Source organism: Lycorma delicatula, chromosome 1 (assembly GCF_047948215.1).
Source record: "Lycorma delicatula isolate Av1 chromosome 1, ASM4794821v1, whole genome shotgun sequence".
Classification (NCBI taxonomy): domain Eukaryota; kingdom Metazoa; phylum Arthropoda; class Insecta; order Hemiptera; family Fulgoridae; genus Lycorma; species Lycorma delicatula.
This window is the reverse complement of record NC_134455.1, coordinates 22,583,228-22,727,406: the sequence shown is the minus strand read 5'-3', so window position 1 is coordinate 22,727,406 and position 144,179 is coordinate 22,583,228. Positions and strand designations below refer to the sequence as shown.

Genomic DNA, 144,179 nt, shown 5'->3' with positions numbered 1-144,179 from the left:
GTTTCAGTATGTGAATGAATTTTCAGATTGTACCAATTCAACTTGAAGGAAACTTCAACAGGAAAGCTTGTATTACATGTAATTCAAGCTCAAATTCGAGTTATGTGCACTCGAATTAGCGAGAAGTATGAGAAAGCTCTAATCAATGCATATCTCCGAATACTCATAAGCCTGAGCAACGTTACAAAGTACTGAAATTTTATGAAGCAGGCTATGCAACTGGATTTTGTGCTAACATCTTCGAGCATTACAAGAAACATCCACTTTAGTATCCTAACTATGACTTAACATGACCTTAATGGAATTTGGAATGAGATTCTACCTGCAAACCACAAGAAGAAGATAATGAAAAGCGTATAGATTAAGATGCTTACATTAATGTGCCTCTTCAGAGATGGAGACATTTGATAACTGTAATCGACAATACCAAAGTGGCTGTGAGAATTGCGCTGGTAGTTGAAAGAGTTTCGTACTTTTTGGTTACATCTGATCCAGAAAACTTCCACTTCAGTCTTTTCCTTCAGTACATGTCATATATATGCGAACAAGAACTGCTTGAAGGATTCAATTCTGCCAGAGAATCATTCTTAGCTTGTGAAGAAAATTTTAAAAAGACTGATGGAAACCTACCACAAACAAAATAGACTGCTTGAAGCTTGAAAACACTTTTAATCGAATACAAGGTGACGCAGAGAAACAGGAATATTTTAAATAATTAGAAAAAATGAAGTAAAGTTAGTAACCTTTATTTGATGTTGAAAATATGTTCTAAAAGAGTGGAAATTTCAATATACATTACTTTTTAAAAATTAATTCATCTAAATGGTGTCCATTTTTGCATATTCATTCGGCAAGTCAGTTCTGAAAATTTTGCATAGCACAGTGCAGTGTGTTCTCCAGGATGTTGGTAATTTTCTCTTCAATCTCTGCCAGCTTCCGTGGCATGAGTGCCACGGAATAATTTTCAAATATCTGTAATCTGTTAGATCAAGAGTGTACTTGGTGTGTGCAAAAGTTAGCTTTCAACCTACTAACGAATACCCCATTTGAATTTTGAAAATCAGACAGTTGTAGAGATATTATAAGAGCACCCCGTGGCACCTCCCAAAACAGCGCCCCAGGGGCACCTGTTTGTTACTAGTTGATGGTGATGATCAGTCTAGCCTCCCACAAGGTGCTCACATACCTCATCACTAAAGCCTCACACGCAGTCCCCACAGGAAGCCTATTAATGATAAACAGAATTTTTTTTTAATTTATTTAATATTGTTTTATTTAATGTAAATTTAATTCTATTTATTTTTGTAATATTATTCCCAGCTCATGGAGTGGCAGAAACTCACAGTTTATTAATTCAATTCATTAAAGTTTGTGCTTCAACCAGCAAGTTTCCACAACTACACATATATATATATATATATATATATATATATATATTTAATTTTTATATATATATATATATATATATATATTTAATTTTTATATATATATATATATACATTTTCTTGAGATGAAATATATCTAAAAACCTTCTCAGTTGTGCCAAGAAACATGGGTAAAAATTTAGTTGATTGATCAAGTTGTTTTTTTATTTATTTCAAATAAATGAAAACATTCTTTCTCTTTATTTAAGTATAGATTAAAAGATTCTTTTTCTATTGCCATCCATTATTTTTATATTATTTCTTTTTTTCTAATCTTCTGTTTTCATGCTTTTAAATATTTGAACCTTTTCATTCACTCAATTCTGTCTATGTTTAGTAATTTATTGATAGTTTGCAAACAATGATAAGTAATTTGGGTGGTATGTGGTTTTTTAACTTTTTTAAAAAAAAAAAACATTTTTAACAAAATTTTATAGAACTCAGATACAAATTCAAAAATTAGGCTACCTTATACTGTTAAAAATGATATAAATTGTTATAAATACATAATGTATTATGTTATATTTTACCATAGTAAAATATCTGTGAATAGTAGAACTTTAAATGTTTGATTTGCTGATCAAAACTTAAGGGTAACAAACTGTAGGGGAGAAGTCTACAGAAGAAACTGTGGGAGGTACTTATGTGACAGGTTTGGTTATAACATTTTACTATTCTACATTCTAATGATTTTAAATGAGTATGAATTTGGGAGACAGCCATTAGTTTAAAGGGACCTTGTCACATTCCAAATAGGTATGTGGTTATCTATTATTATTTCAGGGACTGATGACTCGGCTAAGGAAAATGAAATCTATTTCATAAAACCTATGGTTATCTCTACTTGGTGAGATTACTGCCGATTAAACATACATTACATTTACCATTTATTTGGAATTAAAAATAGTTTCATAATATTTGTTTGAGTTATTGTTTAATTTAAATTTAAGAATTTTCCTTGTAAATTATTTTAACTGTAGCATTATTTAAATTAAAATTGTGAATTCTTTCGCAGTTACATGCTATTGCATGTTGTCTGAAGGAAGTTTGTACAGCTGATGCTGCTGCAGCAATTGAAGAATGTAGACGTGCCTGTGGTGGGCATCGATATATGAGTTCCAGTAACTTTCCAGCTTCATATGGTATGGTAACAGCAGCTGAGACTTATGAAGGAGAAAACACTGTCCTTTATTTGCAAACGGCAAGGTACTGAATTTATTGTTATTTTGATCTTAAATGTTTTTTTTATTATATTTCTTGCTGTGAAGGTAGTATAATTAATTTTTGGGTTAGAACTGGAGCATGACCTGCCATTTATTGACAGGCCAGTTAATTTGGATTATCATCTCTTATATTTTATTAGATTAAAAAAGTTGAAATTGAATTATTCATTGTTATCAAGTGCTATTTACAAAATTATATTAAAAATTCAATTCATTTATTAACCATAAAATTTGTTTAACGATTTGTCAGTGTTACAATTTTTTTTTTAAGATTAGTACATATAAAAATGTTTTCACTATCATTACAATGTATCATATAGTTATAGGTCAACATACAATCAGCATTTTTCACAGTTATAATTCCTCATCTAAATATAATTAATTGGCATATTCAGAAAGTTTTTCAGGAAATAAATTACTAATTCTTATGATATTTAAGAAGAGTTGTTAAATTTTTCTTCATTTTCAATTTGTTTCTTTAACTATATTATTATTATAACAATTCCTGTAAAATGAAACAGAAAAAATTGTCTTTAAAAAAAACATCTTATTTACAATAGTAAACAATTTTGATTCTATTAACTTTTCCAGTATTTTCATTTAAAAAAAAGGAATACATAAATATTCTTTATTATGAATACAATGGCTACTGGTCATCAGTATATGAGATAATTTTTTCTTTATTTAATCATCAGCTAATCTTTTGTTTTATTGGCTTGCTTTGGAATTGAAAATTTATTTACAATTTCAGTTTGTAAATAACCCAGAAATTTGTAAATATTATTCACAAAAAGTAACATTATTCTAATTCAAGTTATGGGAATTTTCTGATGATTTCTCATAACAATTATCACATGTGCATCCAACATTCAAATGTATATTTAAAAAAAAACCATGATTTTATTCATCGTATTTAAATATATCTTAAATTGAACAGCAATTTAAGATATATAGTGAGAACAGTTCCTTTGTGCTGATGAGATTTAAAACTAGCTCTGTTTATTAACATACCTTAGATTCAAAATCTATTATAGGTATTGCAGCTGTAACATCATAAGTTCTAGTAATAGACTTTTTGGTTTTATGATTCAAGTATTAACTTAGATATTTTCCTTCTGACAGTAATCTACTTAAGTCCTACATTTCAAAATATTAAAAGTATTTCATTTTACATTAAAATCCTTAAGAATAAGGATCACCTAAATGGCAAACATATATCTCAACTAACATTGTTCCTTTGGATTTTTTATTATCTTATCAATTCTCATTATCAATCAAAATCATTTTTGTTAAAACTATATCTCTTAATAATCTGTAAAGCTGTAACTTTAGTATTTACAGTTGCTCAATAAATAGAAGCAAGCATTCATACTATTTTTTGAGTTAATATTTCTAATTCCTTTTAAAGTGTTATACACCAAAACTGTTTGCAAAGAATTTTTTGTTTCAATGAACATTTTAAGGTAGTACAACATTTGTATATATTTTTTAAATTTAAATAATTCATCAATAAATTGACCACTGTGCTAATTAAATTCAATAATAACAAGTTAACCACCAACACACTAATAGAAAAACCTAAAAAACTAATACCAATAGTCACTAAGACTATTGCCTTATCTTTCATAAGATCCCGCATCATTGTTTGATGTATCATGATGATACATCAAACAATGACTGTGTGATACATATTTGATACATCAAACTTATTATTGAATGTGTGTGTGTGTGCGCATGCACGCACGCGTGCAATTACTCACCTTATAAGCTTGTAGCTTGTGCAGTGGCATAAGAAATGAAAATTTTACAGTATGTAAGACTGCCAAAGTTGACTGGAATTCAAACTAGGAACCTTCGGAACAAAGGGCTGAGATGCTACTTCTCTGTGTAAATTAGTGTTTAAAATAATTATACAAAATCAGAACTAAACATTTGCTGATATTACAGAATGTAAATCTTTTTCAATAATTTTTGATGTAAACAAAATAATTTAGAGTATTTATAAAATTAAATTTTTTATTAATAATCATAAATTTTACTTACAATCAAATATTTCCATAGCATATCACTAGAAGTTATTTAATTATTAACAAAATCATTATAGTACTATAAAGATAACAAAACTTATAAAGTACAAAAAAAAGTGTTCATAAAAAAGTATTCATATCAGTCACTGGATTCTGATTGTATTTATCAGCATATATATATATATTTATTTTTGAATTCTGCTTATTATTCGTGATTTCTGTTCATTAAAAATTACATTTTTTTCAGATATTTGGTGAAATGTTGGCAGCAGTCGAAAGGTCCAGATGATTTACCACTAACTGTTAAGTATCTAAAATCTGCTGCATCATCATATTCTTTGTACTCTTGGGAAAATACCCTTCCATGTCTTTTACAGGCATACCAGCAAGTATCTGCAGGGTAAGTTGTATTACAAATTATTTTGAACAAATTTCCCTTACCCATATGGTGCAATAATAAAAAAAAGGTATGTTGGAATAAATTAAATTGATAATCTGAATTAAGTGATTAAATAAAGAATTCAAACTTTATTTTATAAAATTTATCTAGTCAACTTTAAAGGATGTGTAAAATACTGTACTTACTATTTAAAATGAAAAGGTTTAAAAAATCGGTAATAATCTAGTAAAATTTTATTTTAGTTTTACTGATAACATTTTTAACTCTTTCATATTGGTTGTATGACACATAAGCTAACTACTGCATTACGATGTATACAATAAGGATTTTTTAAATAAATGTCACGAAGTGATCAAATCTCTCCAGGGATTTTTTGCCCAGAAATTTTGAAAAAATAAATATTTAGAAAAAATTCACTATTTTTTTTGCTTGCAAAAATTGCTCCAACATTTTCTGTTTGCAAAGAATATTTTACACTTTTAGATAGAATGTTTTGGACACTTTTGGTTTAAGGTGTACAGTATTTTTTTTGATAGAAATATGTTTTTTCCTAATGTGTATGTTGCAGTCTGTTCAACTAAGGAACAATAAGAACCCCTCCCCCCTCCTATGGGCCCAATGAAATGAGGATGTTGTATATATGACATTTAAATGAAGTGTTGTACAGACTCACGCCTGAGATGTGTGGTTAATTGAACCCCAACCACTGAAGTACATCGATATTCACTGTATGGTATTCAAATTCATATAAAAGCTACTAGCGTTAACTAGGATTCAAACCTCAGAACCTTCAATTTTGAAAATCAGTTGTTAAACAACTGATTTACGATGATGACTTAACCATTAGATCAACCCAGCTATACAAATATGAAACAATTTTTTTTTATTATATTGTTAAATAAATTTTGATTAAAAAATTGAATGTACATTTTGAACATATTCTATTTTGTTGAAGAATTGTGAGAATTCCAAAAATCATTCCAGGCAGTACTTAGTAAAAACTGATGACTGAACAAACAAATAATTTATTGATCTGAGAAAAGGATTGTAAGTTGGATGTGGCAACACCTTCCAACCCAGCTGAAATAGCTACCTGTGTTTTTTTCAAGTGGTATTTTTAGTGGATTGAACTGTTCATTCAACTTGTAAAAATTTACATGGTTAATGCACTTTGTATCATATTGTTTCATCATCTGTGGGTAAATTTTGGTTGGATTTACACCTTCAAAACCTAAAATTCTTCTTAATGATAATGCCCTTTTAAGAGAAAAGTGTGTTAACGTGCTTAAGAATTATGCCTTTTGAGAGAGAACAAGAGTATTTTCTCCTTTTTTGGGGTTTCATATTATTTTTTAGCATGTAACAATAGTAGTCGCTGTTGATTGTATGTTCTTTCAAATCACAATAAATTGGGCCTTTGTTGTCCAAACACTCAATTAGCTTTACTTTATTGGCTTACACGTAGGTTTGAATTTTTTTCCTGGCAGGTGAACTAGGTTGTTTCCTTCATACTGTGATGCATTTGGATTCCAGTTCAAAATGATTAATCAGAGTTTTTATGCAATCTGTAAAAGCATTATTTTCCTTTAAAAAATTGTTGTTTAAGATCTGTACATTGTGACTTCAGGTGTCTTTATTTTTTGGCGTTAATTTAGTTTATTATGTATAATGGAGTCCACACTGCCAATACTTGCAGTACAAATTTCAACAATTCTCCAAGTTTTTTTGTGTCATCTTTGCAAATAAACTTATGCAATTTTGCAAAGCATCAGTCAAAACTTCTACTGGTCTCCATTATGATGAAAATAAGTGACACTAGTTCTTCTCTAATTGTTTCTTTAAACTGTTTAATCTATTCAAAAAAATTACATTAATACATATATCGTACTGTTTAAACATCTGTGAGTGAATTTTGGTTGGTATTACACCTTCAAAAAATAAAAACTTCCATCACACCACATTGTTCTAGGCACAAGCAATGCTGACATTTTTAAGTATACAAAAGAAGCTAAATTCTTTTCGATTAGCTGATGTGTTTTACATCACAAGTACCAACTTTAATATTGACAGTTTCTGTTTATTGACATGATGTTGAGGAATCATCAAACTGTTAGGAGGTGTGGTAGGGTATCATCTTACTCAAGCCTCCCTGCCACCACTTAGTTAGTTATAATTTAATAATGGAAAGAATGGTCTACTGATGATATATAATTTTAAGAATTAATTAACATTGAGATCTTTTGATCTCAATGACAAATAAAAATAAATTTTGAATTGTTTTGTAAAAGACTTCGTTTTAAAACGATTAAAACAAAATTTGTTTCCTTGGGGAAAAACTGATTCATTAACCTCTTCCATCTTTTCTTCTTTAAAAATCTTAATTCAGGTTTTCTCTAAATACAATTTTTTTATATTTAATTTTAATTAATGAGTATATATTATGTTTTGACCACCAGTTAAGAATAATGAAACTCTTTTTTTCAAAATGCCTTATTACTGTCTCATTCTCTCCTATAGGAAGGAACCAGTAATTAGCTACAAATGACCTGGAGGAAAAATTAAATTTATCTGAAACTCAATTATTAATAACTTTAGTTTTATGTTATTCTTGTCATGCTGTTCAATGAATAAATGCACTATGCATTTCACAAAAGCATTGTTACAAATTTGAGTTTATAACAAAGTTTTTGAGGGTTACATTTACATCACTTGTGTGTGGAAGTAAAAATGTTCAAGCATTTCTTTAAGTACAAATATTAAACCCTTTAAGCAAACCATTAAAATTGATAGCTGGGATGGGTTCTCAAGTGATACTGTTGCAGACAAACTTTCACATCTATATATATATATATATATATATATATATAAATTAGTACGTTGTCTACCCATTCCTGGATATGTATTTATAAGTACATAACATTAAGTTTATTTGTTTTAGCCCTAGTCAACTTGCAATAAAGTATCTGAACTTAATTTACCATTCCATCTTTCCTAAATTGTTCTTAAGCTCCCTGAGATAGCGCTTAAGGGCTATTATTTCCTTTACAAAAGGTTGGGTGTCTGCTTGTAAATTTGAACCTAATCCTAGAATCTAGATCCTTTCTAATTAAACTGCTCAAGTACAAAATTCTATAGCTTCTGATGTAAAAGCTTATTTTATTTTAATATTTAGTAATGTTACTGTTGGACATTGAGAAGTGGTGGGAGTACTAGTAATAAGGTTTGGTTGTGGCAGGTCATTTATCCAGTCGTTTTTAGCACTTGTCAGGATAACATCCTCGGCTCTGCAGGTTGTCATGATTAGTAACATGGCTCCACTGCGCCAGTGTATCATAAAAATAAATTTGTATGTATTATGTGTTATAGTTTAGTGAACAGTGTCATTAAATATCATTTACATTATATATCAAGTATTCATTCACATACCGGTTCATGGGATTGTTCCAGCCCTAGCATTATCCTATATAGTACACTACCTGCAAATCAACATAAATTGTCTACCTAAGCAGTATAATCCTATCATTCATTAAACCCAACATTTATTTTAATTTTCTTAAGTAAAGCCCAAATTTCTATGGTGCTCCAATTTCAATATTTCTTTAGTTTCCTATTCCTCCCAGTTACTCCCTTTTCTACTTTACAAATAACAAAGTTTCTTATATTGTAGCAATGAAAACACAGTAGCCTGCGTGTGATTTCATGAAATATCACAATTCTTCATTATTATAAAAAACATGTTTATTTTTAAACCATCATATATAATTTTGTCCACTTGGGTTGTTTGGTTAAGAAATTTTAGAAACATCATCAACTTTCACTACAATTCATCCATTTTTTGCCATGCAAGAACCATTTTTTCTAACCATTATTCCTACTTAATTGCAATGAAAGTGTTTTTTAAATTTATTCTAGTCTCATACATCTTTGCATAAGCTTGCAGTTACAATTTCTTTTACTGATGTTAGTTTTGTTTTTCCTTTCTTCGCAATATTTTTAAGTGCATCCTCTTACTTTCTTCACTCCATTTTAAATCTGGATTTGATGTTTACTCTTCAATTTGAGGATCCTTTATTCCTTTTATCAATCTTTATAATAAAGAGATTGGATGTATTCAATGAAAACCTTTTATTCTAATATTTCTACCACTCTTTTAACATATAAGTAAAATTTTCTACTTACTTTTTAGCTTCTCTTTAGAACCAAAGAATATTCTGTAATACTTTTACTTCAAGATAAAAGAAAATATAAGACATAAAATTTCCTGAGTAATGTTAGAAATGGGTTTAAACAGGAATATTGACTTGCTACTTACAGAAATATAAATACCTTATCTTATTTATTTTGTTTTTACTTCCATGTATGAAGTACAAGGAAGTATGTACTGGCAAAAAAAATTTCAGTTTTCAGATTTCAACAAAAGTATCTATTTTACCATCCCTGAATCCATTTTGACTAGTTTCGGCATGACATCTGTATGTACGTATCTCGTGTAACTCAAAAATGATTAGCCATAGAATATTGAAATTTTGGATTTAGGACTGTTGTACACCTCCCCTCCCTTTTGATTGCAATCAACTGGACCAAAAGTGTCCAAAATAAGCCCAAATCCAAAACATTTGGATTTTGAACTTTTTCTTAATTGCAGTAATCAGTCCTCATTGAAGGGTTTTCAACAATGTATCGTAAGTGGTACTTATTTTCATTAGTTTCAGAGTTATATCCCAATAAAATTTTAATTAATGAAATATTTGGGGAAAGGAAAAGGGGAAGAAACCCTCCTTTACAAGGGGAAGGAACATCAGTTCGAATCCAATGACTTCATTTCCTTTTTTTTTAAATTTAAATATTATTTATAATATTTAAATAAATATTATGTTTTAATTTAAATAACCTCTGATTGTAAAAAAAATTTACAATAAATAATAATTCAATAACAAAAAAAAATTATGAAAAAAAAGAATATCTAATAAAAAAATACCGTTATATAAAAAATATATATAATTTAACAGGTGTACAAGAAAGTCACATAGTGTCCACATCAGTCTTTTTGAAATCACCTTAAAATCTCTTAATTTGAATTTTATCAATTCACTGATTATAAATACATTTCAAGAGTTTTGATTTGATAATTACTTCACCATATAAACTCAAAGCTTGTGCCTGGGAATATGAAATGAACATTTGTATAAAAAATTTCATCTCTAAACGGAATTTGAACCTGGGACCTCCAAATGAAAGGCCGAGACACTACTACTCTGCGATAAAGATTATTTGATTAAATGTTTTCCTAATTAATTAATTATAAAGTTGTTATGATTATAGTAAACAACTCCACATATTTACTAAACTGTAATTAAATAATGTAACTAATGGAGTACTATGCCTTTTCTTCTTCATGTTAATCCTTTATTTAAGTTCTTGGATTAAATATTGAATTATGTATCTCCCTATTCTAACTTATACTTTCATTCCTCTCTGTTACTATTAACTTCACATATCTTGCTTGTATCCTCTCACAACTTGGTTCTTTTTCATTTCTCGCACCCCAAAAGTTTACAACTTTTTCACATGGAAATAACTCAAAATGTTTATATCTTAATAATGCTTATATTTTTAATATGTATAATATGTTAATATTGAGAATGTTTAAAATTACTAGTATCAATATTTCCTTCTATTTAGAGTTTAGTAATGTAAACAATTGATTATATTGGGTTATTTCTCCAACCAGGTTATTGTTATTATCAATATTTCCTGCTATTTTGAGTTATTTCCAGGTGAAAAACTTGCCAATATTTTGGAGGGGAGAAACAAAATAAGACCCTCAACTTAGCTATCCATCATTTCCTGGGTCTTTCTTTTGGTCTTATTCCTGCCTACTTTATTCCTATAATCTTCTTACCATTCTCTTCAGATTATCTACATCTAGAAATTATCTTTGACAGTTTACCATACAAGTAACTTTTCAGCTTTTTTTCCCCATCATGTATCAATTAAACTAGTAAAATCTTATCAAATGTGTGATTTGAGTAATTCTTTCATTTGCTTGTACAGCAGATTTCTCTAATGGACCTGTAGCAAATTTTTTCACATAAATAGGTGGAAAACTTTGAAATCAGAAATTATGTTTACACAGATTTAATTTTTTCCCCTTTTTTGTCATTACCATTCTTAGTATTAGGTTGTTATAGTGTAATGATTCATATCCTAATGCATTTCTGTTTAAAAATTTAAGAAACTTCACTGGGTAAACCTGAGATATAAATAATACACAAAAAGTTGAAAAGGAGCAGTAACAGACTGCACTCTTGTTTCTTATTTTGGCGTTTGTCTTTCTCCATCTTCTTCAAATATCATAGCTATCCGATCCTTTAATAAATTATAAATAATAGTGTTCCTAAAAAAAAAAAAAAAAACAATTTTTTTTTAAAGTAAATATTTTACTTCATTCCTTGTTATGGGATTACTGTATTTCATTCCAAAGAGGATTAAATGAAGGAAAAACTTTATATCTTAAAACACTGTCTAAAAATTTATAGCTTTAAAGATACTAAAATTAACTTGACAATTAATTTTCAAAGTTCAAGGAAATTATTCTTCCAAAGACCTCCTGTAATAATTATCAGTTCCTACTTCAGCTCAGTTAGTGGTGGTACTACATTGTCATCTTATTTATATATGCTCTGTTTGTACGAATTGAATTTCAAAAATTTAATATGTTATTCTGTGCTATAGAACAAAACTGAGATATAGTTTTTACTCTTGTTATTTATAAACATTTTGTAGCTATGTTTATCAATGTGTGCTCTTCCCTTATATTCTTTCATTGTTTTAGTATTTTTATTTTTAGTAATAAGTATTGTGTAGTAATGGAATTATTTCAGTCATGACTTAGGGTAGGGATCCTGCGAAAATACTTTCATGAAAAATTTAGAAAAAATATGTCTATCTTAACATAACTTGCATTGCTGGTTATATATACATATATATAAATACATAGTTTAGATTTGATGGAGTAAATAATGAAAATATGAAATGTTTTATTGAAATAATAAATTATATTGTAGTCCTTGAAGCATTGAATTGTTTTGTAAATGGTTTTTGACATTTTTGTATATGCTCCACATACCCTGTATACAAATAGATACTTGAACTAGAGATTGATCAAGTTTAGCATCACCATTTTATTTTATTCGTATATTACTTCTTGTTAAAAAAAATATTTATTTACTACTTATTACTTGCTTAAAATTTTTGAATCTAGAAAGAAGAGAAATTTGAAAAAAAAAGTTTTCCTACTGTACTCTTTAGTTGTAAATTTATCAATTTATTTTAAAAGTAAACTACTTAAATATGATGTTAACCATTCAATAATGCACCTTCAGCTTACTAAAATAAATTTAATTTTTTGAAACTTTTAAGTATGCATTGAACCGATAACATTGTTTCCTTTGAAAAATTGTTCACTTATAGGGAATTACAGAATGGCTATATACAGGTTAAAATTGAAGTAAAATGATGAGTGTATTTTTTTAACTTTTGTAAATAATATATTATTTAATCAGTTTTGTTTTGATTTTTTTGTCAGGATGATGAATGGGGACAACCTGAAGTATTAAATGATGATACTGGAGACTATTCTGTTGTTAGATTGAAGAATGGGCAGAATGAATTGCCTGAATTAATATCGATACAGTGTGATAGAATAAGAGATGCTGTACAGGGTTTGATTGAAACGTATTGTAATGCATTCCGTGTTGATTTCCAATTAAAAGATCCACCACCACAACCTTCAGGTAATAAATTATTATTGTAATATGGTTATATCTCCTGTGAGGCAGTTCCCTTAACCATTCTGTATACATTCTTCCCTATTCGCAGGGGGATCTTTGATATTCCTGATAGCTTCAATTTCCTTTTGATTGTTTTAATTATTTTTGATTTTTCTAGCCTCTTATTTTTGTACCTTCTTTTCAATCGATCCTTTCAACATTGTTTTAATTATAAAACAATTCTCCTTTCTGATACTTCCAAGCCAGCTATGTTTCCTATTTTGAATTGTTTTAATTAAGTTTCTGTTCTTATTAATTCTCTTCTGTTTCCTTATTTTTCACTTTTTCTGTCCATTTAATATTCTCTTTCCTCTTTTTCTTACCATCCATATTTTCACATCAGATATAATTCAAATTGAAGTACACTCTGGATGTAAAACTTCTTCCAGTCTAACTCAGTCTTATTCTTTCTTTGTAATACATCTTTATAATGTATGTGTTTTTCTATTAAATGCTTTCCTAGCCATCGCTATTCTTTTTTTTTTGTTATCACTTCTAGTCTTCTGTTAGCATGGTACCTTCCTTCTTCCTTCTTTTGTATAGATATTCATTGTTTTAATTGTATATCATCTTCATTACTTTTGATTTTCTAACGTTCATTTTCATTTTTTATATGATTTTTTTTTATTTTGAAATAATAGTTGAATATCCTAGCTGACTTTGTCTACCAAAAATCCATGTTATCTCTAAACCTTTTACAATTTATTAATATCTTCCTATGCTGATCCCTGTATCTTTTTTTAGAGAATTTTTGCTTATATCTTCACCATATGAGGCATATTTTTTAAGCAAGGGCTGTTTTGATATAAAAATTGAAATAAATGAAATAATAATAAAAATAAAAATATAAAAATATTGAAATGGTAATAATTTTATTATAATAAAATAAAGGTATACACACACACGCGCATGCATGTGCATGATTAAAATTACATTATTTGTTGATGATAAGATCAATCCAAATATGAATCTTGCAGCGTATATGGTTCTGCAGTTATAATTTAAACTTTCTCTTATGAAAAATAATAACTACAAGGAAAATATAATAAATACACCATTAAAATTTAGATAGTGATAATTGGCTCAGGTAAATTTAATTTAGCATCTTTTCATGTATATGATTTAATTTAAATGATATTATTCAAAATTATCGTATAAAACAATAACAGCTGTTACTGTTAAGATAAGATCAGTCCATTCATATCAATTTATTACAATGTGATTAATTAATAAAGCTTTAAAATAATATATGACAGTAAAAATCAAAATTAAAAAGAAAATATTATTAAATTAGTATTTTCAAGTAAATTAAAACAATATGTAACCATTGATTTTATTGGGTTGGCAAGAAACTAATTTCAGTTTTATAGTGTGAAATAAAATTCAGTTTTTTTATTTTTTGTCTTCAGTCATTTGACTGGTTTGATGCAGCTCTCCAAGATTCCCTATACAAGTTTTTTTATACAAAGCATGAACTTGAATCAATTATATATTTCCCATTTTATCCAATATTTGCCATCTTTCTGGTGACTTCATGATTCCACACTCATAGAACTTTTAGTCCTTATCAGCAAAAAACTGAACTAAGTGCAATTTGGTCGTCATCATTACTGAAAGTTTTACTATTGAAGGAGTTTTGACAATTTTGAAATAAATAGTAATCTGATGGTGGAAGATCAGAGCTACGTGGGGAATGAGACATCACTTCCTGACTAAGCTCCAATAATTTTCCACAAGTTACCAAAGCTCTGCTAGGCATTGCATTGTCTTGGTGGAACATGGTTCTGTTGCGATTTGTCAGTTCTGGCTATTTTTCTTTGATTGCTTCCATTAGTTTCAGTAATTGTGGTAGTAAACATCTGAATTGTTTGTTTGGTTCCTTGGAAGCGGTTCAACATAACAATATCTTTATAATCCCACCAAATTTACAGCATGATCTTTTTTTAATGTGGCTTATGCTTGTTCATCATGCTTGGACCATGATCAATTGATGTTATTGTAGATGATTCATTTTTCATTACCGGTGATGATTTGTTTAAAAGAAGGGCCAATTTCATTGCATTTGAGATGCATATTACAAATATTGATTCATTGTGTTAAGTGAATCCCTTTCAATTCATGCGGAAGCTAATATCAAGCTTCTTAATAAGTCAAAGACATTTGTTGTGATTTTCAATTGTTGTGTGTAATACATTTTATATTTAACCTTTCTGAAATCTCTTACACAGTTATAGATGGAATTATGGCTTTAATTTGAGTGTCCTTATATTTGAGTGTCCTATATTATTAGAAGAATGGCAAGCAGAGTGGGAGGCATCCCGCGTAGGCAGCTGGACGAGGACAATCATCCCATATGTAGATGGATGAGGTTAAGGAAATTTGGTGAGGTGGGCTTCTACCTGGTCCAGTTACTCACTGGGCATGGTGAGTTTGAGGCCTACTTCTACCGATTCGGAAAAAGAGCTTCGCCAATATGTTGATATTGTGGTAAGAACGATACTGTCAAACACACTATGTACTACTGTCATAGGTGGGATGAGACCCAGAGAAAACTCGGGCTACAAAGACTCATGCCAGAAGAGACGGTGCCATTAATGTTGATGGGCAGACCTGAATGGCATCTGGTTGTGACTATGGCGACCAGCATAATTGGTACAAAAGAGAAAAGGATGCCAGGGACTGGGACGGGATGTAAGGATTCGTGTAGGGAATACTGAGGGCAGTAAAAGTCAACAAGTATTAATTTACATTTATTAATTTATTTTTCTCTATTATACAAGAGTCAGTGAAATATTAACCTGTCTTTTGTCTTTAACATTTATTAGTACAGAGTAAAAAAATGAAACATATTTACTACATAAGTCTTTCTAAGTTTTACACATTTTCCCTGAGTGTGAGAAGCTTGTGGATCTCTTCTTCATAAAATGCGTGCACAAACATCTCCATTTTGTTGTCATTCTGGAATCAATGTTCTCCCATGACTTGTTCAGTGGCCCAAACAAAAAGAAATAGCAGAGGGCTAAATTACCAGGCACTTGAGATAAATTATCCAGTTTATCCCAGGTACTTTATTTGATGTATTCCACTGACTTCTGACTTGTAAAAGTTTAAGTTGAAAGAAGAATTTAAAAGGTGTTATATATTGATAAGATTATAAAAAATGCAATGCCTGTGTTAAACAGAGTTATTAATCAGGAATGTTAAGGTAGAAAAACTTACGACCTTAATAATAAGAATTTGGCGTAAGAAAAAGAATTTGGAGAAATAGACTGACACTGGGTATTAATCTGAGTACAAGAACTTTTTTTAATGTCAGTTTATAAATTAAATTAGGCAATAAATAAAAGTAAATATAATTTTAATTGTATCTATAACTAAGCTGGTATCTACAAAGTAGAATGTGGAGAGAACATAATTAGAAAAAACCCTTTTATTTAATAATTATGGAAAATGACATAGACATTAAGAAAAAAAAAACATAAATTTTCAGAGAAAATCTGATATATGCATATTAGATGAATTCTAACAGAATAGATCATATTTAAAAATTTACATTTAAAAAAACCTGTTGTAGACAACTCATGACTTCCTTGTATGTACATGCTCCTTGTTGTATTAAATTACACTTATACATTTTTCTAAAATGAAAAGTACAAGGCTTGGGTGATAAATCTTGCACATATATGCGTAGCATGGGAATGAAAAGAGATATTGGAATAAAATAAAATAAAGAATAAAAGTACAATACCTTAGCTACACAATGCATTACTTACTTTTCAATATAATCCATATTTACACTGATACACTTTTCCCAATGTGTGACAAGTTTTTGCATTCAGTCACTGAAAACTTCTGGTGGTCTTTCTCGAATACAACTGGCCACAGCTTCCTTCACCTCATCATTGGTGGTGTAATAATTACCTTTGAGATCCCTCTTGAGATGAGGGAAGAAGTGGAAGTCGTACAGAGCCAAATCCGGCAAGTATGGTGGATGTGGAATAGGCTCAAACTTCAGCTTGTAGAGAGCCATCAGAGAGTTGAGCGGTACCCATGATGCACAGATTTTATGGTAACCCAATTGCTCGATAATATGGCCTACTCGTTCTTTAGATGTGCCTAACTGAATAGCGATGCGTTGCTGGTTGATTCAACGGTCACTTTGAAGCAAATCGTTCACCTCCTTTCAATGTTTCTCATCAGTCACAGAAATTGGTCATTTGCTGCAAAGTGAGTCCTCAATTGTTGCTTTACCAGCTTTCACATACGTGAAATTTTAATGCCTACCTATTCATAGTACTCCTGTCAACAGTTTCAATACCGTAAACTGCTTTTAAATGATGAAAAATATTCTTAGGATTCACATTTTCTGCTGTTAAAAATTCCGTCACTGTGTGCTGTTTTAACTGTGTTGACATGTTGGCCATACTTGACTCCATTTTAACTGCTACTGAAAACAAACTGGTAAATGAATTTAACACATTATTGCAGGTTTGTAGCGGGAGATTTTAGTTATCAGGTGATGTGCCCAACTCAATAGTACCTTTTGTCTCCTTTTAGCACACTAGTGTGCAAAATTTATCAGCTGGGCCTCATAGATAAAATTTTATTTCATTAAAAACTTCAGATATTTTTTCATTTTTTATTTTGTTATTGAATTATCATTCATCGTAATTTTTTTTTTACAATAAGAGGTTAATAATTATTAATAAATCAATATATTTAAATTAAAAAAAACTTATTTGACTATAACTGGAACCAATGAAAATAAGTACCAGTTATGATATACTGTTGAAAAGTTCTCAATGAGGAGGGCTTATTACTACAGTTAAGAAAAAGTCCAGAATCTGATTTTTTTTTTGTATTGTGGACACTTTTGGTTCAATTGATTGCAATAAAAAGGGGAAGTGCACAACTAGATGTTACAACAGTCCTAAATCTAAAATTTCATGATCCTACGGCTAATCATTTTTGAGTTATGTGAGATACATTTGTATGTACAGACGTTATGCCTAAACTAGTCAAAATGGATTCAGGGATGGTCAAACTGGATATTTCCGTTGAAATCTGGAAACCAAAATTTTTCACGATCACAATATTTCCTTTACTTTGTTCAAGTAAGTAAAGATACGATAAATAATGATAAAGATTTAACGGTGTTAATTGACTCAGGGAAGTAACATTTATAATTTAAATTATTTAAAAAATATAAATGTAAAAAGTAAATTCTAAGAAAATTAGTTATTCTTAATTTTCACCAATAAACTTAAAGTAAGTTTATGATAAATAAGTAAAATGTGATTGAGAATGCACAAGCCTGTGTTACCAGAACAGACTTTAGTTAACATATATATATAATAATTTGACTAACTTCCTCGATGAGATTGCAGGTTGGCTTAGCTCTTCAGACACTCCTTAACTGTCTGATGATCTTTACTGATCATTACTCAAGTTTTACCATTGGATCTATTACAAATGGATATCTTTAGCTATACTCATTATGAATAAAATTAAATCTAAAGAAATTTAAAATAAATCAAAATCTAAAAGAATAGAACCTATTTAAAAAAAGGTCACTAAAAATAAAGTTTTCCAGTTCTTTAATTTCTGAAATTTTGATGATATCAACAAAGCATTATAAAGTTGTGTTGGGGGTTATTTGTTTTTAATTCAACATTTGAAAAATTTCAAAAAGTATTTTCCTTCGTACGTTTCAGTTAGTTTTTAAAGTTTTTAATTCTTTTTATTAGACCGTGACAGATTACAACTCTTTCTTGTTTTGGCCTTGGATTTTGTGCCAATATTGTTTCATTCTTTTGGAATGCTCTTTTTTCCTCTCTTCTGCTCGTTCCTGTTAAGTTTTAGTTTTTCCAGTGTATTTTTAATCATACATTTGGTGTTGATCTTTTTCTAAAGTGGTTAATTATTTTTTTTATTTAGTCTGTTGTACATTCTATATATACAGTCAAAAAACATAACCTTCTCTTTCTGATTGTGTCTGTAATTTTTCTGTTTTGATAAATTTTCCTTTTTTGAATTTAATATATATTTCCTATCTTTTTGTTTTGGTTCAGGTTCGAGTTTTTCTTAAAATTCTTCTTTCTGTCATTTCAGTTTTTTAAATTCTAATTTTTCCAAGACATTCTGGTTAAATAACTGTTTTATATAGTGTCTTATTATTTGGTTTTCAGATCTTGATTTTTTTTTTTAATTGAAGTTTTGTCAAAGTTATGCACTATTTCCATTTTTATTTTTCTTTCTTCGATTGCTAACTTTTCTAAATAATTTGATAGGATAATTTCACTTAAGTATTTTTAAATTTTTCAACCTTATTGATTTTTTCAGTTTATAGATTTTTTGTTGTATTTTTAATATTTGTTGTAAATTTCGCTTTTCAAAGGAAATTTGAAGACTGTTTTCTTAGAGATGTTATTCACATATTCTAATTTTATTTTGCACTTTCTTAATGCGCATGTTTTAAATCTATTTTAAGTTTTTTTAATTTTTGTTAACCTTTTGTGTTCCTACGATTCTGCATTTATTTAGATTGTAAATGATGAATACTGTTCTTAGGTAAGATTTCAAAAATGTAACTTTTTTCAAAAATATTCTGTTCAGTTTTCGTTATTAATTTTTTTAGTTTATTCATGTAAAATGTCATTTAGTTTATTTTCATTAATTACATCTGGGGAATTCAAATCTAAACTTAAAGTGTTTGTTCATAATTATATATGCTGTAGTATGAATTGTCAGTTGGGAATAAACTTTTTGTAGCTTCTTAAAAACGAAGAATTTAAATTTTAAGATTTTACTTTATTTCAGGTTCCAAATTATCATCTGAAGTATTAGATAGTGTTTTAGTCCATGTAGAATGTTTACATCGTTTAAAGTCAAATTGGACCCATCAAGAGTATTTAATAGCCGGTCAGTTATACCATGGTACTCGACCGATCGGCCACCCAGTTCTATCAAAATCTACTCCACCATCTAAGAGTCGACTTTATGATTATGAGTTTTATTTGATTTTTGGTGAGTTTCATTTTATGTTTTTTTTTCTTTATTTTTATTTGTATTAGATATTTTGTTGTAAAACCTTAAACTCTTGTAATGACAAACTAAATTTTACATTACAACTTTTTTAGTAATTTACTTCAAGATATTTTCAATTAATCTTGTGACTGTCTTGATCTTGATTTCAGTCACTGAAGATGTCATAAAAATGACTGAAAATGTTTTGAAGCAAGTTATAAGAATGTAATTATATGATATGGATCTTTTTGCTGTATCAAAAGTTAATATTTTTAAATATTTTTCATTGCTGATTGTCGTGAAAATCTCAGTATATTTTTATATCGATTTATTTTTTTCACACCCATTTGGTACTTTATTACAATGTACCAAACCTAGATTTTTTTTTGATAAATATATCAGTGATACTACTCTGCTTCCTGGTGTTTATGATGTAGCATTTAATCATGTGCAAACTGATGTATCAAAGACTGATTCTGTACCAAGTTAAACTAGTAGTATTTTATTACTGGCAGATTTGATTTGACTTTTTTTTTATTTGGTCATCAGTTGTATTACTGATGCAATTCTACATTGCTTTTAGTTCTACGCTAATTTCCTTGATTCCCTAAATATTTACTTTCTTTTAAATTTTCAGTTATTTAGATTAAATTTCTAAATATATTTAATTTGCTTATATTTTTTAACTGTTACCTCCGATTCTATTAGATTAGGGTGATTTACAATATGCTTTAGATGCTCCGGTTACTGGTGTCAACACATTTCCTGAAATGTTTCACCGTGTTTCCTTAAATGACTGTCATACCGCTATCTCTATGTTGTACAACTTTATGTCAAAATTTTCATCGATTAGTAATTTTCTAATCTGAGCTCCATTGAATTTTCCTTCTTTAAATTTGGCTTCTCTTAACTTAGGAAATGCTTGTCTTAAATATTTAAAACCTTCTCTTTCTATATCCACTGCTTTAAAAAAATTCTTCATCGACCCCAATTAAATTTGTAAATGTGGTAAAATAAAATGCTGAGTGTTAACTAAAGGAACATACTTAATATTATTTTCCAGGAGTGAAAGTGTGTTTTTCATCCACTCTTTAACATCATAATGTTCACTTGTTGTGTGATTCCCACAAGCATAAGAAACAGCTGTATTTTGTAAAGTCACCTTGTAGACCGAGTAAAAGACCAATAACTTTGAGCTCGCTATGATACACCATAACTGAGGATCGTAATTGACTGCTAGAAGGATTCTTGTTTGAGTTGTGCAGTAACGTTGCTTTTAAGCGTGTTTCTGAAGAATCAATGAATAGTCATCAGCATTATAAGCAGTGCTAAAATCAGACATCAAACCTTCTATATCACAACAGGAACACAGCAGATTATTCATAGTGAAATATTTCATCAAATGTTTATTTCTAAAAAATTCTGGTATCCTTTATCAGTAAAGTCCACTCCTTTAAGTGTGAACCTTGAAGTTCTGTTTTCTGTTCTGATAAATTGAACTTACAAACTGAATTGCTAATTTCCACTTATGAAATGAAATATGGTTCCCTATTTGATTTTTTTGGTATGAAATCACCAACTTTTGAAGCTTATGCTGCTGCAGTATTTTCAGAACAATACGCTTGAGAATCTTAAATCTCTTGCCAGGAAGCTGGAACTGTCTTAAAATAAAAACATCTCCATGAGCAATCGGTCTCATAACCGATGGAACATTTGGGTACTCAATATAACTTTTAAATTTTGTAGAAAAATCAGTGACATTTGCTGAACAGAAGTAGCAGTCATTGATGATTTGTTGGTTCAGCCAAATCATAGGTATAGCAAAAGGCAAATGATTCTTTTCCCTTGAAACCATTGTATGAACTTAATATAACACCTGTACATTGTATTTAGTGCCGATTCTTTATCTTGATCTCCCAGTGGACAGCTAAAATAAAACCTTCAAGCGGTTTTCATCAATTTTGAAATTGGCCTATGCTGACTCTTTGTAGTGAACTTGCCACAAACATAACAAAAAAAATTTGGATAATTTTTTACACAAATGTATTTGCCTGTTCATTATGTAAATATAAGCTGATGTAAAATAAGATAAAATTTAAAATTTAAAAAAAAATACTATTTCAACACTTGATTAATTTATGGAAATAAATCAAAATTGACTAACTGAGATACTTGTCAATTGAAAATTACATTTACAATTTTATTTAACATATTTATCCTTGACGCAGCCAGCAAAAGAAACCTTGAATGCTAGCTGCGAGTTCATATCATCATTATAACAAGATGATTAATTAAATTGACTAACTGGAAATTCTAGTGGACAGTGTAACTAACTCGAAAATCGAATGGACAATAACTAATTCAACTCATACAATTTAACACATACTACTGCGTATAAGTTTAACCACCAGGCATTAGCTGTACTGAGAGATTGATTATTTTCAAAGAAAGAGATATTATTCTAGAATGACTCATTAGTTAAATTTATGCTTGAGATGATATTATTTGATGCAGCTTTTATTTATTCTGCAATTAGTCACACTGTAGTCATATCAGGCATGTTTATACCACAATGCATGTGATAATCGATTGTTTCTATTATGTGCCAAAAATGACATATATTTTTAGACTAATAAAATTAAAACATGTGATGTCATAGAGCATTTTTGTGTTACATTTTCTGTTTCAGCTTAAAAAATACTTTATAAATCACTCATTAATGTACCCTCTCTAAAAATTATATAGACCAGTGTAATCTTTCTGTTTTAAATTTACTGGTAAATAATTTTAAAATAACTTTTAGTATTATTTAACATGACTTTATTTGTCCACATTGTAGGTTAAATTTTGAAATTGTCATTATGTATAGTAAAAGATTGTGCTTCTTTCAGGACTGCTTTGTGTGCAATAGCAAGGTTTTATTCTTTGGAATAATTTGTATATAGATTTGGAGTCTTGGTCTCCTGTGATATAAATAAGTAAATAATTAATTTTTGATCAATACATAATCAGTTCACTTTTATTAGGTGACCACTGCCATCATGATTATCCATTGATGCCAGCGTTCCTTTGTAATGATAGCAGAATTTAAACTACAGATTTTCACTAGCGGTTGTACCGTCATTGTCGCCATTATGGTTATCTTTGTAACACAATGTTGTTAACTTAACCTGAACAGAGTATTTACCATACTTGATTGATACCGGTTAACCAAGAGTGTTCTTGATGGATGGAATTGCTAGGTCTCAAGATGTCAAGTGTGTAGAAATTGGAATATTTTTTTAAATCCAAACAATCCCTGCTGAGCTACTTGTATTTGAGAAAAAGTATGGGAGTTTTTTTTTTGAAAAACTGTTGGAGTTAGGCTCAGGGTGACACATATCTCTCATGACAAGATCAGGAGGGGTGATACATACAATTATCAAACACTTTTGATGAAAGACTTGGTCACTGGTTGGTCAAATACATTTATATTTTATTATGAAAAATTGGGTAGTCAACAGGAAATAATTACTTTCCTGGTTCATGTGGCTGACAATATTTGATTATATTACATCGATTGACTCTAAAAACTAAACATGAAAACAAACACTAAAACACAAATTACAGATGCTAGAAAACTGAGCAGCAAGCAAGATTGCAGTGATAAGTTGATGTGACCAGAACACAAGATATCATACTACTACTATTCATACATGTTTAACAAAGATGTCAAACATTCAGGATCTTAAAAATGGCTCCAGAAGCAAAATTAGTTTATTTAGGTATGCTGAAGCATATGCTTAGCATAGTATGCTAAGTTACATGAAAACATTTCTTTTTTCTCGTTTGATAAAAGTGGATATTATTTTTTCTGGGTTAAGTGACTGCATTTTTTAACAAAGGTAGCACATTCATAAATCTGCAGCTGACATAGTATCTTGGTCCATTTCATCTAGTAGCAGTAAGTTTTTCCAATAAGTAATGACATTCTGTCATTATGCATGTATAATGAAAAAATCTAGTCTATAAAATTTTTCTGTCAATCTATGTACTCTTTTCATTGTGAAAGTGGTAATGAATTTACCTGCTTGTGAATTTTCATTACACTTATAAAAAAAAGAAATTTAACAATAAATATCCATTCTTAGAATAACACAATAATTAGCACAGTAGTTGTCTTCCTGTTACAAGGAAAAATGTAAATATGGAATCTTATCTATAATCCTTTTTTTTAATTTATGATTTGTTCTTTTTTATACTTCTAATTATAATTTTTAAATTTATTTAATATTTTTATTTTAGGGTTATGACTCAAGGTAGATTTCTTCTGTCAGTTTGGCCACTAAGTGCTGATAAAAGACTTGGGCCTGCACCTGCTCCGGGAACACATCCTCATGGTGATACACATCCTGTTCTAGGTATTAATGATTCTTCATTTTAATATGTTATTTATGGATAACTTTTTCTATATGTTCTATGTTCAACCTTTAATCATATTAAAAACTGTTTAAAGAAATGTTTTGTTTCATCAGTTGTGATGGAATTTCATTATCTTTATTTGTTATATCCTTTGTTCGTATGATAATTGCATGTTGTCTCATTCTTTGGCCGCATTTTTTAATATTGTTAGATATGAAAACACTACTAGTCACTATTTATTATTTTTGGATAAATGATGTAATACTGTTGTGATATTTATTTATTTTTAGGCGTTGAACTTCCAGATTATGGTGGAGAAGTAATATTTCCACCTACTACTAAAGATATTGAACCAGTGCCTGTATCTAACCATGATTTTAATAGCTTGGATTGTAACACACAGCAACAGCTTATTGACATTTGTGAACAGGATACCTTTTCTTGGTAATTCTTTTTAGTAGTTACGTATAGTAGGCTATATTGTGTGCATTAAAATTACTGAGGGACCTAACCCAACCAGCAACAATGTTTTACCAGTGTTTCTCAATGTTTTACCAGCAGTTTCTAAGTTATGTTTAAAGTGAGATTGCTTAACTCTTTAACTATCAGGTTTCATATCACTTTAATACTCTCCAGGATTGGGTTGTTTTTTTGTTTTTTTTACAGTATAATTAGATTTATATAATAGAACTTTAGTGATATTATAATTTTTATTTTATTTATTTGTAATTTTTATTACCTTATATAAGATTAGATTATTCTTCAAAAGTATTAGTGGTTCATCTTTTTAATGTTTTTATTTATTTTCTTAATCCTACTCATTGTTTTGCAGATGGCATTCAAATACTGCTAGATGTTTTGAATTGAATCAGTATCACTAATATCGTTTTGCTATCTTCTAATTATGAATTACAATTTAATAAAAACAGTTCTAAACTACAATTAAACCAAATAACTCTTTAAAATTTTATTCGATGTTATAATTGTAAAATGTGTTCAACTTAGTATTCAAAATGCCACAAAACAAATATGAGTATAATCGAGTTTAGAAAGGTTTGATGAAAAATATAATCAAGTTAACAACCTATATTTGGCATGTGGCCTGTCTTTATTGTCTCTAGTCTTACTTAAGTAACATATGATCTTACTTTTCAGTTTATGAAATTATTGGTTGTAGTGGATTCATCATATATGTTCATGGTTTAATTGGACATATGGTAGTCATAAATTATTTTAAATTTACTGTTGTAAATGTTAGTGTATTGTTCATTATGATACAAGATTAGGAGGAACATTTTGTTCTGAAAATGGTTGTCTTCTTAAAATTTAACGGCGAGATATAATAGTGCTGTTTTTCACCTCCACTTAGGTTAATTTTGTCGTATATAAGCTGTATTAGTGTATATTTCCTCAATTACCAGTTACCATTAATTGGAAAGGGATCCACATTAAAATTATCAAAGACTTACTTTTATTAAAAAATGTTACTAAATTTTTTTCTTGTCTTTGTCCCCAAATTTTTTTCCGTAAAATACTGTCAGCATGCCACCGATGCAAATGCTGTGAATGACATTTTCATCATTGTCAAAAACCTATTGCAAGTACTACAAAATCAAAACAAAACTACTCATATGAACTGGACTGAGTAGAAAAAATCAATAAATTTTGAGCTGTTACCCTGTTTAAAAGAACCAAACAAACTCATTCTGCACACATCATGAAATCCCAAAACAAAATCTGTGAAATGCCTATCTTGGCGACAAAAATGTCCAAGCAGAACCCTAGCCACCTGGGTCATTTGAACTTCTTTCCTTCGCAACTCACTCAAGAGCCAAATAATTCATAAACTTCTCAACAATTTCCCATTCAGACCGGTTTCTCCAATTAACAGTCAAATGTAAAGAGGAATCAATTTCTTGTGAGGTAGTGACGTTATGTGTTTCTGTTGTCTTCGTACCACAGACAGACATACAAAACATGAAAGGCATCACCAATAATGCCGCACTTGGACTCAGACCTGAATCAGCCAAGCAGGAATGACCCAATCTGTCTCTAAAAGCACCATGGCTCAATTGAAACTGTGATACTTGTTTGGTGACAACCAAGAGGTGCCCTTCGGAATCCTCATCTTGGGAATAGACCGTGCATATAATGCCCTTCAGCTGTCTTATCCCACCTAGTTTGCTGCAAATGGAACCCACTATCCTCAATCTCCTTAACCCTCATAGAAGTCAGTTTACTGAACTTCTTCGTGAAATAATGTTGTTTACGCTCATATGCAAGAACATCTAAATGCTTCAGTCCCTGCAATTACCTGAATACCCTCATGAGAGATAGTATGGTAGCCTCTTGTCACCGTTAATAACAAGAGATGCTGGGCCCTCAACAAAATATCCTTGTAGGTTTTAGATTTCTTCCTGTTTGCCCATACATGTGCAGCATACAACATAATTGCCTCACACATCCTTATAAAGGACACTCATGCTCCTAAAATTTTGACCCCAATCCAGATTAACCGTATGACCAAATACCAAAGAAGGCATTACTGGCCTTCTTTGTGATGTACTGTAAATGTTGAAATGAAACTTTTGGTCAAGGAGCACCCCAAGGCATTTTGGAACCTGAATGTATATATGATGGCCTGACATCGATACACAGACTTACCACATCACAGCCAAACAGCCCTTCAGCAACATTATCATAGTTTTATCCTGGCTGGATTGCCATCTTATGTTGATGGCCCCACAGTTCAAGTACCCTACATGCCTGAGGAGAAGCCCTGATTTCAACCTCATACCATGAACATCCTTTGACCAGCATCAACCCATCAGCATAGGCGACAATGTGATTACTACTGGGCATCCTCACTCACATTAAAACTAATAATCAAACTAATAATCAAACTCCGCAGCCCATAACATAGGGCCTTGAGGGCAACCCTTAGACAATGTCTTCCCTACTTTATGGCTACCATCACGAAGTAGAACGTCTCAATGATTGAAATAACTGGATTACTTGTATTTCATTTCTACTACATCAATGTCTCTGTAATTGAAATAGGGCCACCACAATTTGTTAAACATCCCAGATATGTGTAAGGAAAATCTCCAGAACATACCCAGCGCTACTATTCTTAACAATGTCCAAAACTCGTAGAATAGCATCCTCAGTCCCCTTGCCTGGACGAAAACCATACTGATTCTCTATTAGTAATTTTTGCGATGTCAACCTCTCATTAATTCACAGATGTAGTATCTTCTCAAAGACCTTACCAATTACCAGTAACAATGTCAGAGGCTGATATGAGGAATTAATGAGGCTCCTTGTTGCCATCCTTAAACAATAACTTGACTACTCCATTTTTCTAACAAATTGGAAAATAGCTTAAAAGTAACATTTTATTAAACACTCTGGTGATAGTCCCCACACAAACATTCATGAATGAACATGGAACTCCACCATTATCCCATCAAAACCAGGAGCTTTGCCTCTATCTGAATTATAAACAACTTGGCGCACCTCTGCCTCAGTATCTTCTGAAGACAAAAACCAGTCTTGGCCACCAAATCATCATCTATCAACAAATCATCTAACAAAATATGCAAAATCTCAGTCTTATCAGAGATTACTCTTTGCCTGACTGAGAAGAGCGGAGAGAAGATTGTCCTTTTTTTGCTGATGACCAAACACTGTAAACAACTCCTCATGGGTTTTTGTTATTAATTGTTGTTGTTAATGCTTGCATGACAAGTGCAATCTTTTCAGAATGCTTAACAATTGGGATATTGAATTGCATAAAAAAATTTTAAAAATTGTACTATTGATTGACAATTGTTCTGCTCATTGTTTAAAATACATTTCTGTTGAATTTTTACCGCCCAGTACAACAATAAAATGAGTCGCATCCAATCATTGGACAGAGGAGTTATAAAAAATATGAGTCTATTATGGATTTAATTTGTAAATCACATTATTCTAGAAATAGAAAAAAATTTACTGAATTCAGGCTCCAGTGAAGTAGTGCAAGAGTCAATTTGTTGCAAGCAATTCAATTTGTAGCAGACAGCTGGGTAGAAGTAAAATAAAACAGTAAAAGATTGTTTTGTTCATTGTGGTCCTTTGGTTTTAATTTTGTTACTAAATGCAACCTACTTAAACTGTAAAGTACCTATTTTAACAGTACATTACATGAACAGGTATTTTGAAATACACTAATTGGTTTAGAGTTCGGTTTTCACATTAAATTTTTGTGACTGCAGTGTGATTTCAATATTCCATCTACAGGCATAAGTGCTCCTTGCCCTTCATGTGTAAAACATCCCCAAAACATCTTTTTGGCTGGGTATTTGGGAGCTCGTTGCAGATGTGCTGGTGTGGAGTAGTCTTCTCATACGAATGTAGGCAACTCTCTCCCCTTGGACAAAGAAAGGAGTCTCGTCAAAAAAATAACTTTTTTCTAATCTCAGTAGTCCATTCTTTATGTTGCTTTCCCCAATAAAGTATTTTTGTTTTCATAACCTAGTCAGTAACTGCTTCTTTTTAGGTTTGTGGGCAATCCTTCCCGCTACCAACAATCTTCTATGAACTGTTATATCAGAAACATTAGTCCCACTGGCTCTTAAGTCCCTATTAAGGTCAACAGCTGACAGTTGTGGATTTATTTTGCTTTTTCTTATTAGTAGTTGATCATGTGTAGTTGTGGTTTTCTTTTTCTGTCCACATTTTCCTTTTCTCTTTGGTGAGATGGAACCTGTTTACCTATACCTATTCATGATTTCATTATGAAAGGGTTTCCACACTACACTCACTGGTAGTCTGTCTTTGAGTCATTTATGTGTTGGGACAGAGCAACAATTTTTTGACTGCTTTCGTGGGTTTATATCCATTGTATTCTAGAAACGAATAACAAACTTATAACAGAGACTCACAAAGCCACAACATAACCTGAAACACCAAAGAGCAAGCAGCCTGCCACGAAGTGAAGATTCCTAAAACAGAATAAAAATTCCCTTTGTTCGGATTAATTTGTTCGCTACTGTATATACTTTGTTTTAGTGACTATGAAAAAAAAAGCCTTTGATAAGTATATGAAAGCCCTTTTTACCTGTATAATTGGTCTAAGATCAGTTAGTTTATGTTTTACAGGAAAGTGTATGAACACATTGAATATCATACAGAGCCTTTACGGTGATAATTGAGGATCATTTAACACACAAGTCGCTGAAATAATTAGAGGAATCCATCAAGATAGTGAATTGTATACATTTTTTTTTTAATGTATTTTGAAGTAATTTTCCAAGAAGCTCTGAATGATATCGATATGGAAATATCTACGGACAGTAACCAACTTCATGACATCCAATATGCAGATGATAATCTTACTGTCACAATATTGTAGATTTAGATTTTTTCATTCAAAGTTTAAATGATACATATAGGAAGTACATTTTGAGAATTAATTTCAAGAAACTCAACAATCAGTCAGAATTACTTGTGTGCTCATTTAAAATTACCACAGAAATTGTTTTTATTAAAAAATGTCTGGATATGTGATAAACTGTGTCGAGGATCAGTCTGTTGGAAATATGTACCATATAGAAATTTCTGCTAGAATTTCTTTTATAAAACTACAGAAGATAATACTGTCGAATAAAAATATTAATTTACAGTTGTGAATGTTCAGATGGTGTGTAGTTTCCTTTTTCTTTTACGATGTGGATGCTTGGACGCTAAAAAAAAAACATGCTTTTGAAATTTGGACTAACAACAAATGCTAAAATAGTTTGCAAAGAAAAAATGTGCAATATTACCTGTTTTAGGGAGTTTATGTAAGAATCTACAAGCAAAAGAGTGTAGTAAAAAAGAGAAAATTGGAATATTTAAGAAATATTTTGATATATTTTGAAAAATATTCTTACTCATTTTAATAACTCAGAAGTTGAATGGTAGAATAAGTGTTAGGAAGAAAAGTATGTTATGGCTGAGGAATTTGTGGGGGGGGGGATAGTTCCATTGTTTGACTGTAGGATTATTTAGAGGCACAGTTTTAATTTTCAAGATTACAATCGTCTTTCAATAAAAGATGGCATATGAAAAAAAAGAATGAACATAGCAGTTGCTCTCACTTATTTGTAAAAAAAGTAACTGTATTTTTAACATAATATTTTTATTAATTCTTTTTATTTTCAATAAACATAAAAAGATAACCGGACAAGATATTGTAATTTTTACAGGTTGGTGATGATTTACAACAAGATATGCTAACATTGCAAATGATCCAAATTATGGATATAATGTGGTTGAACGAAGGTCGTGATTTAAAGATGGTTACATTTACTTGTGTTCCTACCGGCTATAAGAGAGGTATTGTACTATAAATTTTGAAGTAATATTTCATGAAATCTATACAATTTCTTATTGCATCGATTAATGAAAAGCTGTAAGAGCTGAAGCTGTAAAATTGTTCTATAAAATGTAAGGAAACTTTAAAATTGCAAAAATTGACAAAATTATTGGTTCTTATGTAGTATTAACAGATAACTGATTTTTCTTTTTTTTTAGCATCAACAGATATTTACAGGTAACTGCACACCTTGTGTAGATTTTTTAACTTAAGCGTACAGTTACTAAACTCTTTAAAATCTGGAGCAGGGGATAGAAAAAATTCTGAGGTGTAAGATTATTTTTTGATAAAACAATTTATTCTTTTTTTGAAAAAAAAAATTGTGATGTAGACATCATATTGTACAATAATATTTTATCTGATTTCCATAGTGCAGTGAAATCCTGGTCAGGCTTTTTATATACTACTAAATTCATGTCTCATAAAAAAAGTACTATTTGCAATTGTTTGTCAGTTTGTAATTGTATTAGTTGAAAAATAAATAAACTTGAGTCTTTAATAAAGAAACTTTTTCAAATAATGTTACAGGATTTTTGGAAAATTGTTTTTTTTCTTGTGATTTAAATGCAATTATTTCATAGTTTTTGAAAAAATATCTGCCTTACAATAATTTCTTCATAAATAAACAATAAAGAAATTGTTGTCATCAGGGTTTAAATCTTGAAATTTTTGTAATAAGACAAAAGAACTATTTTGCTTTTCAGATGTATAGAAGTAGTTATTCTTCTCGTTTAAAAACAACTTGAAGTAATTTTAAATTGCCAGTGTTTTTGGGAAAGATATTTTAAAGATTTCTTATCAAACGATTAAACATTTATACTTTCTGTAAACAATTATGTGATCCAAGAACAGATAGTTGTCAACATGATTTTAAGTACATTCATATTTTTTAAATCCAAAGTGTTATGGATTTGAAGCAGTTACATTTATTTGCAATTTTAAGTTTTCTATATTTGTTATGAAACAGGTACGATTGAAATGGTTACCGAAGCAGAAACTTTACGTAAAATACAAGTTGAACTGGGTCTGACAGGATCTTTTAAAGATCGACCGATAGCTGAATGGCTAGCAAAACATAATCCATCTGCTTTAGAATATGAGAGAGCTGTTGCTAATTTTACAGGTAATTAGTGTTTTATGAATGATATTATATTTTGTGTGTGTATGTTGTCGGTAGAATGGAAAAACTACTTCATATATTTTCACTGTAGAATGATTTAAGTATAAGTACAGATGTATACAAGGTCTGTTCAGAAAATAAACAAACATTTTTAATTATGCGCCAATGGAGATATTTCACTAAAACAACAATGCAATAATAACAATGCTGCCAAACCGCACATCACTATGTGCGGTTTGGTAACATTGTTTTCCACGTAACCTCTGTAACCACATGTTCTTGGACTGTTCACATCTCATTTAGTTCTTTGTTGTTATTTGAGTGCAACGTGTTTTAGTGTTAGTAGCGATTTTTGTAATGTGCAATTTTCAGGAGCAACGATACAGTGTAAAATTTTGCATGAAACGGGAAAAATTTCACAGAAACATTTCAATTTTTGAAACAAGCTTACCTAGATGATGCTTGTGGTCGTACGCAATATTGCGAATGGTTCTCACAATTTAAAAGTGATCATCAGTTGATTGAAGATAACCCTTCATGGTGCGAGTGGTAGCATCTCGGCATTTAATCTGGAGTCCTGGGTTCGAATCCCGGTTAGGTATGGCATTTTCACATACGCTACAAATCATTCATCTCATCCTCTGAAGCAATACCTAATGATGGTCTCTGAGGTTAAACAAAAAAAGAGATGATTCTCGACCGATTTCAACTGATGACATCCACATTCAGAAAATCAACGATTGGTATGTGCAAATCGCCAATTGACTTTCAGAAAAGGTTCAGAAGATGTTTTCTGGATCAGAAGACGCTCCTCAACTGGATCATGCCATGACATTTTGACTGAAAAATTGAACATGCATGAGTTGCAGCAAATTCAGTTGACTTCATTTGATGACTGAACAGCAGAAAGAACATCAAGTTGGTGTTTGTCAACAACTTCTTGAATAAGTCGATGACGATGAAACATTCATGCAAAGGATCATAACAGGAGACGCAAGCTGGGTTTACGGCTACGATATTGTGACAAAAGTTCAATCATTACAATGGATTGGCAAAGCATCTCCATGCCCCAAGAAAGTATGTCAGTCTTGATCTAATGTCAAAGTGGTGCTTTCTGTTTTTCCGATTTTAATGGAATTGTGCATTTTGATTCTTACCTCAAGGAGAAACAGTGAACCGTGCATAATATCAAGGCATTTTACAATGGTTAGTGAAAAACTCCACATAAAGGAACCATAATTGTGGGCGAGACAACACATGGTTCCTTAGCCATGACGATGCGCCAACACACTCAGCTTTGTCGTGTCACTTTTGTGTAAAAAATCAAATGACACTCTTCCCTCAGCTCCCCTACTCACCAGACCTGGCTCCTTGTGATCTTTTCTTATTTCTAAAATTAAAGTCAGAGATGAAACCCTGTTTTGGGTTTATTGATGATATTAAAGCAAATTCATCATGAATCTTAAAGGCTATTTCAAATGAAGTTTTCCAGGACTGCTTCACGATGCGGAAACGCTGCTGGGAAAAGTTTATGAATAGTGGAGGGGAGTGTGCTTTGAAGGGGACAAAGACCAATGATCTGTAAAATTAATAATAAAGATTTAAAAAAATAAATTTTGGTTATTTTCTGAACAGACCTCATATGTTTAAGATGTGAAAACTATTCAAATATTTAGATACAGTTGACTGATAAAAAATATATTTGTACTTCCAACAGATAAAAAAATTTTGAATTATTAATTGAGGTAAACTTCTTTTTTTCTTAATTTCACAAACATTTGGTTTTAACACACCCTTTGTTAGTTTACAATTAAACGTTTTTCTAAGGTTTCATCACTTAACTTCATCTATTTATAACCTCTGTATCAAAAGAAAAATACAAGGGCAAGAAAGAAAAAGCCTTCAAGAACAAGCAGTTAACAATCTTTTGCATCACTCAGAGTGCAGAAAGGAAGAGATAGAAGGTTGTCCTTGAGAAAACTAGAGAGAAAGATTGCAGATAGTACCATCAACCAGAGATTCTATTCTTTTTTTTTAAAACATTACAAATGAATTTTACTAACTAAATAAACCCTTCTTTCATCTACAAATTAAACTTTTTTTAACCATTGAATAACATTTTAATGCAAAAGAGTTTATATTTTTGAAATAATAATGACCATGTATCAGTAATGAAAAAAATTACAATTTCTTGTAATTTTAAAAATTGGAAGAAGTTACTTCCAAATTGAAAAGTTGGAATGACATAAAAAAATCAGGAGTATTATTCTTAAATTGGGAGTATTAGCAGCTAGTCCTTTACACTGAATTTTAAAATTTTGGAAGTCTGTATACTGAAGATACATTAAAGTTCAAGGAATGTCATAAATTGGTCTCTGTTAAGATAAAAACAATTAAAGTTTGTTAAAATTAATTATTTTTTTAAAAAACAAACTAATGGATAGAAAAGGATTGTATGATATTAAGTATAATAACCACAAAGGTTGTAGATAACTTGACATGAGATTTTCTCCTGAAATTGGCATAGCTATACTCAAAATAATAGCATCCCATGCCAAGCTAAGGAAAGTGAAGAGTGAAGTGGACCTTCTTCATTATGCTAAATGTGCTATTGTACTTAGCACACTGAAATGCAGACTTTTAAATAATATTTTCACTTTGTGAACTAAAAAGATTGGCGATAAAGCGAACATCATTACTCTCAGAGAAAGAAATTCTTGACTAATGCTTCTTGTATTTTAGGTGCTTTTCTAGCATCTCACACATGCATAGGAAGATTGGGACAAAAAGTGTAAACCAGTAATTAGTGTACCTCCTCTGTTGAGAAATAATACATAGGTTGACTGTTATTTACTATGGAAAAAATATATAGAATTTTTAAATCAAGATCCATGCGACCCTAAATTTCAAAATAATTATTATTCTATTGATAAATACTGCATTTTTTAAGTAAAATGTACAAAAAATGTTTTAAGAAAGGATAATTTTGGTATAAAAACAAAAGTTAGTGACAGAAAAAACTTTTATTACTTTAAAATAAATATACATTTGTGTATTATTTTTGCACACCATTCAGTGCAACACATTTTCCATATTGTTACTAGGTTTATTATACCATCTGAAAATGTTTAACCATTAATTTAAACCGATGAATTACTTCATCTTTTAGTTCCTGATTTTCAAACCCTTGCAATACAAACCAATGTTATAAATGAAAAAAATATTTCAGACTGTACAGTGGATGTTCAAATATTTCCCAGCAAAGCGGTTTTCCTTGCGTCTATCTTTCAACGTTTTTGGCACCCAACCAGCACACAGTTTCTTTAACCTAGTTTATTATTAAAATTTTGTTTATCACTAAACATTTAGAAAATCATTTGATAAATATAAAATTATATATCGTTTTTTTTGAGAATTTTTTCTTTCACTTTTTGTAACAAATTATTTGAAATTGCAGACAGGTTATTGATAAATTCTTCATGATTAACATTCATTCTGCCTTCTTGAAACAAATGATGCCTTTTTAAAACTTTATTTTAATATTTAACATTTGATTCATAAACATCATAAATTTCTTTGTGAATTTCAGCTACAGATTTGTTTTTGCCATTAAGAAATGAGTTGTTGCTTAAATATCACTCGCTCTTCACAGGATTATATTTATTTGCACTCATTTCTGTTAGATTATGCACGGCAGCTAACGTGAATGTAACTTGATTATTGTTATCAATCTTATTATTGTTCACAATCTGGCTGTCTGAAAACTGCTATAACGGTTTTGCGCCCTTTTTGTGTAGACGATTCATACCCTTTTCACGGGGATTCAGAGGATTTGGCACACGATTTATTGGAGCACCTGCCTCATCGCGGTGAAAAGAGTAGCAGCGACTCCTGGTCGCAAGTCCCTGTTATGAGCAAAGTGGCCTTTACCCTTAGTCCTACTCACGCTCTTTTAGAGCAGAGGCCATAATCTGTAGCTATGTGTTGATCTTTGATTTGACACATTAGATCCAGTAGTGGCAAAGAGTGACAAGAGAATACAGAAGGTCTCCAGCTGCCTGTGGCTCACTGCAGGTCATCGTCACGCTTGTGGGATTTTGCTCAACATCTACGTAGAAGGAATACAGCGCATTTTGTGTTCATATACTGTTAGGTCAGGGCATCTCTGACCATGACAGGTGTTAGTGAGGTAGGTAAGAAGCCTAGCCAGAGCCCTGCGTGATGGCTCGGAAATTCGTAAGACCTTAACTAAAGGATGCCCCCAGGGCAGTGTTCTGAGTCCCCTTCTTTGGATCATAGAATTTGATTCGATGTTGTGTTTAAGGTTGCCATGTGGTTGTCATGTCATCACTTATGCTGATGACACGCTGCTACTGATTGAAGGGGATTCATATAACGAGGTAGAATTCCAAGCTGCTCGTGCTTGTGAGACACTCTGATTGTGGAGTCTCCAACCTAAGATGATTTTCAGCTCAGAGAAAACCACAATTATGTTGCTTAAGGCTGCTTCCCGACCCTAAATCCGGGTTTAGATGGCTGGTCTCCCCATTCGATATGTTACAATTAAAAAATACCTGGGCGTTATCCTTGATGAGAATTTTCGGTTCAAGGAACATCTACAGGCCGATGATGCCTTTTATGGAATCCATAGTCATTTATCCCGATTGGGGGTTGAATTACCATGCCATCTGTATCCTTTATAAAGGTGTCAGCGAAGCTATTATGCTGTATGCTGCCCCTGTCTGGGCTCAATGCATGGCTTTTAGGTATTGCGCGGACATTTTGCTGCAGGCCCAGTGACTCCTCTTGCTGGCTGTTATAGGCGGTTACATTATTATTATTTTGATTGTTAGAAATTTAAAATTAGTTTTCTGAGGCATTCACGATCATGAACGGTTATCAAATCTGTACTAGGCACAAGGTCTGCGGTTTCAGTTAGTTTGCGGCAATCAGGTTAGGTTGGATGTGAAGATATCTGTTTGAGGAGTATGTGAAGGCGAAATTTGATATGTATTTACTGATGCAAATGTGTGCCAAGACATTTACATCGGTGGCATCCCAATCGAGGTCTGGCTGATGACTGTGAGATGTAGTCAGTTAGAGGATCTAAAGACGATCTCCGGTAAAGCCCCTCAGGCTTGGAATGAAGGGATGGTGTGGCAACCAGTAACATCAGAAGATGGGTGTCTTCCCCTACAGGGTTGGGATGGATTATTGTTACCAACAGATATTACTTACACAAATAAATGTGGTATGCAGGCACTGTTTGTTTTCATAGTATAAATTGGTGGCATAGTTGAAATGGCTCTAACTTAAAAAATATTCCTTATATTAGTACAAGATTAGCTAGATACAAGATTGGTTTACATAACTGGTGTTACCATATAGCTTCAGCACCAGTAGAGATGCCCTTGATGAAAGAATTTATTTGCTAAGAGGCTAGTTACTTCCTCATAGCATATAACAGTGATTTCATTCATTTTGTTATGATTTTATGTTACCTTATAATTTATTTTTTATATTTTGCATAAGTTTATTTGATAATTATTGGTAACTTATGGGTTTTTCTTTCTATTTTTAGCATCTTGTGCTGGATATAGTGTTGCAACTTACGTATTGGGAATATGTGATCGACATAATGATAACATTATGTTAAAAACGTCTGGACATCTTTTTCATATTGATTTTGGAAAATTTCTTGGTGATGCTCAAATGTTTGGAAACTTTAAAAGGTATGTGAATTTACTGTTCGTAATGTTATATCTTTTATTTTTTGAAATTAGTCAGCGATTGCACATCATTTTCATTAAGTTAGTGTAAATCAGTTATATTTCAATTTTATTTTTTAATGTATTATATAATTTTAAACATTACTGTGTCACTATCTTATTTGGTTCCCATTCCAGATCTGTAATTACAGCTTACCATCTTCTAATACTCCAGCATTGCTCTTCTTCCCATAAAACAAGAGATAACTTTTCACATCCTTTTTAATATATTCTCTTCATCTCGTACATGGTCACCTCTCTTCACTTTCCTCCTTTCCTGAAATCCTCTTTATTTTGTGTATTTTGTATTTTCCTCAATTAGTGTATTTCAAACATCACTTGTTACTCATACCATTTATTTCTTTCTGTTTTGCCTGCTATCTATCTCAAAATCTTAATTTTTTTTTGCTTGAGCCCTACTTCTTGACTCTTCAATAGCCACCCATGTAATTATTGTTACTATTACTGGGATAATTCAATTAGTTGTTTAATGATGAATGGTCTTAATTTAAAATATTACCTCAGATTTTTGGTTCATGAATTTTTTTAAAATCCTTTTTAAAACTTTCACTAGAATTTTCCTGTTAAATTCTGTAAGCGTTCCACACTATATAATGTTTTCAGTAAAAGTACAGTTTTATATAGTCCTAATTTTCAATTTTTGGAAAAGAAGTTTTATTGTAAACATTTCTTGTAAAATGATTAACCCCTTCCATTTTTGTGTTCAGGCTGTTATTCCTTCTAAAATGTTCATGATAATTATTTCACCTAAATATTTAAATTCTTGGACTCTTGATTGATTCTTCTCAAATTTTCATTGTTTGGATTCTACATTTATTATTGGAAGAACATTTTGTTCTTTCATATGAAATTTATAGACCGAATTTGTGCATATTATTTTTCTAATTCTTGAATTTTGATTTTTGCCAAAATTACCAGATCACTAGCAAATGCTAGAAAATTTAATTTAAAGATTTAGATTTAGTTCCCATTTTTATATTTTTGTTTGACTTAAAGTATTTGGATTTTTTTATTCCATTCTTGTAATACTCTATAGAGAGCAATTGTACAATATCGGTTGGTGAGATAACATCGATTTGTGTCAATTCAATTACTATTTATAACTGTACAGTTTTATTTGTTTAATCTTTTATTATTATTTATTGTAACGGTTAGTCCTCATTGCATGTTGTGTAACATACAAGTTCTGTAAATAAAGTAGATACTAGTTTAGTTTTTTATGGCAGTCAAAGTGGCAACACTCTTAAGTTAGTAGTAAACATATGGTTATATGAACTGGTGATCTGTATTAGGTATTAATATTTTTAGTCTACTGTTGCCACGTGAGATGTAAACAAACTTTTCATGAAACTAGTTTTTGTTGTGTGTTACAAAAATGAGTGATATTAATTATCAGTAACATTGTGCAATCACGTTTTGTGTTAAACTCTTTGAGAATGCTACTGAAACTTTTTAAAAATTGAAAAGGGTGTATGGTGATGATGCTCTGTCACGAGCCCAAGTTTTAGGTGGTTTAAAGCATTTTCAGATGACCGGGAATCAGTTGCAGACGATCCACGCTCTGGAAGACCATTAACATCAAAAAGTGACAACAGTGTTGAGCGAATGAGATACTTGATACAGTATGACCGGCGATTAACTGTCAGAGTGATTGTAAAACAATTGTATTTCAACTGTACCACTGTGCATCAAATTTTGACAAATGAATTGGATATGAAAAAAGTTTGTGCAAAATTGGTCCCAAAAAACTCACTGGGGAACAGAAAAACAACAGGGTAAAAGTGTGCCGCAATCTTCTAGGATGAATTGAAACCGATCCTGATTTCCTAAAAAATGTTAGTACTGGTGATAAATCTTGAATATTTGAGCACGACCTAGAAACAAAACACCAAAGGAAAGAGTTGCACACTTCAAACTCACCATGGACCAAAAAAACAAAAATAAGCAAATCAAAACCATGCTAATTTGTTTCTTCAATATTAATGGCATTGTCCATAAGGAGTTTTTGCATGTAGGATAGAATGTAAATCAATATGTTTACCGAGAGATTCTTGAATGACTCCGGAAAAAAGAGTTGCTTACGTGAGACCAGCCATCAAAGACAACTGGATGCTGCATCATGACAATGCACCTTGTCACACTGCACTCTCAGTTAATGTGTTTTTGGCAAAGAAAGACATTGCTGTAGTTCCTCAACCACCATATTCATCTGACTTGAGTCCCTGTGACTGTTTCCTGTTCCCGACTTTTTTAAAACATCTCAAAGGATATCATTTTGAAACAGTAGAAAACATAAAAAAAAATAACTGACCATCTGAAGGATATTCCAGTTTTTGAGTTCCAAAACTTCTATGAAGAGTGGGAAAACTGTTTGAAGCGCTGTGTGGCTTCCCAATGGAACTATTTTGAAAGTGAATAATTGGATTGTAAATAAAAGTTTTTCTGAACCAGTCTCATTACTTTATTTACAGACCTCGTATGTAAAGAATTTTTTTTTTAAATTCGTCATAGCCTGTTTTAAAATTTTAAAATTGGATAATGTTTACAAAGATATTATAAGAGCGCTCTATTGCACCCCCAAAAACAGTGCTTCTGTTACCAGTTGATTGTGATGATTGGTCAAACCTTCCACAAGGTGTTTGCGTACCTCACCACTCTAGTCTCACATGCAGTCCCCATGGCAACTTCTTTATTGTTAAACAGAGGTTTTTTTAAATTTATTTAATATTATCTTATTTAACGTAAATTTAATTGTATTATTTTTATAATATTATTAATTCGATTGATTTGAATCATTCAGTTCAACCCCAGTTCACAGTTCATTAATTTAATTCATTAAAGTTTGTGCCTCAGCTGGCATATCTCCACTACTATGTATCATATATGTATAAAGTACATATATATTTTAGAGACTTTATGAGATGAAATATATTAAAAACCCTCTCAGTTATCCCAAGAAATATGAATAAAAATTTGGTTGCAATTGATAGTGTAATTTTTTTGTTTATTCTGAACTCTTCCACTTTATATAATATTATAGAATAAATTTAATTTCTTATGCGTACTTGTCTTGATTAAAGTTATCAGAACTACTTTTTAATAGCGTAAAATTATTCTAGGAATTTTCTCTTGATTACTGTACATAATAACAGATATTATATACATAATTTTTTTAAATTTTTTTCATAATAAAGAATGAGAAATTTTTATTTTATAAAACATGCAGCTGGTAAATAATATTTCCCGTTTAAGAACGTGTATTCAGATATATTTAAATATTTTGGATGTAACTGAAGCACAGACAAATATTCAAATAAACTTATCTAAATTTATTCTTAATTGTTTTTACTAATATTTAATTTGCTATATGGCACTTTCTCGTATACCCATTGTAGAAGAGTTAATTTTTTATAGTTCAATTAAATAAGATAACATTTACTAATTTTAAAGATAATTTCTAGATTTCACCTAAATTTGTTTATATTAAGTTTTCTTATTTCGAAGAATTGCCTCTTATACACCATTGTAATGGTACTTCATCAAAAAGTACCATTTTATTGTAAAAGTACAATATGCCATCAATAATATTGCTGTAAAATATCTATTTATGTTATTAATAATACATGTAATTGTAAATTTAATGAACTGTGATTACCTTATGTAAGTTAAGATGTACATTTCGTTTTATTTATAAATGTAATTTCAACATTTTAGTGAGCATTTCTGATTGAAGGTATAATGTTAAAAAAAATTGAATAGTAATTAAATACTTACAATCTAATTTTTTTTTTAAGTTTACCTTGAATTCTATACAGATCTTATGTAAATTTTCTGAAATATTACATTTTTAAAAATGAAAATTTGATTATTTGTATGTATATATTTTTTTAGGGACAGGACTCCTTTTGTTTTAACATCTGATATGGCCTATGTAATTAATGGTGGTGATAAGCCATCTGTTAAATTTCATCATTTTGTAGATCTGTGTTGTCAAGCATTTAATGTTGTTCGTAAGCATGGAAATCTTATTTTGAACCTTTTTGGACTTGTAAGTATATTTACTTTTTATTATTTTTTTTTGTTGTAATTATTAAATTAATTATTTTAAATTATTTTCTAAAGTTAATAGTTAAGTTGAATTACGTTAACATTTTACAACAGTACGTATTGGTTCCACTGTTTCTTAATGAATTTATGTTTCTATAAATATGGTGTTTAAAAATGTATAATAGATTTTTCCATTTATGAGTGGAATATTAAAAAAAATAAACTTTTGTTCATTCTTGAAATGTAACGATAGTTACCTTGAACGTAATACTCAAGTCGCTCTCATCATTGTTCAGTTACAGTTCTGCACTATAAATAATGTAACATTCTGTTTTACAGCATAAGAAATCTTCAAAATAAATTCCTAAAATTGTAAAAATATTTAACTTCTGATTCAGTTTGAAGAATTGAAAAAACATTTGAATTTCCTATGTCCATGCCATGAAAACTGGTTTATTGAATGTGACTTCAGCCATCAGCATTTAATTCCTACTTCATGTGTTCACACCCTTAAATTTGTAGGATCCTACTCCCTGAGATTTCCAGTCGTTGGAACCAACAAGTTGTAAAGTGATATTGTTTGCTAAGAACCTTTGGTAAATAGTTCTTGAATGATTTATTTTGTTGTTTTAAAGTTATCGAACAAGTTTAATTAAGATTAATAATATGCAATTAAAAAATATTATTATAAATTACTGTTTTTAATTTACACTATTTGAAGTATGCGATTGATGGAGTTTTAAAAACGTATTTTTTTGTTTTAACTGTCCTGTGACATTCATAATCATTAATGTGATGCTTGATGCATACTCAATCATTTTTATCCATAACGTTATTTATAGAATATTTATCGATAGGTTTTCCTTTTATTCCCTATTTTTACCAAAAGGGAAATTAGCTGAAGAAATATAGTGGAAATTGTATAGCTGGATGCTTGATTTTTTCAAGAGTTTTGTATATATAGAAAAAAATTTGGATAAAAATTAAATGAAACTACTTCACAGTAGGTATGTGTATTGATACTTAACCTAAAAGATTAACATTCTTGTTGATCTGTTTTTTTTATAAATAATTTAAAGTTTACAGTAAAAGAAAAAAGAGCAACTTTTTCTTCTAATGCTAGGTAATAACTTAACTACTAAAGACAATAAGAAAATTTCCTGTTTAATGCTCTTTTAATTGCAGATTACTTTCGTTGATTTCTAATTTTTATCATATATTTTTTTTTTAGAATAATCTTATAGTTCAAATACATGTGTCCTTATTAATGGTGCACACCATATCAAATTTTTTAAGCCAAATAGACATTTATGGTGGTTAACTTTCAGTTTTGTGTTTACATACATTTATTTTACTTATTTGTAATTTAATTATATAATTATACATATCTTATTTACAGATGGCATCATCCGGTATACCTGGCGTTACAGTTGATGCAGTCAGATATGTACAACGGGCATTACTACCTGAATTGTCAAATCCTGAAGCAGCTGCTACTTTTGCCCGGATGATTCAGAGTTCTCTTAAATCTTGGTTTACACAATTTAATTTTTTCTTACATAATCTTGCTCAGTTAAGATTTACCGGTGAAAATAATGGCGACGGTGAATTACTTAGTTTTGTCACACGCACTTACTCGTAAGTCAACTTATTATCAGATCATTTAATGTATATTTATGTAATTATTATTTTACCTTAACGGCCTGATAACTGTGCCCATTAGCACGGTTTTACTAATTAGTGTGTAATTACTCTGGCAAAGGAGAAGCTACCCTCATTCTCCTTACCTCTGCTGAAAAGTGATAGTGCCTCTTACCTTATGCCTGGAAGGTTCTGGGTTCAAATCCTGATCAAGTTTTGTATTTTTCATACATATGAAAATTGACCCAAAAAAGGACACAAATTTTAATTGGCTGTTAACATGTAATTGCAAATATATTATATTTATTGTTTGTCTGTGTGTATGTTTTTAAATGAATTGCCGAACGAATTTGGTTGAAAAATTAATAGAAATATTTTTTCCATCAGAATTTGTTTAACAAATCTCAATATTTAGTATGAGCACAATGGATTGTTCTCATACTAAATATTGAGATTTTATAAGATGAGGAAAACTTTTCTCACTTTCATCTGTAAATATAAACTTATACCTTTTAGTACCTTTGATTTTAAGTCTACCTATTGGTAATTAATTCTGAATTGGAAAATTTGTTTTAAAAGTCTAGAAAATTATTTTCAATACCCTTTAGAGATTAAAATTGATTTTAATGGATAAATATAATCTAAAAAAGCCAATACATGTAAATGCACGTTGTTACTACAAATATGCCTAACTTAATATTGGCTAATTTAGTATACAGATGTGCTGATACAAGCATCACTACCACTGTGCAGATGAGACCGCGCAGTTCTCCCACCATAGCAGTGCTGCAGCCCCACCACTCTCAGGCTCCAGTAAAAGAGTGTGACCGAGAGTGAATTTGCAATTCATCATCGTCCACCCTGGCTGCCTCAACGTGGGACCTCCCAGCAGATTCCAACATCCTTGCTGGAACAGCAGGCCTGGCCGGCCCGGCTGAGGGAGCCACTGGACACAGATGTTGTTTTATTTGATAATATTCTCTCTTAAATTAATCAACTTCTTATTACATACAATTTAAATATTCAGGCAACAGGGTGTAATTATTTTTGTTAATGATTTACTAATTATATTTATTCCTACTCAGATATTTGTGTAGCAAGTTTTATTAGAATTGCTGAATATTGTTGTTTTTTCTGGATAAGTATTAATTTAATTTTTATAATTTCATTTATTTTTATCGACAGTCTTCAGAGTTACGGATTACATGTTGGGCGATCAAATATAAAGATAGTAGCAGAGAAACGTAGACATGAAATTAAACGATTATTAAGTTCACTGTTTAAAATGTCTGATGAAATATGTCATTCTGATCTTGTTTATACATTTTTTCATCCTTTATTACGTGATCAACAGAAAGCTAGCATACATGAAGCTAAACTTAGAGGTAAGTAGTATTTGATATTATGTTTTCTTAAAATATAAGCAAAAAAGATTGTGTATGAGATTTGTCCATAAAATACCTAAACTTTTTAAATGAAAAATGTTCCATTTACCTTAGAAGCTTCCTACTTACTTACTTCCTGCAACCTTACATTCCTCCCTTCAAAGTGATCACCTCTATTTCAAACACATTTCTACCAATATTACTTGCTTCCTTCAAAACACTTCTGGAACTGAAAGTTCAGCTAGCAACTTTTCCTTATGAGTTGATCAATTGAAGAAATCTACCTTTCAACTTCATTTTTAATAAAAAAAATAAAAAAACTTAGAGTGGAATAACTGTTGTCTCATGTTTTGGTACATGGGTGCATTGTCACTCTGGAGTGTTTGACTTCCATATTTCAGATCATAATTTTTTTTTTTTTTTTTTTGTTAACCTCGTAAAGCCATTTATTTCATTGCTTTACTGTCTTGCTATGAGGAGATATTCATGGGACCCTTTTACACTCATTCTGATAATAGAGTTTTTATTTCAATATTTTATCTATGCACCCATACATCATCTTTAATAATGATATTTTTTAAAAAGTTTTCATCTTCATTAGCTTGATTGAGAAGTTGTTTATTTACATCAAGTCAATACTATTTTTACTCTTCATTCAGTATGTAAGGCACAAATTAGGCTGCATTACAAGTCATACCTAAATTTTGTGTAATAAATTCATAGTCCACAGTTTTTGAAATGCTTACTTCTTCAGCTACCTCATGAATAGTTAGAATGAATTAGTTTTTTAACTTTTGCTATAATTTTTGAAGGTTGATGATCAGCTGAAGTTCAACCATTTTTGAAACATTTCCACCACTCATAAATTTGAGTCTGGATTAAAGCCTCATTGCTGTTCTGTTTGTAACATTTCAAACGTTTCCTAAAAGGATTTCTCCAGAAACACATTAATTGTTTTCATAATTATTTTCCATGAAAATCATTATTTTAAATGCCATAATAATCACTCTACACCCAACCAGTGGCGGCTCGCATGTAAGCACTGTGGAACTGCAGCACCCCTTATTTCCACTTGGTATTATCGATAACGTATAATGAGTCCTTTTTTCTTTAATTCTTTCTTTATACTAGTACAATGTATAACAACATCTAAACAACAACTTAAGCTCAACATCAGTAGCCATCCCCCACTTTATGAAAGAGATACAAAAATCTTTGTATGGAACTGTGCACTTTACAGTTCCAGCAGTGTGGTGTTTGGCTGTTGTACATAGGAAGCTGCATGCAAGGCTGAGAGGGAGAGATAGAGAGAGAGAGAGAGCACTGTTGCTCCCACAATGCCGACCCTAGCATGCTGGTGGAAGGTAGTTCTTTTTTTTTACTCCACATGTGTATGGAACATTCCTTGTTCATTCCCTTTTCTAGTTTAGTCAGTGGAAGGAGTATGAAAGCAGTTTAGTTGTTTTTTTCAGTAGTGATCAGAAGATGGTGAAAAGCAAGAGCTCTTTGATTGCCAAATTTGTCCAAAAACATGCTGGAAGAATGAAAGAGAAGATATTTAGTAAACACTAATTATGTATTTCTTTCTGTGTGCATAGAAATTTAAATTAAGCTCCATTGGACTGAAGTGTTATGTGGACATTTTTATTTAGTGATTATCTAATAATACTAAAAAATTGTATCTGTATTGAAATTTTATTATTTTTTAGTTAATAGTTTAATTGCTTTGTTATTTATTTTAATATTTACGTATTTTTCTTTAGAGAGAAAAAAGGAAACTCAAATTGCTAATGAAATGTGGAGAGTTAAGGGGCAGCTAAAGCTCTCTGTTCATTATCAACGGGGTACACTTATGGTAAGTAATGTTTTTTTATACTATATGTATTCTACAATCTTAATGTAAATTTACTCAGATAACAACATCTTAGATGAAAAGTAAAGCTTAAACTGAGAGAGTGTGTATCACAGTGCCAATTTTTTAATTGAGGATAAATCATTTTCTCTAAGAGCTACATTTTCCTGTGAGTGAAAATTGGAGACTTATTTTTTTTTTAATAGAATAAATCTTTCTTGAGGTGTTAGTTACTTAACAGGAAATTTTACCATGCTACAACTTTACTAGGTAGGCAAGTGATAATCTTTATTATCAAGCTCTATCTGGGTATGAGAAAAAATATATATATATAATTTCAATCATGACTGAGATACGGGATCTCATGAAAGTAATTTAATGAAAAATTAAGGTAAGATATGTCCTATCTCAATATTCTGTACTAGGTGTTTTATTTAATAGAATTTAAATTATAATGAGCAATCCAGAAAGTAATGTATGTTTGTGCCTAGTGTGGAGCTGGATGGGGATAGAGCCGTTATCTTGGCATCAAAACGTTTCTACAGTCAGTATGCATCAAGCTTTTATAGCATGTGGACTGTGATTTTTCTACTTGTTCGAAGTGAATTTGTGAGATGTGCGCTTTTGAGATGTGCACTGCACTTCAATAGAAAATCGAAAATCCTGCTGCTGTTAGGTGCGTTCAGTGATGAATTGAAATTCATCAGCAACTTCGTGAGGTGTACAGAGATGGAATAATGAGTGAAGGTGGAGTGAGGCAGTGTTTCGTTCAGTTTAAAAGTGGCCACACCGATGTTCATGATGAGGATTGCAGTGATTGGCCTAGCCTTGTGACTGATGAACCGATAAAAATCAACGATAAAATTTGTGAAAATCACCACATTGCGATTACAGAACTCTCGCTTCATTTCCTTCAAATTCCCTTAAATTTCACAAAGTTTATTGCATAAAATTGTATCAGGGAAGTATGGTTATCATAAGCTGGGTGCCAAAAATCTAAGGCAGCAGAGAAGGAATTGAAAAGCTTGTGCATCGTTATGATAATATCTCAATTTAAATGTAAAAAAATAGTTTAAGATTGTCCCTTTCAAGTATGTAATAAAATTTCTTTTTTTTTGGTTGGTTTTATATTTCAAAACGTAACTAACTTTCTGGACAGCCCTTGTATATATTTACACTAAAATGCATTTTATTTTCACTTTGCCTTTGCTTCACTTTCATCTTTGCCTTCTGTTCAAAACTAAAGTGAAAGATTTTTACATGAGGGGCTTTGTTTATTTCAATTTATCCCTATTATGTTGATTGTCTGTTGTGTCAATTATGCATAATCCATTTAACCTGTTTTAGCAAAACTTAAAGAATAAACTTATTTTTAACTAGGCATAGCAATCTATATACCATTGAAATCTTAGGTTTGTTTGCTATTTTTTTCAATTGAAGCAAAAGTAGGCCATCATCCTCTTCATGAAAATTAGATTTTTGTTGTTTACTTGTACTGGATACACTTTACCATAAAAAAAATGCAAAATGTATCCCACTCCTCATTCAGTATGTTTTTCTAATTTACAACCTCAGGGTGGATATTATTAGTTTTTACTGGCCATTTTTTGACATATGAGATGGCAGTTCCTTACTTAAACTTAAAAAAAAAACTGTTCAGAGGCTCTCTTCTATTGTCTAGAGGCTCTAACTGTCTAGCCAGGGGGCTCTGCCTCCTGGACCTTGACATGTTCATAATATCCTCTCATGTTTGTTAGAATGTTAAGTATTTTATATATATTCATTAAAGAAAAAAAGAATTTTAGTTCATTATATTTAAGTAAAAGAATTTTACTTATAATTACAGAATACAATTACATTACAAATATAATTAAGTAAAAGAATTAATACATTTACATGATACATATATATGTATACACACACACATATACACATCATTTGTATCAAGAAGCATGGTGCTTTTGCACTTATTTATTTTTATAAAATTTCCAAAATACTGTCTATCATAGTTTTTTTAACAAATGTAAAAAAAAAAATAAATATAATAAATGATAATGTAAACTATGTACTGTTTATAGTACACAATGTAATCTATTAAAATAAAAATATGAGCACATACTGCAAACAAACAAACCAATGCACCACACTCTCTACGTGTAGTCTTAGCTGGGACAGTTTTTACAATTCTCAAACTCTTTTACAATAGTTTTTACCAAGATGTTTACTTGTCCAAAAACTTAATTACAGATCATTAAATCCTCCGCACGCATTTAATGGATGTACAGATAAAACCTGTAGATCAAAACAAACACTGGAGAAAAGATCAAGGTAAGGGAAAAAGTGTATAGTGAAAAAGGATGACTATCTGCAGAGTGACCATTGCAGAACGAGACAAGCAGCCCCACCTAAAGGTTCCCCTCTAAGCAGTAGAGGGATCTCTGACCATTACTTTAAAGAGTGCATGTACAAATTGATTTTCCTCAGGGTACTAAAGAACCACTTAAGAATAGGCACAGAAATTCTAGGCATTATTCCTTTTTTTTTAGCAAACTAGAGGATGAGATGAGTTAGGTGGAAGATTGTTTCCCTCATACTCTTTCCCAGAATAGTGTGATGTGTAGAGAAGAAGTATCTTAACTGAATTTTGTATCAGTATTTTTTTATCATTTTCTTATGCTGAGCTGCACTTTTTAATGTTATATCATTTTTAGTTTTGATGTACTATTACAATTTTTTGAATAGATTTTTTTGTTGAGTTTTTTTATAGTTAAATCATGTCTTTTTTCACATCATGGATCCCATGTTTTTTATCTTCCCATTCATTTTCTCTAAAACATTTTTTTTCCTTTGCCACCAGAATATCATTCATTCAATGGTTAATAGGTTGCCCTTGTCTTCTTTTCACTGGAACGTAATCAAACACTTCATTAGATTATTTAACACCATTCATCCTTTGTGAATATACCCCTTCCTTCACTGTCCTCCACTATATTCCTCCTTGTTGAATTATTTTTTTTTATTTTCCCTTAAGTATACTAGTTATCAACATTTATACAATCTTGTAATAAAAAATCCCAAAAAAACACAACCATGTGCTAGTGTGTGGTACGCATGGGAGATGAAAAAGCAGTGGATCGCTCACTCGCACCAGGTTGAGCGTATTCATTAACTTCGTATTTGTTTATGCTAACTAATTTTCTAGTCTTTTAATTAGATAAAAATCACTTATTTCTTTGATTTATGGAAAAATAGGACTTAAGTTTGGGGAATTTACTTATAAAAAGTCTGTTTAAATTTATGTGCAATAAATTCCCAATTCTTATTCCACTACTGATTAAGAATTTTTTATTTTACTTTTTTATCGGTTAGATCAAGTTTATTTTCATCTGACTTCATCTGTCACCTGACTTGTTTACGACCTTAAAATTAGTTTTTACTTAAATTCCTTTTCACATAACTTCCTAAATCATATTTTATTATAAGGGATATAGATAATCGCCATAAAATATTAATTTTAGTAAAAATAATAGTATCAATATATAATTATAAAATAAAACATAATTGTCTGATCAACACTAACTGAAATACAGATAATTTTTAAAATATATATATTTATTATAAATCTATCATCTTTCAAATATGATAAAAGTTCATGCAGATTTAAAATTCTTTCAAAAAAACCAGTTCAATATAAGTATGAATAAACTGCACAGTGACAAAATATAAACGTTTCTGATGCGCTAACATATGATACCAATCAACAGTAATACGCTGACCCCCTTCAGTAGTGATAGAAAAGCTGCTGTACACTATCATGGGTATGCCATGGTCAGCGAGTTGCATGTGTGCACCTGCAAGTGCTCAGCACTGAATGTGTTAACCTATTCTATTCTGAAGATTTCTACACAAGAAAGCCGTATGGGTAGCTAAGATCCTCTTTCTGTTTTTTCCTATAGGCAGCGTACACTCAAATATTGTCTCAGCACAGTATTTGAGTGTACAGTTTTGCATAGAATTTCCATTTATTTTTTAGTGTCATTCTGAATCTCCTTATATACAACAAAATTGAATTTAATGACTGGATTTTTTTTATTTTGTAATCTGACTTGAATTTGAAATTTTGAATAAATAAGATTGATATGAACCTTTAAACTAAAACAAAGTTATTGATTTTTATTTCTTAATTTTTATCTTATCTATTTAAATCCTAGGTAATGATTCATCATGTAAGAGATCTTTCATGTATTGCTGGTGGACAAGAACCATCAACTTATGTTAAAGTTTATTTAATGCCTGATCCTGGAAAAGTTACCAAAAGGAAAACTAAAGTTGTACGTAGAAGTTGTCATCCATCATTTATGGAAATGGTTTGTACACTTTCTTTTTATTTGAAAAAAAAAACAACTATTATATCTAGTTTCATTTTTTCAAGCCGACATTGACAAATTTATTTATTACCCAAATAGTTCATAAATATTCTGTTATAAAGAATCATGTTTAATTTAATTGATGTTGTATTAATTTTTATAACTTATAAGTAGAAAAATAATAATTAAGTGCAGAAAAATTAAAGAAATTGATGTGCAGAGATAAAGAGCAGTTTGAACACTAAACCCTAATTTAAAAAAAAAATAGGTGACAATATATTTAGATAGATGAGTTACTGAGTAAGTGAACAATTTTATCATACAATACAATCAGGGAGGAAAGTTGCATAATGACCTTTCTTATAAAAAAAAGAGAAAAAAATACGTATTCTTTTACTGATGAAAGTTACACAATGATTGATCTCAGTAAATTAAATGAGGGTTAACTTTTCTTGGTCAACAGATGTGTTACATCTGTTGACCAAGGAAAAATGATAAAAATCAGTTTCTGTGAATCCTAACTAGGATAATAGTCCAAGATAACAAACAAATCAATTACACTACCAAGAAGACTTTATTTCAGCCAATCCTCATGGAGAAACGATCCATTGCAGTTATATGTTTTTCATGAAATACTGGTTGAAGTCGATGAAGCAAACTAGTGGATGACTGTTGTTGAATAGATGGTTGGTAGCTGTCATTGTCATTGCATTGGCAATTCATACTGGCAAACACTAATGCGTGATGATTGAATAAAAATTTACAAACTATTTGAATTTCCTAAATCTGTTTTGATTTTGTCTGAATTTTAATAAATTTTTCATTAATTTTTCTTATTCTTTAGAAGCCATATATATTAAAGTTTTATTTTAAAAATTATATTATTTTTTTACAATTTTTTTTATTGTTATAGTTTATAATTGGTTAGTTTTTTGTTTCTAACTGATAGGTTTTTTACTCACTCATTGTTAATTTTTTTTTTGTGAGGTCCTTTCATAATCTCACATTTGTTGTGTGCTATACTTGAAATATTTACCTATTTTATGTTTTTTATCAAAATTTTATTAATGTTTAATATATTTAGTCTGTAGTAAATAATTTTGTTGCTAATTTTTTTGCAAAATAACCTGTCTGGCTTTATTTAAAAAACCAACTTAACTTTGAATGTTATTTTTGGAGAAAACATTTAGTTTTAAATAAATAAAATGTACACTTAATGTATGTTTGGTTATCTGTTGTAACATAGGCAGTGTGCCATAACTTATGTCATTTGATGAAATAAGACATAATTTGAAATGTTTTTGAAGACTTCCTAAAGAACTGGTAGTGTCTTATATCACCCATTTCTAGAATGGATTTTTTTTTTATGAAACCAGAAAATATTATTTAGGATCTTTTCAGTTATCTGTCTACATGAGATTTTAATAATTTTTAACATCGTATTAAAAAATTCAAGAACTAACCTTTATTCTGGAGTTCAGTATGAAACAATATGTTGAAGTATTCTTTCAAATAAATCATTACCCTCGTGTCAGCGACGCCACATAATCTTGCAGAGGTACAGGTTAATCATTGTCCAATGCATGCTGCACTACTGTTTTACCAGTCTCCACATGCTTTCTTTTGCATATGCAATCCCCTTCCAGGGTTAACAAAAGTGTTATTATGTGACACTATCTTATATTTGTAGCCTACACTTTCCAATCAATTGTAAACCTTCAACCCATCCAGTATTATCATTATACCAGGTAGAATGAATTGTTAAACAGTAGATAATATTTGTTCAGCCTTAGATATTATCAGCAGTCATCAAAAAAAATATTTCTACTTTTTCTAAAAATATGTCAATTAACCCACCCCTGGTTCAGGAAAACTATGGCTGACATGATATTTTCTATGAGAAAATAAAAGCTCTTGTTTGTAATGCTGGGTCACCATTTGAATTAGATTTTTTAATAAGTAATTAGCTGTCACTTCACACGTATAATTTTTTTCTGATCTAATATTTTTTATGCATTAATTTCAAGTTCCTTTTCGCAGCGTTTTATGAAGATAGATAATCATTTATATTCATGGCACTGTGTTTTCAATCAGCTCTATGGCCAAAAATTATGCCGTTGCAATTCCATTTCATGACCTACAAGCTTCAAGAGTGCTTCATGGGTTCATGGGTTCTAAGAAACATCATGATCTTGAAAAAATTTTATTGCATCTTCTTGAGTTTTAATACTTTCAACCAAGCAAATGAAACTCAGGTCAATAACTTGCCTGCACAGATAACACAATGCAAATGTCTACAGCTCATACACCAAATCATGATATACTTATCTTCTCTGTTTTTCCAAGTTATATAAATAGGTTGATAACTATTTCCTTCTATTTTTAATCGATTGCTATAGAATCACTTAAATAATAAATTATTTAATTTTTTTAATGATTTATTAATAAATTATTTATTTAAATTAAATTATAATACATTTAATTTAATTATTATTTGTTCCTCTGAAGGATAGGAGCATTTGATTGATATGTTTTCATACATTTCATTTGATGTTATCACTTCAATCTGTAGAATAATCTGTGTAGATAGATAAACGAATGGGATTCATTAACACAACATTTCTAAAATGCAATTATTTACATTTGTTTATCACGATTAGTTTAATGTAGAATTTAGCATCACCAAGGCTATCTTGTCTGACTTTACTACATTTTTAATAATTTTAGTGATCTCTTGAAGCTTACCTCTCTACTTCCTATCCCTGATATAACTTGAAGGATGTTCTATTTTATTTTGGAATGATGCAAGCATTCTCTTTAACACAAGCCCCTATGTAAAAAAACAACATTTAAAAAGATTAGCTGTGTCATAAATATTTTGAGGTAACTCTTTACCAAAAATTATTATGTATATGTTTAATTGTTGTTCTTACTGCGAGTGTCTGTATCTACTGTGAATATTGAATTCACAGTATTATGATGCTCAAAAACAAATTTGATGATAAACTTTAGCCATCTGGAAGTTCTCACCAAACATTCTGCCTATAAACCGATCGTTCCTTCACAAAATGTTTTATCTTTCTGTACTTCACTTCCAACTTTATATCATTGTTCAGTTGAAACCTTCCTCTCACTCCTTCCACCGTACTGCCTAGTCTCCCTGTTTCCACTTTATCTGTTCAATTTATTCTTTAAAAACATTTCCATACTCATATTACCTTCACTTCTAGTCTTTTTCCACCTTTCCTGAGAATTGATATTTTTCTCCATAGAGTGCCACATCTCACATCTCTTTATCTGCATGTTAAAAGTCTGTTTTGCCATTGGAATTTTTGTTTATTGTTCTTGACCGCTACACAAGTTTTAATCTTGCTGTTCAGTTATTTAAAATTATTTACTCTATTTATTCTGTCTTATTATATACTTGTTCTTTCATTCTTATTAACCAAGCTCATGCTGTTAATTTTTTTGTATGTTTGTGCACACTTGTCCAAGCCTCAGGATTGCATTTGATTCTTCTTTCGCAACAGACATCTTTTTTTTTTCATATAGATATTCACTGACAACTTTTCTCTAGATAAATCAATAGGATAAGAGAAAAAATTCTATTTACTCCTGTACCGCATACCTCAGACATCCCAATTCATACTCACTCTCACTTAAAAAATTTATTGCAATAAATAAATAAATCTATGCAAATAATTTTTATTTTTTTACTTTTCTTTTGTTTAACTAGTTAGAATATAGAATGCTGATTGAAGTTATACAACATCGTATTTTAGAAGCTACCGTATGGAATCACGATCCGTTACAAGAAAATGAATTTTTGGGTGGTATATCATTATCGTTGTCATCATTGAATTTATCTGAGGAAACAATCAACTGGTATACGTTAGGTAATATACATAGATAACATATCACATTATTAACAATTTATTTTGTATGCTTTAGTATGTTTATAATCAAAGAACGCAGTGGAATGAGGATGAATAAGATCATAGTCACCTTGTGTCGGTATAATTTTGAAATAATTATATAAGGAAATTTTTGTGCATTTAATGGTAAAAAGTGCTACTGTTAACATTTTATACATATACTGTTAATTTATATATTTTTATTATTAGTAAAAAAAAAATCATGCATGAAATTTTTAAAAATACACGCATGAATTTTTGTGTTTCGGCACACACTTGTATGCCGATATAAGCTGTAGCTTTAGGATTCAGTACAATTTTTAACAAATTATTTCCAGTGACATCAATATAAATGTACTATGAGTATTAGTGAAATATAATCAAAATAATATTTGTTACGGGTCATTGTAAAATGTTAATAATTTGTAATTACATACATATTTCTCCTACAATTTCAACATTTTGAGAGTTTTCTTTTAGAAATTTATTGTAAGTGGTTTTTTATTACACTTATTGTCATTGATGTAAAATCAATGATATGAAAATTTATAATTTTTTTATGTTTTGAAAGTTAAGTCTTATTGTTATTCACCTTGTATAAAGTATTATTTTGTTGAAGGGTCTTTAATATTTTTTTAAGGGATACTGTATTAAAGAACCACAGTAAAATCACTTGTATTACATTCTAGTTGTTAAAAATATTGATAGATGTAAGTAATTTTTTTTTAATCTGGCTTTTTATAGTCTTTATGGAGAGATTGCTTTTTGGTTTTATGCAACATAATAATCAAGTAGGAAATCATATCTTAGACACATTTAGATGGACATGATTTCAGAGTTACATAATTTTTTTGTTCCAGGTACATGCTCTAGAAATATCAGTCATCTAGCATGTTTTAAATGACAGTTCTTAAAATAAAAACAAAAATCAGTAAAAATTTTAATTTTAAAAAATTAATTTTTTTTTAACTTACTAAACTTAATTTGAGAAGTAAACAGAAACTGTAACGTAGTTTGCCATTTTTACTCTATAAAAATCAGATTAATATAGAAAATTACACCTCCGTAGCACATAAATGTATGGCAGCATTGTTACATGCAGTCTCACATTAGCTTCATCATTGTCATCTATAGAAATTTTATCCAGTTTGTAATTTCACATCTAAAATCAAAAAAATAACTATTTTCAAAATCAGAATTTTTGTATAGTATGTATTATTTAGTTGTTTATTTTTACTCGATCAACTAGAGTATATTTTTAACAGGATCCAAGAAGCTTGAATAGATTGAAAAGTTTTATTAGTATCTTGACTTAAATCCACCTGGTGACTACTTAGTTTATCTAACTATTTAGTAGTGATCATTTAATTTTTATCATTACAATCTAAATAACAAATAAAAAAATTCATTTATTTATATATGAGCTCGTTTATAACGAGAACTTGGGTGTAACAAGTAAAATTCCAGGATTTGTTTGGTTTTCTATCTTACTAATGATAAATAAACTTGCTTTTAGCAAGGTATCAATGCATCATAAACTTGGTTATTATGAGAATTTTCATTTTTTAAAATACTGTAATTCAAAAAAGTTAAATAACCAAATAATCTCAACGCAGGGGAAATTCCATTTCATCATTTACAAAATATACATTTACGATTTATATGTAAAAATTGTGACATTTTATCTTAGGCTTTTTCAGGTTTGGTCTGAAGGGTGAAATAAAGGTTTGTAACAGGATGTTTTACAGTATGTACAATTCAAGTATGTACAGTACAAGTTCCATTGTGATATTACAAAGGCTGGTACAAGTATTTTAATTACCCGGGTTTTACTGTTTGCAAAATTCAAAACAAATTGTATTGCACATTTTAAAATATTTAAGTTAAAGTCTGAAGAGGGATGTGGTTAAAGATAAATTTTACCTGTCCTACCCCGCTGGTAAATTCAGTAGTCATAATTTTCAGTTTAAAAATACAATACCATACCGTATAATCAGTTAAACACTGTATCGTGAGTGATAAAATCCAAATTGTCCAAGAACTGGAACGAGGCCTATCAAATTCAGTTGTTTGCAAAAAACATGGACTTTCTTCATCCACAGTTTCAACAGTATGGAAGAGTTACAAGAAACTTACGAGTGCTTTTGAAAAAATCACTCGCAAGGAAAAAGACTCAAGCTACGGGACAAAGACAACTTATCTAGTGCCCTCTTATGGTTTAATATGAAAAGAAGTAAAAATCTACTTATCAGTGGTCCAGTTTTAAAAATGCAGGCTTAAAAATTCACTATAAATCTCAGCTACACAGTTTTCGTTTGTAGCAACAGATGGTTAGACTGTTTTAAAAATAATTTTTTTTTATAAGTGATTTTTTAGATTTAATAAATAGAGTTTGTACGTAAAAATGTGTGAAATAGAAACTTTGTGTGGTTTTCATTTGTTACTTTCCTTGATGATTTTGGTAAGGTTTACTGCACACTGATTACCATTTTGTTGTTAATTCAATGAACACTAAGAGTTTTGGTTTAAAAGCAACAAAAATTGTATTACTTGTAAATTTTATTTATTAGTCTATAATAAAAAACATTGATATTTTATTTTAAAACAGCTTCATCTTAGGTATACAGTATATTTTTTGTGTTATAATAGAAGGTAATGACAACGTAACAATTTATGGTTACGAGGTGGCAACTTGGAAGTACTAAGCCCTCGGCTGTAACGAGCATATTTGATTGGCCCGTTGAATGTAAAAAATAAAATTTAAAACATGCTCTGTTCAGTGGACACACCTAAAATTTTTCATTATATTTATTTATTTCATTTCAACTTAATCTCCACAGTCATCAGTAATTATACTGTGGTGTAATCGCACCTGATAACGGGAACTTGTTCCTGAAACTTTTTGTTAGACCTAAATAAAGAAAAGAAAGTTAATTCTAGTTTTTTTTTTTTTTTTTTTTTTTTTTTTTTTTTTTTTTTTTTTTTTTTAATAATAATTTTCATCTACTGTAAGAGTAGCTTCATCACTACTAGTAACATTATAAAATATAGATTTTAAACCATTCGTAAACTGTATCGTACATGTCGAATATCATCTTGCAGCTTGTTATATTTTATTAATGACTATTATTATAAAAAAGAAGTGATTAAAAATCAATAAATTGTTACAATAATATTATACAGGGTATCCCATAAATCTTTAAATAGAAAAATACACTTTTTTTTATGAAAACCATTTTTATTTGTATAATATGTTCTCCATAACTACCATTGTTTTGAAAACATGTTTCAATGCATGTCCTCCACTGCTGAAGAACATGTAACCCCATAAGTTTTTCATACATAAGAAAAATAAATTTTTTCCTTCATATGGAAACTTATGAGCAAGAACCTAGTGCTATCTTTTAAGAAATCGTTGTAAAACTATTATAAATCGATTACAAAGCATATCCAGTCAGCTCTTGGAACATTTTTTTATATTCAACTTTGCTTTTTTACAGTAAAAACCAGTTGAACCATTGCTATATATATATATATATATATATACTTTTTTTGTAAAAAATGTAAAACTTAATTGAGTTAGTAATATTGTATTTTGTAATACAAAATATTGTTAATTGTAGTGGCTTTTCTATAATCAGTTAATATTATTTCAAGATATGTAATGCAAAGTATTATTGTTGTCATGGTATTTTTATTTAAAATTAATATTTTGTTTCTTTAAACACTTATTGTAGTAAAAAAAAATTATATTGCATAAATTTAGTAATTATTTTACAGCAATCAAAGTCACCAAACAATTCGCTTAATAATTCATTCTTTTCATAAATAACTTTAGTTTTATTTTTAGTAGAGATATGAAATAAAAACTTTGAAATTTCAATTCAATGTATGTACATTACATTGTAATTTTTTGTTCTGATTTTAGTCTGGGAATATATCCTGTACCATTTTTACTATTGTTGTGCAAGTCCTATTTCGAGGAAAATAATAATTTATCATATAATTTTATTTTATTTTATTTATTTATAATTTTTTTTTCAGAATCTGTTATTCATCTGCTGCTGAGATATGCCTGAATAACAGTGTCATCCTTTTTCCATAATTCAAGTATTGCAGTATATACTTAAGAATTTACCTGAAATGTTTTTTCTTCCACATTTGTATCTGGAAAATCTCCATTTCTTATACTGTAAAGTTTTTGATTTTGATCACATTTTCAATAATAATGAAAAACTATGTTTATTAAATGCACAGTAACTTTTTCAAGTCCATAGTCCTAACATTATTACTAGTATTTATTTTAATTACCACCAGAATACATCATTTTTAACAGATATTTTATCATCACTTCTACTTTAGAGTAACACATCTAAGTTATTTTTCTACCTAATTGAATCGATTGATTTAGATTTAAGAGGGAATCAGTCCAAACTATTTATATCGAGTTATTTATTCAGCAGGTATTACTTGTTAGCTTGGCATTTTGTACTATCCACATTTAGGAAATAGAGCTCTCGGGTCAATCCTATAAATGATTATCGCTCTGCTGAGCTCTGTTAACAAAGTGCCTTCTCTAGGCTTCTATGTGATATTAGTTTGTACCCAAAAATGGAGCCAGGGTGGCGGGTAACAATGTCTATGATATCTGTCCCCAAGGAGAAGGAATGACGGATGAGAAAATTAAGAGGGGTACAGGAACTAAATGATCAACCCTTGCAGAAACTACCTGATTCTGGACAAGTTTACCTAAGTTTTTTTTTACTTGCATTCCACATTTCTTAGATTATTCCTTTTTATCAGTAAATTCAATTTTTTTTTAATTTTATACTTTCTCTGGTATTTTTCTTAACTTTTAACGTAATTTTTTTTACAAACATTTTGATTTTTACTTTAAATATATTTGTATATTATTTTATCCTATAAATTATTTCATTGTTATCTACATTTGTATTTAGTTTATGACATTTCTGTTTTACACTGCAAATTCACCTACTTTTTTATCTTAAAGGAGTTTTAGCGCAATTATTTTTTAATGTCTGTTTTTAATTGAAACAATCAATTTTTTTAAAATTTTTAATATAAATATTATTCATTCTAAACATCAGCTTTTGTAGATGTTAATGAGCTGAAAAGAGTGAGACAAGTTTATCTTTTTGTCTTTTGAAGAAGCTGAAAAGATTGTACCTAATGACCAGTATTGATGATTATTATTAATTCTATTGTTGACCTGCACTATATGAAATGCCTCAGTATCATCTTCATCTTCCAGTTTTTTCTTTTTAAAAAGCTTTGGCAATTGCCATCCCTACTACAGCCAATTGAGATTACCGATATGATTTAACATCCACATTATTCACTGATACATTTATCCACAAAATTTATTGGGAAATTATATTTCACTAATATATAAGTAAACTGAGCATTTTAACAGTTATTTCAAGCATGATATTGTAATATGTAAGTAAAAAATATTTCAAAAATTATTATTAAGCTTTATTAAATGTGGTATGATGTGTATAATCGGAAAAACATAGCAGATTTCACATAAGACAGCATAGTCCACTTACATTAGAAAAAATTGATTATGTCATCAGAATATTTTTTTTTTATTTTAAAGAAAATAACAAGTTTGTAAATTATAAAGACAGAAATTTCTTTATTTAAATTTTGTTACATTAAATCCTCCTCTATGAATCATGAGACCTTGCCGTTGGTGAGGGGGCTTGAGTGCTCAGGGATACAGAGTAGCTGGACCGAAGGTGCAACCATATCGGAGAGGTATCTGTTGAGAGCCAGACTAAGGAATGATTCCTGAAAGAGGGCAGCAGCTCTTTCAGTAGTTGTTAGGGGCGTAAATCACAATGACTTAAACGGCCATATCAACATCACTCAGTCCTCTGAGTACTGCGCAGCTGAAAGCAATGGAAAACTACAGCTGTTTTTTTTTCCAAGAAAATGTGGCTCTGCATTTTCAAAAGCAATAATGGAGGCGCCTTCCTTGGTAAAATAGTCCCCCGTTCGGATCTCCGGGTGGGGACTACTAAGGAAGGGGTCACCAGAAAAGTAAAAAATAACATTCTACGAGTCGGAGCGTGGAATGTTAGAAGCTTAAAAAAGGTTGGTAGGCTAGAGAATTTAAAAAGGGAAATGGATAGGGTAAACGTGGATATAGTAGGAATTAGTGAGGTTCGGTGGGAAGAGGAAGGCGACTTTTGGTCGGGTAACTTTAGAGTAATTAACTCAGCGTCAAATAACGGGCAGGCAGGAGTAGGTTTTGTGATGAACAAGAAGATAGGGAGGAGAGTGGAGTATTTCAAGACGCATAGCGATAGAGTCATTGTAATAAGGATAAATTCAAAACCTAAACCGACAACGATTGTTAACGTCTATATGCCTACAAGCGCCCATGATGATGATGAGGTAGAATGTGTATACGAAGAGATTGATGAAGCAATTAAACACGTAAAAGGAGATGAAAATTTAATAATAGTTGGAGATTGGAATGCAAGCATTGGAAAAGGCAAGGAAGGAAATATAGTGGGTGAATACGGGCTGGGCAAAAGGAATGAAAGAGGGGACCGACTTATAGAGTTTTGCACGAAGTATAATTTAGTAATTGCCAACACCCAATTTAAAAATCATAATAGAAGAATATACACTTGGAAAAAGCCAGGCGATACTGCAAGGTATCAGATAGATTATATCATGGTTAAGCAAAGATTTAGAAATCAACTCGTGGACTGCAAAACTTACCCTGGAGCAGACATTGATAGCGACCATAATTTGGTGATAATGAAATGTAGATTGGGGTTTAAAAACCTGAAGAAAAGGTGTCAGATGAATCGGTGGAATTTAGAGAAGCTTGAGGAAGAGGAGGTAAAGAAGATTTTTGAGGAGGACATCGCAAGAGGTCTGAGTAAAAAAGATAAGATAGAAAATGTAGAAGAAGAATGGGAGAATGTTAAAAAGGAAATTCTTAAATCAGCAGAAGCAAACTTAGGCGGAATAAAGAGAACTGGTAGAAAACCTTGGGTTTCAGACGATATATTGCAGCTGATGGATGAACGTAGAAAATATAAGAATGCTAGTGATGAAGAAAGTAAAAGGAACTATCGGCAATTAAGAAATGCTATAAACAGGAAGTGCAAACTGGCGAAAGAAGAGTGGATTAAAGAAAAGTGTTCAGAAGTGGAAAGAGAAATGAACATTGGTAAAATAGACGGAGACAGGAAAGTTAAGGAAAATTTTGGGGTACATAAATTAAAATCGAATAATGTGTTAAACAAAGATGGTACATCGATATATAAATACGAAAGGTAAAGTCGATAGATGGGTGGAATATATTGAAGAGTTATACGGAGTAAATGAATTAGAAAATGGTGTTATAGAGGAAGAAGGGGAAGTTGAGGAGGATGAAATGGGAGAAACAATACTGAGATCTGAATTTAAGAGAGCATTAAAAGATTTAAATGGCAGAAAGGCTCCTGGAATAGACGGAATACCTGTAGAATTACTGCGCAGTGCAGGGGAGGAGGCGATTGATAGATTATACAAACTGGTGTGTAATATTTATGAAAAAGGGGAATTTCCATCAGACTTCAAAAAAAGTGTTATAGTAATGATACCAAAGAAAGCAGGGGCAGATAAATGTGAAGAATACAGAACAATTAGTTTAACTAGTCATGCATCAAAAATCTTAACTAGAATTCTATACAGAAGAATTGAGAGGAGAGTGGAGGAAGTGTTAGGAGAAGACCAATTTGGTTTCAGGAAAAGTATAGGGACAAGGGAAGCAATTTTAGGCCTCAGATTAATAGTAGAAGGAAGATTAAAGAAAAACAAACCAACATACATGGCTTTTATAGACCTAGAAAAGGCATTCGATAACGTAGACTGGAATAAAATGTTCAGCATTTTAAAAAAATTAGGGTTCAAATACAGAAATAGAAGAACAATTGCTAACATGTACAGGAACCAAACAGCAACAGTAGCAATTGAAGAACATAAGAAAGAAGCCGTAATAAGAAAGGGAGTCCGACAAGGATGTTCTCTATCTCCGTTACTTTTTAATCTTTACATGGAACTAGCAGTTAATGATGTTAAAGAACAATTTAGATTCGGAGTAACAGTACAAGGTGAAAAGATAAAGATGCTACGATTTGCTGATGATATAGTAATTCTAGCCGAGAATAAAAAGGATTTAGAAGAAACAATGAACGGCATAGATGAAGTCCTACGCAAGAACTATCGCATGAAAATAAACAAGAACAAAACAAAAGTAATGAAATGTAGTAGAAATAACAAAGATGGACCACTGAATGTGAAAATAGGAGGAGAAAAGATTATGGAGGTAGAAGAATTTTGTTATTTGGGAAGTAGAATTACTAAAGATGGACGAAGCAGGAGCGATATAAAATGCCGAATAGCACAAGCTAAACGAGCCTTCAGTAAGAAATATAAGTTGTTTACATCAAAAATTAATTTAAATGTCAGGAAAAGATTTTTGAAAGTGTATGTTTGGAGTGTCGCTTTATATGGAAGTGAAACTTGGACAATCGGAGTATCTGAGAAGAAAAGGTTAGAAGCTTTTGAAATGTGGTGCTATAGGAGAATGTTAAAAATCAGATGGGTGGATAAAGTGACAGATGAGGAGGTATTGCGGCAAATAGATGAAGAAAGAAGCATTTTGAAAAATATAGTTAAAAGAAGAGACAGACTTATAGGCCACATACTAAGGCATCCTGGAATAGTCTCTTTAATTTTGGAAGGACAGGTAGAAGGGAAAAATTGTGTAGGCAGGCCACGTTTGGAGTATGTAAAACAAATTGTTAGGGATGTAGGGTGTAGAGGGTATACTGAAATGAAACGACTAGCACTAGATAGGGAATCTTGGAGAGCTGCATCAAACCAGTCAAATGACTGAAAACAAAAAAAAAAAAAAAAAAAAAAAAAAAACATTAAATATGTAATATATAAATATTTAATTTATATAATTTTATTTAACTAAATTTTTTTTTTTTTTTTTAATTTTACTTAACTATTTTTAAGATATTGTACATCTACAAGATTCATTTTACTGGCATTTGACAATGAATGATTTTTGTAACTTACATTTTAAGAAGGCCTAAAGTATAGACTGTGTTTGAGCTGAAGTCTATAAAAGTGCATATTATGTTTTACAGTACTTATTAAACACTAATTGCAGTTTAATGATTTGATATTTATCTAGTCATCAGTCACGATTAAATTTTTTTCTTTTTGTAAATGTTAGAAACACTTCTGTCTGTATTATATGCATTATATTTATTGCACTTCATAAGACTCCAGATCAGATACAGCTTTTAAATGTAATTTTGCTTGTTTGGTGTATAATATACTTTCCTTTAAGATTGTTATGTGCGAATATAATTTTTCTACATATAAGTATATTCTTACTAAGAAAGTAGTTTTCTTCTGTATTTGTACAGTTAATGTTATGCTTTGATAAATAATATTTCAGTTACGGGTATACAAGTAGGAATAAATTTTTGTTTCTATTCAGTCTTAAATTGTTATATTATCAATGGTTTTAAAACTCTTCTATTATTGTTATTATTATACTACTACTACTATTACTACTACAGTTATACTTTACAGTATACATCACTCAATGATGAACAGATCTCCTACGTGCCTAGTCAGTTAATATAATGGATGTAGAATATTATGGTGAAATGTACGCAGCTCATAGCAAGACAACACTGTGTAGCAGGAAATATATTATAATCAGTATTAATTTACAACATCAAATTATATATAACCAAGCTTCATCTGTAAAAATGTGATGTCAAGGATATCTATGGAATTTTGGTCAATTAAATCTTTAAACCATTGACAATAATTTAGTCTTTTAGCATGATCTGTAGGTTTCATTTCTTGAACATGGATTACTTGGTAGAGGAAAAGATTTAGTTCTTTTCTTACAGCTTATGTACGGTAGCAAATCCAATATTTTGCTGTTGTGCCAACTTACGCATTGACTGATGAATTTTCGGCTGTAGCATCTGAAACATCAAACAGCTTCTGTTTGTTTACTTTAAGTAAACAATCATATATATATATATATATATATATATATATATATATATATGTATATATATATATATATATATATATATATATATATATATATATATATGTATATATATATATATATATATATATATATGTATACATATTACATTTATAATAAGGTAAATCAATTGTATATTGAATATACAAATTATATAAATTACATCACACTAATTTCCTTAATTTTTCTACCCTTTATCACAAATAAGTTTTATGAAAAATTCATTCCCTTCCTTTAAATACATCACATTATTGACATAATTTTGAAATTAAAATCACATCCATTAAGCAAAAATTAATATATAATTTATGTATTGCTTACAAATAATTTTTATTGATAATAAATAATTGATTTACTAATAAAAAAATAAGAATTAAAAAGAATTAAAAATTAGAATTGAAAATAAGATTAAAAAAGAAAAAAATGAATTCATATTTTTCCAAATACAATTTACTTATTTCCTACAATTCTTTGTATTTCACACTCTTTGTATATATTTAATAATGGACTGAGTGATGCTGTTTTAATAATTAACAACCTTTTGTTACACACAATACGTGCCAAAAGAGTCAGTTGGTATACACATGATTCAATCTTAAAAAATGGTTTAATAAAAGCAAGTAAAAATGGTTTGGGAAATCTTTCTTTCTGCAGGAATTCCATATTCCATATTGCAAGTAACTGTTAAGTAACAGTTAAGTAACTGATAAGCAAACCAACAGGTTCATATTTGCCCCTAAAAAATAAAAAAGTTTCTGAGCCTTAGTAAAACTTAATTTATGCTAAAACTGGTCAACAAAGTTTTTCTTAGCGCTTCATTTTTTAATTTGCATAGTAATATTTTTTAAAAATCACCCATCAATGGTAAGAGTTCTAGCTTAAAGTAATATTTTTAATAATATTTCATTGTGAATGTCAATCCTAAAAAATAATATCATGCATCTTGCCTGTTGCTAGTTGATGAAGTCTTTTTGTTTTTGAATCTAAATTTTTCATGTTAGAATAAGGATATTCATTTCCAGGAATGTATTTGGTTTTCCCTCTTCTATTTTTTATGTCGATTTATATAAAAAACTGAATTATTATTTACTTTTAAAGTTTATTAAAAAACTGTTGTCATATTTTCTATGTTCTATTAGAATTGTTATGCCTACCTTTATAATACTTGTGTTCACATAATAATTTTTTTGAAATATATATATATATTTATTTATTTATAAATTCTGTATGTTACTTTAAAATAGTTGCATAATGTAATATTTAAAATTAATTTCCAGCCAGAGTTTAATTAACTTTTGTATCAGCTAAAAACAGTTTTGTAAAAAAATATATATTAGAAGTTATTGAGAGCTTATTATTTCTCCATGGAGAATTATGAGTTAGACAGGTAGAACTGCCACATTTGTTACAAAATTATTACAATCAGGCTAGCTTGAGGAATCTTCTAAGTTTTATTGGTCTGAGGTTAGTAAAAAGCAAAAATCATTCAGCCTTTGAGCTATAAAACTATTTTTAGTTTATATGATATGTATGTGAAAAAAGTTTTATGCCCTCATGATAATGATCTTCATGATCTACTCAGCAGTGGTGACTATAGAATGGACAATATTTTTTGGCTTATGAATTTTATTGGATATTATTTGAGTCGCCTGAATGAATTATTATTACTAGAAATTAATAAAAACTAAATATCGGTTGAAAATTATTTTTTCTTTCATAAAAGTTTTCAATGTTATTGAAATTTTAATGACTCAATATCATACTAATGTATAGTAAGTTTTATAGAATATTTAGCATGCATAAGGTATGAATTATTGTAAATAATTAGGATTTTATTTATATTTAAAACTATCATTTTTATAATTATATATTTATCAACTTATTGTCGCCTAACTTTTTTTTGCATGATCAAAAAATTTTCCTGTGATATTATAAACACATTGTATTCTAATTTCTATCAGTAATTGTAAATTGTAATTCTTATATATACATATATATATTAAAATAATCAAATTTCAATCATTTGTAATTTTATTCCTCTGACATATTTGCGTTGGTTATTTTTTATTTTCTTTTAACCATTGCAGTTTAAATTTAAAAAAATAACAAGATTTTTATTTTTTAAATTTATTTATTAAAGTGACCAAAACAAAGAAGAATATTTGTTTCCAGTTTTGCATAATCCATTTGGACAAGATTTTCAGTAACTGCATCCTTCACAGACTACTTCAATTGTATGAATTGTGTGTGATCATTGAACAATAATAATTAAAACAAAATTTGTTAAAATGAATATTAAAACTGTATTGCAAGTTTTGATGTTTAAAAGGTATTAGTTATAAAAAAGTTTTTTCAAAACTGTATTCAGACAAGTGACGTTGCTCTGCATTGTTTCTAAGGTGTTCAATGCCAGTTTATTCTGGTGCTTGTTACAGTTTCCTGCAATGCAATTTTTATATGCTGGATGAGCATAAAGAGCAGTGAGTGTGCATAAAATTTTGATTGTTAGGAAAAGTGGCTGCTAAAACAGTAATTGTGCTTCAAAAGGTTTTAAAAGTAAGCTTTTAAGTACAAAGTGGTTTTTCCTAAAATGGCTTGTGGTTTTTCACGTCTCACATGAGAGGAAGTGTCACTACCAAAATTTGGTTGACCTTCCAAAATAAGATTGACATAAATCTTGGATAAGTTTTCTTGCTGTTTTCGCCAACAAATCTTAACAATGATTTGAACATGAAATCACTAAAGATCAGAAAACCAGTCGTGTAATCATAATCAGTTTTGAAATGATCCGCATTTTCTTTCTGAAGTTTGACAGGTGATGAAATTATAACGGTTAGTACTATGATTATGACCCAAAAATGAAATTACAATCAAGCCAGTGTCAAATCACAGAGTCCAAAAAGAGCGCAACATATTTGATAACATGTGAATACAGTGTTGATTTGATCACAGAGAATTTTTTCCTTCTAAAAAGACAGTTAATTAGGTCTGTCTAGATACGTTAGAAGATTATGCAAGTGTTCAACAAAAATGTTTAGTGATGTGGAGATGTGCTGATTGGATTCTGCACCATGACAATGCCCCTTCCCACATTGCCATACAGATAAAACAGTTTTTGTGGAAAAACCAAAATGACCTTTGTCCCTTCCTACTCATCCCATCTTAGGCGCATGTGCAAGCTTTCTCTTGTTTCTGCTTATGAAAAAAAGAACTCAAAGGAGTGTTTGTTCTGTGGAGAAAGTCAAAGATTAATTGCAGGTCTTGAGCAACATTCCTATTCAGAAATTCCAAAAATATTTCTAGTGGTGGGAAAACACTGAGAGAAGTTGAATTGGTAACATAGTGAGTATTTTGATGGAGATTAAAGTTACAGTGAGTAAAACTCATTGAAACAGTATTTTTTAACAATTCCTGTTATTTTTGGATACTCCTGTTAAGTAAAACAAACAATAAAAACATTTGTAATGAAAAAAAAAACGAAGAAAGATGTAAAAAGCAAAAAAAGAATATAACATCTAGGTAGGTAGCATTTGTGGTAGTAATTAAATATTTATACGTCATACTAATAAAAAGTATAAAATAAAAAAAATTAAAAAAATGTTTAAAAACCTAAAAGAATGGATTACTCTACCCAAAACATACATACATATAAATTACAATATATCCGTTTATAATTAAAGATGTAATGTTTTTTCTGTTTGATTTTAAATTAAACTCGCCTCACATATCGAGGAATTTGTGATACTGCACTGTTAACAAACTTAAGACAGCAATAAGACTGAACAAAATTAATTCATTCCTAAATCCTGTGCTTAATATAAACAATATAACTGTGTTTTCAGCCACATGATTTGACCAGCACAGGCATGATTAATAATTTTGTCCATGAAGGCTCACTTTTCAGAATAAGATATGATGTCATAGTATGTGACTATGATATGATTTAATTTTTTGTCTATTATTGTTTATTTATAACTTAAAAATTATGTTAACAAAGTAAAACAGTAAAATATGAACTAATAAAATATAATATAGGAGCTCAAAATGCAAACTATATGTTGAAAATTGAAAAAAATCTTCTAATTAGAATTTAAAAATTTTTTGAAAATTGTGATACAATGATTCTGAGTTTATTTGTTTTCAGCATCAAAAAAATACTAAAATCATGTATCACATATTACGAAACAAAAATTATGTTATCAGTATTTTTGCCGACTATCCTATACTGATTAAAGAATTACTGATAGTGCAGTGAATGTTAAGTGTAACCTAAGATTTTGATGGATGAATGTGTGTTGTCATATAACATGAAATAAGCGAAATGGGAGGATAAATGTGTATTTTCAATTGTTTAATGTTTATTGGCATTCCAATACTGATTAGATATTTATTGATGTAATGTATTTGGGCGTTGAATGTTAATTACTGCCTGCGATACTGAAGGTTGAATTGTGTTTGTCATTGGGTTAAGTTAATGTTTATTGGATCTTCTATACAGATTTTATAGTTAGCGAAGCAATCTACAACGGCATTGAATGTTAAATGTAATTTGCCATATTGAAGAGAGAAAGTGTAGTGTCACCAGTATAACTTTTATCGGTTTCCCTCTTCTGAAACTACCGTTTTAGAAGAGGGAAACCGATAAATTTCACATGTATTTTCAGAAATGTATTCTGCGATATTGACAGGTAAATATGTTTTGATATAGTTTTAATTTTTTTCAGCTTTCATCCACTGATTGGGTAGTTAAGGAAATAAATTTTGAGGAAAGTCAATTGTTAGTGTATTGTGTGATATTGAAGGGAGAGTGTGTGTTGTCATTGGTTCAGTTTATATCGACTTTCTTCTTCTGATAGGGTAGTTACTTAAGTAATCTTTGAGGGCGATCAATGATAAGTGTATTCTGTGAAAATTATGGTTGAATGTCATTGGTTAAATTTTTATCCCCTTTTTTCTTCTGATTTGGTAGTTGCTTAAGTAATATTTGATGGCAGTCAATGTTAAGTGTATTGTATGATATATGTGTGTGGTCATTGGTTATTTTTATACTCTCCAAAGAGTATCTACTTATTCATAAGTTTGTTTTCTGTGATTGGTGATCAGGTAAGTTTTTATCAGCTTTTTTCTTCTGATTGTATGGTAACTGAAGTAATCTTTGATGGCAGTCAGTGTTTAGTTTATTCTGTGATATTGAAGGGTGAAGCTTTGTTGTCATTGTTTAATTTTTATCGGCATTCCTCAGTGAATGGGGAGTAACGGAAGTAATCTTTAATGGCAGTCAGTTTTGAGTGTATTATTCAATATTGAAGGATGAATTTGTGTACTCATATTTACAAAATTTATCGGCTTTCCTCTTTTGATTGTGTAGTTACTTAAATAATTTATGTGGGTGGTCAATATTAAGTGTATGCTACAATATAGAAGGGTGGCTTTTTTTTGATTTGGTAGTTAACTGAAATAATCTTTCAGGCGGTCAATTTTAAGTTATTCTCCTGTATTAAAGGGCGAATGTGTGTGGTCATTTGTTCAGATTTTATCGGCTTTCCTCTTCTGATTATGTAGTTACGTCGGTAATCTTTTAGGGCTATCAATCTTTAGAATATTCTGCTACATTGAAGGGTGAATTCGTGTTGTCATTGATTTAATTTTTATCGGCGATGAATAAGTTTGATATTTTTTGTATTGCTTTATTTTGTATATTAATGATCTCTTTATTCAATTTTTTCTAAACTTATTAGTTTTAAATAAATTGCGGTTCAAAAAAATTAAAGGACAATATAGTTAAAACCTGTAGAAATGATATATTTGTTTGGTCATATTTCGTTTCAATGATTTCGCTTGATGGTTTTCCTTTGTAAAGCCTCAGGCACACCCCTAACAATGTCCAACCTTAATCGGCTTGCATGTTAGTATTCCATTATTCTTTATAACGTCTTTCCATCACCGAAATATCTTTTGTCGAAATGTCCAACGTGTTTGTCACTTACGTCTCCGAGGTCGTCAAGTAAAAAAATTTAGTTCTGAGAAGAGGAAATATATCTTCAAACAGATATTACATTGCATATCGCTGTATGAAGTAAGAAGTTGATTAATAATATCATGTCAAACGTTTTTTTCCGAGGAATCTTTTGCAAACATCTATAAATGAAGCCTAAGCGGCAATTTCTACCGTATTAACATTGACTTAATATCTTGATCAACTCAATTTGTGGACCGACAAATAATCTTTCATTAATTTTTTTTCCACTTACATTCAGAAATTTCTTCCTCATGTACAAAAACCCGTGACTATCGTTCATTTCTTTTACAAAATCTTTCATTCATCCTAGCTTGATATGAGTGCTCATGAATAATATTTTTCCCATTTGGAGTTAAGTTGTCTCGTTTCTTCCATTTTTTGGTAATAATCTTTATCCCTATCTCAGCTGTCCCATTCGCAAAGAAAACACTTTACTTAATATACGGCCAAGTGCACGCCTAACAGAATAGCTATAACTTTCAGATCACCACATATATGTTCCTGCTATTTTTTTTATAATTTAATTTTTCAAGAAGGCCTTTCATCACATCAAATTTCTCAAAGGATATTTGTTACCGTTGCGTAGTAGAACCATTTGTAAACTTTGCTTCAACTTATATATAAAGAAAACGCCATTCCTCAGATAAAGTTTTTTTTGTTGCCTTCACAAGCCTGAAATTTTGGTATTTTTTTTAAGTAAATTCCAATGTTTCAGTCAAGATCCTAACAGTTAAGCTTGACTCTAGTGAAAAATTTAAATCCCTAACATAGTCATGTAATTCACCTTGTGATATAAGATGTGGCTTGGAAGATGATGGCTTGGATTGGAAGATGATTTTTGAATCATCTTCCAATAAGCCACATTGTTTTCTTCTTTTGAAATGTACATTCACAGGTGGCTCAGGAACTGGAATAATTTCACTGTAAGGTACAAGCCTGATTGCAGATTGCAATGAAGGATATTTTACAGTATGTTTAGATTTTTTAGAAATTCCAGAGGCCGCACCGCCGACCTCTCCACTCACAGTCACAAGATGGATGTCACCGAGGTAGCCGCTGTTGCATATCTGTAATCGTTTTACACGATTAACATACATAGGAAATAAAAAAGTAATCGTAACTTTGAGGTAAGTTTTATTTTTCATAATAACATGACAATATTACTGAACAGACATTCAAAATCGTACACAATATCAATTAAAATAAATAAAATATCAAGTAAAATTTGTCTTAGTTTTAAAGTTTTTAAAGTAGTTTTAACAAAATTAAAATTAGTTTTTATTTGTAAAGCTACTGGTCTTGAGACTCATCAAAACAGGTGATATAAGATGTGGCTTATTGGAAGATGATTCAAAAAATCAAATCATTGTTTTCTTCTTTAATACTGCCTGATTCTTCATCGCTGCTTTCTTCATCAAGAACATAGTTACATTCACTCGAAACCGAAGTGGATGTTGATGATGCCTCAGGAGACTGCATCATAGGATACGGTTGAGTTGAATTTCCTTGACTGTAGTTAAGTATTTGAATTTGAGGTACTAGGGTGGTATCTGTATTGGCTTGAATAACCCTGCGGAGAATGCGCATTTGACGCGTGAGGCGTGCAGTTGAGCCTCTTCCAGAACATGCTTCACACGTAATTTAAGCATCAGAGGAATTTTTTTCAATTTGTTAACTAATGACTTCGTGAACAATCTATCCTCATTTAATAATTTTCTTTCAAGATTAATTTTAGCTTCCGAAGATTCTTTCAACACTTCTACTAGTTTTTCACCTACTTTATTTTTCTGGCAAGCACCCTTGTCTGGTAAGGTCCCGTAGGTGTATCTTGTGAGTTGTCTGAATCTTGAGGGTCCGGTTCTAAACTAGAGTGAGTTGAGATCGGTAGATTGGTGGAATTTAAGAAAGATAAATTAAAATATACATAAGGAGTTTTCTGGCAGCCACAGAACCACTTAACTCCACTTAACCTTCTTTATTCTCTGTTGTAAGGAGTCCTTTGTGTTCTGTAAACTGATACCTGTAACAAAAGGAACAAATAAAGTAGTAAGTATATTTAAAAGCGATTCTTTTCAAGAACATACAAAAATCCACTTTATAACAACATCATTTTACTCAGGGTTTATTCTTTACAAATTTTCTTGTGAAATTTTGTTAAATTTTTGGCAATAATTATACAACAAAATTCAAATCGAAAATAAAAGTGTTTTATTCAAACTAAAATATAATTTAATGATTTATTTACTCCTATCACTTATGTAATCCTTTCAGCAGAAGATGATAAGTGTATACTCTGATACTGAAAATTGAAGGTGTTAAGTCTATTAGTTATTTTTTATCGACTTTCTTCTGGTTGGGTTAAATCTTTGAGGATGCTTTATGTTAAATGTCTTCTAGGATATTGGTCGGTTAATGTGTGTGGCCTTTGGTAAAATTTTTATTGTCGTTCCTCTTCTGATCGGGGAGTTGCTTACATAATTATTGAGGGCGGTCAATGATAAGTGTTTTCTGTGATACTGATAGGTGAATTTATGTGTTAAATTCTTATAGACTTTCCTCTTCTGATTGGGTAGTTACTAAGTCATTTTTTAGGGCAGTCAACAATAAGTGTATTTCATCCTCACTGACCGTTGAATGTGTGTTCGTTGGTTAAATTTTTATCGTATTTCCTCTCCTGTTTCAATAGTTACTTAAGTAATCTTTGATGGCGATCGATGTTAAGTCTATGATACGATATAGAAGGGTGAATAATGTTTTTATTACTGGTTAAATTTTTTTTTCTCCTCTTTTTGATTCTCCAGTTACTGAAATAATCTTTCAGTGCAGTCAAAGTTAAGCGTGTATTGAAGGGTGAATTCGTTTTGTAATTGATATAATTCTTTTCGCCTTTCCATTTCTGATTGGGTAGATTCTTAAATAATTTTCTTATGCGATCAATATTGTGTGTGATTTGTGATATTGAAGGATTAATTTGTGTTATATTTTAATTTCACTGAGACAATTTTTTTTACTGTGTTCTAAGTGTGATATTTTTTGTGTTGCTTTTTTCATATATTAATGATCTCTTATCAATTTTTCTATCCCTATTAATTTTAAAAATTTATTGTTGAAAAATTATTTTTTTGTCCAGTCATTTTGACTGGTTTGATGCAGCTCTCCAAGATTCCCTATCTAGTGCTAGTCGTTTCATTTCAGTATACCCTCTACACCCTACATCCCTAACAATTTGTTTTACATATTCCAAACGTGGCCTGCCTACACAATTTTTTCATTCTACCTGTCCTTCCAATATTAAAGCAACTATTCCAGGATGCCTTAGTATGTGGCCTATAAGTGTCTTCTTTTAACTATATTTTTCCAAATGCTTCTCCTATAGCACCGCATTTCAAAAGCTTCTAATCTTTTCTTCTCAGATACTCCGATTGTCCAAGTTTCACTTCCATATAAAGCGACACTCCAAATATATACTTTCAAAAATCTTTTCCTGACATTTAAATTAATTTTAAGGCTCGTTTCGCTTGTGCTATTCGGCATTTTATATCTCGCTCCTACTTCGTCCATCTTTAGTAATTCTACTTCCCAAATAACAAAATTCTTATACCTCCATAATCTTTTCTCCTCCTATTTTCACATTCAGTGGTTCATCTTTGCTATTTCTACTACATTTCATTACTTTTGTTTTCTTGTTTATTTTCATGCGATAGTTCTTGCGTAGGACTTCATCTATGCCGTTCATTGTTTCTTCTAAATCCTTTTTATTCTTGGCTAGAATTTACTATATCATCAGCAAATCATAGCATCTTTATCTTTTCACCTTGTACTGTTACTCCGAATCTAAATTGTTCATTAACATCATTAACTGCTACTTCCATGTAAAGATTAAAAAGTAACGGAGATAGGGAACATCCTTGTCAGACTCCCTTTCTTTTTACGGCTTCTTATGTTCTTCAATTACTACTGTTGCTGTTTGGTTCCTGTACATGTTAGCAATTGTTCTTTCTCTGTATTTGAACCCTAATTTTTTTAAAATGGTGAACATTTTATTCCAGTCTACATTTCTAGGTCTATAAACTCCAAGTATGTTGTTGGTTTGTTTTTATTTAATCTTCCTTCTACTATTAATCTGAGGCCTAAAATTGCTTCCCTTGTCCCTATACTTTTCCTGAAACCAAATTGGTCTTCTCCTAACACTTCCTCCACTCTCCTCTCAATTCTTCTGTATAGAATTCTAGTTAAGATTTTTGATGCATGACTAGTTAAACTAATTGTTCTGTATTCTTCACATTTATCTGCCCCTGCTTTCTTTGGTATCATTACTATAACACTTTTTTTGAAGTCTGATGGAAATTCCCCTTTTTCATAAATATTACACACCAGTTTGTATAAACTATCAATCGCTTCCTCACCTGGACTGCGCAGTAATTCTACAGGTATTCCGTCTATTCCAAGAGCCTTTCTGCCATTTAAATCTTAATGCTTTCTTAAATTCAGATCTCAGTATTGTTTCTCCCATTTCATCCTCCTCAACTTCCTCTTCTTCCTCTATAACACCATTTTCTAATTCATTTACTCCGTATAACTCTTCAATATATTCCACCCATCTATCGACTTTACCTTTCGTATTTATATATCGATGTACCATCTTTGTTTAACACATTATTAGATTTTAATTTATGTACCCCAAAATTTTCCTTAACTTTCCTGTCTCCGTCTATTTTACCAATGTTCATTTCTCTTTCCACTTTTTTAATCCACTCTTCTTTCGCCAGTTTGCACTTCCTGTTTATAGCATTTCTTAATTGCCGATTGCTGATAGTTCCTTTTACTTTCTTCATCACTAGCATTCTTATATTTTCTACATTCATCCATCAGCTGCAATATATCGTCTGAAACCCAAGGTTTTCTACCAGTTCTCTTTATTCCGCCTAAGTTTGCTTCTGATTTAAGAATTTTCTTTTTAACATTCTCCCATTCTTCTTCTACATTTTCTACCTTATCTTTTTTACTCAGATCTCTTGCAATGTCCTCCTCAAAAACTTTACCTTCTCTTCTTCAAGCTTCTCTAAATTCCACCGATTCATCTGACACCTTTTCTTCAGGTTTGTAAAATATATATGAAATGCTTATTTTACCTACTTAAAAAATCATGATCTAAATTATATAAATATGAACAAAATAAAAATTGTGATACTATTGTTTTAAACGTAACTATTGCACCACCAAGTAGTTTTCTTTCTTTTAGCTTTCCTAGAGACTACCTTGTTTTGTTTTTGAAATCAAAAACTAGCATGTACTCCCTTTAGAATATTATAAATTCTAAATATTATCATATTGCTTGATCAGGCAAGTTTTTTTTTTTTTATTATTTTTCAGACTATTTAGAAGTTAAAATTATCATTAATTTTTTTAAACATCACCTTTATATATTTTTCTTATGAGAAGCATTTTCTCCAGTTTTGTTATCAAGCTTTTGATTATCTTTTCCATCAACCAACATATTTACTTTTCCATACTTTCTTATTTTACTTTCTTATTTTACTTTTATTAACTTTTTGATTAAAAAATTTTTGTTTATTTATATATTTTAAATTTAACAATTAAATTTTAATAAATGGTAATGATACTGTAAAATGAACACAAAAATCTTTTCAGAGATTAGTTTTTACTGTTGTGTGGTGTGATACTTTTAAGATTAGAAAATCCATATGAAAACAATAGTTTTAGAAAACTACACACATCAATACACAATAGAAAATAAGTTTTTATGTAAATGGAACGAACAAAAGTTACCAACAAAAATCACATCATAACATCATGTTATGCAAACATCATTGATCTCAGAAATATGTACAATAGTTAATGAATCTGATATCCAAAAACTCCTAAAAATGGTAAACCTGAAATAGAATTTCTCAATAATACTGGGTTACAATTTTAATACCATTTTAATAGGTTTATTGTTGATGGGGTGATTAAAGTTTGGGACATTTTATTAACAACTTCAAGTTATTTTTCAAATTTATGGAAATAAATATTTTGGTTAAAAATACTTCACAGATGCCAGTTTAGATAAAATGATCAGGATTTTTTTTATTAATTTAATATTATGTTTTTACTAAAATAATCAAGCAATTTACTAAAACAACATTAAAAATGTCTACACGAGTGGATAATACAATCTCCCTAATATATGAAGGTTTAATTCCTTTTATATCTTCTACTTTTAATAGAAATCTAACTTTTATATCTACTTTTAGAAGGTTTCAACTACTATTATTTACTTTAACCTACTTTTATTGTTTTAAAATGTTCATCTAAAATGTCAGTTTTGAAGGAAGAACCATTTATGATGATCTCATAATTATTAGGCCCTTCTTTTTCCAAGAAGCAATACCAAAAGAGATTTTATGAAACAATAAACACAATAAAACATAAATCATAATTTTTGGTTTTAATTCAATCACCAACTCCTATTTTAAATTCAAGAGGAAACATAAATAAATGTAAAAAAAGTGTGTATAAATATGTATATTCAATTACCTGAACAAGAAGAGGATTAACAAAGCGAAGGGCTGATTCCAAATTCTTTCTAAATGAATCATCCAGAAAACTAGTTTTTTGTAATTTTACGATCACGGAATTCATTTAATATAAATTCTGTAGCTTGACCAGATGGATCAATTATCAAAGGATAACGATTGAATCTCTGTAATTAAATAATAAATAATATTACTATATAAAATAATAAATATAAATAATCAGTAATAATTTACCACTATTGCATCCTTGATTAAATAACTTACACATCAAACTAAGTATAAATTCAACATTGATTTAAATATGTATTTAAATCTATGAATAATTTTGATAAAATATTTTATCAAAACTACTACTGGAGTTCTCATTTCCTATTTTTGTATTTTTTAACACAATACTAATTGTATTACTACTTCATAAAAAAAAAGTGAAATATATTAAGTATTGAAAATTGTTTCGAGACCATAAATATGGACTCTCAATAATAATTGATTAAAATCTTTTTTCTTTTTAAATAGTTATATCACACACAGATTCAGAGAATATATCTCTATTCTTTTGTGCAATTTTATAACTTATAATAATTTTTAATACATAATGTGTAACTCAATTATTGAAAAAAAAGGAGCAAAAGTAATGCATAATAGAAGTGAATATTACTTAAATATACAAGCTTGCATAATAAGCTTAGTATTTTATTAAACTTCAAATCAAAACAATACAGCTTGATTTTGTTAAAAACAAGATTAAATTGATCCTCCCACAACTTGTCATCTGATAAAATACCCAGAAATTTCACTTTATGGGTAACAGAAAAATTATAGTTATCATTAACAGGAATTCTAACTACGCAATCAGAAATCTTATGTCTATCCAAATACAAAAAGGATGGTTACAATCCACCCAGTGAATAACAATTATCGTAGAATTTTCAATTATTTTTAAATAATTATCTTCAGATGTAGATACAGCGTGTTGTCTGCAAAGAGAGTTACAATGATTACGTCAAGATTTTGAAGAAGGTATTAAAAAAAACCAATAAAAAAGCATGAGACACTTTCACATTTCACATCTTGAAGTGGAGACCTAAATTTTACAAGCATATTCTTATCAAAAGATGAAATTTCAACTGCTTGTTAATTGTTAATAAGGGATGACTTAAACCAATTAATGCAGTCCATGACAAAATTTTGTTATCAGTAAAAAATGTGGAACTAAATTGAATGTTTTACTGAGATTGTGCACAAGTTGAAAATGGAATTGTTTTATTATCTATATTTAAAATATTTTTTAAAAGTTGGGAAATTCTGGGTCATTAGACAACTTTTCCTTAGAACCATGCTGAAAGTAAATGTTTGCTTAAAGTTTGTAAAATCAATTTTTCACACTTTTTCAAATACTTTAGGAAATATGGAAAAAACAAAATTGCCCTGTAATTTCAAAATAAAAGCGCCAAACCTTTCTTAAGAAGGGGGTAATAACGAAGTGGAAGTTTTTAGGCAATTGGGAACTTGTATGCCATCAAACCACACTGCTCAATAGATCTTGTATATTTTGTGTAACCTATCTCCAAGCTTTCTTTCTTATCTTTTATTTCAGTGATATTTTCTGACCACCTTGCTTCAGCAATAAATGCATCACTGACTTTTTTAATAGGGGTACCTTAAAAGTTGAGTTTTTTCCACTTGAAATCACGTGATAAATGAACTGAAAAATAAATTCCACCGTGAAATTAATAATACCAAATCTGATATTCTTCAGAGAGTTACAGACAATTTTGTGCATCATCAGAATCAATATAGGAGGAAATTTACAAATACAAATATTAATGATAAATAATAAAATTTCCCAAAATCGCTCTTTCAAATTATGGAAATATAAATTTAATTATAAAATAAAGAACTATCGCTAGTTCTTTTTGACAGAGGCTCTGTCAAAAATATTAATTAATAAATATAACTGATGCTGTTATGGACCATTTTTGCCATTTTCCCAGTTTTGTCATTTCAAAACAGCATTTTATGCATTAAATAATTACTATATTTTTGATTAATAACAGAAATTAAAAAAAAATTACTATAGGTCCATTAATTTTTTCCTTATTTTTAAAACTAAACAAATTTACAGATTTTATATAATTTTTTACTCTGACAACTTTTCAATGTATTTAATATAATTACATTTATATTTTAGTCTTTATGAAAAGAAAAAATTACATAAAAACAAGACAAATTTCTAAAATTACTTCAAAAAGCAAAAGTAGACCAATCTAACAGAATATTTACATTAAATGTAAATCTTCATCTAGATTATGAATAAACCGTAAAATAATAAGCAACATAACTAATAAAATTTATGGATGATAATTTTAACACAATTTATCAAATAGAAAAACAAGTTAATTAAATTTCTATGATAATAACATGTTCTGATATTAACAGCCAACTTTCAAAAGGATCTCTAAATGTAGGACATAATGCACAATTATAAAATTTTGAGCATGTCATAATTTTATAAGTAAGCCACTTTTATATCTTCTTGCTCAAATGAAACTTTTAACATTTTTAATATACACTTTGTCTTGAAATTCACTCGTATAAATATTTTTAAGAATTCAGAATCAAAGATAGGTTTAAGCTACTACTAAAGGTTTTGATTACTGCATAAATATTTAAATAACTATATTAATTATATACATACTTCAATCAAATAAAAAAAAATTACCTTTAGCATGATTGCATTTTCAGTGCACAAATCATCTGGAGGTAAAGCATTAGCTTGCCAACGTAATCTTTCAACAGGATTTGATAAATATTCTGTAAGTGCAATATCTGGTCGGAACAATAATCCAGCTTGAGTTAAATGATTACACCATGTTGCAAACAAGTTATGACGATACTGTTGACAATATTAAAAAAATATTAATAATATTCACATATGGTAAAAAATCTATAAAATGTGATCATTTTAAGTTTAACTCAAATTTCAATTAATTATTTCGTTTAGTTCAAAGTGTATGTTGTACTGCTGGTATCAATTAATAACATAAAACAGCATAAATGATTTTAGACTTATGATCTAGAAAACAGATGTGGACAATTAATTTTTGTATTTTTGGCTCTGATTAGGAAATTGCAAATAATTCCACAATGTATGATATATTTACACAAGTAGGCTGAACTCATTTATTTCAAATAAAGGATAAAAATTGCCGCAATAATTTTTCTTATGTGTACAAACAAAATAAGTAATGATAGATCAAATTTTGATGTTGAATGATTCACCTACCATTTCAAGTACTCACAAGTATCATCTAAATGAAATCTTAGAAAAATGATTATAAAGTTTAATAAATTTCTAAAAATTAAAATTATGTATGAAAAATATATCTTTTGACCACAATATTTATAACAGAAAAATTTCAAAGCAAGATAGAAAAAGAAAGGAAAAAGTAAAATTATAAAATATGCTCTTTAATTTCATTTCTCTAAACCACAACAATTACTTACATGCTGATCAAAGTATCCTGCGTATGCTAAATAAGCCGATGATAACAGAACATCACCAATAATAGTTGACATTTGTGATTTAAATGTCTCACTGGTTGCTTCCCAACGTTCTCGTTCGATACCAAGAGATTTCAGAAGTGCTATAGAACGATCCACCTGTATATAAAAATTTAAATTACTAATATGTTATTGAAAGTAGAATGTACTACTACTTATCTACCTATTTTAATGTAAAAGAACATTACTTGGTTCTTTACTTCATTAAATAATTAAAATCTTATCGACTAAAATTGATTGAAGTTGAAATTTGAATAAATTTTAACTGTCCCAACTTATTCACTACATTTTGAAGACAGTGGTAGTAGTATCCAGTTTAATTGCTAGGGGAAAAATACCTATATCTATAAAATCCAGTAATGGAATTTATACTAGGAGTTTAATCCAACTAAAAACAAACAACATATTATGTTGTTTGTTTTATATTTTTATAAACAAGTTTTATATTTTTATAAACAAATCAAAAAGATCTTTCTTCAATATACTAGGGTCATCCAGAAAGTAAAGAACATTTGACCTTGGCATGTATCTCCAGTCTCGCCAGTGGATGTGTCATTGAACTCCCTAAACTATAAGCTCAGTGTGAGCTTAAGTGGATGCTGCACAGACATTTGTATTTTTTTTTTTTTACATGCATTCAAAATGTGAGACACAATAGAAAATTCTGCTAAATTTTAGGTGCGTAGTGCAATTTGGTTTTTGAATGAAAAAACAATCTGGCTTGCTGAAATTTACACACCAAAGAACACAAGAAAAAAGTTGATGGCAAAGTGCAGTAAGATTCTAACAATTCATGTTAGATCGTTTACACAGTTTCTTTCCTGTTATTTCTAGAGTTTTACTTCATGAAATTTTAATGATCCATCTTTGTTACAAATGTTACTGGTGATGAGACAATGGCATCTCATAAAATACCTAAAACAAAATCTCAGTTCAAAATAGCATCATTCCAAATCATCAACAAAGCTAAGAAAAGCAAAACAAGTACAGACAAAGTGATAGCAACCATGTTTTAGGATTGAAAGGACATCCTATTGGTTGACTTCATGCTAAGAGGTCAGAAAATAAACTCAGAGGCATATGTCAGATACTCCATTGCCTCTGATATGGCATGCAACGCAAACAGTGCAATATGTTGTCCAGCAGCATTGTCTTCTTCCATGATAATGCTTGCTTATACTCAGCTGCAACAACTAGAGCTTTGCTTCAATGTTTTGACTGGAATGTTTTTCAGGATCCATCCTACAAATTTAGCTTGGACCTGGCGACTATAATTTATTCTGTAAACTTTTTAGGAGGCAGGCATTTTCATGATTATAATGAACTGAAAGAAGTTGTTAGTAAATGGTTGAAGAACTTTGTGGCAGAAGTGTATAGTAAAAGTATACAAAAAACATGATACCACACTCTGACAAGTGTTTGAATTTGTGTGTGACTATGTTGAAACATAGTTTAAGTATTCCAGTAAATATAAAATAAAAATTGTTTAATTAATTCTTCTTACTTGATTTCCTATTATCAAAACATTCTTTACTTTTTAGACTACCCTTGTTACTGAATACTTTTATCTAATTTAAAAATTCATCATCTTAGTATAAATCTAATATAATATACAGTGTATTCTGTGCAGATATCCATTTAGAATTCAAGAACTGCTGGGCTAGTCTGAATGATTTTTAATAAATTTTTTGAACTTCTAGAATGGTTTTAAGCATAAATTTATCCACATAACTCTAGATATTTAGTGAATGTAGCTAAAACAGGAGCATGTCATATTTCCGAATTATTTCTCATGTGATATTTTGAATCGCTGAATAATTATGTTCACATTAAATTTTATTATGCAGTAGTTTTTATAATTAGGCAAATAATGCAGTTTTTAATTATTATTGAAGTACAAACAAGATGAAGTAAACGATTTGAAGTTTCTTTGAATAATTACTATAATAATGTTCAATACAACAATATTATAATTACTATAATAATTTTATAATGTTCAATACAAAACTAAAGTAAAAGAAATTTAATAGCTTTCTTTATATCAATTGTACCTATCATCTTGAATTCTGGTTACTAAAACTATACAGCCTATTTCAAAACGAGGGCTTTAACTTGGCACATTATTACTTCTGAGAAAAATTAAGAGGAAATTAAAATATATAAATATGCAAGTAAAGAATTACATAAAGAAAATTATTCTCCCCATTCCCTTGACCAAATATAATCAAAATTAAAAGGCACCATACAAAACTTCATAAAAAGCCAAACTGACATAATAATGAAATGGAATCGTGTAATTAGTACAAGAACAAAGGCCAAAGATGAAAAAAGGGCTTTTGCCTCTACCTCTTTATGGGATTTGAATGAAACAAAACACCATCAGAAAATATTTTAGCTACATAATGTGCATTAAACTATGAGAAAAATATTTCCAACCTTTGAGTGAAATTTTAAAATACAGGACCTAAGGTCCATATCAACCTTTCTGTCCCCTTGTCTGATTGTGATCAAAATTAAACAGCATTAATCTCCCATATACAGAAATCATCATGCAAAACTTCAACCTAATTGGTCCAACCAGTCTGGAGGTAAAAGCAAAATATAGGCATATATATATGTGTATCTACATATATCTAGAATTTTTCAATGTTAAAATTTTGTTTTTTGGTTAGGCAAGATCATGAAATCATAAAATCTACAAAAACACTGACAAGTAAAATTTGACCTGATAAGTGTATTGTTCCTCATATTGTATCCTGTGCAGCTATACAGTATGACAAGCAGATATGAAAGTAAAAATAAAAAAGAAATAATATAAAAATTAAACTTTCTTTCTTTTTAATACAACTTTTTCAATTTAAATGTTACAATGAATATAAGTAAAAAATTTTCTAGTATGAAATCTAATGTGTTTGAGAAAGCATTCTGGGGGTAAGGATTAAAAAAAGTGAAAATTTAAATAATATTTGTATGAAGTATTTTGTCTGTTAACTTTTTTTAAAAATAATACCATGATCTAAAAAACACTACATAGTTTAGCTTGTTTAAGACAAGAAGGAATGTAATATATATTATTACAATGTGGTTACATAACATTACTATGTGGTTGAAAAATGCTCTCGTGCAACTAGATGGGACTAATCATAACACACGAGCTAGCTCAGCTAATACACGCAATAGGCTTTTAACTGCCATAAATATTACACCTTACTACTTGCTTAAATTAAATGAAACATGTTGTAAAACTAAGATGGTTTCCCTAAATTATTTTAATCCTTATGATGCACGTTTAATACAATTATACATAATAAATAAACTAGAAAAGAAATAAAAAATAATTTTCAACAAATAAGAAAAATTAGTAAATGAGGTTAAACAAAGTAGTATTAATAATATAAAGATACAGAAATTTGTAAATTTGATGCACTTCACGTAAACTTACCTTTTAAAAGCCGAAATCTATATATGATAAAATTTAAAAGTTCACACTCAAGCTAAGCCTGCCTTAACACCTATGTGGCTTAATTAAATGTATTTAACAGTAAAAATATACAAAGAACAATAATTATAGCAACTGATCAAGTTATAAAATTAATTACATTTAAATCACCTAGTTCAGAATAACATGATAAGACATACTCTCATATCTTACATGAATTCTTCATGAAAGTACTTTCGTGGAATCCCACATCCTGTCATGATTAAAATAATTTTATGGCATAGTAAAAATTTAAAAATAAAAATACTAAATAATGAGAATTGCATATTAATTTATATGAGTGCTGTTATCTGTTGCGGTTTTTATAGGACTGTCTTCCTCAAACACTGTCTGATGGTATATCAAATTGAAATTTTGTTTGTATTTATATATGTAATTTTCATTGTAAAGTTTAGGATTGAACTTTTTTAACTTTTCTACAAAATAACAACTTTAACAAAAGTCAGATTGAGCCTCCATGAGATGCGCCTGGATATATCCGAAACAAATAGGAGAAATTTGTCCTGTGAACTGAATCTAAAGAAATTTCATACCTTCATTTATCATCAAGACATACCTCACTAGATCACATCTAGAGTTGTAACTCAGCACCAAGTCCTACCACAGGTGACCTTTTGACAGTCAACCGTGAATATATATTTCAGGAATACACCACTGGCTGAATCAAGCAACACTAGAATTTCGAGAAGGCAGCACTTGGATACAGTAGGCTGCTACTTAAAAGATAACATGCAATGAGAAACATTGGAAAGCCCTAACCTAACATCCCACACGTGAACAAGAACAATAAAAAAATCCAAAATCAAATCAAAGCAAATCACCTACTCTCCACAAACAAGGTAAACTCACTCATGCAGACTGGTAAACTAAAAATAATAACCGACCTAATGGACCAACACAAAATTTTTTCTTCCACCTCAATGAACAATCTAAGACTGACAGAGTCCTGATAATCAAAAGAATTGGAAGAACCTGCATAACAAAAAGTACCAGAAAGACAGGCAGTGGTGGAGCGGGCTTAACTAAGTCATGTTTAAGTAGGTAGAATTCATCACTGATACCATGTGTAAAAGAATACTATGATTCTTTGAACGCATCATGAGGATGCAAGATTCAAGACTTCTGAAACAACACTCAAAAATACCAACACAGAATGCAAATGGATTAGAGAAATAAGAGAGGATCTGAAGGAAATTGGCCTTAAAGCAGAAGATACCAAAGACAAGATAAATTTAAACAAAAAAATCAAGACACAAACACTCGCATCACACTTATAAGAAAGAAACTGACAACATGAACATTTTCAACATCAGAAAGGGCACATATGAAAAAGTACTGGGAGGACCATAAGGCCCAAGCAGTCCAATCAAACAGACTTGGATAATGGACTGGCTAAAAAAATCCATGCCGTCATAAAAGATGAGGAAAAAGAAGTAATATTTTTCTATTATAATTAATTTTTATGTAGCCTTTATTAATTTCTAATATTTCTAAATTTGAGTTAATTTCAGAAATAGAATGTTTATGGTTTATTAGATGGTTTGCTATATTAGATAAGCCTAATTTAATATTTTTGTAATTTCTAAAATATTCAAGAAATTTAGTTTTAAAGGATCTATTTGTTTTTTATATATAAATATAATCATAATCATTACATTTCATTTTATAAATTCCACACAGATTGTATAATTTATTATTATTTGGTTATTAGGTTTCTATGCTAGTTTAAATACAGGATCATTGAAAAAGGCTGCAACAAAAAAAAACATATGTAATTGAAATAAAGTATTAATTGGAACTGCAAAATAATCGGGATATCATCCAAGTGTTTTTAGATGTGGCGATGCACACAACAGCACAACGAACAAAACCTCTGTGCCACTGTTGGTCAGTGCAATGGGGACAGTTCAGCAGTAAGCACAATGTGTTTTATGGTTAGCGTTTTGTGAGTATAAATTAGTTATAACTGTTCAATGGACTTTTCAGTATGTTTATGGCAGTGATTCCCCTCAAACATCAAACAAACATCATTAGACAATGGTACGAGCAGTTAAAGGAATCTGGCAATGTGGAATGAAAGTCCCCTGGACAGCACAAAACAAGTGATGAAGCAGTTGAGCATAGACAATCTACAACTGTACATTTCCCCACAAGTTGACCAAACTGATCAAGAAAGTAATGCTGCTGTAATGTTTCAACAAGATAGTGCGCCCCCACACTTTAGCCTAGGTGTTTGATGCACTCCCAGTGAATAACCTAATTGTTGTAATTGATCAGGGCTGGTCCTTTGCTTTGGCCTCCAAGAAGCCCGTAATTTATATCCCTAGACTTTTTTCTATGGGGATAAGTAAAAACATTGTCTAGAGTGAAAAAATCAGGGATGTACAACATTTAAAACAACAGATCACAACTCTTATTGCCACAGTTACAGCTGCGATGAACTAGCAGAGCTGGGCAGAAGTCGATTATTATGAGTAACCAAAGGAGCTCATATTGAAACATTTTAAGGTATGTACAAAAACTCTTTGACTTGGTGAATTTTTAACAAATACTAGTTTTATTATTTCTAGTAGTTTCTGAGATAGATGATATTTTTAAACTGCTGCAACCTTTTCAATAACCCTGTATTTAAGTTTTAATAATGCTATCAGTAATGTTATTAGTGTATAAATACTTTTGTATATTTCATCTTTTGTATAATATATTGGTTGTAGATAGTTATTTCGTTTTTTTTTATAAATATTATTAAAGTAGTATCATGTCCATTTTCAACCACAATATGTTTTATGATATTTATTTCCTTATTTAACTTTTATATATATATTTGATTGCCTAATTAATCATATTCGTATAAATGTTAATTTTATGAGAACTAGGATAATTTGATTTTTGATGAATATTATTAGAAGTAGGTTTCCTATATACTCATTGTTTCAGTTTGGTTATCCTTGTTTATTTCAATACTGACATCTAAATAATTTAACATTCTATTATTTATCTATTTCAAATGTGAATTTTGAACTCTTATTATATAAATCTAATTTGTTTAATATTATTAGATGGTCACTGTTTATTACAGGGTTATATGTAATGAGAATATCATCAACATACCATGCCCATATTATAACTAAATGTGTACGAGTGATGTCATGTACTAATTTACTCTCAAAATTATGTAAACATATTTCTGACATAATTGCTGATAGTGGACATCCCATAGGTAAGGTATTTCTTTGTATATAATATTTTTTATTAAATTCAATAACTATATTATTAAAAAAATTTAAATAAAAAAAATAAGAATTATTATTATTACTTATGTTATAACGAGCCCTTCTAGTGTCTTTACTTACATTTAAGCTACCTAATTTATTCATTAATTTGTAACCATTTTGAACATAAAAAATAACCTTTTTTTTAAACACCCAAATAAAGGAAGATCAAGAATATTGAACCAACCAAAAAATTGTTATTTCTATAACAAAAAGCAACCTTAGGATGTTATAGTCTGAAAGTATATATACATTCCTGCCTTGATGAAACCAGTTAAAAAAAATTATGAGTAGATAATATTCTGAATTGTCTAAGTCCTTTTTTTTATTAGACTTAAAAAAGAATGAGCCTATCATGTCAGCCGATTAACTATACCCCAGCCACTTGTTCCATTCATTCATGCAATTGTCAAGAATTTTTCAACTTTTATGATTCAGAATTTTAAATAGATGAGAATATAAATCTTAATAAGAAAAACTTATCTTTATCTTAGATGCAGAAACGGATTAGTGCTATTGAATGGTGTTTAGTTGAATGCATTAGATTATGCAAATTATTAGACTAACACACCAATGTACTCTGGATTATATAAGTTCTTTCATCTGTGGAATGAGCATTATGGATGATGACACTATCGTCATTCTGGTCTAGATCCAAATATCTACCTAGCAGCCTTGTAATAGCAAAACTGTACAGTAACCATGATGACTAATTGTTTTGCATCAGGAAAATAACAAGCTTACACATGGAGACACATAGTACAATCTCTTTTCTTCCAATATAACTGAATACTGCATGTTCTAAAATCACTTGTCGCAAAGTAAATTCTGAATTACAGTAATTGAGTTATGTACCACATTTTATATAGTTTAACTAAAGCACACAAATACTGAATTGAAATCATATGAAAGAATATTTGGCAATGAAAATATGGGAAATATAGGTTATTCCAGATAATAAGTTATCAAGACAATTACTTTATTCCTGATTTAAAAATCCATCTCTTCAAAATGCAAAGGTCAATTTAAAAAATAATGGGTCATAGGTTGACATATTACTATTCGAATAAAACATCACTAAATGTTAAAACAATAAAACAGATGGAGAACAATAATAATTATATCAGAATAGATCTATAAGCAGACATGTTTCAATGGTTGTTTTGGATATATATATAACACTTACTGCATTATAATAAACTACAGAAAATGGTTAAAATGGGAATAAGTATTTGATAAAATATATTGATACGATTTTTGCTATCAGAAGTGTGAAACCGGCAGAAATTTACTTAAGAATGTTGAAACAGTATGGTAGAAAGTGTTTAAACCCCTAGTAATGTGTATAAGTGGGTGGAACAGTTTAATTCAGGCATAAGAAGTGAATTCAGGCATAAGAAGAAACAAGTGATTCATAAGTAATTCAGGCATAAGAAGAAACATTCAAAAAGTTGGGTTGGGAGGTGTTGTCACATCCTCCTTACAGCCCAGACCTCGCCCCATCCAATTTTCATTTGTTCGGCCTGCTTAAAAACGTTTTACATGGTAAGAAGTTTGACAACAACCAACGAAGCAATCAAAAAAGCGGTACATGAATGGTTCAAAGAGCAAGGTAAACTTCTACACTGCGGAAATCAGAAAGCCTAGAGAACAGTGGGACAAGGGTCTAAAAATTGTTGGAGACTATGTTGAAAAGAAGCAATTTTCATTGTCATTGAATAAATAGTTTTTTCTCTACATCAATTTGTCTTGTTAATTAATGAATGTCCCTCGTATGTTATAGAAAATGTTAATACTAACTTGCTGTTTAAACAAGTTCAAACTTTATTGTTTGTAAATTATTACAACTCAAACTCTGGTGTCTTTGTTAATCAGATGTTAGAGAATTGATTTTGTGTAAAGTCAAGAATTGATAAGTTAATTGATGTTTGAATTAAAATTCGGGAATACTTATTCAGTTCCTATATCTCAGCTGGTCAGTTCAACATCTGATTCATTTCAATTTAACAAAAATTGATTCATAAAAATATAATAATTAACAAAATACATACCTAAAGGTTTATGTTCAGCAAGCCAAGTATACAACGATTCATGTCGTACAGTATCCAATGTTGGTACAACCATATCAGGAGCAGCTACTTTGTGTGTTTCTACTTCTATCTGAGGTACTTTATTTGACCATAAACTCCACTCTCCATTTATGCTTATCTTTAAAAAAAAATAAATTTTAACTTAATAAAATTAAACAAGACATGATTACATGTTTCTAATAAAATATTATAAATCAAAATTTAGTGTTGTAGCTTAGTTGGTAGTAATACTGACTGGTCAACAATAGTTCCACAGTTTAATTTTCAGTTCAAACTTTACAAATTTTAATTTATTATTTCATTACCTCAATAGCAAAATGAGTCTAAATGTTTAGATTTTCTGCCAAAGTTCTCTAAAACTTTGAAGATCCTACAGATCCTAAAAAATGAAAGCCAACAGCATAAATTTTTAAAGCCCAGCCAAAACAAATAAGACAATGCAGGTTTGTCCACCTATCTGCTCTAAGGTTTTGTCAAAAAGAGATCTCTATTTTCAAATAACTACATTTATTTGATATAACAAGTATAAAAGTCAATGGAAAAAATGAAATCTACATAGTGTTTTCAATCTTCTACATAAACTGAGCAAGCATTTGTCTTAACAGTAAATAAGTTTATCAAATATATTTCTGTACATTTAATTGATCAGACCAGCCTACTAATACACAACTCATATGTTTTGCGCCATGAATTTTGCAAAAAAATTAATTAAAGAATTCACTGCTTCGCAGGTGTAAGCTAACTAGGACAGCTCATTTCAACATTAATATCATATCGTTATCACTCTGAAGAGAGATTGGTGAAATTTAAAAACACGGGATGTTTAAAATCACTATTTAACTAAGAAATCTGGACAAACATTTCTGGTGGCAGATTTGAGATAGATTACTTTTTAAATATCTCTTGTACATTGCTACTTTCAGGTAGATAGTATGAAGACAAAATTCCATTGTTATCATTAAGCGATAACAGTAATACAGAATTCAGATTACATCATTATGAGTCTAATATTATTTTATCATAATACAAAGTCTTTAAAAGACCTTTAACCAATGTATAAAAAAATGTATTAAAATATATTCATATAAATTACATATAGATAACAGCATTCAATTGTTCAGTTAGGATTTAGTTACATCTTTTCATAAAAAAAAAAAAAATTAAAAAATGTGAAACAGAAAATACAGGCAGCCTGTTGTAAACATTTATCTTAACTTCAATCTAATAAATATAAAGGTGTTTAAATAATTTGTACATAGTAAAAATGTTAATTAAAAAACAAACTGAAGGCATACCTCATAATCAATGATAGGCATATTAGCATTTACAGATGGTACTGGAATGGTAGTCACAGAACGCAGAAAATCGCCAAGATCTGATCTAACTTTTAACTTGGCATCACCAGCAAAGCTCCACAATAAAGAATAAATTAATACTTTAGGAATGTAACATTCTAATTGTTCTGGTGGTAGAGGAAAGTCGGAATGAGCATGATTATATTGTACAACACTTCTGCAGAAAAAAAATACTGATACCATACAATGAATAATTAAGATTAAATAAAAATCTTAATGAAAAATAATAGTAAAATATAATCTTAATAATAATAATAATTCTGAAGTCCTGAAGAGACCAGTAACCAAGTGGACAGAAGAAAGAAAGAGAACCCACAGAGAAAAAGAAAGCTGCAAGGAAGCATAGAAAATTGAGTCTTTGCATGATCCAACAGGGTCCATCGCAAATTACAATAATAATAACTCGATTATCATTCTCAATTTTAAACGATTTTGAATTTTCACTCTTAAATAGAGATCAAGAAAGCATTCACACTAGTCTTAAAGTTTTTTTTTTTTTTAAGTTACATGCTTTCTGTTAAGAATTAGAATAAAAATTTAAAATCTTGTTATAGTGATGGTAGTTAAAAGCAACAGTTTTTTTACTGACCACTAGGGCATTCTGCCTGTACTATGGTTGCTTTGTTCAATTGGCTTTCTCCGGTCATTACAGTAACATGTCATATCAATTTACTCATATGTAGCGATTCTTTAACATGTTCAATAATTACAATCATTTTGTTTTACATTCAAATCAAATCCAATCTCGTCTAAGTGTACATTGGTAATTTATCTCAACACTTTCAATGGCTATCATCAGACAATATAATGTATTCATTCAAGTTAATAAACACGGTTACAATTTGTTTACAATTCAACAATTATTTACCGCATCAAACACCATTAACAACTGCAATCCTTGAATGAATCAAGGAAGGTTGTTAACCACTTTCTGCAAGTGATTTATAGAAATGGTAACCCATCCATAAAAATTTGTTTATTTGTAAACGAGTAATATAATTGTATTATTAATAAAAGTTCACAAACTGTAAACATATAGATACACAGTAACTCTACTTAGAGCGTCTGAAGTAGTATTGCTAATAACAATGGAGGATTATAGTGTATCATAATAGGATGCAGCAAGAAGCCGGTTAATTATTAATCTTTAATTCCATGTTTTATTATGAAAACAATTTTTAAAAACTACTCGCTGTTCATTTTAATGTTTTACAAACGATATTTTTCAATACTAACTCTTTGTTTCTTCATATTACAAACATTATTTTTCAATTCTCATCAATATCTTTTTAAACAACCTTCTCATTCACTTTTACCTTCAAATGCCTCAACTAATGCTTCTATTTGTAACTGAGTAATATAATTATATTTTTAATCAAAGTTCACAAACCGTAAACATATAGATACACAGTAAATCTATTTAGCGTGTCTGAAGTAGTACGGCTAATAACAATGGAGCGGATAGAGTATATAGTTACAATCGGGCTAATGGCTCTATTAACGGGTATAAAAAAAACATTACCCAAAAGAAGCTGATCGTGTACGCTACAGTGCTAGAGGAGAAATTCTCAATGTTCTTTTGATTTTTAAATCAAGCCAAAAGCAAAGGGAAAACCGGAAGCACATGAATGATAACTACAGAATACGACTGGAAAGTGAGTACCAACCATTCCGCTTCATTCAAATTTGGTAATTCACAATGCTTGTTACCATAACTCCAAATTCAAATTATAGAAAACAACCGCTGTTAGAATGGCTACAAAGTAGAAATATTCTATTTTCAACAGATATGTTAAAAACTGAACCTTATGAATTAGCGCAATTAAATATACCTTATTATGAAAAGTATTTCTTAGAGAAAATTAAGGATTCTCTTCCCCGGTAGAAGACATCCCTCAATACAACACCTTTGAGGTTGCCGAAGAAAATGAGTTATGTAAGCGAAAGGCAATAAAAGAAATTTCTGAACTGCAAGTTGAATTCTGAAAGCAGAGCTGTGAACACAGCTTAAAAGTAGTGGACAGAGCTGTTATTAGACAGTTACTGAATGAAAACAGTAAGGTTTACAATAGCTAACAATGATAATGAAAACAGTGACATTATAACTAATTGATTTGTCATCAGACATGATGAAAAAGATGATATAAATGGGAGAGCCACTAAATTAAAAAAAAACCTTATTTCTTTCCTACTATTCCTGCAATAAAAAATAAAAATACCATTAAGAAAGACAATAGAGGTAAACAGATGTGTACGCTACACAGCAGACTTTGTATGTTTATGTTGATATTCCACAATCCTCCCAGCCGATCCAGTAATCCACCCCCAACCCAGTATGTCAACTGAATTTTCTAAACTTAGTGAATAATATAACATTATGTATTATACATTGTACAATGTATAACACAATGTCATAAATGATTAAGTATATCGTATAATTTCTTATTCTTAAAATTTCATCTATAAACACTTACCTAACGCCTTGATTTAACATTGAAAATAATGAGCTAAGTGCACGTAATCGAGTAAAGTCCATAATGTGTTCCTGTTTCATAGCATATTCTAAACACCTTACAACAAGTCCATCTGGTGAAAAATGGGACTGTAATATGCCAGCAACATCAAACTGAACCTATAACAACACATATAACAATAACAGACTTCATTAGAACTTCGACGAGGATTATTTAATAAAAAAAGAAAACAATAATGCCTCATGAAATACATATCTGTTAATCTTGTTAACACCCAAGAATAAGAAAAATTACACATTTTAATAAAACATGACTTAATAATGGCCAAAACATCTTAAAGTAAATAAAACAACTAGTGCTATTTCCTATTTACATGAAGACCATTCACTCATTAATTATGATTATACAGGTGATTCAAAGAAACGGGAAATTTAAAAAATTAAATAAGTCTTGTTGAAACCAGGCTGTGTTAAGAATCGGTGGAAATCTGACATCTACAGGTCGTGAACAAACTCTTCGATGACAAAGCGCATTTCCACCTCAGTGGATTTGTTAACAAGCAAAATTTCACATACTGGGCACAAGAAAATCCTACGCAGCTACACCAGCGTCTGTTGCACAGCCAGAAAGTGACCGTGTGGTGTGCTATGTCATCTTACGGTGTTATCGCCCTTATTTTTTTGAGTATGACAACGGTCTTGCGATTACAGTGACGTAGGCTCGTTACGTAGCCGTGCTTGAAACCTTTGTTGTGGAACAACAAAAGACTTCCACCGATTCTTAACACAGCCTGGTTTCAACAAGATGGAACAACGTCACATACTGCATAAATAACGATGGCAGCTGTACGCCGATTGTTTGGACAATGTGTCATTTCACGAAATGGTGACATTAGATGGCCTCCCAGATCACCTGATCTCTCAGCTTGTGATTACTTTTTGTGGGGTCACCTTAAAAGCAAAGTGTTCCACAGTAGACCTGCTACAATAGAAGAACTGAAGGCAAAGATCTGAGAAGCGATTGCGGAAATTCCAGTTGAGATGTTACGTCAAACCACAAACAATTTAACGAAGGGACTTTGTGAGTGTTTACGTAGAAGAGGAAGTCACCTGCAGATGTCATCTTTAAAAAATAAACTAAAATGTATGTATCCTAAAATGGCAACATTTGTACAATTACATGAAATAAAATTCATTTTCTAAAAAAAATTTTTCATTAACGTTATTTAATTTTTTTAATTTCACGTTTCTTTGAATCACCTGTATATCAATAATCGCTTGATGATGAATCTTTCCAGCAGAAAAGAACAAAATTTCATGCTTTGTAATGTAAAGGACATATTATAACCGCTGATTATAATATGTTTTTCATTTAAAAAGTACGATATTAGTAAAGGTTCAAATTCACTCGTAAAAATGTTTTAGTTACTAACAATTTAGTTGATAAGAGAAATTAATACTGTAAAGCTGAGAAAAGATGCTAAAGAGATCTCACACTCTAAAAGTAAGCAAACGAATGATCTAATGTTTCCTCAGCTTCAAAGTATAGCTGTGTTACAGCAGATGAAGTTGAAAAAATTACAACTTGAAAAAGAAAAGATCCTGTTGGATGATTCAATGGGTGATCAACCAAGGTAAAATTCCAAAGCCCAGATCTCCCAGCAAACAAACCGTCATGTAATACAGTGAAAACCTCTCTTAACGGGTTTCGTCTCTAAATTGTGACATCATGAATGCTCCTGAGCCACTCAGCAATGATGCTGGTGAATTTGAATTTTTCATTAGCACTGTACATAGCATACATATTTACACTAGCCTTTCTGTTAATGTACTTATCAGCAAACTCAACATGTTTCTTTACCTCAATATGAGTACAGTCTAATGCCACTACTACAATTAGTATCTGAAAACGGTTATGCCATAAAACCTTAACCTGATTTAAATATGTCCCTTATTGTGCTAGAGAAGTAGATCCACTTGTTTAATTTTTCAAATGAATTCTGACTGATGATTTTTCATATGATCAACTACACAACACACAGTGAAGCAATGAACTCCAATGTCTTCAAATATACAGCAATGGAACCATGGATCACCAACAAAATGTAGAAACAACACCATTTTTTCTTACTGACAAGCCCTATCTCTTGTATATAATTTTCTGGCTAACAACCCCCCCCCCTCCATACTCAAAAATGATATTTCCAATCTCTCTCTCAAAAAAACAAAAACAAAACAATTCTTTAAACTTTTTTTTTACATGACAGGCATAGACTACTTTGGTCATTTTGCCCTATGAGAATGGAAATTTATACCATATGATGAATGCCATGCCTGACCAGAATTTGAACCCTATTTAAAGTTCTTTTTATAACTTTCTTTCACAAACATGAACCATGATTATAAATGATATAACCATGATTATAAATAAGCACAATGCAAGCACGTTATCATAAAGATTTTAAAAAAATTGTACTTACTTAGCTTTTCAAAATTACTCATCTCTATTCAAACAAAACCTAAGAATTTATTTGTGATTCTGGATAACACATTTACATATTAAGGAAAATAACTACTTGCTATTTTATTCACTCTGATTTCCTCTAATCAAATCATCCATTTCCAATACAAAAATTTAAAAAAAATATAAAAATAATTAAATACTGGTAAATTTTTTCTAAGATATTGTAAGGTTAAAATATTAAAAGAATAAATATAAATACATTTCTTTTACCTGCATAGCTGGAGATATTTCTTCCTCTTTCAGAACCTCAGATTGTGTTTTCTTGGGAGCAAATCCTAATGAATCATCATCACTTTCTTCAAGAGGTATATGTCTCAATCTTGCTAAATAATTTTCAAATATCATTTCTGTTGATAAAACATCTTCACTGAACCAAACCATACCGCAACGAGAAACTGTTGCCAAAGTTGCATACTTCAGATCTTGTACCTACAACAATCATTCAAATGAATTCTTTCAAAACTAGGAAAACAATAATGTTGGAGGCATATTTAGGAAGAGATCAATGAGATTAACAACTCTTTATCAGCAGCATTTTTTTCTTCATATTATTTAATCATCATAATATATATATAAATTTAACACAAAGAAAACAATGTCACATCATGGCAATGTATTATTTATATAAAAAAAATTACACAAAATAAATCTTCAATCTCTACAGAAAATAAACTTAATGATTTTTTGGCACTCTCAAAATGATTCTTTGGAAATGTCAGAAGTCTAATAGTAAGTCAGTTTATAAAAAAACATGTTTTATGTGTGATCTGTTATAAGAAATTACAAGATAAAAAGACAGTAGTTGTATATTATATTAAACCTTCTTAAATTCACATGTTTCCACAAATTCATATCATGTTATCTAACAAAGAACAGAGGAATATACCCCAATTAAATTAGACTGGCTCTAAAAATCATTTAGAGCCATATTATATTATATTACATTTACACCTTGTATAGCTTATTATTTCGTTGTTATATTACCCTTTTAATAATAACTACCGGGCGATGATAACGCCCAAGCATTTTTCACCTACAAACAACCAAAAAAAAAAAAAAATCTAAAAATCATTGAAGGCAACTCCTAACTCTACTCAGCCTCCTTTTCTGTACAGGTAAGACTCATGTGAATGTAATTAATAAAATTCTATTACAGTAATAAACACAGAGAATATTTACTATCATAGTTTTATAAATAAGTGGCTTTGAAGAAAACAAAATTTAAATAAATAAAATGTTTTGGGAAATGCTGCTGTCATAGGATGTTAAAAACCTCAAGGGAGAGAATTTCAAGATTTTCTGATACTGTGAGAAATTAAAGTATATTAACTGTGAAAATGGAATAAAAAAAAAATGTTATTTTTAACATGCATTTTAAAGAAAAGGAAACAAAATAATCTTTAAACATGAAATTAAAAAAAAAAAAATATTGTCCAAGTAAGACAAAAAATAATATGACTCAGCAATCCATTAACTTGACAAGTAGATAAGACTGCAGTTAATTCAAGTTATTTTACTTTCTATAAAATGGCAAGCAAACAAAATAATTATATATGTAAATATTTTTTAAATTCTATTAATATAAAACCACCTAGTACAGAATATTGAACATATTGTATAATATACTAATAATATCAATGTAACATTACTACAATTTACAATAAAGAAATATTTAAACCAGCACACAAACCTAACAACCACAACAAAATATTTAAAATAACAAAAATAATAATAGAATAAACAATCTGTGTGGTATTTAAAAACTTTAATGTAAAGATTGTGATAGTATTTATATAGAAAAAATAAATAGATCATTTAAAACTAGATTTCTTGAACATTACAGAAAAATTCAGAAATAATAAATCTGATATAGCAGACATAACAAAAACAACCTATTTCTGATCTTAACAAATTTAGAAACATAAGAAATTTATAAAGATGAAATAAAATTAAATATATTCGAAAAATAACAATAATCTATACTAGGTGGTTATATTAACAGAATTAAAAATATAATTAAACAGTACAGAGGAATAATATGCATCTTAAAAGGATTAATTACAGTAAAATAAATAAATAAACAAATATATATATATATATATATGACTAAAGTTAATAAGTACAATAGATTTGCCTACAGTTTGAAATTAATTTTGAAAAACTTTGTAAAATAACCTTTTTATCCATTATCAAAAGTTAAGTTTATTATTGCTTGTTTTCTACTAAACAGTTTAGTATAACAGTATTTTAGAGTTCATATTTACTTTATTAAAAAAATTCACCTTGTTACACTAATTACATTATTTCATTAACAGCATTAGATTCTGTGACCTCTATGATCAATCACAATATTGCATGATTGCAGAAAGAAGAAATGTTTAATCATGCAAAAAAACTGTAACAACCTGGAAAACAATATTCATCCTAGTAATAATGATACAATATTAATTATCAACTAAAGCAATTTTAATGAAATTTAGTATTAAACAGTGATAAAATTTTATTTTATGCAAGTTTCAGCATGAACTGCATACGTTAATGCAGATCTGATCCTGTCACCTTCTGCAAAAAATAACTACTGGAGGTGGCTCAGAAGCCATATGTGCAAAACTTAATTTTTTTTATTTATTACTTTTTTAAATGGAATTGAGTATCTATAATAATAACAGAAAATAATTTCATGTTACATCTTTTTTTTACTTCACTGCTATAGTCAGTATTAAATGACATCAGCTAGAGAAGATAAACAGGAAGTATGTTAAATCATGGTGGGGCAAGGATGAGAAAAAAAATTTAACAATCATAATTAAATGCCTAAAATAAAAATCATAAGGAAATATCATAAAAGTAAAATAGAAGATAGATAAACACAAAAATACAATATAATCTTAAAAGAAAATTCAATTTACCTCAAACATAACCCTGACATTTGGTGGTAGAGAAAGACGTTCACCGTTTGGCAATGTTAACAGTTTGTTATCATCCAGTACCGAATTAAGATTTTCAACCCATTCTGGATCGACATCTCCATCAAAAATAATCCACTGGCGTTTATTGATTTCACCTCTGACATTGTCTATTATTTTCCTGCAATCATAAGAAAAGTACTTACATTTTGTTACAAAAAAAATTACAAATATTGATAATATTATAATAAAAAAAACTTTAAGAGAAAACACTTTCATTCTGTTTACCATGAGACTGAATATATAGTGAGTGTCTTTACATTCTGACAAATTAAAATAAGCATACATCAATGAATGTAAGTACGACCGAGAAAGACAGTTTATAGTAATAAATTAATGTGTTAGAATAGCGCAGATGAGCAATCCGATCCAGGAGGTCAGTAACTCCCCTGTCAAAAAACCAATTATATTTTAATTTTAATGGTTTCTTAGAAATCTGAAAATTGAAAGATGTAAAGGGTAAGATAAAATAATCACCAGAGACCGGTTTAATGAACTAGTTGCAGTAGTTCACTAACATTAAGAATGCTGGATGCAGTTCACTAAATGCTGTAAAAAGTAAAATGAAAATTTCAATAACAGGAACTGTTTTTTTGTCAAAAATGAATCACAAATATGACATCGTAAAAATTTTAAGTAAATAGATTACAGTAAATTGATAAAAAATTTAATTTTTTATCAATTAAGAGAATCGGGAGAATTATCAGATCCTTTTGCCATCAAAAATGGCATAAGACAGGGAGATGGATTTTCTCTACTACTTTTTTACTGTGCTAATGAAAAGGTAGGTAGAGATTGGAACAAAAATTTAGATCAAAAATAATGAAATAAGAGTGGGAACTAAAGAACTAAAGATTAGCTTTCGCTGATGATATGACATTATTAGCTAAAAACTGAACTGAAGCTAAACAACATACTAAAAAAATAGAAAAACAAGCTGCTAAAATAGAACTAAAAATCACATTTGGGAAAACAAAAATTTTGACTAATGATAAAAACTGCCCGAATTTCCTTAGTATAAATAATTAAAAAAATAAAGAAAGTATACAATTTCAAATATCTCGGAGCATGGATCAGTCAGAATTATTTAGATAAAAAAGCGTTAACTATTAACGCTAATAAAATGGAATTAGCTTTCTAGCAAACGAAAACCACATATAAGTCTTTATGGAACTCAAAATTTCAACACTATAAAAATGTGATAAAGCTGGAAGCACTCTATGCAGCAGAATCCCTAAGACTGTACAACTAAGGTCTACTAGAAAATCTACAAGAAAAAAGAAACGAAAATAATAACAAAAAATTTAGTCTTAAATTCAAAATAATCAGGTAAAATTAATTCAAATAAAAAATGTTATACTAAAATTGAAAAAATGTCAGATTATTAGGAAAAGACCGATTCCATTTTACTGCTATTTATTTAGAATGAATAATAGTATATCGACTAAACAAATTTTTGATTTCTTCCAAAGTAAAAAAACTACGGACAAATGGTTCACACAATTCCAAGAAGACCTAAAAGAATTGAAGATAACTGCAGAAATTATAAGAGAAAAATAAATTTTAAAGAGAATAATAAAAGGTTCCAAGAAGCGCCAAAACCCATGAACAGCAATGAACTTTCTGAAGAACAAAGTAAAGAGATATCAGAGAGAATGAAGAGGTACTGGGCAGATAGAAAAACAGAAAAAAAGAAACAACTGCAAATAAATAAATGATCTGTGTTCCAAGGTGAACTATTCAGGGGAAAAAATAGTTTAAGAAAAATGGAATATGGTTACAAAAAAAAAAATTATAACATAAATGCCCCAAATTAAATAACAGTTTTACTAAAAATACACAAAAACAATATTCATATTTATAAAATGATAATGAAATTTTTTTAAGAACAAAAATGATTATCAAATTAGAAAAAAATAATTTATCTAAAAAATACTGAAAATATATGTTTGGTTAAGAATTAAGATGAACTTATATTAATAAATTAAAATACAAACGATAATTAACAGCAATAAAGAAGAAACATAAAACAACAATTTAACCTTTAAAATGTAACTTATTTTTTCTTTTTTTAAATAAATTATGAGACATTCAACATATAAACAAATGCATAAAACTCTTATTATTAAATTTATTAAAATATTATCACAATTATTACACAATTACATGCAAATAGTAAAATGTGATAACATTTATATGTCATTTTTAAAGAAAAGTTGTAGATTGAAAAAGATAAGTTTAATTAATTAACATAACAGTAACATATAACACACACAAAAAAGGTTTAGTTAAATTTCATTAAATCTTTATACCTTTTAAGAATAATATAACCTGAACTCAAGCCAACATACACACAAAATAATCAGTAACAAAGAATTATTTCATTAATAAAATATATATTAAAGTTAACATAACAACATAAATGAAATACAACACAAATTTATGCAATATAAAACATAACAATCTTACATACACGTATAAAATTAGAAACAAAACAAAACACCTAAACCCTGAAAATAATAAAATATACTTACAACAATAAAATAACTAATCAACAATTAGAGCTACAAAATGTAATTCACTACAACATTAGTATTTACAATAAATCTTTAAATTAAAAAAATTTAATTTATCGCATTTAAACAATTTTTTAATTTAAATTAATTCTTTTACTCTTGTGATTTACTTTGAAATATTACATACAAACCATTTCTATATAAATGGGGTACAGAAATTTATTGTAAATGCAAATTCTGAGATTAATTCATGCATTTATTTCAAAGCGTATAAGATGTGCTTTTTATTAACAGTTAATTATATATATATATTTTTTTAAAATGAACTCTTAAGCCATTAACTAAATGTATCACAAATAGAAGTGGAATGAACTATGTTTAGGTAAAAAAATGAGTGGGGGGGGGATTAAATATCCTTCAAAAATTTATAGGATCTGTAAGGAAATTGAAATGGAAGTGGGCTAGTCATTTAACAAGATTTAATGACAAGCAATTATCAGAATGAACACTTTTACCAAGAAAAAGGAATACAGGAAAGCAAATGAGTTGATGTATGGATGAGTTGAAGGCAAAAACCATTTAATTTTGATGGACCAACGCAATATAGAATGTAATAGGACAAATTCTTCCTTTTGTATATACTGTATTACACATAAATATATTGTACTTAATATACACTAAAAGTTATAGATTTAAACAAGTATTTAATAATTTTTTTTTATAACAATTTATATTACTATTTCCCACATAATTTCCCAATTAAAATACTGCTGATTTTACCACATTTTTAGATATAATGAAGAGCAGATATAACGATAGTTTAACTAGCAAAGAATCTCAACTAATCACAGTTTTTATAAGACATAAATGAAAGTTGTGAGCTTAATTGTAGCATGAAAGTTACACAGTATTAAATTTTGGATGGTTATTCATTATATTAACATGACTTCAAATATATTTTCTATTTGAAAGTAAAATTATTTGACAGTTTTTGCTGTCAATGTAGAGAAATATGGAATTTCTTTTTATGAATAAAACAAATATTAATGGCTTTCTGAACTTACCAGAAATAACAACATAATGAAGTAAACAAAAATCATCAATGGATGAATGTTTCTTTACAAATATTTTAACTGTTTAGTACTGACATGTTTTCAGAAAGTCCATTCATCGTGTGGTAAGTTTCAATAAAATTAACTGAATTTGCTTAAATATATGTGCCTTTCCTGCAGTTTTCATCAAACATATTTGAAAAAATTCGTAATTTGACAGTATTTATAGAAGTCTGAAAAAGGAATATTCTAAAATTGAAATTGGTTAATTACTGCTCTTGGCTCAAGCAAATAAACTAAAATATCACAACTAATTTATTAATAGAAGATTACATACTTTGTACATATTTTAAAATGAAAACATTTCCCAAAAGCTTACTTTTAAATTTCATGTTATATATGTACAAGAAAGCACTTCAGTGAGTAACTTAGTATGACTGAAATAAAATTCATATAAATATTAGCCGATTTATGAGAAATTTAAGTAAATAAAAAATGTATAGTCAATTTTTGGTTATGTAGCATGTATATTTAGAATTACAGCTTAAGGGATAACATTATTTTTGGAAACAAATAAATGACATACAGAGGAATTCAAATTAATTTTATGTGCAAGATACAACAATTTAACTTCTGAAATGCACCTGTAAAAAACAACCTGAGACTAATATTTACAGCAGTCACCTTCAAAGTACTCCCACTGTGTAGTTCTTCACTGGTTATGACGGTATTTCTATTTCTTGAAAGAGACCTGGAATGCATTTTTTTCCAAAATAATAAGTTCCTTGATGACATGCAATGGGTAACTCAGAAAATCTTTGTCCTGTGAAAAGAATTCATTGAATCTGTGAAAAGCCAGAAATCACAGAAACTAAGTCATATGACTAAGAAGAATACTTAGTATTCAATTTTATTAACAGAAATTCACACAATGAATCCACCACATAGTGGACCATGGTTGTAATGTATGATCCATTAATCAATCCACAACACAGGTCTTTTCCTCTAAGAAAATCTTGTAATCTTTCTAGCAGAGTATTTTTAAATAGCATTGTCGGCTGACTATTTGTCCCTGTTCAATAATACTGGTGGTCCTCTTGAATTGAATAATACTGAATCCACTTCTGATTGGAGAAACACGTCGACTACTTGAAATAAAAAGATATACTTTTTTTGGGGCATAGTGAACTCACTCAAGAATTTCCACTATGTTCTACCATTAATTTTTCAAAGTATGCGAACTAAATGCTACTTCCTACATTTTAATAACAGTTTCACAAATTTTCATACAAAATTTTATTTATGTCTGCTGCTCTAAATTTTGATCACTCATTTTTAAGAAACATCTTTATTTTTTTCAATAGCTAGCAAACAAACGGCTTTATCAAATTAAGGTTTATCCATACCTTCAGTAAAACACGTAATAACACAATTACTAACACTATTATGAAATAATCACCTGAGTGACAGGAAGCAGCCATTCCAGGAATTAAATTGTTACATCTTGTGATTACCAAATTGTTTTACAAAATAAAAACATGTACAAAGTTAATTCAATTCTATTTTATTTTGTTTAGATTAACATTAATTATGATAAGAAAAGCATACTTAAAGCTACAGATATTTCTAATTAACGAAAATAGATTGGTTTATTTTTTATGAGAAATTCATGATAACAAAAAACAACAACTCTGAACAATGCAATATACAGTACTATAATATATATTATACAGTAATGCTTTTGATAGATGTATAAATACAATTACAGTGGTTGCCACAAAAGATGGAGCTCGTTTTTAAACTAATGTATCTCGGTTAAAAAAAAATCCCACAATAAAAATGGAGGTATCATTGGAAACTGCAATTATTTTTATGCTAACTGGATTGGGCCAATATTATTTGCCATCCTTTGCTTAAAATTAGAGACATGAAAAGAGGAAAAATCAGGATTTTTTTCACTTTTTTTGACATCAACTTTGAATTACTCTAAAATCAAAACCGATCAACATAAAAATTTTCTACTTTTGGAGGTAGACTAAACAATTGTTTTTCAATAATTATATTTAAATTTAGCCCAAAACTACAATTATTTAAGCGTGCAGAGCGTTTTTTACAAGACAACCTTATCTTTAGTTTCAATCAATATTTTACAGGGAAAAACACATCGTTGTAATCATTGAAGCAATTTGAATAAGATGACTGTACTTTGAAAACAAAGTATTTAATATCAAGCTTTTAATTGAGGTGGGAAAGGTATGAAATAATCATTAAAAAAGCAGTTGCAACTAGTAGTTGAGCATGCACCCTATTTGTTCCTATACAGACCAGTGACATGCAGGCATGGTTTAATATTAAATTCACACAGTTTCATCAGTTTACTTTATACTTTGTTAATATTATAAATTATAATATTTGTAAATACTATTACAAATGTAAATTCTATTTTATTATTATTATTATTATTACTGTTGGTGTTATTTCCATATATTTTTATTTTTACTACTCAAAATATTTCTATCAAAGACTCATTTGTATAAAAAGAATAACAGAATACAAAACGCCATTAAAATCATATCAGTAAACATTACACAATTTATTATAACAATATCCTACTATAACATTACCTGGTATCGCACAACAAGCTCTTATCTGTGAATAGGGGCATACATTTAATTCTATTAGGACTTCAACAGTATTTGAATAATAATAATTAAATATGAAAACAACGGTTAAAAACAACTGTATTTTTAACAATTTCATTATTTTTATTAGTTATTTATCATTTTATTACTTGTTCCATAAACCTAAAGTAAGGCCCTTTTTATTTCATGCATGACTTGAAATGAACACAATTGTAATAATATAATTAAAATAAATACCGATTAACACATGTAGTGATGTAAAGGATTCATGAATAAAACACAAACAGAATATATTACACAGTTGTTGAAACTGTACCGCTCACTCGGATGGCTTCTTCAGTTCATCATATAATGCCATATTTTTAAATAGATTTTTATGATCCTGTAAATAATCCTCACCGTAAAACGTGAATGTTTATGAATTCAGATACTACAAATATGAATTCTACAAAATGATGCCTGATTATGCAGAAATTTATTTTTTCTACACCAATGTTAACCAAAGCGTGATGAATTTACTTGAAACCTGTACAATAAATAATAATAGTTTTGGGCTAAATCTTAATTATAATTATCGAGAAACAATCATGTGTTGCTACAAATGTTGTACATCCCTAATTTTCAAATGAATGATGGTAACTAAAATCAGCCGGGCAGTTAACACAAAAATAATTGCAATTTCCAATGATACCTTCATTTTTATTGTGTAATTTTGTTTTAACCAAGATAGAATAGTTTAAACACAAACTTCATATTTCATGGCGACCACTATAAACAATTGTATTTACACAAGCACCGCAAAAGAACAAATATTTAATTCTTTCCTAAGTTATAAATAAACAAACATTAAATTAATTAAAATAGTTTGGAAAAAAAGGAAAACATTTGAAGGACTTAAGAAAAATAAACTTTATTTATAAAAAACACATCTCTGTCAAAACAACAATGCGTTTATAAGGCAAGAAACTTATGTTGCATATATAAGAATCAGGGTGAGACAGACACATTATTAAAAGAGATAAAAATTATACGCCTGTATATGTATATAAATCAAAATTTATTGCAGTATGGTTATAATGACACCCATCTGAAGATATTTAAAATATAAAGATAATATTATTATGATTGAAATATGTATTCTTCATTTCACAAAGAAAAATAATAAATTTGTCAAGAATTAGCCTATAACTTTCCCATACAAAAATTTTAAATTTTAATGAAAAAACAGCTTATTTATAAATTGTTTATTTGCAGCTTTTAATAATTAAAAATAAAATAATAATATTTTGGACCTAATATAATCAATCATTCATGTTAAGAGTCTACAAATATTATAATAAAAACAGAAAACTACTAACTTTTTTTTACCATTATTTACACCATTACTATTATCATAACATAGATCTGCTTACAACTAAAATATTATCATGACACACTGCATTTTTTTATGGAAACAAATTCTGAGCAACTTGCATATTAGATAAAAAATGTCAACATGCAGTGCACTAATCAAATGATTAATTACAAAGTGTTTAATAATAATACAAAACACATTAATAACCTAAACTTAAAGAACATAAAATTAGACCTTTGCTATCAATATATATTAGGCAAAAAGCCTGTTACATCTTTGTAAATCAACCAACCCAAACTTCAATTATAAAATATCCTAACTGGGTTTGCTTTGTGTAGGTATTTCTTACAGCTAGAAAGCTTTAAGATGACTAAGTAAGGATCAATCAGAAATAATGCTGTTAAAAATACATTAACTACCAACATCTTAAAGTTTTATAATATTGATAACATAACCATTCACTTTTTCACATAAAAATAGCAAACCCACACAAATTTCACATCACCACCAAAATCTTTACATATAGATAAACATATGACTATACTTATACACACATGCAAATACAACGTATAAAATATCACAGAAAATATTACAATTAGTATACATAAAAATTATTAGAAAATTTACAAAACAAATAAAAGGTACACAATTCAAAATATATATAACGGGTTGTTATAACATGGTTTAAACTAAAAGGTAATATTTTGCACACAAGAAAAACATCCTTTTATTCATCAAAGTTTAGAAAGCTAAGTTGACGCGCTGGCTGGAGATGGATTGTTGGATCAGTGGATAGATACAAGGAATGCCAACAAAAATGCACATGAGACCACTGTAAGGTTTTTTTTATTTTAATTTAGCCTCTCACTCCTATCTATGTCAATATCATTGTCACTGATAACTGACACTGACTGGTGCTACCATCATTGTTTTCATTATCATAAATCTTTTAGTTTTGTATGTCAACAACTCTGTCAATCTCGTAATAATTCTGTTCTATTTCTAAGTTATGTTCTCACAGGACTGCTTCCAATAACCAGTTAACAATTCAGAAAAAAATTTCTCAGTCATTTCTTTTATTATATTTTGCCAATGTGACACATTTTCTTCCAGTGTGCATTCTATGTGGTCAAAAGATCATTAAAGGATTTTGTTTCAAAGTAATGTGAAATTAGAGAAAATCAGTGAAAAATAAGAGGCCTAAAGCATAGAGAAACAAAGCACAGATGTTGAAAAATAAAAATGTTATTGTGCACTAACTGCTCTTTAGTTTGGAGTTTTTGGCAAACCATAACAGAACTGTCACATCTTACTGCCTTGTATTTGCCTGATTTACCACCTGCAGACATCTTTCCATTCCCAAAAATGAAAACCATCATGAAAGGATGCCATTTCCAGATCATGGAATAAAATTAAAAATATCTGCTACAGAATGTGCAGGCTATTCCATACAACTAGAATGCATGAAGAATGGAAAAATGCTGGGAGTAGTCCATTAAAAATGGAATGTACTAATTTGAAAGAGATAAATTTGATTACCTTGTATACATAAGTGAAATAATTTTGAAAAAGTTTATTTTGTAAGCCAAGCCTATCATGGATGAACTTTATTTTAAATTTCAATGTATAATCTCTTTGCCAGTAGGGTAGTTACTACATTAAAATCACAAATAATTAAAGAATTTTATTAAAACCAAATTAATCAAAGATTATCCCAACAAAATAAAACACAACAAAGAATTATAAACCAAAAATTGATTCATAAATACTATCAAGGTTTCACTGTATTTACACTACCGTAACTAATTTACAAGTAATTTAATTTTATACAAATGTAGATATTTATAAATAATAGTATATTTTATATTTTGATTGATATCAGCTTTTCAAATAATGTAGGCCAAAGAGAGTGAGTAAATGAGTGAATGTGGTGTGTGTGTATGTGTGCGGGCACATGCCTGTATTCGCACACATATGTATCTGTATGTGTATGTAAAATTTAAATTTCATCAACTTAAACCTTGATTATTCAATCTATTTTACTTCTCTCTCTTCTCTTTATAAAGTAAAACTTCCTTACGTATAAATATAATAAACAGCTAACTCAAATTTTTTTGGAACTAAAACTTAATATTTAATTCCATCTAAGTGTTTACCAAGATACAAATATTATCAATAAACTTCTGAAATGAATACACAGTTAATTTTACTATGAAAAAATTCTGATTTCCTTGTATCATTAATTGCTGGGATTTGTGTACTTGGGGAGCTGCTTCTTTGGAGAAGTTGGCAATGAAAAAAATATGCTGTATAGTCTGGCTTGTTTCTTGCTCTAATTAAGTTTAACAAACATTTTTTTAAAATTTATGTATTTGTTTTTCAATACAAGATATCATCATAGGCAGAGTATAACAAAAAATTACTGCACATAGTTCAGTTCCATTAATTTGTTTACCTGATACAGATCATTTAAAGCTGAGTCTCTTCATAGTCACTGTATTTGTTATGGAATACAATATAACTTACATTTTTTCTTTTGTGTTTTTCTGTGTTACTGTATTTTACATGTACACAAGACATCTATTGACTGCCCAACAAAGACGAGAACAGTAAAGTTTTAGCATACAAAATTTTCACTTGTATAGTACTCTATATAAAGTTTCTCATTACAAATTAGACCTGTGGAACAATATTGTATCACTGGGCAATATTATAAAACTTTAGAAAAAAAAACTTTAGCAGTATTATAAAAAATTGAAATTTTATTAACTTAAATGTTTTTATTCGACTTTTGAGTTACAAAAGTTTAACTAAATATAATTTTAATTAAAATCAAAATATTATTAATAAAAAATTTTACTCACTGATATAATAATAAACTAATCAATCATAATAATTATAAAAAGTTATAAATAATATCAGAACATTACTTGAAAAAAGTAAGCAAAGCTTCAGATACAACACTTGATCATAAAGTTATATAATCAGACATCATCTATAAAAATTCTCAGATGATTTCTAATATGTAGATATTAAAACTCAAATTCTTCTTGTAAAGAAACCCGATCTAAATCATCTCCAAAAACAAAGAATCAGTTAAAGAGATGCACAGCAATATTAAGTTTACGTCAACACAATCTCTAAATACATCTTTTATCCCTACTTACATAATCATAAAACTCAAACAAATTCTAACCAAAACATTCGTAACAACCAAGAAAGGCGTACATTAAAATTTTAGAGAAAAAAAGAGAAAAAAAATAGAAGAAAAAAGGTAGGCTTCTTTGAATATGTCCTAAATCCTTTATAAAAAAAGTTTGAAACAAAATTATTAAGAGTATGGGTCAACATCAATTTTTATCTATTAAAAAAATACAAGCAGCAACTTTTCAATCAATAATAATTAACATGACAATAATTTCTAACCTACTAATTTTTTTCTTTGTAGTCTTGTTTCCTACAAGGTAAACCACATAAAATTTTGACAAAACTGTCTCATGATTGTGAATATGACCTTATGATGTTAGCCCTGATGGGCTTTATTTGTGAATATGACCTACCAATAATCATACTATTATTATCTGTATAGATTATTTAACAAAGTCTATGCTGTGTAAAATAATTAACACGAGAAGAAAATGAAGCCAATTACAACTAACCATAAAAATTGGTATATAGAGGAGCTCTTTGTTGTGAAGATACAACTGATAAAGTATGAATGATACAAATGTGAAGTTACAAATCTCAAATATAAATTCAAACATGCATTCTCCAACAATATTTAGATAATCAACAATTCATCTGATAACATTATTTGATAAAATAATTTTTGGATTAAAAAAGTTGAATTCATAAATAATAGTTTTATATATAAATGCATTAGTTTCAATTTTTTAAATTAATTTTTTTTTAAATTTAATAGCTGCTATTTTGGAATTTTCAAAGGTAAAATTTTTAAATGTATATATTTTGCAGAAAATTTGTGTTGAGTTCACAAATACCAAATTTCATTAAAATATTTTCATCCGTTCCAAAGACAAATTTTTATTGAAAAAACAAATTTGCAAGTAGAGGAAAAATAGAGCTAGATTAAGGGTTTTGTCCAAACAAACATTTCTGTTTACTGTTGATTTTCTGAATCAGCCCCTTAATTTGGCCTTTCAGAACAGCCTGTAGGGAGGAAAAATATAACAAGAAAAATATACGGGTAATAAGATGACTCTTGTCTGATGGGGTCAAAATCTGGCCAAAACTGGGATATATACGGCTACATATAACCCAAAACTTAGTGAAAATTTCAATTTCTTTAGTCAATAAATTTTTTAGATACGAGGTGAAAATTGTTAAGAAATAATGTTGGATACTCCCCAACCCCTATTTCAACCGATTTAAAATTTTGGAATTTAAATAACTTAAGTAGTACTTTCATCAGAAGCTCAATTTTCTAGGATCACTATACAGTCAAAAATTTTAATGGTAAAACCAAACTATCCCTCTCTTACTGATTCCTATACTTAATAAACGCTAGACACACACAGATGCAGTTTCACTGAATGTTCTGACAATTATTTCTTTTTAAATTAGCATTTATTTATTTAGCACATTTATTATTCCATTAATTTATCTAACAATGTTATTTTTCATTTCTACGTTTTTCTTCACTAGAAATCTAGATTACATCTAACAATATCTGTCTATGTTAATGTTATCATCAGTGCAAAAATTAAAATAAACTAATACTAATGAAAGGATGACTTTATTAAACAGAAGAAAAATTGGACATATCCTGTTTTCTTTCCGAATGAATTAAAAACCAGCATAGAGTACTGGAGTATTAAACAATAAAAAATTTTTACAAATATTGCAAAAAAAAGTGAATACATCATCATAGAGACAGTTTAATAAAATGCAATAAATTTAACTAAAAATTTAATGGAACAGTTTATGGATTTATTTCACAAAAATCCAAGTCAAAGAATACATGAGACAACAAAATGTTTTAAGTACTGTAAAGCAATTCAAAGATTTGAATTAAGACAAATAGGAAAAAAGAAAGAGTGAAAAGTACTATAATTCTGGGAGAAGAAGTATAATGGTTATAGAAAAATCAATCAAAATGAAAATACCAGAAATCACTGCCATGAGATGAAAAAAAAACTGGTTACAAGAAACAGAAAGAGAACTAACTTTTCATTTTGATAAAAAACTGAAAAAGAATGTATTGAAACACAATAAAGTAACTGCTAATCAGAACAGGGTATGACTCTGGAAAGTTTGAAAACTTTTTTCCGACTAATTTTCTTGAATACGCACTTAAAAAAATACTTTAAATGTTACAATGACATTAAGATTTTTATCATAATGCTATAATTATCAAAATAATGAAACTATGAAAAAGTGAAAACAATACCTCCTACATAAAATAAAAAAGAACCTCATAACTCAATCCATTTGCTGCAGAAAAATTCTTATTTAGATAAAAGGTGAACATATTCATAAAGTCTTTTCAATTAAAGTAGCAAATGACCTGAGCATTATCACAACACCCTTGGTTACATACTCATAAGAGACTTGAGTACTACACAATAGTAATGTAATGCAACCGCATTCATTAACTAATATCAATCTTAACTAGGTTCAAATCATATTTAAAATTTTTGAACATATCATACCAGATTACAGTAACACAGATAGCAGCATTTAAGATTACATTTAAGACTATATTTTCTTACCTCAGTATTCACAAACTTCCTTAAAACATTTTTAACGAATAACAGATAAATAATTCATTTAATTTATAAATCAACATATAAATAAAACTGATTTATGACTGAAAATACAAAGAAAAGTAATATTGACAAACACACACACACACACACACACACACACACAAATTTAGAAAAATACTACTGAAATAACAAGTAGAATACAAAGAGATTAGTACAAAAAAGTCAAATAAAAGATTATTTTAATCAAAAACAAAGTACATCACATTCACGAAAATCTCAATAAAAAAAATATTGTCACAGTCCTTTTTTTAAATCATTCAATTTTAAGATTCTAAACTATAGTTACTTAAAAAGAATAGTCAAACACATACAAGTTAAACAAACTTTGAAAAAACAATCACGGTAATTATGTAAATTCATGAATAAAAACATATGCAAAATAATTCTATATAATTTCTAATTATGCAAAATAACTTTGTAAAAAAAAAAACATATTTAAAAAATTAACCAAAATAAATCGCTAATCACAAAAATAAACCACACATACCTTTTCTAGAGTTCGTTCATAAGTTCGTACGCTTTCTATTAATGAAATAGCAAATGGATACAACTGATTAGCCTGGTGAGCCTTGTTAACAATAGCAAGTGGAACACGGAATCCAAGATTTTTTAAATTACAAACTTCTTTTGATAGTGTAATTATTTCTGGTAGAAAGTTTACCTAAAATTAGAAATTAAATATATAAACAAATAATACTAATAATAATAATAATAAAGTCATATTTCTAAATATTGGCACCACAGTGCTATAATCACGATTCTAGGCGTGTGTGCTGAGTCGACTGATATGTTAGAAGATGATTGATACCGTTCTTTATTCAGCTGTCTAGCCCCTGTAAGTTTCTTAGTGTACATTTAGGTCACATTCGATCTCTGATCAATTTTAAACGCAAGGAACATTAAACTGATTGTGGCATTTATGGAAAAGATGTAATGAGTGCAACGGGTATGATTGTTAAATGAAGGATGAGATAACACACACAAAGTTGAATGGAGCAGGCGATCATCTTTGATTTCTGACTATTTGATGCGCGCAATTAATAAAACAAAGAGAACAGATTCACCTCTCATCTCTTCCATGAATTTTTCTGAAATTTCACATTCATGTTCACACAAAATATTGAATTATTGAAAAATATATGCCTGCTGGGCTGTACTGAATCACATAATCACTGGGTATCTAAGATGCTTACGATAACAGATGGGCAGCACATTGGAATTTTTGACTAGGTACAGAGAACAAGATGACTTGTTGAGTCGTATAGTCACTAATGGTGATGTATATAATGTCTAAAAGAAAAACCACAATCTTTGGAATAAGAACTTCATTGTGCAGAAAGACCAAATGCCAGAATTTTATTGTACAAAAAGACAAAATGCCAGCCTGGAAGATCACTTTGTCACAATGACAAAAAAAGTTTTACTTGTCAACTCCTTGCCTCAAGGCTTTATAATCAGTAAAGATGTCTGTAGTGAAACACTGAAAAAACTGTCATGCAATGGAGAACAATTACTGTGGATTGCTTACTCAGGATATTATGTTGATTCACAACAATGCTTGCCCATATGCTACCACCACAACACATCTCCTCACAATCTTTAGCTGGAAACAGTTTGATTATCCCCCTCTACAGCCCAGACCTTGCACTAAATGACTGTTCTGTGTTTGTGTCTTAAAACCTTCCTTGCTGGCCAACAGTTCCAAAATGATTTTTGTAATTTTCAGTAATTTTTAACCTATTTAAGAAAATACACAATGGGTAATTAAAGAGTAATTCTGAGTAATCTATCCATGTTAATATGTAAATGTAAGTAATTACAGATAAATATATTTACAATGTTTTATGTTATGTTTACAATTAATAAGCAATGGTGAATACTATAGTATTTTAATATGTAAATTTAGAATCCATCGTAAAAAAAAATTGAAGGTATAACTTACTCTGAGTTTTAATACATTTCCTCTGCCAGTACATGAACGAGTAATTTCAATTGCAAATATGCGACCAGAAACTCCTAGATTCCTTTGCTGAACTTTACAAGCCCAATCTTCAAATATATCTAGTGTATTTAATTTTAGCCTAAAGCTGTCACCATCTGCTTTTAATTTTTGACCTTCTATGTGGTTTTGCCAATCTTTTCCTGTTAACAATAAAAAAATTTAAAACAATTATCATTGGATGATATATATATATAAACCAACATACATATCTACACTGTTACACTTCAGACAGTAATTCTATAGAGTCTAATTATTCACTTCAGGTGCTTTTCATACTAACAGTTTATGTTAATTACATCAGTAATATATTTCAGCAGTTTTGTGCATTACTAAGAAATAATACTCAAAATATTTTAAATAAAGTGTAACATCTATCCATTGGTACCATACTGCCACTTTTAACAATAATACATTATACTAACTAATAAATTCAATCGCTGGCACATGAAAGTTTTATTGTTACTAATGTAACATTTTACGTTGAATTCAAAAATGCAATTGGAATTTCTAGATTTGTGTGATAAAACATTTTTTAAGAATTACTTTTGCAGAAACTACTTATTTTTTTAGGAATAACTTATATCTATGAAAAAATACTTTAAATAATTTCTAACAAAACACGGGGTATAAATATAACATTATGAAGGCAATATGCATGACGATTCATTAATTGTAGGTATCGACATGCCAGCACAGAGCAGTTTTCTGAATCATATAATTAAGATGTAAGTATTTTGTATTTATATAAGTATTTTTTTAAACATTTGCTATGTATGCACTCTAGTGTGGCCTCATTCTGTTTTGTGATAGTGTCAAGAGCGTTGTTAGCGAATGAATATGCCAAGAAAGTGCATAAATAATCTGGACAATTTTTTTCTGTTATATGTGTATCGATTTGGCGTTTAAAGAACAATGACAAATTTTGAAGACACTAGTTAAAAAATGTTATGAACTTTATTTTGGCTATAAAGCTGAGGGATCAAAGTAAGGGCTGGACGCCTCACACCTGCTTTCAAGCTGTGTGAAATGTTTGATAGACTGGACTAGGGATAATCAGCACATGAGTTTTTCATATTGATGGTGTAGTGTCAACCACAAGATCATTTTTCAGACTGTAAATTCTGCATTACAAAGCTAAAAGGAGTATGTAGTAAACCCAAACACACAGTACGGTACCCAAAATATGTCGTCTGCTATAAGGCTAGTCCCTTATGGTAAGGACTTATCTGTACCACATCCTCTAACACTTCTAAATTTAGAAGATGAATCGGAATATGACGTAGACACTGTAATTCAAGCTGAGGAGCAAAATGATCGTACTTTTAAAGCGGATTTCTCTTCCATGAACTTCATCATCTGATAACTCAAGATGAATTAAATTATATTTGGAATTTGAACTTGTCAGAAAAACGAACCAAGCTTTTGGGGTAGGCTGAAAGGCTAAAATCTTTTCCAAGCTGACACTAGTGTGTTTCTTTTGTTAATTGTGGAAATTTCATGATTTATATTGTAAAGAAAATAGGTTTGAGTACTGTATTTATGTGTGTTGTCATCGATGCACTTCAATAAGAACATAACTCTACAGAATGAAGACTGTTCACATATTTTTTTTAAAAACTAGTTTAAAGGATGTTCTTGCATATGGCATCCTTCTGAACTGTTAGGTTATGTAAGTAACAAAAGAAAAAAATATGAGCAATGTGAAAATTCTGTTAAAAAAAATATTCAGTGTAACAAGTATCATTTAAATATATGTTGTGACTTATAAGTTATTGCATTACTAATGGATAACCATTAATATAATAAAAGAAAAGATAAAGCCATTGTTACACAAACTCTGGTCAAATTTATACAACTACAAGAACTGTTTTATTTACAGAAATGAAACATATTTCGTAAAAAATATGAGGTATGTTCAAAACATTTCCTGGAATTTGTCTTTTTTTTTAAATTGTTTACATGGAAAAGTTTTACAGCACATTTCCTTCAAAGCAGTTTCTTTCAGTAGCTACATCACTTTTCAAAAGTCTATAAATTTGTTAGAAACATTCCTGGAACCCAATTTGAGATCAGCTGCCCACAAATGAATAAGAATATCGACATACATTTTCTTGTTCACTGTCTGCCTATCAGGAATGAACTTGTATAGAATAATGCCCAGCAAATCAAAAAAAAACTTCCAACTGAACTTTCTCTTTGTCTCTTAACTAAACAAAATTTCTGTGACCATAAAGGTAATGTTGATTTCCACTCTAACAACTGAAGCTGGATCATAGAAAATACACAATGACACATCTCCATGATACAAAACTAACAGCTCTCCAATATTGTTGTATGTGAAACAGGGAAAATGCAGTTGATTGTGATCTAATCACAATTAACTCATCACTAATCATGATGCAGATAACTCATATTATGAATGCTGCCAAAATAAAACCAAAAATTTTTTTTATAATTATTACTGTTTTAAACTTTATAAGGTAATTCCGGGAAATGTTTGAATCTTGTATACATTTCAAAGCTCATATTTTCATCCAAGTAATATACTTATAGTACATTATTAGATAGTTTTTTAATTATTTAAAAAAGTAAAAGATCAAAATACTTCTTACTAGAATACCGTATGCTTAGAAATGTTGACTACATAATTTGCAACTTACCAATACTATGACTAAAGTAACATTTCATTATATACTCTGCAATGAGCTGTGCAACATAAAGCTGGTGGCTATGCTAATACATGGTAAACATCCCAGAACACAGAACTCAGTCTCATGCAATATTTACAAACTATTTTTCATGAATTAAACAAACTGATATTCATAAAATGATGAATATTTTTAAATTTATTTTTATGATAAAATGGTCCATATTTAATAGCAATCTAGGTCATCAAATTGGGAAATGGGGATGGAATTTTTCACATCATAAAATTAATTCTCATTCTTACCAAGAACATCTTCAACTCGACGAAGATAAGCAGTTAATTGTCTGTCAATCTGTGTTGCCCAAATAATAGAACCAGCCACAGGTGGTAAATCCCGAACAAAACTCATTCTCGAGCTCTTACTTTGTGGATATTGGACCTGTTTAAACAGAATGTAGCGTTAATAACAATAATGTAGGTTATTAACAATACAATAACCTACAAAATGAAACTCTTAGAAGTAGATACAGTAGATATCTACTGTAGAACAGTTTTCAATAATAAACAAAATTCAATTAATGTTAGTATAATAATAAAATACAAATAATGTTAATTTAATGACCTGAAAATGTTTAAAAGTTTTGAGTGCATCTATTGTACCGTTGTTATTAAAAAATAAGTATACTTAAAAGAAAAGATAAGAAAGCTGAACCATTTGGCTACTATAAATACACGGTATCCAGGCTAAAGGTATCTAAAAGTAACAGCTTATATTAAGAAAACCAGATAATATAATTTAATAATTTTTTTTAATAAACACAGCAACTAAGAAAGTTATAATGTAGGTAGTCAAGTTCAATGTGTACACCTTTTGTAGCTCAACAGACATCTAGATGATAATCTAACTCTTGCCAGGTATTTAGGAGCATCTGCCGTGTTATTAGACAAACAGCTTCAACAATTCTCTGTTTTAAATTATCCAAATCTCTAACTTTTCTTTGGTACACACAACTTTTAATAAATCCCCAAGCAAAGAAGTTCAAAGGAATGATATCTGGAGATCTACATAGCCATGCAGTTTGATCCTCCTCGTCTGATTCAACATCCAGGGAAAGACACGAAAACACCTAGGTGAAAATATGGTGTAGGACCATCTTGTTGGAACTAAATCCTAAAGAAATCTGAGAAACAACAAAATTCTCAAGCATGTCACGCTACGTGCGTCCTGTTACTGTGGGCTCCATGAAGAAAAAAAACAGACCGATAGCACCATTTATGTGCAGTCCAAACCAGACATTGATTTCAGTGTGTCCCTTTCATTTTTGATTACTGTATGGGAGTATTCAGTACCACAAATTTGACAATTGCATCTGTTAACTTTCCCACAAGTAAAAAATATTTCCATATCACTAAATAACAACATAAATTAGAATTGTTTTCAAAAAGGGGCATACCTCTGCAGCAAACTGATAACGTAAGCAAGGATTATTTGGTTTAACATGATGAAAGAATTGTAACTACGCCTGCAAATTGGGCCACTTATGAATAATGCTGTAAACAGTGGAACGAGCACTTTGCAGTTCATAACTAGCCACCTAATTGACTTTCCAGGACTGTTGGTGAACACATAGCATTCACAATCCACAGTCTTGTTACCAACAAACATTTTCATGATTTCCAGGTTGTGAAACCAAGCCTCCAGTCCTCTTTAAGTCACATCCCATTGATGAATAAACTTGAAAATAGGAGGACTGATACTCCATTCATACATGCTGTTGAACACATGTAAGTGATTGAAACTCCACTAACCAAAGCATGCACTGAACCTTCTGTTAGGGGGGTCCATAACTCAACTGACTACAATTGCATTATGAGTCAACTTGCCTGCATATATATATATATATATATATATATATATCCGCTAAACTTAACAGTATGCAGAACAAATCTTGGTTTGTTAATTGTTAAAACAATTTATTTAAGTAAATCACCAGCAGGATATTCAGATGCGGGCGTGTAATTAAGTAAAAATATAGTAAGCATTTATTGGTTAAAAATAAATAAAATATAGTGATTGCGTTATTGTGTACGGGTTTTTTTATTACTTATACAGAACTTTCCTGCAATGTAAGTCACATTGCCTTCATCATTGAAATATATCCTCATTAAGCCATCCTCCAGATTCAAATGCAGCACGAGTTAGTTGTTTATATTTTGTACAGTCATCAGCAATCTTTAAACAAAACACAACCACATCATCATGCAAAAAAACATTATATACTAAAACTAAAATCGATCTACATTGCAAACCTCTGTCATCCCTCATTCCAGGATGTTCTTCATTCTCCAACTAAATTTTAGTTTCTTCAATGTTAAAACATGACCAATCAATTAAAAAAGGACAATATAGAGTAAACAGCATAAAGTGCCAACAGAAAAAGATGTAACCCAATAATTTTGGTATACATTTTACAATCTATGATTTAATGGATACTGTTTGTTCATAATAGCTAAGGTGCATTAGTCAGTGTCATTAGAAATAATACAATACTCAAAATGTATGTTATAAATTTTTCAGTTACAAATTTTAAGATGAAACTGCTTGACTGAACCTTGAGGAAATTAAATAAAGGACTTAAAGGATTAAAACAAGAAAAAGGTACTGATAAAAAGAAATCAAAACTACAGAAAAATTTAAGAAAATTAATTCAGTCTGATTATTTAATGTGGATGGATAAAAACATGCCAGTAAATAAGAAATGCATTAAAATAACAGTTTCACAAAAGGATTTAACCAGAATAATAAATAAGAAACACTCAAGAGCATTATGACAACTGTGTAAAATCAAAAGTACAAAGTGACCAAATAATTTATATAAATTTACCTTGAATTTCTCATGAAGTGCTTCAATGTCATCTTTCACACGCTGTATAAGTTGTGTCTGATATTCTCGAATATCACCTCTAATATGAGGTCTAACAAACAACGCATTAAATCTGCTAAATATTCTAAACATTTCATTTGCATTCTTTGCTGTACCAAGTTGATCACGTAAATGAGCTGTAATACGAGCTTCAACACGGTCAATTCGTTCTTCATATCGTGATACAGCTGCCTCCCAAGCTTCTGCATCTTCACGAGACATATCCAAGCAATCCACTTCTTTTACATTCTCATAAGCAAGATTTACTTCCTGCAAAATTAAAAAAAAAAATTAGTTTTCCCTCCAAAAAGTCTATATATAAATATTACCTACTCTCATGTTTCTACTCCTAAAACAATTAAATACTATAACAGTTGCCCATTTTCTTTCACATAACTCTTCTTTAAAACTTGAAAAAATAGATTTATTTTCAAAAAAAAAAAACTATTGTGGACAACACATGACTTCCTTGTACACCTATAAATTACATATACACTTTTTTTTAAATGAAAGGTACATAAAATTTTATTTCATTAAAATCTTCTGATATTTTTTCAGTTTTTTTTTTTTAATTATTATACATAATAATTTTTTTTCAGTGAGAGGTTATAATTATTAATAAATCAATACATTAAAAAAAAAATGTTAAAAAAGGGAAAAATTTCCTTATAAAATTTTATTTAGCTGTAACTCTGGAACCAATAATAAGTACCACTTAATATCATTGAAAAGCTCTCAATAAGGGCTTATTACTGCAATTAAGAAAAAGTCCAAAATCCAATTTTGTTTAGATTTTGGGCTTTTTTGGACACTTTTGGTTCAGTTGATTGCAATCAAAAGGGGATGCGCATAACTAGATGTTACAACAGTTCTAAATCCAAAATTTCAACATCCAACAGCGAATCGTTTTTGAGTTGTGTGATATACATGTACATACGTACATACAAACACATGTACAGACATCACGCCGAAACTAGCCAAAATGGATTCAGGGATGGTCAAAATGGATATTTCCGTTTATATCTGGAAACCAAAATTATAGGAAATGCAAGACTGCTAATTCAGAGCAAAAACGTTAACATAGAAGGTGAAATAAGCACAGAACAGAATTTACCCCAAAATTTTACAATTTATATTTAAAAAATGTGACTACTTCTTTAAATCCAACATTTACTCAAAATTGCATTGTAGTCAACCGTTTAAAAAAATGTAAATTGGCAACAAGTTAATTTTTTGCACTCCTTAAACAATTAACTACCGGAATTCCTCTCATTCTTCAGACCCTAGTAACAAGGATAGATTTTTTTTAATGTTAATATTACATTTTGATTGATCAGCAAGGCTGAAGCCAGTACCCAAACTTCTCACATTCAGAAAAGTTCCAATGTACAGAAAATTATTCCAAGCAATAAAAAAGAATGAAAGTTCTAAGAGATGAAGGCAATAATAAGAATATTGATAATATTGTGATAATAAGAACGGTGATAATATTGTACGGAACTTCTATAAATAAAGTGATTGTTTACACCATTGCGTAAAGTTGCGTTATTTCCTATTAATTCAAAGCTAGGGTTGGGTCTCGTTGTTTGTTGCAAGCTTGGTAAATTTATTACTATGTTTCGTATTGGACTTGTCATATTTGTATCTGTTTGTTTATATTTGTTTGAGACCTGGCGTCAGTCTGATGGGCGATTCTGTCATCTTAGTGACAACGTGTTTCATATCTTGTATTATTTATTGCTGCCCTCATACACTCCCTTTTTGTTTCGTTCCCATACTAATACATGCACACATCTCTTGTTTTTTACACACACTCTCTCCTGTCCACTGCCTAGGTTTGGTTTTCCCCTCTTTTCATTCACGCCATCTTTTCGGCAGAGTAGATCAGACATTCACCATGTACAGTTGACTGTGACTTTCTCTCTCAAACTTTGTGATAATTACTTTCATCGTATTCTTACTTATAAACGTCGTGGTCATTCTCTCTTGCTCTTCTCGTCAGCTTTAGTGAATTTCGCAGATTTCTATGTTTTCATCTAGCCTCGTTTCTTCAACAAGTTCATTTTCAAATCCAGTATTTCACATCTCTGCTGAAAGTGCTTCATCTACTACAAACCAGCCAATTCCATCGACTCCGAATCTTCTCCAGCTGCTTACTACAATTTTATCGATGCAGAATTTCTCCAACCTCATTGCTACAAATCTGAGACGCCACGTCCTGCTCAACCTCTAAACCACGTTTCACCCGTGTATTCCTGATACACCATTGCAGACAGACTACGCCTAGGATTACTGTATGTATTCATATGTACTTGCTTTCACGAGTTCATCTCTTGCTAATATTTGTGTGTGATACAGGCAAGTGTAAATTATTCATTATTATTCATATTAAACGTTTATGTTATCATTGTTCATGTGTAGCCCATTTTATGGGTTATTAAATGCAAACTATCGTTCTTATCAAATCTACTTTTAATTTAAACACTACTTCAGAATTATAAAACTTATGTGCAATATATTTCATATATTACTATCGATAACTATTATTATATTTTGTGTTGTTCATCAAAAGTTTGTGTTCAAACGTCAGTTACTCAAAGTAAATTACCTTTACTTGAAATGTTTATTGCAATTAACTCTATCATTTAATCTAATTTAACTTGTTAATCGCCGAGATTAATTATTATCTACTCATGAACTATATTCATATTACTTCTTATATTAATCTAAAGAAAATTACTCCTGATGTGAAGTTACGTTTTTGGACTTCTTTGTAATTTTATATTTTCAAGAAAGCTTACTACTAATATGAACTCTATATTATTACTTATTTTAATGTTATTATATTGTAATTAACTCTTTTTTATACTGGAATTATTGTAATTTATTTTTCTAAGTAAATGAAATTTGTTCATTGCTAATTTTTCAATATTGCAGCACATTTCAGTAATGCAATAGTTTTCTAGTCATACTATGTTTATTGATGTTTTGTTTTTCTAAGTATATAATTGTAAATAACGTGTTTTATGTTCTCTTGTTTTCAGGCGTTGTTAAATTGTAGATTTTCAAAATGTGTATTTGAAAAATGTATATTCATGTATTTTCTCATTTAATATCATTGTTCATATGTTGATTCAGCTGATATTTATTAAGTATCATTAAGTTATGTTAATTTCATAATTTATTTTTATTTTTTAAGGTTAGGATTTAACTTATGTTCATTTGTTTTCTTTCTAATTAAAGTCCAATTTCTTTTGGCAAATACGAGCTGTGTGTTCTTTTATTTTTTGTTAACTTTACCCAACAGTGATTGTATAGCAAACACAGAGATTACTGAGCAGGGCAAAGTCTTACACATTAAAATTATCACTATCTTTCTATCAGATTGGGATACTAAGTTTGAAATAAAAATTAAAACTTCGAAACTGACTAGAAACATCCTATGTTATGGAAAAAAACCATTCTCAACAAATCTACACTCAATAAAATTACGAATAAATTTTTAAGAATACATATCTATTTAAAATACATACTTCAATAGCACTAGCATCAGCTGCCTCTAATGATAAAGGGTCTGGTGTTCGAGTCAGTTCATCAGGTGCAATACCATCCTGTCCTACCATAACATGCATCGTCGTACTGGGTCGCAATACACGCACTATAACTGTTCTAAGTTGTTCATGGTGATGTCTAAACCTTCTCATGTGTTCCATACGAACTTGTAATCTTTTATGTGATGGTGAAACTCTCCAAACCATTTTCATTTGTTCATCTCGTTTCTTCTTAACAATATCCCTAAAACAATACAAAAACTATTATAAAACACAAATGTGAGGATTCATGCCTGGCGGTTCACACCCATTTTTGTGTTCATAAGGTACATGAAACCTATCTCCTGAATAACAAGCTGTCTTTTAATATTTAATAAATTTACAGTATAGAAAATTAGATGTCAGATGTAACATGTAACAATAAACATTAACAAAAAACTATAACAGTTTGTCAACAACTCAGCCAGATCATCTCTAAAATGTGTTAACATTTGTATAAGTTGTACGGTTTAAAAATTTCTTTGGTAATAAATTCATTCCAAACACCTCTACTATGTAATTGAATAAATTAAATTTCCACTTACCGACTATCTAAAAGTGTAAATCCTAGTACTTTCAGAGCTGTTACTCCATCTTCAGGGATTTTCTAAAAGATGTTAATTTAAATTCAAATTAATAATAGTTTTTAAATTAAACTGTTACGTTCATAATAGTTGGTCGTCAAGAATAAAATTAATTTGTACATCAATAAGACAGTAATGTCATGTTTGTAAGAAAGATGTTTGTGACTATTAACATGCCACATCAATTGTACATAAATATAATTATATATGCTGGCTTTTGAGATGTTTCCATAATTAACTGATTTAAGCCTTTAAAATCCTTAATTTTTTTCACTATGTTTTCTTTTCGTGTATAAAAAATTCATATAAATCCAACAATTATGATAAATCTTCATTAGGTATATTGTTAAGCATTCACTTTCCTCTACTATTTCCACTTTTTTTATCTTATGAAATGTTTACAGCTTCGTATCTATCATTTTATAAAATTTGGTAAGAACTCTTATGGTTAAAAACCATATTTTTGACTGCACATATTCTATGTTTTATTGACCATAATACACAAGGATATTGTAAAATTTATAAATATTTAACAATATGAGGTATTTCCCTATTACCAAATTACAATATATTGTTTATGAATGGTGAGAGATATACCCTTAATAATTAAATGTAAATAAAAATACTCTCTATGCAGGTGTTGCCCCAAAAAGTGAGCACTAATAGTTAAATTTAATACAGTTTATTACTTACCACATTTTACACAGTGTAATTACATTAATACAACGTATAAATAAATGTAATGCTTGACTTACTATATTATAAATATAAATAAAAATAAAAAAAACTTTAAATAAGGAGGTCCAAATTTATCAGTTGATCAATATTGTATTTGGCTGGCAACATGCATGTTACCCAATCGACTCCATATTTTAATCTTTTAATTTTTAATTTCAATCTTTTTAATATTTTTTATGTTTAATATGTAATTATACAAAAAGTTTTTTTTTACATACAACTGATGATGTGGGATCCCGTGAAAGTACTCTTGTAGAAAAATACGGTAAAATATTTCTTAATTCTGTACTTGATGGATCAAGTTGATTTACATATATTATATATATAAATTTATATTTAATAGATCAACCCAAGTACAGAATAATTGAAATAGGATGACTTACCTTATTTCATTAAATAAGCAGAAATGCTTTCATGAACTTAATTCGCATCATCAACTGCATTATATTTATATTTCAAAAAACATCACAAACTTCCAATACATAATATCATATCACTTACTCATTTATATTAAAAACTTTTTAAACTAATTCAATTTTATTAAAAACTTTGATAAATAAATTTAACTTTAATTTAAAAGCTTATACAAAAATTAAAAAAAACCTTTATTTAAATTAAAAATTATAATCAAAACAAGATTTTTATATCTTGGGTTGATCTATTAAATATGAATTAATTTCTATTGGTGCAGAGCAGTATGGTTATTAAAAGAATTGATTTAAAAAAATGTGAAATAATAAATGAAAAAACACCAAGCAATTTTAGCACTTTTAGCGCCATGTGTATCAATCTGATACATTTTTACCAATGTCAAAACGGCCACGTGTATAATTTTGATGCATACGTAATGGTCTAAATAAATAAATAAAAAATGTCAGTTTTACTGATTTAGGCGTGGCGCTAAGAGTGTTAAGATATTGCTATTAATATTTTACTTTTCAGTAAATAGTTAATTTCAGTAAATACTTCTTTTCAGAAAATTTTTTTTCAAGATATCTTTGCCATTTCATCCTCTGATGAAATATACCATTTCTCAAACTAAGTTTTTGTATATAATTCTACCACCTATTAAAATTTTTCTACAATTTTAAATCTATATCAATCAATTTTTTTGTTGAACATGAATCTGTCTGCTTTAGACTCTCATGCTCGCACAAACGTTCAAATAAAATCTACATATGGGTTTCTGAAATATATACGAGACCTTATATAAAGCACTTATAAATAAGAACCTTATACTATATATTATTTCTATTTCTATATATATATATGTGTGTGTGTGTGTGTTTTTTTTTATTAATATAACAGATATACAATTTAAAACCAACTGAAGATGTGGAATACCGCAATAACCGGTAATTGGAGATTATTAACTAAGCTAATTACTGTGTTTTGGTGGTTTATTAAATTTCATATAATTAAATCTGAATATTAATGAATTATTTGAATATTCAAAAAATATTATATATATATATATATATATATAGTTTTAAAATTAAACATAAATCCTTCCTTAATATTTTTATTTAAGTAAATAAATGAATAACCTAAGAAGGCCCTGCAATTTATCATATTCATCATCCCATGTTGCAAATATAATGAAGCACTGTGTCATAACCTTTTCAAATTCATCAAATGGAATATGCATTAAACGTCTAGTGCCTAATACTGAAAAAATGTAAAAAAAAATCACAATAACAGAAATGCATACATATATTTTTATCAATTTATTCATTCATAACAGTACATTACAAATTTTATTTAATAAAAATCAATTTTTATAAGGTATACTAAAAAAAAAAGTAAATATATGTAAATTAACAAAAACCTAAAAATAGTAATTTTGAGATATTTTAGGACTTTTAAAATAAAAATAAAAAGGTTTTCAAAATAAAAAGGTGAAGAATCACAATATTCTTACCACTAACAGGCACCTAATAGTCTATTAAAACAGTTTGATCAACATATTCATGAAACTTAGGTTACAAAGATTATTGACTGATCAAAAAGCAAGAGTACAGAAAATGCATACTGAAATTTTAGATGTCGTTCTAGATGACAAACTATTCATATTTAACCTGATGGTACAGTGGAAAACCTCAGCTGTTATACACCTTGAGTGAACCAATTAAAAACAAATCTTGACATCATAGACAACATAATATTTAAGAAATGATATTTCAAATAAAAAATGTTAAATTTCTGAAGACATTCTCAACATCATTTCAAAGCAAGTTGGTTTTTTAAAGTCAAAAAGTGTAGAATATTCATTGCCCCAATGTTAAGCAACTGTATACAATAATGGCCAATTAAAAATTTGCAATAATTATATCTGATTTTCTAAAAATAATTGGATAACAATGACACAAACAAGAAAAAAGTTCATATAGCATAAATTTTGTTTTTGTGACACTATAAGTTATCCAAAAATTTTGGTTTATTTTTTCCAAAATAAAAAAAATATTTATTTAAATATTACAGCTGAATTCTTAATTCCAAACCATATAAGCTGATTTATTCTCTACTAAGCAAATTTTATTAAAAAAAAAAGTTAATTTTTCCAAAATATGTTCAGTTGTCTTTGAATCATCTTAAGTGATTGGTCCTAACATTCTTACCCTTGCATCAGCATTCACAGTGTAATGTGTGAAGATATCAACAAGCAACACGACTTTTCAGTCCCAGAAGACAGTTGGGAGGACACTTTACTAGCTGATAAATGCATTTTCACCTTTATACTGCAATATTTTCCACAACTATGCCAGTCCATATTTGCAGATTTCGATTTGGGAGTATAATGAATGAACCACGTCTCATTACATGTTACTATTTGAAACAAAATATTATTTCCCTTATGCAAAATTTGTGATTATGGAATGATCACTTCTAGAGCAATTCATCCTCTGTAAGGTGTTGTCATCATCATTTGTCCTTGAGCATAGAGTATACAACATCATATCATCATATCCCCAAACCGTGCACAGTGTAAACAAAATTGAATAGGGTTGAAATCCTCATTCATGAAAAGTTTCACACAATACTTTGCACACGTGATCATGGAACCTCTTGAATGACATGGTTCTACTGACCACAGAGACACATTTGGGAAAAAACTAAACAGCTGTCTGAAATTCTTGAAAAACTAAACAATTTCTCTCAAATTTGAGAAAAATTTATAGAATTTCTTACAAAACTACAAAAAAAATAAAGAATTTGTCAAAAATTTGAAAAACTTAAGAATTTGGCAGAAATTTGAAAATAACCATACAAACTGTCAGAAATTTGAGAAAAATCAAGAAAAACTATAGTATTTCTCTAAAATTTTAGAAAAAACCAAATTTTTTTTACATTGAGAAAAAACTAACAAATTTGTTAGAAATTTGAGAAAAACTACAAAATTTCTCACAAATTTGGAATAACTGCAGGATTTCTGGCAAATTTGAGGAAAACTAAACAATTGGTCGAAAATTTGAGAAAAACTAAGGAACTTCTTGAAAATTTGTGAAAAACTACAGATTTTGTCTGAAAGTTGACAAAAAACTAAAGAATTTGTCATTAATTAAAAAAAAAAAAAAAAACTAAAAATGTTGGGAATTTGAGAAAAACTAAAAAAATTCTCCCAAATTTGCAAAACCCTTTAGAACTTTTTGCAAATTTGAGTCCATAAGAATTTGTTGGATATTAGTTGGATAGAAGTATGAATAGTCAGATACATTGTCAGATAGTAGAGATCTGACTGAATAGTTTATAGTTCACTTTCATATGCCACATAATTCCAGTGATAGGCAAGGCTGTTCCTTTAATAATCCTGTACCTGTTCTTGATCAGCTGTTTAATTCCTGAAGGAAAAGTAATTTCTACTGCAGCATATATATTTAAACTAATCAAAGTAAAATCAACGATTAGTTATATATAGCTCTCATATGGAAAAAATTCACTAATCTCAAAAAGGATTGTGAATAGGACCAAGAAAGCTTAAGCCTAGAGAAGGACTTAGGCTTTCTTGCAGGTGGAGATTTCCTAAACTACATTTTCTCCAACAGTAATCTTTCTTTATTCCTTCCCCTTCTTTCCAATTATTTTCAGTTCTGTGGGTTTACATCTACTTCTACTAAACCCTCCATGTTAAAAATTTTAAAACCTCTACAGTCTGTACAACCTAAGTTATAAGGGGTCTGTCTAACAACCAATACTTATCGGGTAAAGCCAGGACTGAACCTGACTGAACCTCCTTCCTCAAATTCACATGCACAAACAGATCTAAATAAATAAATAAAAAGCTCAGTGAAAATCAAACATATAAATTTTAAAACTGTACTTCTTAAAATGATAAAATACCAATACTGATGCAAATATTCCAACTTATCACAATACTAAATGCTTAAATATATAATATTTTAATAATTTTTACCTTTAGTAGCTGAGCAGAAAGATCGCGAGATATAGCTTCAACCAATCTTAATGCACGTTGCATAGGATACTTGGTATTACGTATTTTACGTAAGTGATTAAATATTAGCTGTTCAGCAGTACGAATGCGGTCCAGTTCAGTAGCCGACAGTAAATCATTTATTGGGAAATCTTTCATCAATGGATTATAATCATTAACTGTTGCAAGTGCTTGTTTTAAACCTTTAAAAAATTAACAAAAGATTTTTTACTTCTTTTTAACTTTTCATAATTGAAAAACACTTTTTTTATAATATAAATCTCTTATTAGTTTAGCGGTAATAAGTATATATCGGTATAAATATATTTCTGTCCATAGATGGATTTGCATAAAAACCCAACTAAATAAAAGAAAGGATCACTATCACAAGAAAGAACAGTTACATCTTTTCCTAACATGTCTACTTCTACTTTCATAACAAATGCAGTATTTTAATACTACTAAAACATAAAATAATATTACACCTAAAATGTTTACTTCTTTTTCTTTTTAACTTCCTTACCTTTGCCAGAAAAAGAAGAAATTACTGTTTAGGTATTGCTCTAACCCTTCAACTTTATATCACCGATTTTAATTTCATTACACTTCAGTTTAATTTTATTTCAAAACTAAAATACGTATAAACTTGTTATGATACACCAAAGTACCTTATTATTTTACTCACGCCAGGGATCTAATTTTAAAATCTGATATCAAATTATATAATATATTACAACAGATAAATGGAAATCCAAGCTGTAACAATATCTCTGTTGTTCCAAAGTTTATTTCATAACAAAATTTTTGAAAAATAAAAATAATGTGGGAAATGCATCCTATACTAATAAATAAACGACCATCGCATTATAAAAAATTGAGAAATTAAAAAAAATATATATACTCAAATAATCTCAACATTCTTCACTAAAATTGAAAAATTTGTATAAAAATAATTATACAGATAAAAAATCTACACTATAATGAAGGATAGACTAGTCTGAAAGCTATACTGTAATGACATGTATTTAAAACTTTCCCTAACCTTCTAAAGTAAAAAAAATAATTCCCAAGATTGCCGAACTGCAGAGAAGGAAAGCACGAAAGATTCATGTTACCCACAGAACTGTGATCATATCAATAAACATGTTAAAACACCCATATACAACAGAAAATAATGTAAAACTTTCATACAAATGTCCTAAAATGCTTCATTTTCAATTTACAGCTAGTGAAAGATTTCACTTGAATTTCAGCTACACTAGTGAAATGAGCTCATATTGAAATTTTTAGGACATTAATTAAGGGACAGAATTAATGATTTCTTATGGTTTTTGACCAGAATTTAATTCTAAGCAAAATGGTATAAGATGTGATGAATAAATCACAGAGAAGTTAGAAAAATTTCTATTTTATTTAGAAACAGTACATTATTACAGTTGTCAGAAAAATTATGTTAAGTACAAGTACTCAACAAAAACCAAATTCTTTTTTGGTGATGTGAAAAATTTGTAAGAAAAAATGACTGTTATAAATAAAATATGGAAATTACACAAGTGTAAAATAAAATTACTTAGAAAATAATTTTCTTAATAATGACAGAAATACAATAAATTATTTGAAAAATTATTATTTCAAAGTTGCCAATAAAATAAAATCAACTGATCAACAATGCGCAATACTGTAGTGTTTAAATTAATTTTTAAGGAACAGTAAGTATATTGGATACTGTGAATTAGCGAAGGTTTTCTGTGAATTTTTGTTTGAACATGATCAGTTTGCCATTGAAGTAATGCCATACTTATTTCTTTACAACAGAACAATATGTTGATATGGTATAAATTTTGGGTGAGTGTATTGGTAATGCTATAGCTGCTGCAGTAGAATATGAAATATATTTTCCGAATCGCAGAATTCCAGATCGCAAAACAATTAGCATGAATTTTCACAATATTTGGAAAAAAGGTTCACTACCTAGTATTCACACCAGCTACGAACACTCTGTTCAACACAATGCTGTTATTGATGAAATATCAACGATGCAGTTCAGCACAGTCCAGGCATCAGTACAAGATGTCTTTATAAGCATATCAGTTTCACATTCGATGGTTTACAGGACACTTAAACATAAGTTTTATCCTCACCATAAACAGCCAGTTCATCTGCACCCAGGAGATGATCCGCTTCAATTTGAGTTCTGCAAATGGTAAAATGGCATAGCCTTCTTCACACCAGCTGTTTGGACTGTTCACATTACCTGGGTGTTTAAATTCTGAGGTCTACTTGCACTCTCTTCAAGAAGAATGGCCAAAGCTGCTTGAAGATATTCCTCTTGCATTGAAAAGGAAATTATACTTCCAGCAAGATGACATATCTCCCCATTTCTCTTGTGCCGTTTCCACTCACTTACATCTTTGCTTAATCAATTATTAGATAATAAACTCATAAAGAATCTGAAAGGTCACACAAATTAATGGTGGACTCAGCCACGTGAATTTGAACCAATATTTGTTTCGGTTCCGCCTGGCAGCTGATGAGCTGTGCGTTTGTGGGGAAGTCCAGTCAAACGAACATATTATTGTCGACTGCCCAGCTCTTGGGGAGGCCAGAACTCAGGCCAACCTGGAACTTAAAAGTGACGTGAGCCGCATTGTCGGACCATGTGGGTGTTCCTTGATGCCGTTGCTTTGTTCAACCAGCATCAGTAGTTTATTTAAGGGAAAGACTCCTACCTCGCTGCTGCGGGAAGCTATCCAAGAGTTATGGCTGGCCATCAGCAAATTAAAGCTCCAAGCACTTTAATATTGCTAGACAGGTACTTGCTGGCATTCAGTGACCTAGGCATGGCAGCGAATTGTTGTCTTGACAAGATAAATTTAATTTATTAAATGTCATATATATTTTAGTAGTTGACGGGGTGCGCCTAACCATTTTAGAATATATGACAAGTGAACAGTGGGACATGAAGCAAGTGGTGTGTGGCACCATGCTTAGTTCGCTCACACAATTAGGTTAGCTGTAGGAGCTAGTTAGGACATTGGTCGCTAACTGATTCGAGGTTCAGTAGCTGTTTGTGGCATAGACATTCGGTCTTATGCTTTAGGGCAACCGAATGGGGTGGTGGCAGGAGAAATGTCATGCAAATCAATCAATCACTTACATATTCATTTCCCTGAGAAATGGTTCAGTCATGGAGGTCCACATTCCTAGCCACCAAAATCGCCTGATCTAACACCTTTACATTTTTGCGTTTGGGGATGGATGAAAAACAATGTATATAAAACAAAAATACATTCTTGTGAGGAATTAATTGTCCACATTATGGATGCGGTTGAGCAACTTAAGGACAGCCCTGAATAACTAAAAAGAGCAACAAAAGCAATAAAGAAGCATGCCAAGAAATATGTTGAAAATAGAGGACTCATTTTTGAACACTTATTATAAACTGGTTTATATAACCCACTATGGTCTAGTGTATTGTCTCTGAATAAAATTTGACTTTTTCTAACTTTGTTTGGTTTTATTCAACTTATCTTACACCATTCTGCTAAGAATTAAATTTTCCACAAGTTTTGTTAAAATGTTTTATGTGTTTATTACCCATTAAACAAAGTTATGCACACTAAACATAAAAAACAGGTTTTTAACCCCTATTTATTGGTTTTCACCCCAGATTTCTCAACAAATACTGCAGGTATGGTTCTGGGACCTATTCTATTCCGCATTCTTCACATAAAAAACCAAAAGAATCAGTAATTCCCTCATATTAAAGTGGTCCTCTAAACATTACCTAAAACTTTTGTCTGAAACAATTTTTGATATGACCCAGCGGCCAGTATTCAGGCTGTTGATCACCACTCTTATTCTTCGAGAGGAATACCACCCTGGCCTCCTTTTAACAAGTTGGGAATATCTTCCTTTCCATTCCATAATTTGCTTGCTATGTCTACTATTTGCCACGGTACCTTAGCTATTAGACCCTTGAAGACAGCTGCAGGGACTCCGTCCAATCCTGGACTCTTTTTATTTTTTTTAATTTTAATATTGCCTCTGTAACTTCCTCCAGAGTGTATCTTCTGGTATCATATTCGATAACCTCAGTAACTTCCTGTTCCTGGCAGGGGAAAAGCTTATCAATCTGTCATGTTACTTGCTCCTCCTTGAGGATGAACAGACATCATCCAAAGCACCTCATGGCTATCTGATACCCCCGCCCTCACAGGTCATCATCTAAGTCCTGGCACAAATCACATCACTTTTCTCTTTTTGCACATTTTATTTCGTAATACAACAGTCTTCTGCTTGCCAGGTAAGCTTGTTCAGCTACCTCATACGCAACCCCCACCAATCGACCGTAACCTTTGTTTTCTATGCTTATTCTTTTGAAAAACCCATCTGAGATTGGCAATTTTGTCAGGCCACCAGTAAGCTGGACTGAAATTCCTGTGCCGTGGTGGTATCTTTGAGATTTCGCTAACAATTAATGTCTGTAACATTTCAGGCAACGATTGAGGTTTGTCAGCAATCTTACTCGAAACATTTGCCACATGTACATCAATCTGCCACTGTGTTAACCTCAAAAAAGACATTAGTCCAATTGTAAAAAACACCAGATTGTCAATTGTCAGAAAAGACGCGAAATGATCACTCACAGTCTCATCGCCCAAGACCCTCTACGAGCATAAATAATGATTCCAGTGACCATCTAGTATGGTGAGATCCAGGACAAAAGAATGCCCTCTTGCCTCAAATGTCGGGGTATCATCATTAAGGCAATATAAACCGATCGACTGAATGAAATCAGACAGTATTTCACCTCTACAGTTAGTATAGGAATTGCCCGTTAAATGACTTGCTGTTAAAATCACCCATTATTATAATTTTTTTAGACCTGGTTACAACTTCATGAAGCCTACCAATAAACTCATATACTATTAGGTCACACAGTTCAGCGTTATGTGCATCCTACCACTGCTTCAGTAATCTTGTTTGACTTCCAAATTAACATTTACTCAGAAGAATGTATTTAAGCAAGAAAAGATCTGAGAGATAATAGGCAGCCATTAATTTTCATCAAAGACACTCTTACACTTACCTAACCTCCTGCAATAGTAAATTTGAAAATCTAGCCTCTCTTGAATGTAAATACTCCTATTTAAAATGGAGGAAAATTAACTGATGAAACAAACTCAACCGATTTGAACACATAATTTTCACACATTACATTTCAAAAAACTGAAAAGTAAACAGTAAGATTAAATTCTGTGGTTTATCAGACGTATCTAATTTTTACATTTCATAGATAACTTTTTTATCTTTATTAGCAAGAAAAATGTTACAATATTTTTATTGTGTAAAAATAATTTTATATTTGAACTATTTCTGGATAACTAAACTGTCATCGGTTAATAAGGCTCTGGTAGAATTTTTTTTGTTATTACTTAAAGAAAAGATTTCTTAGTAGAAAAATTAAGTAAATGAAGAACTGTGCTAACCTGTAACCAGCTAAGTTCAAGTAGTCAGAATGTGAAAGAATTTTTGTAAATAATGTAAACATATAAAATTAAACATTTTTACTGAAAAAAATTTAATTTTTTTTTTTTAATATTTAATTTTTTTTATTATTATTATTAACAGATCTCATAGTTAATTGTATACAAACAGAGCTAATTTAAAACAACATTTGGCTTACCTATCAGCACGACCAGATTCTTTGACATAGCTTTTAAAATATGGAGCAATTGATTTACTAACAAATGAATGTAATGTCTCATAAGGTGAACCTTCACTAAAATTCATAACTCTCAGCTGAGACTGCATACTTTTATCAGCTTCTACAACACTACTTCTCTTAACAAAGACAACACTGCAAAAATAAAAACATGAATTTACATTAAAAAAAAGTATGAAACATAAACTAGGTATAATAATTTTCACAATTACTTTATTTTAATTTCAACAATAATTCAATACCCAACAAATTAGAAGTTGACATATATATATTTTTTTAAATTTATTTTCTTCAGCCCAAAATGTTACATACAATGCAGTCTTGCTGTGTTTATTCTTTTCAATAACTTTATGCAGTATAACAATGTCCAGCACAACAAGATACAGCACAAGCACAATTAATTTTTATCAACATTTCTGAAGAAAGACATTGATAATCCTCTACATTAATGATCTGGTTACCTTTTGGTAACCTTTGGTTATCTTTTGAAACCAATACCATTGTCATAAGCTTCCTTACTACTTTCAGTACTTAAAATATTAAAAATTAGAATTTAAATACTTAAATTTAATAGCTTAAAAAGATATCCTGCTCCTTTTTTTCACTAATGCCCAATATCATGACCTATCCAAAAAATAACAAATTCAATATTAAGATCCATGAGAACAAGCTTATTAATTTATTGCAGCAAATATTTCAACAGATAATTCAATACAAAAATCATTTATCAGTAATGTGCTGCTCCATGTGTTGTACTTTATAATAATTTTTTGTTACAATATTTTTAATCAGGTTCTATTATAGATGATTTCCTCAAATGACGTTTATGACATTTGTTTTGGATTTACTTTACCAAAATCGAGAAATTCAATCAGTAAATATCAGAAATCTTATACCAGATATATTTTTACTATTGCATATTTTCTGTCATCAGACAATGGATGTAACCTTTTATAAAAAGTATTATCATCTTATTCTACATAAAAAATTTATTTGGACACAATGCACACCTTACCTTTTTTCATATAAACAAACATGAACTTTATGGGTGCACATGATACATGATACAAAGGGATTTCCAAGAGACTTATATCTGTACTGTACTATCATCGGTATAGTACAATAAACTTGTTTAAATAAACTGTCCAGAGCCGTAGACAATTTGTTTTGATTTCAAATCAGTCACAAAATTATGAATTCTATTATTATTATTATTACTGAAACTGGCTGCTCACTCTGTCATTCTGTGAGTAACTATACAATGTTAGTCGATGTTTATCGACTAACATTACACATTTACTCGTATTATGATGTGTGATAAAAATTCATTGTTTCCAACATATGCAGACTCAGCAGAACACCATATTCGTTCCAGTTTAGTTTTGTAAACGCTGAATGAATTTTCAAAGACTGCACACAAACAATGAAGTAACTTCAAATACCAAATGAAAATTGTAAAGCAGATAGAAAGAAGATGGCTATGTTATTTCAAGAATACGCGTGGACTATCCACAAGAAAACATGTATATTTTTCAATATTTGCTAGATGCCTATGGGGAAAAATTACTGACCTTTTAGTCACAAAATTTAATTACAAGAAAATAATTTTTTTAAAGAAGCATATAGGAAATGCCAATCAAACCTCGATTTATTTTGTCATATTTATGAGGGCTATTTTTTAAATAAGGTTCAATTGGCTGTAGCTATTAAATTTTGCATGGCTGTCGAAACTTGCATGCACCTTGGCTCCCAGCATGCCTTGCACAAATTCAGACACCACTTGCAGTCGTAGCATCACTGTGAACATTTATATTGTGAATTTGAAATGTTTCAAATAACTGGGTGGCCAATTTTTGTGTCCATTGTGAAATAGTCTGCGATTTGATTTTTGGCCAAGATACATGTCAGCAGTGAACATTTATCACCAGATATGTGAGGTTTACAGCCTTAATTCAATGAGTGACAGAAGCGCATAAACGGGTAAGTCTGTTCAAGGACAGGAAGGATAATGTCCACAATAAACCACAATTGGGCCTACCTTATGTAAATCACAGATGATTTGGTGAGTCGAGTAGATGAAAAAATTCATGAAGATTAGCGATTTTATGCCCGAAGGGACAACAATAAACTCAGCTGCATACTGTGAGACATTGATGAAGCTTTGGCATGCCATACAGAAGTAATGTGAGCTACTGTCATCTAGAGTTTTGAGGCTGCATAACAATGGACGACCTCAATCTGCTGCTCAAACAGTAGAGCTAATCAGATCTTTTGGATGAGAGCAAATGGACCACCTATTGTACAGCCCAGACCTTGCACCGAGCTATTAACACTTGTTCTTCTACCTCTGAAGGAGTTTCTCGGCGGTCAGTAGTTTGATACTGATGCAGAAGTGAAAACAACCGTTGAAGACCGGTTGTCTTCTACGGATGGGCATAAACAATTCAGTAAAACGCTATGATAAATGTTTAAACAAACACTGTAAGACTTTTCTACAAGGTATGTAGAAAAGTAGCATAAAGTATAAAAAGTAAAATAAAAAATGTTTTTGACAAAATTTTTGCTATTTTGTTTGAATAAAAAAACTCACTTACTTAAAAAATAGCCCTCTTATTTTTATTTAAGTTTATTTTTCCCCAGACAGTCAGGGATAAAACTGTTCACGTACGCACTTGTAGTTATCAGAGAGAGCAATGTACTCAATCTGACATTTCCTGCAGATGCCAAAAACTAATGCCAATTTTTGTTTTTCATCTTTTATGATCGCATAGGATAACTTGAATCAGTCCGTTATCCAAGTCTCTTTTAAGGGCTTGTTCAGGCCTTGCAGTACTTCAGACCCAGTGCTTTTTCATATGTTTTGATTTCCATGCACTTAGTAATGTTGAAAATGTTTGTATTGTGAATTTTTTTCTTGTGAGTGTGACGTGAGTGTTGTTGTACCTGATTTGTTCTTTTAATTTTATCTTGTTTATGTTGTCTTCTGGTATAAGGCCAATTTCCTTAAGCTCCTCTCTTATTTCTCTGATTCATCTGCATCCTGCCTTGATATTTTTCAAGTTGAGATTGTACTGTACCAGTTGTTTCAGAAGTCCCAAATCTTGCATCCTCAATGATGTATCCAAAGAATCCTAGTCTCTTCTTACGCATGATATCAGTGATGGGTCCTAACTCTTTGTGCATGACTTTGTTGGGCACGATCCACCATTGCCCATCTTGTTCATTCAGGTGAAAAAGTGTTTCTGCTGCATATGTGGCTTCTGGTTTTATAACTGTGCTATAGTGCCTTATTTTTGCATTTAAGGATAGACATTTTTTTACTGTAGATGTAGTAGGTTAATTTTCATGTTTTAGCTAGTTTGTTTGTTCTTGTTTGGATTTAGGTTTTTTCGTTTAGGTTGTTTGTTATTATTTCTCCAAGGTATTTAAATTAAGTTACTATTTTGACTTTTATTACCATTTACGTTTACTTCTTTTAATTGTGTTAGTTTTTGGGGCATAATTTCTATCTTTTTAAATATTTTGAGGCCAATTTTATTTTTAATATTTTAAAGTTCTAATATCTGTGTTTTAGCTTCGTTGATGTCGTTTGTTAGCAGTGCCAAGTCATCGGCAAAACCAAGGCACTTTGTTTTTATTTTTGAGGAGCATTTTTTGAGCCATTCCCTCATTGCCATTTCTAGAGCACAGTTGAATAATAGTGGTGAGAGTCCATCGCTTTGGTGCAGTCCTGTTTTGGATGTCAAATGGTTCTGAGAGTTTGCTACTGAATTTCACTTTTGTGTTTCTGTTTGTGAAGATCACTTTTATCATGTAATTAATTTGGGATGTAATCCAAGGTGTCTTAGAATTTTTTATAGGGATTCTCTGTGAACACAATTGTATCCTTTCTTGAAGTCTACAAACATTATCACAATGTCTCTGCAACTTTTTCTGTTGTAATCCATTATTAGTTTGAGACTCATGTTCTGATCTGGACAGCTCCTCCAGGGTCTGAAACCTTCCTGGTATTCTAGTTATTTCTCAAGTTGTAAATCAATCATATTGAGGATAATTATTCAAAGAATATGGTATGTTGTGTTTAGGAGTGGGATTCCTTTTGTAGTTGTCAGGGTCTGTTTTGTCCACTTTTATGTATCGGGTGGATGAGGGCTCTTGTCCAGTGTTCTGGTAGTTGAACAAAATAATTGGTATCATTCTCCTAAATGTATTTCTGAGTGTTTTGAATTTGAATTTTTATAGATAAGACAAGCACTATATATGTAATCGTCTGCAAAATAATTAATTATTAATTACAACTTGCTAAATAATTCAATCAACATAATTTTCTGGGTACTTTTTCATTTTATGCCACCCAAAAACTCTTCCCCAGATCAACCCAAAATTTTTTAAGCATTATTGTTATAATTATAGATATAAATTAAAAAAACTTAACTTACACTCACTAACCTCAACTAATTAACAGTAATGATTTGATTATTTAAATAATAAATAATAGCAAAATTATTGAATTTATTAAAACACTGAAAACATTACTATGTTAAGTAGTCAAGGTTAGCTCACTTAGCTCGCTAATTAACACAGTAATATTATATATAAGTTATTTGGTAATTAAACAGTATATTTTATTACAGATATATGTAAATGGTTATACTGAATGAGTACAACTAATGAAATTGAATTTAAATGGACGTGATAGGTGGCTATGCTAAAAACAAACTTGTCGATCAGAAATTTGTTTACGCAATAATACATCATTACAAGATACACAATCATTTAATACTATTATTATGTTTTTTACTGCTGGTCAAAGGAATTTACAAAAAATAATTATTATATTCCCTTTATTTAATACAAAAAAAACTTTTTCAAAAAAATTTTTTTTAATTTTTTCTCACCTAAAAATTGTTTTTTTCAATATAATAATTATTTTTGAGTGATTCTGAGTTGATTTGGGCAAGAATTTTTGGGTGGCATAAACCAAAAAAGTACCATTTTCTGAATTTATTTTACATACACAAGGAAGTTTTTCATTGGAAGTAAAATAACAGAGATTAACAAAAAAATATATACATGTCAATTTTATCTCAAAAAATTAGGCTAGTTTCATAGTTTTTGAAAAAAAATCCCATTACTTCTTTGGGTGTAATCTAAAAGCATTCATATTCATTTTTACTAAATGATAACACTAAAATTAAGTCAAAGCTTTATGTATTAAAATAATGGAACAAAGATAATATATACCATATCTAATAAGAATCAGTTGATTACTAACTATACTCACTCAATTTAAAAACAAAAAGTCTAATTATGAAAAATAGCTCAGAAAGCAAATTAACTATAAGAATATAACAACAGAAAAAACCTACTGCTTTTACTCACCTTGTCATCTTTGGATTAGTGAAATGGACTTCATTAGATATATAAAAAACTGACAAATCCTTATCATCATCGCTTTCACTTCCCTCTCCTTCATCTTCTAACATAAATAAGTAGATTATTGGTCAACAACAATAAAAGTTAAAAATTAACATTTTGTTCATTTTCAAAAGCAGCAAGGAACTCCATTTTTGCGACCATTCTCTATGACTGGCAGCACCAATCATAGAAAATGGTCGTAAAAATGACCAAAAACGTTTTGAAATAAGTTTATTAACAATATTTTATCACACAATTTAGTTCAGGTTGTAAATACAAACACTAAAATTCTTGAATATATAGTACTAACTTTCAAGAAAAAGAACATAGTATAACTAAAATTAAAGACAAATTTATTTAAGTTAAGAAAGAAAATTTATATTTTGCAAAATTATAACTAAAAATTTGTTTTTTGTAATTTTGTAATCTGTAATTTTTAAAGTCTACATCACATAAAACTAGGTCACGCCCTCTGATTTTGTAATATTATAAACAAATATAAAGCGTTTATTCATTCTAACTGGACAGCCAGTTGACTATTTGGCACATGTTAATTAAAAAATAAATAAAAATAGAATTAATGCACACTTTTTCTAATATAATAGTTATTTTAGTAGAGGATAGAAATACACTAAAAAAAAAAGATAAAACAATGAAAATGTAAAAATGAGAATTAAATCCAACAAAATTCAAATTATATCATGCTGTAAAAACAACACTTTAAAATAGTCATAAACATAATCTATAACATCATAAAAGAAAATTTGATAAAGCACACATGATATTACAACTTTTCCAAAAAGTTTTATATATATATATATTTTTTTTTTAAAACTAACCAAAGAAGTGAGCTAATAATTTATACACATCTAGCAACATTGAAAACAGATCGATATTTAATTTTTAAAACGCATTATCATAATTTATTTTTGTTAATTATTGTGATAATTTTATTATTTTTTTTAATTATAAAACAATATAACAATATATCATAAATAGATTTAATGATCATAATTGGTAATATAAATATATAAGTAGGCCTTACTTAACAATAGGTAAACAAATATTTAACATTAATTATTATATAATTAATAACAATAATTTATTCAATAACAAATAACACAGATTACATTTAACATAAATATACAATTAAAAATTAATTCTTAATTACTCCATTACAGTAGTACAATTCTTAATTACATAAAATAATAAACTACCAATAGAAATATAGACTTGTACTGAATAAAGTAACTGAATACAAAAAAAAACCTTTAGTTGTGCTTTAGTGATTTGAATACTATACTGTATTTATTAAAGTATTTATTTGAATAAGGATTTATGATAATTAAGCTAAATTAACCCACTGGGTTCTATAATAATTAGTTTTTTCAGGTTTCAAACAAACCAATATGCCATCAGACAAAATCATGAAGTAGTAATTCATGGAGAATTACTACAATGCTTAATCGGATGAGGCTAAACCAAGTAGGCTTTTCCAGAGCTCTTGGTTGGAAAAGCATGGATTGGAGCACACGACCGCCAAGACAGAGATGGTATGGTTAACAAGAAAGGAGATTGACACAATCATCCGCATGAAGGTACAAGACAAAGAAATTCAGAAAAAACAATACTGTAACAGAAATACAGAAGAAACAATCAGTTAAATACCTAAGAGTGATGTTGGACAGGAGGCTCACATTTTGAAACAATCTTAGGCTGGTGGTGGCCAGAGCATCGATGAGGGTGGTGGGTCTAAGCTTAATCATGCCGACTGTCAGGGGACCTAGTCCTGCCAAGCAAAGGCTTCTTATATTGACTGCCCAGTCCATCAACCTATATGGGGCAGAGACATGGGGAGATATGATGGACATCAGAAAAAACATAAAAAGTATAACCCAAGTTCAAAGAAAAGGAGCAATAAGGATTGCCTATGCATACCGCACAGTCTCTGAAACTGCAATACTTGTGATATCTAGGGCAATCCCAATTGACCTCCTAGCAAAGAAAAGAAGGCTGAAACATCTCACCGAGCAGGAAACCGGAGGGAATGAGGCTAAAACGGCCTGGAAAATAACCTGAGTATTTTGGCAGCAGAGGTGGAAAAAGGACGAAAGGGGCAGATGGACTGTCAACTGATAAAGAAGGTGAAGCAATGGGTTGAGCGACAGCATGGAAAGGTGAACTTCTACCTTATCCAATTTCTGTCAAAAAATAATAATAGGCTACTGTGTAAATAAAAAAATAATAATTTCTGTGTAGATAGGCTACTTCCACGCCTGTTTACACAGAATGATAACAGACGATATACAACACTCATTCTTTGTGTGCAGTCAGTGGCAGAACGAGACGAGATCTTAAAGACATGATAGGCAGCTTCAGTCCTGATGGCGTTATCGAGAAGATGCTGCATTACAGAGAAAATTGGATGGCAGTTGTAAGCTATATATACACTGTTCTTCAAACAAAGAAGAGGAATGGATGCTTGGAAGACTGTTAGGAGAAAGCCAATTCCCCATAACACACGACGTAGGAAGACAGAATTAAGGAGACAGATAGAAGGAGGCCTCCATCAAAAGACTAAGTCACAGTGACCCCAGCTTGAGGTTTCTATGTGAGAGCAGATACAAAGTCAAGTGTTCCTGGAATTAAGTCTTGCCAGTTTGGTACAGTAGTACAGCCCGTATTACTGCAAAAAGGTTATGTTGTTTATCAACGAAAGGTACTAAATTACCCCATCATTATTTTCTGTTTAGTCTTCATAACCACCATAAGATATTACTTCTCAGGATGATATGTATGAATGTAAATGAAGTTAGTCTTGTACAATCTAAGATCAACCATTCCTGATTTGTATGGTTAACTGAAACCCAACCACCAAAGAACACTGATATCCATGACCTAGTATTCAAATCCTTATAAAAGTAACCTGCCTTTACTAGGATTTGAACCTTAGAACGCTCAACTTCAAAATCAGCTGATTTGCGATGAAGAGTTCACCTGCTAGACCAACCCAGTGGGTCACTAAATTACTCCCTATGTAGTTTTTATTTTTTAAGAATCTAAAATCTATTAAGTAGTAACTCAAAGTAAAAGTTCTGTATATGTCCCAAAGTTTCTATTATTTTTGTTTAACAACCTAATACAGCCATTCTTAGAAATGGCTATATATCTAATTAACAGCTTTACAAAGGAGAATGAAATGAAGACAGGTGTATTCCACACAGCGACTGATCACTTTGTTTATCGATAAACATTGGCTGTGTAATAAAATTACTCTCAGAGAAATCAACTTGATGAGGATCTCGGTTTTTTCGTGCATCAAAACCATACAAAATCAGCGTATACTGATTATTATTAAAAATAAATTTATATCTCCATGTTTTATTCAGTACAAAACTATTGTAATTAAATAAATTTTAAACTGCTCATCAGTAACAATGAAAATTATAAAAAAAAATCATTTAATTATCAATAACTTGTAAACATGAAGTACTTAATTC

The 144,179-nt window shown here is 29.7% G+C and overlaps 4 protein-coding genes across 4 annotated transcripts in view; 2 read left to right on the top strand and 2 right to left on the bottom strand.

Moving 5' to 3' along the window:
• LOC142317441 (acyl-coenzyme A oxidase 1-like) overlaps positions 1-8,579 on the top strand; it is a 13,881-nt gene extending 5,302 nt beyond the window's left edge. The window contains exons 2-4 of the mRNA XM_075354008.1: positions 2,440-2,630; positions 4,922-5,074; positions 8,441-8,579. Coding sequence (XP_075210123.1) covers positions 2,440-2,630; positions 4,922-5,074; positions 8,441-8,579 — 483 coding nt within the window. The remainder of the gene's footprint in view (positions 1-2,439; positions 2,631-4,921; positions 5,075-8,440) is intronic.
• A 1,807-nt stretch (positions 8,580-10,386) lies between these two features.
• Positions 10,387-54,850, top strand: LOC142317440 (phosphatidylinositol 4-phosphate 3-kinase C2 domain-containing subunit alpha-like). The gene is made up of 16 exons (XM_075354007.1): positions 10,387-10,395; positions 12,663-12,870; positions 19,726-19,932; positions 20,103-20,157; positions 24,217-24,332; positions 24,624-24,777; positions 25,511-25,586; positions 30,567-30,696; positions 31,704-31,859; positions 37,438-37,588; positions 41,537-41,693; positions 43,092-43,330; positions 44,519-44,718; positions 46,482-46,573; positions 50,782-50,937; positions 54,674-54,850. The coding sequence occupies exons 1-16, from the start codon at positions 10,387-10,389 to the stop codon at positions 54,848-54,850; spliced, it is 2,283 nt and encodes a 760-aa protein (XP_075210122.1).
• A 22,716-nt stretch (positions 54,851-77,566) lies between these two features.
• Positions 77,567-113,125, bottom strand: LOC142317439 (dynein heavy chain, cytoplasmic-like). The gene is made up of 10 exons (XM_075354006.1): positions 113,107-113,125; positions 99,210-99,387; positions 96,511-96,729; positions 93,778-93,935; positions 91,244-91,460; positions 89,910-90,066; positions 86,320-86,336; positions 81,031-81,186; positions 80,246-80,419; positions 77,567-77,690 (listed from the first exon to the last, which is right to left on the bottom strand). Exons 2-10 carry the CDS (start codon positions 99,216-99,218, stop codon positions 77,595-77,597), a joined length of 1,203 nt encoding a protein of 400 aa, XP_075210121.1. The 5' UTR covers positions 99,219-99,387; positions 113,107-113,125; the 3' UTR covers positions 77,567-77,594.
• Positions 112,324-140,747, bottom strand: LOC142317438 (dynein heavy chain, cytoplasmic-like). Its single transcript, XM_075354005.1, has 11 exons — positions 140,644-140,747; positions 135,221-135,396; positions 129,516-129,736; positions 129,361-129,364; positions 126,652-126,772; positions 123,726-123,987; positions 120,154-120,462; positions 117,572-117,707; positions 114,562-114,761; positions 113,107-113,280; positions 112,324-112,461 (listed from the first exon to the last, which is right to left on the bottom strand). Exons 1-11 carry the CDS (start codon positions 140,745-140,747, stop codon positions 112,324-112,326), a joined length of 1,845 nt encoding a protein of 614 aa, XP_075210120.1.
• Positions 140,748-144,179: the final 3,432 nt, after the last annotated feature.

Coding starts and splice junctions, on each gene's coding strand:
- LOC142317440 (XM_075354007.1), top strand. Junction 24,333..24,623: donor TGATACACATCCTGTTCTAG/GTATTAATGATT, acceptor ATTTATTTTTAG/GCGTTGAACTTCCAGATTAT. Junction 46,574..50,781: donor ATCAACGGGGTACACTTATG/GTAAGTAATGTT, acceptor TTTAAATCCTAG/GTAATGATTCATCATGTAAG.
- LOC142317439 (XM_075354006.1), bottom strand. Junction 93,936..96,510: donor AAATATCTCCAGCTATGCAG/GTAAAAGAAATG, acceptor GTGTTGTTATAG/GTTCAGTTTGATGTTGCTGG. Junction 77,691..80,245: donor AAAATGCAATCATGCTAAAG/GTAATTTTTTTT, acceptor ATTTAATTACAG/AGATTCAATCGTTATCCTTT.
- LOC142317438 (XM_075354005.1), bottom strand. CDS start 140,747: ATGTTAGAAGATGAAGGAGAGGGAAGTGAAAGCGATGATGATAAGGAT. Junction 120,463..123,725: donor CTGATGCTAGTGCTATTGAA/GTATGTATTTTA, acceptor TTAATTTTGCAG/GAAGTAAATCTTGCTTATGA. Junction 114,762..117,571: donor TCGAGTTGAAGATGTTCTTG/GTAAGAATGAGA, acceptor TATTGTTAACAG/GAAAAGATTGGCAAAACCAC.